Source organism: Lathamus discolor, chromosome 3 (assembly GCF_037157495.1).
Source record: "Lathamus discolor isolate bLatDis1 chromosome 3, bLatDis1.hap1, whole genome shotgun sequence".
Lineage (NCBI taxonomy): Eukaryota > Metazoa > Chordata > Aves > Psittaciformes > Psittacidae > Lathamus > Lathamus discolor.
In genome coordinates, this window is record NC_088886.1 from 133,353,361 (window position 1) to 133,463,002 (window position 109,642).

At 38.0% G+C, this 109,642-nt stretch overlaps 1 long non-coding RNA gene across 5 annotated transcripts; it reads left to right on the forward strand.

The window, feature by feature from the left end:
• Positions 1-750: 750 nt before the first annotated feature.
• On the forward strand, positions 751-69,960 carry LOC136010535 (uncharacterized). Of its 5 annotated transcripts, none has more exons than XR_010610909.1 (7): positions 751-909; positions 24,353-24,423; positions 27,351-27,429; positions 40,816-40,880; positions 46,866-47,012; positions 52,333-52,423; positions 68,601-69,960. It is a non-coding gene; the product is annotated as an uncharacterized LOC136010535 (long non-coding RNA). The 5 variants fall into 5 exon arrangements; XR_010610910.1 differs by lacking the exon at positions 68,601-69,960 and adding an exon at positions 57,053-57,377; XR_010610913.1 differs by lacking the exon at positions 46,866-47,012.
• The last annotated feature ends 39,682 nt before the right edge of the window (positions 69,961-109,642 follow it).

The window sequence follows — 109,642 nt, forward strand, 5'->3', positions numbered from 1 at the left end:
TTTGCAATCCACACTCGAACCCAGTGGCTTTGGCTGGCATGCCAAGAATGATAAGGGAATGAGAAGGATAAGGGTGTGAGCATTACAAGCTGAGACCTATGGACTTCTCTGGTCTTGAGACAAAATATCTTCCTAAGATGTATAATAAAACAGCAATATTGTGCTGGGACCTTCACTGCCTTCCCTTCCTAACTGCGGTAAGCTGGCAGAACCTTCTCACAAAGAACCAGCTGAGGGATGGAAAACTTATGGTTGATGCAGTTTGTTCAATTGATCTTTTTGGGAAGAAATACCCTGAGTTTTGGGTGAGGGTTTTATTTTGTTTTATTTCAGAAATACTTTATTCAATAAAATGCTGCATCAATATGGGAACAAAATGTTTTAGCTTTGACAAAACAGCTCAACTACATTAAAGTGCAGCTTATTTAGAGATTAAGGTGTGATTTTGAAGTCTTTCTGTTTACATGTTTTAAAGTGCAAAACTATAAAAGTTGAAAAACTCACATCACAAATTTCTAGAGTCAAATATAAGTTCTTCTAGCACATAAGCAGTGAACTAAGCTCCGCTATTACTTATGGACTCTCAGCAGATGTATTTACTGAGGTAAATTCATTAAAGGTGTGAGAATTCACAGGTGTCTCTGAAGGGTTTTTTGATGCCTGTGTTGTTTAGGCATTGGTGGTGATAACTTCTCTGAGGTATATTAAGGACAGCTGAAATCAGTAGGTTGATTGCTCTTCTGGGTTTGGGTAGAAGGATATTGCTGTGTTTGCTCTGTGTGATGTAGGGTGGAAAAGGAAACCTTTGCATAGCAGGTGCTGATGGAGGTCTGCACTGCAAAGCATAAGTCTGGGACTCTGCCTGCTGAAGGCATTGAATGAACTGGTGCAGCTTCAGTCCTCTGCTAGGTAGGAGATGGGTGCTTATTTTCTTCTTTATATCTTTTATTAAATCTTTTTCTTGGGAGTTTAGTGTTTTTCCTCATCTGTAAAGTGTTTCTGCTGTTTGTCTGGGAGGTTATTGAAGTGCCTTCTGATGTAGGCTTTATCTTCTGTGGTTCAGAAAGAGATAAAAATACCAAAGATTTTTCAGGTTCTCTGATCTTTATTTAGCCTGTGTTTTGTGAAACTTCTTTTCACTTCAAAGAGTGCTCTGCTTACATAAGAACTGAACTGAGTGGTTTTAAAGAATAGCTTTTTCTGCAGCAGTAAAAAGATCTACTGGTTTTCCTAGTGTGTTGAGCTGCATGTTCAGTGCTGTGAAGGTGAATACTTGACGAAGAACTCCATTAAGTTTGTGTTAATCTTTTGGTTTTCACAAGTGCAATATACTTGTTTTGTCTATATTTCAGCAAGCAAAGTTATAAATGTGTAAGTAAATGTTATGGCACTGTTAAGACAAAAGGATATGAATTTTAACCAAATATTAACCAGAACTCTTTGTTTTGCCTCATCTCATGTAATTGTAGGTGGAAACAAGTTGTGTGGTCATTTCAAATAAAATTCAGACATGTTGTATTTTAATGTGAAAAATGTGACTTTTTGCAGCCTTGCTCTTGAGTTGCCCGCAGGTTGCGTGTGTGTACGGTTGTTTCCTTCCACCTCCTCCAATAACTTTGCAGTATTTCTATTCAGAACACTAGTTAATTTAAAGGATTAATTCTATATTAAAAAATCTCTAAGTCTTGACTATAAATTCAAAAATTAAGCCCTATGGTTTTAAACAACTACCAAATGTTTTGCATTTCAATCTTTAGACAAAAAGGAGGATGTAGATTTTTTTTGGAAAGAGTCCTGAGGAAGCATGAACATGCTCAGAGGGCTGGAGCAGCTCTCCTATGAAGATAGGCTTGGAGAGTTGGGATTGTTAAGCCTGGAGAAGAGAAGGTTCAGGGGAGATCTTACAGCAACCCTCCAGTCCTAAAGGGGACCTATGAGAAATTTGAAGAGGGAATTTTTATAAGGGTGGGTAAGGACAGGACAAGGGGGAATGGCTTTAAACTGAAAGAGGTGACATTTAGGTCAGATATCAGGAAGAAATTCTTCAATGTGAGGGTGATGAGGCCCCACCATGAGTTGCCCAGAGAAGCTGTGGGTCTCCCATCCCTAGCACTGTTTAAGACCAGGTTGGATGGGGCTTTGAGCAACCTGGTCTTGTGGAAGGTGTCCCTGCCTGTGGCAGGGGTGTTGGACTGATGATGTTTAAGGTACTTTCCAGCCCAAACCATTCTGTGAAATAATCAAAGCTGTCATTTAGCACAGCAAAGTTTTAGTGTCTAACTGTGAGGCTCAGCCACAATCAGATTGATGCACAGGGTTGTGAGGTCACTCTTTTTGTGTGATGATGAGTTTGATGTACATGTAGTGACTGTTAGTTTCTTTTTAATATACAGCAGAAACTTTTGCTAGTGCTGCAGGCAAGGTAAAAGTGGCATGAAATAATGGAGGTTTTTTAGCTTCTTGCTGTGCCTGTGCTTCTAAGGGCTTGAATCTAGAAACTAGAAGGAGAGGCTATGGGCTGGTGGGCTGGCCTGGTGTTACACAGGTGGACCAAGTGAAGCCAAATGATGGGCTGCCTAACTGAGAGGTGACCCTGAGGTTTGCTCAAGCAGCTTGTGGTGAGTTTGAGGAAATTACTTCATGTGGTTGCTTGTATAAAGACTGTCTTAGAACAACAAGATGCAGGGACACACTTGAAACAACCACTTGGGAAAAATGTGCTTGAGACAGTTGCATGAAATGTAAATGACTTGGGGAATTGGAGGATCCATAGATGATTTTGTGTGGTGCTCTTTCAAGATATCTGTCAAACCTGTTTAATTTTGTAATTCCTTTGACCTACTCAAGAGGTGAGTAACCAGTTTCCCTGAAATGTGATGGTCTGAAATGCTGAAGGTGATAGCTGAAACACATAACATGAAAGCTATGCAACCTCTCCATCTATACCTCTTCTGCCACCTTTCTCATAAAGTGTCGTAAGAACTGAATTGCAAAAGTACAAAGGGCTAAGAGCTGGAATTTAAACTTTGGGCAGGTCGGGGAAAAAGGACAGCTCTACCTGTAAATCAGCTATGCCAAATAAGCCACGATTGCTTTCTGTAGATCTGGTTTCTGTTAGTATGACCCCTGCCACTATGAAATTACATATTTCTCTTCAGAATGAGAACTTAATTAGCTGTGTTTCATCATGACACCCATGGATACTTTAAGCAGATGGCTAAAGCAAAACCTGATGAGACATTAAGTGGTACAAAAAGAAAGAAATATGGCCAGGAGCTGTACATGTGTTTCCTGAAATCACTGCCCCCACATGAAGGGACTGAGCTGGATTTTACAAAGATGTTTTTGCCCGCAGGTTGCACATGTGTGTGCAAAATTCTTTGTTGCTTGACTAGATCTGCCTTAGCTCTGTCATTAATGTAGTAAAAGTTTTGTAGAACCTTGTATTGATTTATGATATCAGTTCCAGCAAGAATAAAATATTTGAAAGCCCAGAGGTATGCAGGGACTTGACCAGCTTTACCTATGCCCTCTGAAGCTGGTGGCAGCCAAAGAGGATGCATGCAGGAAATTGTATGGAGTGTAGCTGTGCTACCAGATTGGTTAGGGTTATATGGCAGTGCTGTGAGACTTGGATAAAATGAAATTTATTGTTTTTGTGCTTGCGTGCTTAATGTCTGAGAAGACACAGGGTGCCTTGCTTAAGCACTAGCTGCAAGTCCTTGCTGCTGAGATGTGGAGGTGAGCCTCCTGTAGATCCTCTTCAATGGTAAAAATGCAGATCAGTAGGACCTCAAATGTAATGATGGGCAATCAGGAAGCATTAGTGTAACATGGGCTGATGGCATTCTGAATCAACACAATTATGAAGCTTATTGTACAGAGGTTTATTTCCATAGGCAGAAGGAGGTGGGCAATAGAAATGCTTTTGGACGTGGTTTAAAGCAACCAGAGTTTAAAAGGAAATACAATTTTTCTACTTGAATACTGCTTAACTTGGGCATCCTGGAACAGTACTAAATATCACTTGGTAGCCTTAATTTTGAGTTAATAGAGCTGTTTATCTAAGCATTTTGCAGGGGAAAGTGCTGTAAAATGGAAGATCTTATATACCTGTAAGAAAATATATCCATTAAATCATTGCTGTGTCCATTAAACTACAACTGTGACCATGTTGTGATTCTTATGTGATTCTTAAATATCCCGCCTTGCTCATGCACACTCCCACCTTAAATGGAAGGAGCTGATAATTTCTTTCCTCCGTATTCTGTCAATAATACAGTCTTCTACTATGACTACACTGAACTGTGGCTGTCTTGGCTATGTCTGGCTGGTCCCAAGTGCTGTCCTCTCATTCTTCAGGGCTGGAGAATTTTATACATAAGCACTATGCCTTTTGGTGCAGTTGCAGTTCAGGTGCTGGATGTTTGGTCTGTATAGACAAAACTTGCATCTCTGAAATCTTAACAGATTAGACAAGATGAAGCACTGTGTTATCTTTGAAAGTAACAGTGGAAGCTGGTGGTTTAGCAGAACTCTTTAAGGCCTGTGTGGCTTAGCTTTAGAAGGTGGATCTGAGAAGCAAGCAAATTAAGGTTAGGAAAGGTGCTAAGTGTCTGTCTTTAGACATTGCTATGCTTGTAGTGGCTTTGTGCTGTCAGCTGATGCAGTGCTCCTGCAGATAGAGAGGGATGATGGCAGATGGGTACCTTCACCACCTGGGTTATGCTTCCTTTTGTATAGGCTTCTGGCCACTAGGGAAGGTTGCTCCCCCCACCTCATCTCTCCACTCCTCCTCAAGTAACCTTTTCCTTCTAATGTGCCATTAAAACAACTGTTAAAGGCACCATTTTCTCCAAAACAGAATTCTTGTTGCTGTGGCTAGTGTTATTTTAACATGGTGTTATTTTAACAGGTGTCCATGCCCATGGCAGGGGGGTTGGAACTAGATAATCTTGAGGTCCTTTCCAACCCTAACTAGTCTATGATTCTATGACACTGTTTTCTTGAGACAGTTCATTAAGCATTTTCTTCTCATAATAGACTTAGCAAGGAAAGAATTTTTTAAACTCTTACTATGAAAAAAATTAATAACCTAGAAAAGTTGTTGGTCAACAACCAGAAAATAGTGGAACAGGACTACTGGAAAATAATTACAAGCCAATTTCAAACCCATAATTTGCACTTGGGTAACAAACAAATTATCTTTTCAAAAAGATGAAAAGGACAAATGTGTCAACTCTTCATAACAGCAAAATAAAACCACTTCATAGTGTTTGGGAGAAGACTTTAATAACCTCTAATTTGGATGTTATGAATAATTAAGGTTTAGAAGTGCAGCCAGACAAGAAATTGATCATCTTGGATTTAGGATATGTGCAGCGATTACCCAAATGGGTTGATATCACCAGTATAGGTATAAATGAAGGGTGGTGTGTCTTTTTGTTCTGTTTTGTTTTGCTTTTTTTTAATATCAATATGGAATTAGCTGCTTATATTTTTCACATAACTAGGGTTATTTTCCTATTAATTTATGCAGTGAAATCCTTTCACCTTGCTTGAGAAGCCCATACACTATCCTGTTCATATGCTTTTCAGGATCACGAGGTATTGCTCAAGACCAGGTTCAAAATGAAATGGGCAAAATTGACAGATGACAGAAAAAAGTGTTTGCTAGTTTTATTGTTTGTCCATGCCAAGATGTCTGTTCTTACTGAACCTCACTGATTAATTCACCAGACTTACTGAAGAATTATGTTCTCGGTATGTTACATGATCCAATTAGCTCAGCCACTCTCATTTCTTGAGAAAATAAGTCTGACTAATTCCTTTGTTGTTCTTGAGATTTTTACAAGTAATTTAACATCTCATAAAGATTAACATCTCAGAAATGTCTTTTTGTTCTTTACTCCAATCTGATAACTACTCTCATTTTGCAGCAAGAGCAAATCGGTGAATTTCAGTTAATGCAATAATCTGTCTTCTGTGTACAAATTTGCCTTTGAGCACTTTCTTTTGAGCTTAAAGACTTTAATGGTAGTAAATATTACTGTTGAAGGAAACCAAATTCAATCATAGAATTTCTCTGTGTAGGATAATCCATTACATAAGCTACAAGAAGTGGTTGATTTGACCGATTCATTAACTCTGAAATATTCCAGCATATACCCCACTGGATTTTGAAGCTTTGCCAACCTGCCATGCTCTTGGATGTTCTTCAAAGATTTTCATGATGCAGTAATCTTGTTTCTTGGTTTGGGTTTTTTTTTTTGTTTTGGAGAAATATAAAATGCTGAGATGAAGTAGAACCGATTCATGAACTGGATTTAGTTATACAAGACAGAAATCATTCAAACGTTACTTACTGTATTGAAGTAAGTTTGAGTATTTTGGCCTAGGCATTAACTTCAGGTGGTTTAAAGTTCTTTTGTCATTCCGAATTCATGAAAGTGTTTTGAGTTTTTAAAATACACATTTTTGTGTATAAAATCTGACATCTGTCCCTTGAGACAGTACTTTATACATATATACACATATATATTATGGCTTCCATCAAAGACATCTGAATAATTTCAGAAAACCCTCAGTTACTTTTTCAATTGCTTTATAAGGATGAAAACCTAAACAGAAAAAGAAGCAGATGTTGCCTAGGTAACTGCAGTATTCACAGCTCTGATTCTAATTGATATTTGACCCTACTGTTGCTACATGTTTATTTATACTTCTAATTCTCTCTCAAAATAAGCATTTATGGTTTTGTTTGTTTGTTTCTTACATGGTTAGCTTAATCTTTCTGCCTATGTTGTCTTTTCTTCATCTGGATGTCCATATGCATATGCACCTAACTGCATGACAGGAGTCAGAATGCTGATGGTCTAATGGTGGAAACTTTTAGGTGCCTTCAAGTGTGCTCGTGGGGTGGAAGCAGACAGATCATCATCATTATAACCTTCTGGATATTGCGTACTACTGTATGAATTTAATATACATATGGTTTTGCTCAGGATTTTTAGAGAATTACGCAGGTGTTTTTACAAAAATTCTTACAAAACAAAATTAATTAAGTTTAGGAAGTGGAGTTATATTGATAGCATTTCTTGGGATGAAGCTGCTCAGATTCATATCGGTAACCCCTTTTTTGACTCTTTTTGTCTGTAAATCAGTACTACCTGAGAAGTGAGTGCTCTTATTTCAAGTGCTAGCATCATTTGCAGTGTAGCTGGAGAAAAAGCTATAAACTTTATCTGTTGTGTGAGGTAGGAGTAGGAGGTAAGAGAAGTCCTCCTAGTGCTCCTAAGAAGGGCTTGGCATTCTAGTCTTGTGTGTAGGTGCAACAGGCTGTTGGGTCTGGGGTGAGGGGGAAAAGCTCTGGCAGTGCTGCTGTGAAGGCTTTGTTAACTTGAGCTAATCAAGACAAACTTGAGCTCCTCAGCAAAAAAAAAAAAAAAAAGAAAAATAAAATCATATTTAAAGTGAGCAAGAAAGTATGTTTGGGGAAGTGTTTCACTGGGGTGAAAGGGGAAAAAACTGCTGTGCTTCATACCATTGTAACTTCTCAAATGCAGAACAGGACAGCTTGCTAATGCAGAAGGTGTACATGTGTATATGTGTATTTTTAATACCAACCAAGTGCTCAATTTTTATAATTTGAAAATGTAAGTAATTCAACAGAAGCTGTTATGTTGGTAATACTTGTTTTTACAATGCATGTTCCCTGCATATTGCTGATTGAAGTGCACTATTTTTTCTGCTTTGATTATGCCCTATATGTAAGTTATCTGCTTAGAACCATTCAGCTCTGCTTTGCCACGAAAGAGCTTCCCATCACCTGTGCTATGTCCATGTATGTCATAGATAACACTTGGAGGGGGGGTGTGAAGTCTATCATGTATTGCAGTTGTACCTCTATGAGATACAGTGAGCTTTCAATAGCTACAGAATATCTGAGGATCCACCAGTGCAATTCTTCCCACCACTGCAGCAGCACCATGCCTCTCTGCCAAGAGGCTAGTCTTTTAAGGTGCAATGCCTCTAATATTTTTCACATCTGAGGCTGTTTATGCCTCACAATAAACTTCTCAGAAAATCACAGATTGGGGTTTTTATTAGTTCTGCAGGTCAGGCAAAAACTTCAGTTTGTCCTTGGATTCTCTTCATCCTAAATGGTTTTATGGTGCATGACGCATTCTGTGTAAGCAACACTACGGAACTGTACTTCATTTACATTAACATAATGATGTAAAGTAAAACTAAAGTTACTGCCTTGTACTCAATATGTAATATCTCAATTTAACTGAATATGAAAAAAAATTGGGTGTTTCATGAAAATTGCTAAAGTAAAAAAAGTCCCACTTTGGCAGTAGCAAGCACAAGGTGCAGTCTTACAAACCTTTGGGCTCTAGGCATCTCTAGCAGAGGGTCTCTGCAGTGATACGCATCTTCTTTCACTGTGGAGGGTGTTCTGTATAATTTTATAACATATTAGCTCAACTCATGTGCCAATGAAGTGACTTACTACCATAACTCTGGATTCTAGCCCTGTTGAGTAAGTGCATCTCTCAGCCAAGTAGTATCTATTTATAACATGATGGTTCAATCTTCTCTTGGCCTGGAATTTCTATTCTGTCTTCAATTTATATCCAGTCTTTTCTGGATTGTGTATTATTCACTATCCTATGTTTAATCAGTCTGAAACTAACCTTTAAAATCCATTGCTTCATTGCTCTGAGAAGGGATAGCAATATTAATCCCAATCAGTAGATAGTATTTATTGGTGTCTTGAGTCTTGGTTGACCTGAGTGATCAAAGAAAGCAGGGTGAAAGCAGAACTCTGGTCCTTCAAGATCTTACTAGAAGCTTTGCAAACCATCTTGTTATTGGTGGTCTCCTTGAACAAGTAGGTACTTTGTTATATCTTTCCCAAGGTAAGCTTTGGCCTTTCACACTGCTTCTACGCTGCTAATGTGCTTTCAGAAGACTATGGTGATATGATGCTATGGACATGAGAAAGTGGAACTCTGCATGGAAAAATTTCAGCATTTTGCCACTTTGTCAATGTTTTCCATTCTTAACCTTATCAGAAATTTTTAACCACCTCTGCTTCATTTTTATGTAGGAGATTATAAGATGAAGAGCCAATATGCAGAATAATTACCATCATATGTGAATACTTTTATTTTGTTCTTTTAGCTAATTCTAAAATACTTTTTAAAGGGTTTTGTGACTCAATAAGTAAGCCATAAGAACATCACCACACAAAACTTCCATGTTTGTACATATCTAAAAAAGGTAACATTAAAAATAAGTTGTTGTCTGGTACCTATTTTTAGTAAGTCATAAAGTATCAATTCTACTGATATCTTCTAAGTCATTTGTCATGTTGCTGTTCCAGACTTCTTTCTTTTCAGCTCCCTCCTACGCATCTCATTATTTTAAATCTTATGTTCTTGCAAGAATTAACTCTTTGATATGACTCTCTCAAGGAAAAATAGACCATAAGACACAAACTGGAAAATGAAGTGCAAAATGATACAGTAGACAGTAGATTAGTATTATCAAAGTTAAGTAAAGTACCGATGCCAGAGCTTGCTTGAGTTGCTACTCTGAGTTAGTAGGAAGTTGTTGTGAGAAGTTATCTGACCAATACACCAGAAATAGATTTTTTTTTTTCACCAGACTTCTGGATCTCTCTTGCCTGAGAAATTAAAGGAGGTAGTATGCTTCTTTATGCTACTTGAGGTGAGGTGAATAAAGTTTCTGTTGCAGGGGAAATGGACACTGTCTAGTAGCTATGTTCATGCAGAATGTAATGAAGCTGGCTGTGAAGTTGGCATCTGTGATGTGAGTTTCAGTTTTGAAGGCGTGCTTTATCACAACAGAACATCATTTGCTAGCATCCTTGACATGCTAATTAGCCATGGTGAGCTTAGACCAGGCTGCAGTAGAAGTGATGTGGAAATGAATTAATATGTCAACCATGACATCATCTCTAATACCTTACTATTGTGATTTATTCATGCTCAAAGATACTGATTGTGGTTGCTTCTCATCTGTACTAAAGCCAGCTCTTTGTATTTACTCTGGTTTTCACCTTGTCGATCACTTGTCTGCCTGAATGATGACCTGTCTTATTGTTTCATCTCTATATCAGCCATATTTTCACCACATTAAATTCTTTTGCCTTCTCAGTTGTAAGGTTTAGTCATCTGTTCTTCCACCTATCTCCTCCTGCTTACTTCTGTCTGTTGGTGGAGTTGCTCTTGCATTACATGGGACAAAACAAGCTGCCATTTTTTTTTTTTGCCATTCCTAGTTCTCTTGCTGCATTTTGTTAGCTTTGAGCTATAGATTATTTACTTCTATTGTTATTAGTTCTATGTTTCCTTGGAAACAATAGTTGAAAACTCAGAATATGACAAAATTCATAATTTTACTTCTCAGTCTTTTTATTTCAAGTAGGCCTAAAAATGCATGTTTTCAGAAAGCGGTGAAATTAAAATTTTCTGCTGTTTTTCCTCCTCATTTTGGTTGATTGTATTACTTAATAGTCCATTAACTGGGGAGTTCCCTGAAGAATCTACTGAGAGTATCAAAACCTAAAGTATTAAGCTTTGTCTTAAAACTCTTTTTTGCTTTTGCTCTCTGCGATCCATATGATGAAAGGTCTCTGAAGTTTTGCCCTGGAGAAACTATTAATGGGGTTGTGGTTGCTGTGTTAGTTTCCATACAGTGGACTTTCCTCTTTGTTCTTACAAGGCATCTTTTTATCTGGTTTTTGTTTGTTTGGTGTTTTTTTTTATTTTTTTTTTGTGGGGTGGTTGGGTTTATTTTTTTCGGTTGGTTGGTTGTCCTGGTGTTTCAGTTGTTTTTGGGGTTGTGCTTTGTTGTTGGCTTTCTTTTTCATCAGTTTCTTATTAATAAAGGGTGATGCTGTCTGCATTTTATGGTGTATAGATGACTGGACCTGATGTTCATAGAGTAGTGTCTATAGTGCATCTTCCACAGGTTAGATGTCAGCTGCTCTAAGGCCAGCTGTGTCAATAATTGCAAGTATACTCTGCTGTTGATGCCAGCACTGAAGGCATATATCTGAGTAGCTTCTCATTCTCTTTCACAAGTGAACTAATGGTTATTGAAAAGTAGTGAGACCTCACCTGGAGTATTGCGTGCAGTTCTGGTGTCCTCAACATAAAAAGGACATGGAACTGCTGGAACAAGTCCAGAGGAGGGCCGCGAGGATGATCAGGGGACTGGAGCACCTTCCGTATGAAGACAGGCTGAGAAAGTTGGGGTTGTTCAGCCTGGAAAAGAGAAGGCTGCGTGGAGACCTCATAGCAGCCTTCCAGTATCTGAAGGGGGCCTATAGGGATGCTGGGGAGGGACTCTTCGTCAGGGACTGTAGTGACAGGTCAAGGGGTAATGGGTTAAAACTTAAACAGGGGAAGTTTAGATTGGATATAAGGAGGAAATCCTTTCCTGTTAGGGTGGTGAGGCACTGGAATGGGTTGCCCAGGGAGGTTGTGAGTGCTCCATCCCTGGTGGTGTTCAAGGCCAGGTTGGATGAAGCCTTGTGTGGGATGGTTTAGTGAGAGGTGTCCCTGCCCATGGCAGGGGGGTTGGAACTAGATGATCTTCATGTCCTTTCCAACCCTAACCATTCTATGATTCTACATTGCAAGGGAAAAGCTTGCAGCTTTATAGTACATATATATAAAGCTGTAACCTTAGGTACATGTATAAAGCTGTAACCTATTTTCTCCTGAAATAGTTCTCTAACTACGATGTTATCCTGCTCTTAATAGCTGTTTTGACACAGGAGTCTTTTTTTGACTGTTTTGCCTTTAAATCGGATTTATTTTTTTTTTTTAAATTTCATGCTGAAATGTAATGTCACACTTGTCACTTCAGGTATCTGTCAGACAGCTACAGTCATCTGGAAAGTTTCAGGATGCACCCTCTGATTAGTTACACTTGACGGCTCAGAATGTATTGGCAAATGAAGTTGTTTGTTGGATGGGAATGGGAAGTGCATTTTGGATTTTCGTTATCTGTGTCATCAGACAAGAGCTTAATGCTTGAGTTCGGAGGTGGAAAAAGATCATGTTACGCTTGTCATTGTCTTGACAAATACTCCTTACTAAATACTTCTCTGCTTCCTGTCTGGAGTTCTGAAGACAAACACAGAATATTTCCTTTGCTGAAAATAACCAGTGAAATACAATAGACTTGCACAGCTGAGCTGAACAAATGTCTCAGCAATTGTATCCCTTCCAACCATCCAGAAAAAACTGCTTTGGAAACATATAGGGAAAATGAGTCAAATCTATATAAGGAATTAGAAAATAAAAACAGGATTATAGCCTACAGACTTCCCTCCCTCCCCCAGTGCTTGACTCAGTGATGCCCTGAAAGTTCTGTGCAATGGTACATTATCCAGCTTCAGATGTGAAGACCTGCTTGGCAAGGGGGGGCTGGATGTGGCCTGTGCTGTTTTTTCACTGTTTGAGGAGGTATGCTGTGCATGTCTATTATGCTTTGTAGTTTACACAATGAAAATATAAGAAAGGTATACCAGGATTTCATCAAGACAATGATTTTAAGGAACAGCTTTGGCTCAAACACCATAGCATTAAAAATAGATATAATCAGTAGCAATGCTGTTTAAAAACAAAAAATAAATTCAAATGTAGTCTACCACAATATTGTATAGTTTAATTTAGAAATCTAGGTTCTTTTCAAGTTTTAAACACTTTCCAAATAATTGGTCTGTGGCAAGGTAGGAGTCTGACAAACTAAAATGGCTGACATTAAACTTATATAAAATTTTTAGGAGTAACTTGAAAAAAAAGTCATAAATGACAAACAGAAGGAGCAGTTTTGACTTAAATCAACCTTTTCACCCATACAGTACTGGAAAAAACCTGATGTAATATTTCACCCTAGTTTGCAGTAAGTCTCTCGTTTATTGAAGTGAAGAATCCTAAATGATGATGGATTATCTATTCATGGAGCAGAAGAAGTAAGGTTCTTGGGGGATTAATTAGTAATTAAAGTTAACCCGTGCTGCCTGAATAAGATAAATTTATTCTAAGCTATTTTCTGCTCTGTTGGGATTTTCTCTTAGGAGCTACAACTATAATATCGGCAAATAACACTAATTATTATGCCTGAATATCTGGTTGGATGTCTGGTCCAAATATGCACTATTCCATTCTACTCACTGGAATCCTTTTCTGGTTCAAATGTGCTTTTTATGTTGTCTCTAACCATGAAATTAATTGATAATCACAAAGTCTATTGTGCAGGGCTATTACTGAGTGACTTTTTCAATTAAGTCAGATACAGCTGAGGCAGTTGGAACATCATAGATTTCTTAAACTTTTGACTGTGAAGAAATTGACTTTTACTAGCTGTAGTCTTAAAGAATTTCAACATGGATGTACATCTTTAGCATTTTAAGGATACATAAGTATGGGTATGAAAAACAACGGCAGCAACAAAACCTAAACCAATCAAACAAAACAACACAATACTAAGCCAAACAGCAAAGCAATAAACTCTGAAGGCTTGCAAAGAGTTTGCTCACCTTAGTAAAGCAATCCTGGGAGAGTCTATTTATTTTACTTAAAGCAAAAGTAATAAAGTTTAGAGTTAGATTTTGGAAATCTTTCATATTATTTCTTTGGTTCAAAAAATAGCTTGTTATGAGTTCATTCTGTTCACTTACTTGATTTATATTCCAGTTTCAGCAGCTTCTGCATAAGAAAGCTCTGGCCTTTGCCTCTGAGTTTTGCTCAAGCAAGTGAAGTGCAGTTAATTCTGATTTAAGTTGTAAAACTTGCCACCTTTAAAAAAGGGATTGTAGGCCGTCGTCCGCCCCAGCATTAGCGTAGTGTTGTGGGTTTCAAAATTTACAGGCAAACTATTCTACAGTTGTAACCCTGAGTGACAAGCAGTTCATTTCTGATAAGAAAACAGTTTTCATGATGGAAAAAACTTGTGAAAATTCTAGCAAAAGTAACTGCTCAAATGGCTTTTAAATTGTTCAAAGTAGGCATGTTTGAAAACTAACCTTATCAAGCAATCTGGATGCTGTGAGTACGACTTTCTGAGGCTGGGCTGGATCAAAAGGAGCATGACCAGCAATCTGAGGGAGGTGTTTCTCCCTCCCTGCTACTGTGAAACCTTCCCTGCAGTACTGCATCCAGCTATGGGGCTCCCAACACAAGAAGGGCATGCAGCTGTTTAAGAGAGTCCAGAGGAGGCCACAAGGATGATCAGTGGGCTGAAGTCCCTCTGCTATGAAGACAGGCTGAGTTGGGCTTGTTCAGCCTGGAGAAGAGAAGGCTCAGAGGAGACCTCAGAACAGCTTCCAGTGCCTAAAGGGTGCCTACAGGGAAGCTGGAGAGTGACTTTTACAATGTAGTGACAGGGCAAGGGGTTATCACTTCAAGCTGAAAGACGGGAGATTTAGATTAAATCTAAGGCAGAAGTTCTTACCTCTGAGGGTGGTGAGACACTGGCACAGGGTGCCCAGAGAAGCTGTGGCTGCTCTATCCCTAGCAGTGTTCAACGTCAGGTTTGATGGGGCTTTGAGCAACCTGGTCTAGTGGAAGGTGTCCCTGCCTGTGGAAGGGGTTGGAACTGGATGATGTTTGAGGTCCTTTCCAACCCAAACCATTCTATGATTCTCTTAGTTGGCAGTTGAGCAGAGGCAGGCTTCCATAGGTATGAACATGGTAAGGTTAATGGGAACTCTGGATCATCTGAGATTTAGCTTCCATATGCAAACAGGGTTTGTATTCACTATTTTCAGCTTTACAGCTCATATGCTTGTGAGCTTAAGAATTGTCAGGATTTGAACATTTTACTTTTGCTTCAGTTTGTTTCCTTGCCTCTCCTTTTCCACTCAATTGCATTCACTTCCCATGGCTCTATTGCCTTATTAGCCACACTTAGCTCATAGCAACGTCTAGTTTTGCAGGTACTGTTTTTATTGCATTTGTTACTCTACATTCCTTTCTTCACATCCTATTTCTCTCATATGCTTGCACTCGGAGCTCCTGTATTGTCTGCTGTTCTGTCTTTGAGGCCTATCACAATGTAGCCCCACTTGTGGTTGATGCCTAGCCATGTTTAGATTAGAAATGAAGATGAATATTAAAGAGGTAGCAAAAAAAAAAACGTAGTTTCACTTGAACAGAAGAATGCCTTAGAGCAAACTGCAGAGGCAGTGTAGTTAAGTTGACGTGAGAGGGGAAAAATTTGTTAAAATGTGTATCTTTACTGTGCTGGCTTTAACCATGGACTCTCCCTTTAGCAGAATACACTGAACTTTTCCAAAATAATTTAATTCATCGTTCTTAGTTATGAATTTTTAAACTATTTTCATAACTATGCTTTATCAGAGTTGTTTACCTATGAGCTTTCTAATTTTATAATAGTGTTTTTGTTGTTTTTCTGAGAACACTTTTGCAATTAAACTTGTGTAGTACTGTACAGAGGTTTTAATTGAAACTAAAATTTCCCAGTGGAGTACTGCTTTTCAGGTTTGGACTTTGACTTGACATAATTGCAGGATTTTTGTGCTTCTGGCAGTGGAAGCTTTGTTTCTGTTCTTCTACCCCAACATCAGGGCTTCACAGGTCTTAAAAACATGTGTGTTCAACCTAAAGAATATCTAAGAGCAAGGGCTGCCTCAAGTGTGAGCAAAATAAATGGGCCCACAAAATAAGAGATAATAACTTGCTCTGCCTGTGTTAGTTTCTATTTCATACAGCCATGGCCTCAGTTATTCAGGGCACCAATTTCTGAGTGCTGGTCTGTTCCAGAAGCACTGATCTTAATTCTCTTGTAATTTATTGCTTTTGAGGGAAGAAGAGGTGGGATAGTTTATTAGACAATGAATATACTTTTTTTTTTTTTATCCCTCTGTGCAAAGGGGTAACTGTAAAGGGAAACAACAATAGATGAGGAAGACAGCCAGCTGGCCTTCCCCAGTGTCCCAGATAAATTCAGCCCTGGTATTAAAGCCTGAAATAACTTGCCTGCCTATTACTGTTAGACTGGAATTCAAATGTGCATACTGATATGTATGTAAAGTATACTTTACATTCATACTGTATGTATGAAAAGTAGGTCAAGACTACACTGAAGACAAAGGAGCTCTGCTGGTTCTATGAATCTATTGAACAGGCTTATATTGCTGCTCAAATAACTTTGAAACTCTTAATCGTGTAGTAATAGTCTGGGATTTGTTGATGAATTTTTGGTTTGCTCCTTTTATTGTTTCTGACATCCATAGTGGAATGGCAGATCATTGTGCAGACGCCCTCCCTGGAAACAGATGTGAGTTGCAAATGAGTTGTGATAGAGCTGAAGTCTCCTCATGCAGGTGATGCTCTTCAGTGGCTGTTTCAACATGCTTTAGGTTTGATTCCTTAGTGAGATACAAGATAAGCTTTTCAGACTAACAGACTAACAGATGTTAGGCTGTTTCACTGTGGAATCCCCACTTCATCTACCCCTTGTTTTCCTTTCGTCAAGCTTACCACAAATTGTTACCTTCTGCACCATAACCTCTGTATCATATGTTTTTCCTACCTCATTGGCACCAATACTTTCATCCTGAACTGAACAAAGTACCTTTCACTGACTACATTGCATTTGTAGGGTAGAATTACAAGGCAGAATTTGTCGTTTTAGTGTCTTTCAAGGCATCTTGTTTTAGGGAGTTGCATTAACTTTTTCAGTATAAAGCTGGTACTTTTTGGACTGTAAAATATACCTGAAGGGGTTGTAAACTGGTGCTTCTGTTTCTCTGGGATCATTTAGTGCAACATTAGCGCTGTGGTATTTTTTGCCAGCTGAGTCGTTGCTAAATCTTTCCTTTCAGAAGTGACTGCATTGGCACAACTTCTGCCATTTGATAGGTTGTCTTCAGAGAATATTCAAAGCTGGTGGGGAAAATATAACAGCAACATAACTGAAACTATTGTTTCATATTTTCAGCTTGTGCATGTAAGTAAGCCTTTACAGAAAGTCCCACTTCCTGTTATATGATTCTATATCAGTGGATGGAAAAAAGGCTGTGATGGAATGGTAATCTTGTGCTGGGAGGTGTGCAAAACAGGTTTATTGAGTTAAAAGAAAATAAATATTTTATATCTTCTGTCATGCTAAACTGGTTCAAAGGGCTGAGATCTTGCTTGGATTTGGAAATATACCAAAAAGAACTTTTTTGGTAATTATTCTGGAATAGTTATTTTAGTTTCAACCAAAACACTTATTCTGCAATAACTATTCTGGTAGAATTCCAAGTGCAGACAAGTGTTACTAAACAGAAGTCTGTCATTTTGTTTAACACAAGTTACACTTCCACAGTTAGCATGCTGTTTGCCTTCTTGGCTGCTTTGTTCCACATGTCATTACAGGTGTCATCCAAAAAGGCTTTTTACTCTTAATTTGCTGTAGCCTTGAGGAGACTTCCAAGGCAAAGGTTGTGAAAACTTTCATCACTTTCTGGAAGGAAGAAGACTTAAATCTTAATTATATAAAACCAAACTAACCCAACTGCAAAACATCTTAGTGGCAACTTCAATTGTGTTTGAATCCAGGTATGCCGTAAAAGTCAAAAAGAAGTATCTGTAACTTAACTACCATGTGGCAAAATTGTTCTGGAAGGATATTCTTAAACTTTAGTGATCATATACTGACAGCAGATGGTTGAGAGCTTTTTTTAAAAGCTCTCTTGAAACCAAAAATGGCCATCTTTTACTTCTGTGACTAATCTGTTCCATGTCAAATGTATTATTTCTAATTGCTCAGAATGGAACCTTTTGTTATTTTCTCAGTTTTTACTTAATTGGCTTTTCCTTACATGCAGTGTATATTTTTCCCTTCTGAATTATCTCCTAGAATATGGTGTTTTCTAACTGCTGTCTTTGTATCATAATAATGATGTGTTGGGAGGAAAGCCAGATACGTGTTCCTCAGTATTAACTGGAGAAAAAGAGAGAAAAAGCTCTCATTTTCATGAAAATATTTTGCTTTGAGCATTTTTTTTATTTTTTTTTATTTTTTTTCAGTTGCTCATTCTTCAATTTTTTTTTGAAGTTCATCACTGAGGCATTTGGCCACGCTCTCATGTAGATGAGAACATAGGGAGTAATCTGAAAGTTAGAGCTTGCAAGGTTTGTGGCATGCAAAGGAGAGCTCTAAGGGTCTACTGGTCGTAGGCTGTGCTGTGGAAAATTAAGCATGTATAGAATTACTGGTGATATGGGCAGATTGCATCAGGGTATATATTTATTTCTTGGGTAATGATCCAGTTTTTGATGCATTTGATTGCATTTATGTGTCCTGCAAAGTAGGAATCACAAAATCCCCTAAAATTTCTCCTTTATTAGCATAAAAATGTCCTTGACTTCTTCTGAATAAAAGCTGTCTACTCATTGTGGCGCTTCTGTTAGTTTCTAGGTACAAGAAATGAACCTCGCCTTCAGACTGTAAATTGGCTGTGTTTGTTTAATTCTTTCCTGACAAAAATAAAACCACAGTAGTTCTGGTTTTAAACACTTTTGTGCGAGACCCCTTCAACTTATTCTGTCTGTTCCCCACATTTCTCAAGATTGTGGGGCTGGGTTCATGCTTTGCTAACCCTGCTGTCACGTCCACCTCTACTACTTGGCACAGGCTTAAGTTAATGCACATCAGATATGCATTAATGGTAATATCCCTGCTTCTGTTCCTGCAGCTGGTTATCCTTCATGTGCAATTCTGCTTAGTGGGTATGGGGAATCACCCATGTGAGGCCTGTGGTAGTTTGACATTCATGAGAGCTGATCACAGTTGTACCATTAAACTGCTGATTTATATGTTTACTTGTAACTTGGGTGATCGATAGGGGAAAGGGTGTCTACATGTTGCCTTAATGCTTTGCACAAATGCAAATTAAACCATAAATGTTATCTTTTTTTCCATTGGGAAAATGAGTTCTTCCCTTTTGTGGATGGTACAGTTCTCACTGCTACTTCACCAGTGATGCTCTATCAGATTCACTGTATGCTTTTCAGAGTGCTTTGCTTAGCTGGTGTTCATTCTGGCATGATGGGAACTTTTCTCAGGGAAATAAACAATATAAACAGCAGGGACCGTTCTGATAAATCAACAAAAGCACGTTTACCAGAGCTGTGAAGTTCTTCAGTGCAGACTGTTGCTGGATCTCCTGATGCCTAGAGATAGTAGGAGCTCTCATTTTATTTCCATTTTCCTTTGAACACTTGTCACTCTGCCCGTCATTCCTTCCAAGCTATTGCTTTTCAAGGAGATCAGAAGGTCATTCAAAACCAACAGTGCTTCTAGATTAACACTCTTCTTTCTGACAAGAGCTGAGTCTAAGGACTTCAGAATTGGGCTGTGGGCAGAAGCAAGCATGAAGTGAAAATTCACTCTTCTTAAATAAAACATTTTAGATGGCTTTCAAGCCATCACAGCAGTTGCCAGCCTAAATATGACTGTTTTATCTTAAATACAATCAAGTAAAAGATCATATGAATCTTGGACAACACGTAATTTTGATTTTTTTTAACTTAGTTTAAAGGAAAATCAACTCTGTAATCATAACAACAGAAAAAGCTCCAGAATCTTTGTTAATCAAGAAAAATGTATAGATTTACTAAAATAGAGGAGGTTGGCAAAGCTGAATTCCAATCAAGACAGTAATCATAGCATATAGAGAGCTCTGTTCAGGAAGCTGATTAGTCAATCAAAATGCAAATAATTTGCAATCTGCATAATATCTGGAAGTATTTGGTTTATGGATGATACTTCTAGCAGAGTTCCCCTTAAACATCCACTGCGTTTGCATTTGAAAGCATGTGGTTTGTAAAAGGATTAGTGAACCAAAGCAGTGTTATGTGGTTTGTCTGGTAGGAGGCAAGCTGTTTCCCTGAGCCTGTGTAGCTTCTATGCGGGTGCAACTTTCTGGCTCACAGGTCTGTGCCTGTTCTCTCCCATAAAACTGTGTTCAGTGTACTCGGAGTCCTTTGCAGCTTTCCTGTGAGACCTCAGGAGACCCAGTTGAGTTTCACTTCATTACAGAAATGTTTGGGTCCTGTGAGTGGGACTATGGGAATTAATTATGTTCCTCTTCTCTTGCCACTCCTGTATCAGTTTTGTGGTGAAGAAAAAGAAATCGAAGGCAGTGATCAAGACTGATTTGAATCTTTCTATTTTTGTGTCCTAAGATGGTGTAAAAAAAACAGGTTTCGTGATATGTCTTCTCTTGCAAATGCACCAGCATGAGTTGTTCCACAACTAAGATGTATATTTGTTATGCTGTCCTCTTCTGTAATGAAGGTACCCACCCAGCAAATGGCCTTCCACTGCCCGGGAGGACACCCTAACCTCCTGTTAGAGCTGTCAGGTCTTGTATAAAATAATTAAATGGCTGATGAGGTAGAACAAGAGAAGAATAGATTTTCAGCCTGCCGGCAAGGATGAGCTCTCGAGGTAGAACACAGGGTTTTTACTTTCTGCTCCACTGATTCTATTATTTATTTATTTCCCTACAGACCTTGGCCTGCATGCAGAAAAAACATATCTCATTAGACTACTCTGTGTGCATTTAGGGAAGGTAAGCAAGTATAAAGACAAAGCATTGATACTGAAAGGACACTTTGCAAAGAAACTTTATTGTGTCACTGCATTTCAAGAATAGAGAGGTTGCGGGACCAAATCTAGTTAAGCAGAGGAACAAAGTGAATTTATATGTCTGTCAATATGCACGACTGTCTCAATCAAGGGACTTCTGGGCATTGGGTACTAGGGGATAGCAGTATTACTAGTGGCACCTTCAGAGAGGTCAACCTCATTTCTGGGAAACTTGCCACTGACAGTGATTAGAGCAAAAATAGAGTGAGCGAGGATTTTCTGCTTAAAATTGATCTATATTTATTCATCTGTGGAGCAAATAAACTTCTCATGTAAATGTAGCAGTACCATGAATAATCCCTTGTGTTTCCTTGTTTGCTTTATCTCTCCAAATTTGGTGCCCTATGCTTTTCCCATAAGGGTTGTGACACCAAGAGGTACACTTCCCTCTGACTCCGGCAAGAATTTTCTCCCTGTGCACAAAAGTTAGGGCTGCCAACAAATCCCATTCATTTGTTTCTTGTTGTGGGGACCTGGTTGGTGTAGTTCTACAGCAGGCTTGGGGGAGGAGATTGGGTTTATCAAGCAGCATTAGGTTGAGGCTATTGTTTACCTTTCTAGGCTTTATGTTGATTTTTTTTTTTTCTTTTCGACTGGAGTTTAACTTTTTTAGTGGTCAGTGTGTCAGGAGTTACAATATGTGAGGCTGGTTACCTCCTGCATATTTTGTGCTTTGGAGCATGTAACTTGAAAGCTAATAAGGAATAAAATTTCCCTGGTTGTGATGACAGACACTTACCAATCCAGTCAGGGATGACTCTAAGGGGAACTATCTGCTGGTGAATGTTCTCACAAGTCCTGTGCATAGGCATCAGATGCTGTCCTTTATATCTGCTGTACTGCCAACTAGGCAATAATTTAAACTATGCATAAATGCATAAGTATATAAAATAGAAACAAAACATGAAAAATAAGAGACAATGCATTTCTATTAAAAAAAAATATTCTAATGTTAGCTAATCTTAGCCCTTTCAGAAGTGCCAGCTTTTCTTCACTTCATTCCATTGTACAGATTACTCCTTGAAAGCTTTAGAAAATTGACTTTCTGGTGATTCATTCATTATGTTGTCCCCTTTCTTATTAAAGGGCAGTTTACAAAATGCTGAGCCACACTGCCAGTGAAGTACATGGAATTCTTGCCTACTTATGCTGGAAAGAGAACATAATCAAACTCTACTATGTTTTGGACAATGTCAATTGTTTTCTTGCTATGAATATTATATTGGTGTGCCAGAGTGATGGGTAGAGGGACTAAAAGAAGCCAGAGTTTGGAGAAACTTATATAATCCCACTAATGAATGCTGGCATCATGAATCAGACCTTGGCTTTGCCTAAGTTACCTGGGAATTTTGCCATTGAGTTCTGTGAGGATGAGATTTCTATGTCAATAATTGAAAATTAGAGGAGCTTTATTTCAGCCTTTGTTTTAGGAAAGGATCTCTTTTTACAAAAACTTTAAATTCTTCTCATGAAGATTGGCAGTTATTTTTCTAAATGTAACTAATTGCTTAAATAGAAAACTCAGCCTAATGAGCAGATAAATGAGCATGAACAATTTACTTGTACAGTGCCATCTAGCTGTTGTAAAATGTAGTGGGTTTTTCTTGTAAAATTTAATTACTGTGGCAAATCACAGCTCTGTAAAAAACCTGCAGTGTAATTTAAGGCTGTTTTCATCCATTATCCAAACAGTTATTTCTTTGAATAGACACTATTTATGTAAAGCAATGACTGTCTTAATGGAATTTGCAGAGCTAGCTGTAATGTGATTTCCCTCCCTCATCCATGGTACACTGTTAAACAGATAGTGTGAAAGTTAACCTGTGAAAACGTCTAATGGCTTCTGGGTTTTGCCAGAATATCTCTCCACATCTTCTTCCTGAATCTCCCCAGTAATCTTTCTCCACCACAGTCCTCACTGATTCACAAGATCTAACTTATCTGAGAGATTCTTAATGTATCTGTGACCAGATTATCCTGGGTCAATAGTCAATTTGGCTTTTTGAGTCATACATAAGGTCAGACATCAATAACTTGTACGGAATTTAAGAACTTCAATGGTACTTCATGTTTCTTCGGCACTTGCCTTGTTATATGCCTTATTCTTGAATCAAATATTGAGCAAATGTTTAATATAATGATTGCTTTCTGCCCAAGACTGCAGTTTCCTCTATTTTTAATAAGTGAGTAATCTTGCTTGTCTTGATGCCAAAGAAAGATTAGGAACACAAAAGTCATTTATTGGGAAAGTAAGCCCTGAACTGGTGGAATAAATGTTTTAGGAAATGTCAATATTAATGCATATATTGGAGGACTGAGGTCTCTGGTTTTTTTTTTTCCTGTTTGTTTTCTATCACACCTATAACTGAATGTTTTCAGAACATTTAACTTATAGGTGAGAGTCTTTTTGTGACTTATTCACCGAGTGCTAATCTGCAATAGAGATGTCCATTTAGTAACATAACTAGACTGTCTTTTTGCCCCCTTCCTCTTAAAGAATTAATTTTAGACTTCTATAGTGCACATAATCAAAAAGCAAACAAAAATCCCTATCTATTCACTATGGGTTTTTATGGCTTTTAGTGATCCCCTTTTTTTTTTCTTCCCCATACCTAAATTGAATAAAACATAATAGACTGCTCATTTTCCTTTCCTTGAGGGGGAAACTTTGGGTTAAAAAGATTCAGCAAGCAACTCTAGTATTCAGCAGAGTTAAGTAGAATAATTTCTGGGATAATAGCTGCTTAACTGAAAACATCTTGCACTTAAAATAAGCTCTTGGTATAGATAAAGCTACAGGCTCAGTGTAGAGAACCATATGGTTCCCTAGGGCTGTCTCTAAGAGCAGTCAGTAATGGATATGTTGGGTAAAGCATATTACAGTCATCCACTTGCTTCCAGCAATTTGTAGAAGTTGTGGTACTTGCTCTTCGCTCCAGTGATTTTTATATTTTTTTTTTTTTACTTTTCACACTCTCCACTCCCTTTCCAAGAGGAATTAGAATCACAGTAACATGACAAGGAAGAAAATCCTTATGCTAAGAAATAAAGTCATTATACAGGAGCGTTGTAAAGAGTGCAAGCTCTGTGTTGCAGAGCCATTGCTGTAAGAGAATAAGTAATCAGTCTCACCTCTTTCTTGGCCTTGAGGTCCTAGAGCTTGGGTTGCTCAAGGGCTGGAAAAGCAATTATACCTAAATCATATCACTGAGAATCCGAGTGGAGTGCAAGATGTCAGCAGACTGCCTTACCTGAAACTTCTGCGGAGAAAGATATCTCTTTGACCAAGAGAAATGCTTGCATATGATGTGAATGACATTGGAAAAATTATTGTATCTTTATCTGTAACTTCTGTTCCCTAGGGTAAACAGTAAGTCATGACCAATATCACCGTGCTCACAGAACTCCTGATGAAGCTGTATATGTGCAGGCAAAACTGCCAGTACCATAGCTTGGCTTCTTGTGGGTGGTATGTTTGTACAAAGCATGCCTCTGCCTGTTCATTTGCATCCGAATTCCAATCCCAGCAAAGAGCTCCCTCTGTAATGCAAATCTGACCTGCCTGGTTCTGAAATCTTGCTTTCACAAGTATTTAACTTGTAGTTCCTGATCTTTAATTAAGATGTGAAATGTTTTGTAGGCTTTTGGAGAAGGTCAGAATTTACTGGAATGCTGGAAATAATTAGTTGGTCTTCACTAAAGCTTGAAAAGGTAAGAATGGTTTTACTGGTATTGATCAGTTAGAAGTTTGAGGCAAAGATTCATTGTGCACAATTATTTTATAAGTACAGCCAGTACTTACTCAGAACACATAGTGACTGTTAAGTTATAGGAACAAACAATTATGCATATGCAGAGAAATCGAGGTGCTTTACCAGAACATGCATAATAACAACTGATACTGGAAAGCATTTTGGTTCCATCAGTTGACAAATTCTGTATCTGATTTTGTATTTGTAGTTACTAATTGATTTATCCTACCAGGAACTAGTTATCATCATGATTTTTCATGTAGTTATTAAAAAAGAACAGAAATGTCAAAACTGTCTTAGAGCAGTTTTCAAAACTTGTCAGTAGTGTTTAGTTTTTGGTTATTGACATGAAGATTGCAAAGTTGAGGAGGGATTCAGGGCAGGGTGTATTATTTTCCAGATCTGTTTTTGACAAGGAGCATAATGATCTGGAATATATAAGCCAGCCTATGTACCCCTGTTCCAGTTTCAGAAGTGGCTTCTGTTCTGAAGTTATGCAGGTTCTTTTAAAAATCTTATTTTCTACTAGGAATACCAGAACAATAGCAAAATGCAAGGCCTTCCTTTGCTTCGGAATTTGAGGCTACTTCTGATCACTCTAGATGAGAAGAGCCAGAGTCTGGAAAAAGGACTATTCAAAGCATGAATAATTCATTTCTTGTTTTAAAGAATAAGCATTCATGGTTTAATTGACAAAATTTGTTTTCAATACAAGGCAGTATGAATGGCTTGACAAAATTTGTTATTTGTTTGTATAATGCAATGCGAACATGACATGCAATTGGAGCTCAGCTTCCTGCCAGATCCCAGGTGACTATGCTGTCAGCTGGCCCTCCAGATGGCACAGATCTCAAGATGACAACGTGCTGGTTTATGAAGTGGAAAGTGTAATTACTGTGTTAACAATGCCTAAATGTTGGATTTGCTGTTGGTGCTAAAGCTAGAGAAGTTGAATAATACATCATGAAGATCTCTCTCAGGAAAAGACAAACGCTTTAATCCATGAAGAATGGTTTCACTAGCATCCTTAAAAACATCCAAGTGCCTTTCAAAAATGTTTTTGCTTCCTATCCATCTACTTAAGAAATAATGCACTATCAACAGAAGAAAAAAAACAAAGCACCCATTCTCCAACCATTTCATGACTTGTTTAATGGTGTTGGTTTTGAACACAACCTTCTGCGTCGCCACCGAGAGGATGAAAATGGTAGGTGAATGTGGAGCATGATTATGTTTGAGACACTTGTACAACCCCTCACAACTAAATTCTGAGGTACTGATAGTGACCCAAGATGGCAGATGTGACCTGTGACTCTACAACCACCTTAAGTTTTCCAAAGAACTTAATGCTTTCCTAATCTCTCTAGTTCTTTTAAAATTCTCGATATATTATGAAGCAATGCATATTAAGGAGATAGTAGTATAGTATTTTATAACTATTCCTGTAATACACACACATAAAAACATGTAAATGTCCAGATCTCTTGTTCAGATGGTTGGTTAAAAAGCAAATGTTCCTCTGAGTTTACGAATTATTAGGTAGTATTAGTAGTGTCATCACTGGTAAAGTTTAGTAAGGTTACTGTAAAAAAAAGCTACCTTAAGATTGTTTGGAAATTAACATTTTAAATATCTTTAATTACAGTGCATATTGCGTGTATGTAAAAAAAAAAAACCACAACAACCAAACAAAATAGCCTCTTGATTAATTACTTCATGTGTTGGACCTATTGTGATATTTGGGGCTTAAATAGGATAAATACTGAGAAGAATTATTCTCTTTCAAAGACAATGGTGACCAATTGAGAGATTAGTAAAAACAATATTGGCCAAAACTTCAGATGGCAACATTTCTTCAGTGTAAATGAAAGAGTATAAACCAAGCTATTCTAGTTCATAAGTTTGCTACCACTTGTTGCCTCTTGGATAAAATTTAAGGTAACTACATTGCTACAATACACTGTATAGGATTAGAAGAACTGAATACATTTACATCTTCCTCTTCTCTAGGGAAAGGCAGACAGGTGCCTTGGTATTTACTGAAGTAGAAGGAAGACGGTCAATTAGAATGTCCATCTAGGTGACAAAAGCTCTGACATAATGCTAAGTTAATGTAGCATGCTTGTTACGTTAATGGTGAATGTGATGAACAGTGATGAATGCCATCACGGAGATGGGTCCCAATAGTCAAGTGTCAGCCCTGCTCATATATTTATGTCTGTCCTTGCTTGTCTTTCTGCATTTGCAAATGAGACTTGGCTTGCTAGACAGTAACAGGACCAGTTGTGTGCCTACAGGTGTATGCTAGACTGATGTCCAAAACCCAGTTCTGAGTCGTATTATTATCACTGAAGTTAAATGTATTTAAATTAGCCATAAGAATACAGGATTTGGCAATAAAATTGTTCCATTCTGAAAAGCATCCTAGAATATTAAAGGGCATTATATTTACCAAATATTGTGTAGTTAGTAACTTTTTGGGGTTATTCTTCCAAGCTTTTCTAGAGTCCAGAATACATAGTACCAATCTGAAAGTGATTCTTGTAATGAATCATATGAATAATAAGGGATAAAGTCGTGCTTTTGTTTAGCTTTTGGGTAGCTGTTATTGAATGCATTGTTTTATTCCAGAAATACTACTTTGTGTAATTTATAAGTAATATATCTTTGTTGCTGGTCTATTTTCAAGTGTAGGAATTCCTTACACTGACTTATCAGAACCATTCCTCTGATGGGAAAAGAAGGACTGCAAGCAGAACTGAATTCAGATGTCTTATTTTAGCTGTCTGCTTACACTCTGTCTCCATACAAGAAAAGTTTGCACTGGTGTTTGGTTTTAATAGCTATCTTGCAAACTGTCGAAGTATTTGTGTTTTGATTTCCCAGTTGTCAAGATCTGCAGCTGGTGAAAGAATTTAAGGAGCAACGTATGTATTGCATGGAGCAGAGCTTCTGTTCCTTTAAAGTAAGTATTAGTACAAATGCCAAAACCATCTCAATATGATCTCGGTAGTCCCTTCCTATATTTCTACAATATTTAAAGACTTATGGTATTCTGATATTGAATGTCTTAGAAAATAAACAGCTCAGTTAGTTCCTAATGTCACATCTTTCCTTATGAAGAATGGCTGCGTACTCAGAAGTGTAAACACGAGCTCTTGTAAATTTAAGCTATACTTGAGGCACACTATTTGATGCAGAGGTCTAGATTTGTAACAGCAATTAATATTTTTGCATTTGTATATTTTTAATTTTATACTTTTGTATATTTGTAGATCACTGTTTTTCTAGTTTTTTAGAGAACTAGCTAGACATCAGTAAACTACAGATTTGGGCTCTCCAATTTTGATCTATGAGGCAGGTACACTCATGCGTTGCACCACTGTTATACTATAATGTTGGAGGCATGTTCTGGTATGGATTTTGGCATGTTCTGTGTTTTGTTTTGGTTTTTTTTTTTTTTTAACAATGAAAACATCTGCAGGAGGTTTCTGCAAAGGATTTAACTTCTGGCTGAGCCAGTAGGAAAAGTAGGTGGATCTGAGCTTGTATAAACTAAAATAACTGCAGCGCTGATCTTACATTTCCTAACATTACCCTGACTGTCACACTTTAAAAAAGCATAATGCCAAGCTCTGGTATTGAATTTGATCAGGTGAAACATTTTCTACCAATGTATTTTAATTGCAAAAATGTTTGTGGTTACTATTAAAAATGTACACATTGCATCGAAATCTGTAAACCGTGGCAGTGCTCTGGTTTGCTGTCAGCTCACTTCCTTCCCCCGCTTGGCAGTCTTCTACCACAATGAGGGAAACCATGGGTTGGCTGACTTCTTAACAGCCTGTCTGGCAAGCTGACTGGGAGCTGTGAAAACTGAAACCCAAAGAAGCCATCTTCTTGGAATGCAAGCACCAAAATCCTACTGGTCTAAGCTTTTAGGGCTCTTGGGGGAGCCCCAGCTCTGGCTGAGAGTTTGACAGTGTCATCCTTCACCATTATATGCATGCTTTAAAAAGCTGTTTATCTTCTGAGTTCTTGGTCTAAGAGACGGTCTTGTTCCCACAAACAGTTATTTTGTGTGGACACCAGATGTGTCTCAGGAGAACCTGACTGAAGCAGCGCTAATAATGTTGGCAGTTGTGAGCTTAAAGAACTAAAGATCAAACAACTGTTGGTGAAATCCACGGTGTAGAGTGATATTACCTCCCCACCCCAGCTCTAGGGTAGATCTCAGTTGTTTTGACTGGGTGAGGGAAGTGCTCCATGCAGTTACAGTCTTGTAACCTGTAGTGAATTCAATAGTGTTCCAGATTTTGGTGATGGAAGAATGTGAAATCCAGATCAAACTAAGGTTTTACTATGACATCTGGAAATGTTCTTCAGCTGTGTGGGTGCCCAGCTTTTGTCACTATGATTCTGTGTCTGGCTTCAACTAGAACTTCTCAGCCAATGTGTTCATCTTCCTCTTTTCTTTGTGTGTGTGCTTATAGCAAATGGAGAGCAGAAAGCTGCCTGCTTTCTGATATACACTACAGATTTTCTTACTCATCTAGCTCTTCAAATTGTTTAGTTTGTGCTTGCTGTCTGAGCTTTTCCTCATTGCAGCACCTTCCAAAAAAGTTGCCACACAGTGTGCAATCTAAACGGGGTAGACAGATGTAACATGTTGGGTGAGAGGTGGTGAACACAATTGACCCTCAGCTTACAGAACACTTTTACAGCATACAGTCTTCCATACTGGTTTTGGAAATGCTTTTGGAAACTGTTTCCAAGTCAAAATGGCAGAATATGAAAAGCGTGGAACAATGCTTATTCTAAACACTACATTTTTATGGTTTATGACCTATTTTTATTCAGTAGCTGCTCAGTGCCAGGAGGTATATACCTCAGCATATTCTCCATTACCTGAACTTACCACTGTCTGCAGAAGCACAAAAAATAGTGCTGTAAACCAACTTGGTTGAATATTCATGAATCAGTAACAATGTGGTGTGTATGAAGTGGATAATTCTTAAGCATAATTCGACATACAGGATTGAGTGTGGCTCGGCACATCCAGTGCAACCTAACAGGGGCAAGCTCAAATGTCCTGTTAAATTTTGAGCACATTTAGTATGTGAAAACACTGCCTCCTTTTGTTATTATTCTCTTCTTCCTCACAGTGGTCTTTCAACTGGAATGTAACTTTAGATGCATCCAGGGAAAACTCTATTAGAAAGTGTTTAGGCAACTGCTCAGAAGTAGCTAGGCTTTGGTGTGAAATTTAGGGATTTCCTGACTAGATTGTATTGAATAAAAAAAAAACCAAAACAAAACAAATATTGAAATACATGCTTAAAAATACTTCCTAATCCTTTTTGCCTGAAGAAATATGGATTGATCCATATAAAAATTTTCTTTTTCCTCAGTCCTTCTCTCTAAAAAGCAAGTACTTAGGAGCTGCATTTAGAAGGAGGATTGAAATAATGAGACATACTTATGCTTTAAGTGGTGAATTAATTGCATTTTCAAGCCAGGATACATAACTTAAAACCTCAATATAGATGTGTGTATGGTATGTCTATGGGGCATAACAGATTTTGCCTTCTGAAGCATGTATTGAATATATAAGGCACTGAGGCAGTGGTAAAGATTGCTCTGTCAGATGCTGCATAGCCTGAGGAGTTAATAACTATTATTATTGCAAAGCTGAAACCATGTGTAGAGGGGTTTTGTAGCTTTTACCTTATTTTCAGTGCAGTTTCTAAGCACAATATGAGCATGTGAGGGATAAATTGTCAAAGCCTGCCTTGCTGATGTTTATCTTAGAAGAATTCAGTTGCTTGATGAAACAAAAGGCTACAGGCATTAGTGATTTCCTCTTGATGTGTCCTTTTCCCCTCTGGGTGATATTTGACAGGCCCGGGTAGCATTTTCAGTTAACATAGTTTCTGCATTTGCTTAAAAAAACAAGACAAAAAGGGATCTCGGCGCTGGTCAATGCAACACTTTTGCACTGTGTAGTGTCCCTTTTCTCTAGTACGCTTGATCAAATTTGTTTGGGATGCTTGTTTGTTGAGATCTGATATCTGCCTATAAAATAGGAAAGAATAAAGGTCATTGTTTTCTTTGGCTAGAAAAAGAATCTCTTTAGTGTTTTTCTTCTGTGTCCTTGAACTTCATGATCTAAGATTTAACTCCAAGGATTTTTTTGTTACATTTTGCTTAATTATACTGAGACACTTTTGTATTCTTATCCCAACACATTTATTTCAATATTTTCAATACCACCAATTTGCGAAGGACTCCCTTTCAGATCAATTCAATATCAACTCCTGCTGATTAGTTCAATATAGCACAGCATTTTTGTCAGTTGCTGGAGAACCATCTTTTTGTATTTGGAATTGAATCTTTGTGTGTGTGCATATGCGTATTTCCCCAGCTGCTGCTTTGCTACTAACTTCTTTGATTTATGACAGTTTCATTCTTATTGGTCTGGTTTTGCTACATAAAAGATTAAATGCACTTTACTTTCATCCTAGATGGCTTTCATTGAAATAAACATACATAGACACTAAGGGAGAGACAGGGGAAAATAATGTTCTACAATTGGCAGTCACCCCAATAATTACCCTTGTAGCTGACAGACACACACAATCATGTTAGGCACAGTACAGAGGAAGCAGAATATTCTCTTAAATGGATAATAACATGTACTGTTAACAGACATATTTGGGGTGTCTTGTTCAGTTGATCTCCAACTTTCCACTGGATCCCATGCTGACCAGAACAGTGTCATTCCAATAACACAGGTGTAATGATCTTTCACATTTTCCTCTTAGAAAGATCCCATTCCACCCTGAATGCTTTGGGAGTCTATTCATATTAGAAAGCAAGTAGACAGTGAGCTGGCCAAGTTGTGTAGCCTCCATCAGAGGCTGTTTCAAATTGTGAAGTTTCAGAGACAGCTAATTGTGCTCTGTTTCAAAGGCTAAAACGCACAACAATTATAAAAGTGCACACTTAAAGATCAACAATCTTTTTCAAGGCATATGGAAGGTGAAATTTTCTGTCTCAAAGTAGTTAGGGATTATTCCTTTTCTCAGGCAGTTTTCCTTTAAACTGCATTTTAATTTAAAAGTGTTAGAAAGCATTACTTTTAATAATATGAAGCACAGATATGTTCTTACAGATTCTCTTTTTCATTAGACTTAATAGAAAGTATGATTAAGTGTGCTGTCAGATAAGAAATACAGAACATCTTTCTTTCCAGGGTGCATTTTTCAAAATGCTGGTTGCCGTTTACCAGCTTTCTTGGAGTTTGATTGTGCCAAATGCGGAAAGTCTGTAAATATTAGGTGCGTTAGAGTTGAGGTTGCATTCCAAGAAGCTCAGTATGTAGTATTTTACAGAGAAAGCTGTTCCTGCTGATCTTGGGAGATCTTCACTTCTAAACTGATCTGTAAGCTTCTCCACAGGTTCTTTAGCCCAGTTGCTTCACCCTAGTCTATTGATTTTGGAGAAAGAAGCGATGCATGTTTCATTTAGAAAAGTTTACGTGTCCATGACAGATGCGCAGCATGTTGGCAGAGCACATGCAATTACCTTTCTTTCACAGGTAAAATCCTTCTGTAGTCAGGGACTTTGTAGATTTCCCAGTTCTCTTCCTGAAAGATTAATAGCAATAATTGCAATTAGGATTAATTACAATAAGGATAAATATCAATAATTGCATTATACTTTAGTCTGTTTCTGAAATCATATTGGCACATATTTTCCAAAAAACCCCGTATATTAATGTTCATTGCTGCATATTCAGTTCCAAGGCAACATATCTGAGTGCTTTGTCTGTTTTATACTTTAATTTTGATTTTGGTGTGTTTGAAGTGCATAGTATACTCTCTAGGACACATGTTTACTTTTTCAGACCAGTGTGCTTGGAGTACCCCATAGTACAGACACCTTAAAATGAAACTGTGGCTCCTGGAAGACAATGTGTACACACTGTATAAGCAGAGCTGTGCTAAAAGGAACAATCTAGAGACTGCATCTAATATGCTGTAATGCATAAAATAAACACATTGCTCTTTTCCTGAGCTTGCTGTTCATTTCCTTGGGCTCTGTGCCACGCTCCCTCTTTCCTTCCTTTTCTACACTGCTCTTGCTGAGAGGTTGGGAGAAGCAGTGAACAGTCTGGACCTTTTCAGACCACTGTGGAATGTATTCCTGCCTCCCATCCTTGTATTTTAGATAATTTCTTCACCCTGTGTCACAGTTCAGAGTATTTTTGCTTGTGCTCATACAATGTCTTGAATAATAATTTCTTAATCCTCATTAGAACTGAGTATTGCCCAAATATAAACAATAATTGGTTTATTATATTTTGAAGATTAATCGATATTAGTGAAACAGTTGCAGATAAATGTTTCTTTGCCATTAATTAGTAACCTTAATTGTTCAGTGGTTGTGGTTTTTTTTTCTTTAGGCTTTATTTCCTCCTAGTAACATTTTCAGCCTAATCGGTGCTGCTGAAAATGCAGAGTATTCTCTGCATGAGTGATTTATATGTGATCTCCTCCTACACTTAAGCCCCCACAATCAGCCTAAGGAGACCAAATTTATATATTTTCATAGGTGAAATAACTGCTAATCTTGAATAATGATTGAAAGCTTAAGGTTTAAGAGATGATAATGCTAGGAATGTGTCAGTAAGAAACATTAGGACACTTACAGTAAATGTGTCCCTAAATGGAATGACATGGAGGTGCTAAGCCAAGCACACTACAGTGGAAAAACTCAGTTAAGATACCAGAAAATTCCATCAGATATCATCAGCAACTGTAACTTGTGAAGGAATACTTGAGCAGTCTGATGATAAAACAAGCAAGGCTCATGCTGCTGGTGTTCAGGTAAATTGAGTTAGTCTAATGTCTATTCTTTATTGTATCTTGTATTCTTCATTAAAGTTGAGACTTTCAGTATTTTATGAAATGAGATGTAAAAGCTCTTCTATTTACTTTAGCTTTAAAAGTCACTAAAACTAACACAGCGGCTTGCCTCTTGCAAGGTGGTTGTACCAGCTCACGTGAAGATACTGCTGAGCTCTGCATGTCCGAGGATGGTGTGCTCCAGCACTGGGTTGCTGCACCATGGGGTGCATTGGGTAGCTGCAGGCCTTCCAGATGTTTCTTCTCTTGACAGCTGGTTTCTATCCTGGAGCCAAAGGCTTCCAACCTTCAATTATGCCAGTATAGCACAGGGCTACCATGAAAATGATATCACTGCAGTGACTTTCAGTTCAAAAATAAATCCCCAAATGTTCTTTCTTTTCCCTTTTTCTGAATTACTGAGTAGCTCTAAAATGAGGGAGAAGGATATTCCTAACACAGGCTGTTTCAGTTTTGTATTCCTAGTTCATAGCCCAGCCCAACAATCATGCTGCTGCCATTGCTGGTGAGGTGCTGAGCTGAAAGGCAGTGTTGAAAACATCTGTCATTGATGCCAGTGTCTCTGTGTGGCTGTGGTTTGATGTCACACAAGGTTTGGCATTAATAAGGATTTGAGAAATTGCTGTACTGCCATCTATTGCTTAGTAACATCTAACCACAGCTGGCAGGAGAGCTTTATGTGCCATGCAGCCACTGTGGAATTCTTAACTGACTCATCAGATAATGAGTTTTTAAAAAGACCAGTACCTTAAAAGTTGTTTTCATTTGTAGCTTGAAGGAACAGGTGTGATTGCTATGCTGCAAGTGTAAAATTGCTTTGACTGATGTGCCACCTTTTCATGTGTTCACCTTTTCATAGTTCAATAATGTTTTGGGGTGACTATTTCTGTTCACTCAGATGTAATTTCTTAAATTACAACAAAAGCAGTTTCCTAGTCACCAGGAAAAGCTCTAAGGAACAACAGGAAGGCGCTGCAATAACCTGCCAAGAGAGTCCGTTAAATCACTATTTTAACATGTTCTTGAAGGTTGCCACCATGCATTCATCTGGAATGGCATGATGTTACTGATTTCTCCGCTATGAAGGAGACATAGTTATCCTCTGTCTCCCATAGAGGTGTAAAAAGACTGGGCAGGTTAAAATTTCAAAGTAAGTGAAAATAGCTGCAATGCGGTGAAAATCAAAGAAAGCAGTTCTGAAGAAATGGACACGTCAGCAGCATTAAGAATCTGCAAACGTGTGATATGCTAACTCAGTAAGCACTTGTATAGTATGCTCTTGATAAGCTATGTACCGTATCTGATATGAGGTAAAAAAACAGTTGTGTGCACTGAATGGCCCTATGGTTCTGCAAAGTGAAACTAGGTTGAAGCTCCCCAGATGTTACAGGTATGCCAGGTGCAGCACACATCCTAGACTTACCACTATAAAACAAAAACTGCAATGCTCCACCAGATGCCTGAAAACTGGAATGTTGAAAAGGGAGTGGTTTGATTATCTGATGCAGAGCTGCATTAATTACAGAGTTTCTTAGCACCAGAGCTATGAAAATATCCTCAGATGCAAGAACTATGGTGCAGCAGTTGGAGAAGAGCTGGCTGAAAATGACTGCAGGGTATTATTCTAATGGTGACTGCTGCAGAATGATCAAGGAGGTCTTTGGCCAAACTGCCAATGTCTTGAAAAGGTCACAAATTCAAACTGCTAAGGGAGTTTTGCCAATTACTATAGTACATTTACTGTATGATGTCATTATCGATCATACCACTTTGAGATGTGATTTTGCAGCCTTACTGCAATGTTAACAAAATGTGTTTCCCATGTCAAAATTACACTTAGTTTTTGGCACACAGATTGTTTTGGGGTTTGAGTTTTTGTCCATCCCACCTCCCAGGAAAAAAATGGAATTTCAGAGAATGAAGCAGAGACAGGGAGTCTGACTGTGCTTGGTACCCAATTGGCTGTAATCTGCCCAAAATGATGTACTTTCAGATGCTGATAGGTCTCAGGGTTTCCTGGGGGAAGAGGGAGGGAAAGGTATTCTTGTTTTTGTACAAGATCTGTTCTGACCCCTTTTTCTGTTATGGGTATTTTCCCCCTGACAGTGTTAAAGAATTTTATATTGAATTTGCTAATCATATCGTTCGCTGAGGCACAGAATTGCTAGAAATAGCCAGGCACGTTAAAGGAAGAAAGCCTCTACTATGCCACTTAGCCAGTTGTCTGGCACTTGCCATACCCACCAGCACATAGACAAGTGTTTGTACCTGACTAGATTAACTGAGAATAATTATGAATTTATGAATTATGAACATTAACTGAAGAACTAATATTGTTAGTCTTAAAAGCCAGGTTTTGTTGTAGAAGGTGTACTGCAGAATAAACACAACTACATGTGCAGTTGCATACACAGTACACCTAAGCTTTAAAGATCTCGCCTACACTTTTGCTTGGAAGTAGGGGTCACGCTAAAATTGACACTTACAGGCAGTCTCATACTGAATTAGAGGCTAAATTACAACAATCCTATAGTGATCTACGTTATATTCGTCTCTAGAAATTTCCCAAGCTATGAGAACAGTTGCTCTGTATAGTCAGCATCCTTATGAGCTTTCCAGAGTGCAGGTTCCACTGGCAATATGCTTCAGCCTTGCTCTTACAAATGCGTATCCCATGCTGATTCTGGGTCACCTTAGCATTTACTGTGCCACAGGAGTCTCAAAATCATGAGATTCATGATTCACTGGAAGAGCACCAAGGAAGTTTCTGAAGCTGAAAATTCAATCATATATATGTGTGTGTGTATATATATATACACACACACATGTATATGTCTATGCATATATATCCTATAGGTATAAATGGGATTAAATGTTTGTCTCTCTGATACTTTTATACATACATACATGCACATATTCTGCTGCTGAAAAGCCACTGAAGAATGTGGAGATTGACACACTGAGATTCTGTGAGGATCTTGAGAAGTAATTCTTAGTTTTTAGAAACAATTATTTATTTCTTTTACCAGTAAAGACTTTTCTGTATTTTCTGTCTGGTTGGTTAGTTCATTTGTTTTATGCATGTAATACCAAAGAACAATACAAAGAGCCTTGCTATGGAATAAATAGGTAATTTATTTAAAATGACCACCTAATAGATGGCTTTGACATCTACAGCAAATCCAAGGACAATAAATGATCTGATTAAAACATCTGTTTTCTACTCTGTGTTGGAGAACCCAGTCCATAAGCAGAGATTCAGCAGACTTACAAACCTTGAAGTGAAAAACCAGTCATGCTACGCAGCAATATCTTTTGTAGTGGAAGTGGGTTATGGATTTTAGATAAGTTCTAGCAGGTTGAGAGGTGCACTAAGTTTGAAGCAGCTTATTGAAATCACAGTCTGCATGTAAGTAAGAATTGAGTCTTTCAGCTATTGCACAGAAACTCTTACTGGAACTTTTTTAAGATAATTGTATTACAGGGATACATCGGTTATGAAATATATAAGCATTTATAGTTGCAGTCTAGATCAATCATAAAAATATTTATTTTTGAAATTTGAGCTCTACTTGTAAAGTTTTCTCTCTATGCTTGTTTATCTTAATATTGGGTATTTCAAGCAAGTAGTTCTAAATTTTTTTTTTAATAATAAAAGGCAACCAACATGCAAGTTCTCATCCTATCTTCTGTTTTTAAAGGTAAAATATATTTTTCAAATGGACACATTTTTAAGAATTGTATTCCAAATGATGAAATAAACATTACAGCTTTTAGCTGATTGCAGATAGAACCATAGAGTAATTTAGGATGGAGAATACCCTTAAGATAATCCAGTCCAACCATAAACCCTACAGGGTTGACCACCAAACCATGTCCATAAGTGACACACTTGCATGTCTTTTAAATACCTCTGGGGTGGTGATTCAACCACTTCACTGGACAGCCTGTTCCAATGCTTGACAATCCTGATTGGTATTTGAATGTAGAAAAGCTAGTCAGAGTATTGAACTTGCTGAGAGATATTTTGCAATTAATAAACTTGGAAAGAACTCTAATGCTGTTACTGCTTGGCTGAGCTGAGCTGCTATAGAAACTCTCTGGCCATTTAGAACTGTATTTGAAAAGAACAGGGACAAATTTTCCTTTTTGTGCCCATGGTTATACCAGGTTAGATGGGTAGGTTAGAGCAAAAAACTTTTTTTCCTCGAAGATTTCTTGACCGTGGTAAGTGCTATATATCAGATTAAAAAGGTAAGTAATTAAATAATTGTTAGAACTGGCCAAGATAGGCAAAACTTTTGCTGAAAAAGTGTTTTGTATCTTCCAAAGTGGAATAGAAGCTTTTTTTTTTTTTTGGGGGGGGGTTGGTGTCTGGTTTGTTTTGGTTTTCTGGTGGTATTTTTGTTTGGTTGTTGTAATTTGTTGTTTGGGGTTTTTTTTTTGGGGGGGGGGGGGGGGGCGGTTAGAGCCAAACAAACTAAGCAATGAACAAAAACCTAAACAGGTCTTTCAGGGAGATTTGGGAGGAAATCAAATGAATGGCCTAAATTGCAGGTTGCATGTTTTGACAGCAAAAGGCAATTTTTCTTGCTAAAGATATGCAATTTTTGCATGAAGGAGATTTTCTATCATGCAATTATACCAACAGAGAATTTCCAGTTGTCTGCAACTATTATAATTCTGGTTATTAATAGTAGAAGTCTCTGTATGCAGGTTCTCTCTGAACAAAAAGGAAAACCTGCCCCGTTCTCAGGATTTCTCTGCCTTTGTATAAAATGTATTTTTTTCCTCATCTTTCAGTGGCGAAGTTCTTCTAAAAAAGATCAACTGCTTCTGTCAAAAACAGGCCTTAAAGTTGCCTCAGATTTTACTATTCTCCCCATTGAATCCTAAATTTGCTGATGGAAATTAACTTCTTAGCATAACTCTTCAGCTGCATATATTGGCTGCATCTTGAGGCAAATACGGAATCTATATATCTGCATAATAATCCAGGATGAATATCAAAAAGGATCTTTCTCTGAACCTTCTATTTACAGATGCTGAACAGATTTAAACACACTGACAAGGTTTTCATGTTGTCTATAACAAACTCATGCGTTTTAGTTAGATAAGGCAAGCACCTTTTGTAAACAAAATACTTGGCAGAGGAGCTGTATTTGGAAACTGGTGAGGAGGAACTGAGCAGTGCAGTTTGCAGAATTTCAAATAGTAAAAGGACAAAATGCAAGTTAGACTGTAAAGTTGCTAACGATTTTGCTTTGCTCCAGATGAGACTTGGTCTGTGAAAATTTGTCATGTAGTTGGTTCCTGGGACTATTGTACTTCTGTACTAGTGTTATATCATTGACCTTTTAAACATACCGCATTCAGAAGACTGAATTAAGAATGTCCCAAAGAATCTTTCAGTCATTCTTAAACCAGCCAATGAAAGCTGTTATGGCACTACAGTTGACATTATCAGTAGCTATTTCTTTTCACACTTTCACTACTCATTTCCTATGATAAATCAGGAGGAAACACATATGTAACCCCCTGATGTTAATAATTGGAACAACAGTGACGGAATTTTACATTTGGAAAAAATTGTTGCAAGAACAAAATGGTAATTACTGTTGGCAATTCAGAAACACTTGTACTTGATGGGCACTCTGATTTGCTAGATAACTAATTTGCTAACTGTATATGGTACACCTACGGTAACTTTCTGAAATAGTTTTGTCATTGTAATTATACCTTGTGGCAGCAGTTCTAAGCAAAACTTGCTATTAGCTTAATTGAGGAAAGAAATTAAGAGAAAAAATATCTGATCTAATGACCTAAAAGCGATGGTGGGTGCACAGCAAACCCAAGAAATAGGTCCCTGTAGCACAAAGATGAACTCCTAATCCTGGAGGACTAAAGGTAAATACTACCAATTATTCCAAAGGTGTTTCAGGAATAGATGCAATCAGTGCCTTTGCCTATTTTTGAAACAGGTCTTAGAATTAATTCAGCTGTACATTACTGCAGCATTTACAAATCTCATACAAGATTTGGTTGTGGGGTGGGAGGTGCCTTTGCTTTGTTCTCTACCAGAAGAGAATAACTGAAGCATTGAGGAACTGAATGAAAAGTATGTGAAACATAGTATGACAGGAATGACGGCTCATCATTGTGTCTCCGAACAGCAGATACTGACAAGTTTCACTGATGTCCTTACAAGTTAGACAGCTGGACTTTGCTGGCAAAGACCAGCATCGCTGCTGATAACCTACTCCTTTCTGTCCCCAGTCCCTCGGGAGTGAAGGGCTATGCCTGCTTTTTCTGACAGTGTAGCTGCCATCATGAAGAATGAGGCTGGAAACTATTAGTCTTGCAGAGAACAAATAAGAAAAAATCCAAAATTGTTCCTCAGGTGTAAAAGATTATTTCCTGAATTTAATGCATGGGTTCCTGCACAGATGATGTCCACATGTACTTACTTACCTTGCTCTAACTGGCACAGGTTTTCACAGGGCAAATGGTGAGCAGAACCACATGATTTTATAGCAGCGCCTTATACATGAAATGTTACTGTTGGAGACTTTAGCAGCAGTATCTGCTAAAGTAACAGTAGTTATACAGCTGACTTTCCCCTCTTGTGAACAGTGCTGCTTTCTCAGCAAGACTCACTTGGCTTCTTTAGGTAAAAAGAATTTCTATGTTATGTCTTGCAATACTTGCTAATAGGTATAAACAAAAAGACACAGCTTTGTTTTAAAACAATAGGTTCTGGAGGTTTAATTATTTTGCTGCTCTTTCTTCAGTGTCTAGGGTAAGGCTGATTCTCTTGGTTTCCAGTCTGCCTGTTTGTCAGTTCTTACTTTAAGTGAATTAATGGGTGGTAGTTCTGAAGCTCTGAAAATTGATCAGAGTCAGCGACTCATCCAAAATATTGCTTCAGTTTTTTTGAAAGTCATTAATTTCTCCTAGAATGTAAGTATCTGTAGGCTAGTGAAGGGTATTATATAGTCTTGGAAAATGCTGTGTGTTTTGTGTATTGATGAAAGAAAGTAGTCACTTCTCCAATTTAGTAATTTCATTCTTAATTTATACCATTAATCATTTTTCTAGATATCTGTGCAGAATAAAGCTCAAATGTTCACAGAGGATGCAATCTTCATTGTACCAGGCACTGTTTGGATCCATTTGCAGTACTTGCTTCTTTTTAACTTGAAAGTAATAGCCTTGTTCTAATAGTTAAGGGAATTAAACCTTAATTTGTCTTTTGTTTTTTATTAAGGATAAGCTTTATGGGTATATTTGTTATTTCAGTAAAGCTCAAAATATTGTAATACATATCAAATGCTATTTCTTTAGCCACTTTTTGCCCCCAAAACTCTGTCCTTTGGTAGTTACTGTCATTTTGGCTTATTTTAATTTTTCTCTTCTACCAGGTTATGGTAAGGTGCTGATATTGAACTTTGCAGAATTTATGCTGCTTGGATATAATTCTTTCATGGTAAGCTAGTTTCTAAGACAAAATTTTGAAGCAACAGTTCAATGGTGCAGAATGGTTTTCTTAAACCCCACAGAATCTCCCCCTAAAATGGTCCCTGAAAATTTTTAGTCCTGTGTTCTTCCAGGTCTCAGACATAGGCAGCATGCAGAATTAGTGATTCAAGGAGATGGCTACTGAAGCAGTCTAAATATTAAACAAACAATAAATGCAAGTTCATAAAATATCCATTAGTCTCTAATATTTGCATAAAACGGTACAGTCGCTTAAGACATCAAATGATGCTGTCTTGCAAGAAATAATAGACCACTGTTGGATGCTTATTCTCACTGTAAAAAAAATAGGCCTTAACATCTTCCACAATCTGGACCAAAATGTTTGGGTACTTTTTAAAGCCAAAGTATGTATCTTGTAATTCTGAATAATGAAGATAGTTGTAAGTATTTCCTGTCTTAACATAGCAACCTGCTAATTCTTAGAACATTTCTTTTCAAATGCCCTGAAAGAGATTTCAGAACTGTCAAAAATGAGGAATAATAATAAAAATGAGGAATACTAATAAATATTAGGTCTAAAAACAAAAGGTATTTCAGGCAATAAAACATGCACCTTAGCAGTAGGTGCCAATCATTGACAGGTACGCGAGTTTAAAGTTTGCATAAAATACCCTATTAACAGACAATCTGCTCAGGAAACGTTTCAGCACTTAATTAGAACTGTAGTACTCTGTCTAAGGCTTGCTTACCTTATATTTCTGCTTAAATGATTATTCTGCTGTTATCTTCCTCTGGTTTTATTAGATTTTATTAGTTATGAATAAACAGTCACATCAGAGCAGAATCCGAATAATCTGAGGCTTGGATTCAGTTCTACAAGTAAGCTGTAAATCTGTTTCCCTGGTATCTGTGGCTAAAATATGCTCTATAAAAAATATTTTATACACGAGCCTTTTGAGAACCTCTGATTTTTTTGGACTGTGGCATACAAATGTGGTAAGCACAATAATTTCAAAATCCAAGTTTAAATCTATTTTATGGTAAGCTAATAATTAAAACTGTATATGTCTGTGGAAGGATAGCTGAGATATTATTTTTGAGTAGAAGGCCAACAGTTCTTAATGACAATATCTCATTTTACCAGTGATTTAAATGTTTACATATAATGGTGAATTTATGTCAATGCCCCTTACACTTACCACCTATAGCATAGTTTTCAGGAGCAGCAAATGATTTTTTTTCCCCAGGCTCACCCAAACCCATAAGGAATATATGTGTAATCATATGCTTAACTAACACGTTCTGCCTGCACAACCATCCTGGGCTCGGCTGTTAAGTTATATTCTCCTTCTTGGTAGCTGGTGCAGTGCTATGTTTCTTCATGCTTGAAAAATAATTTCTTCAATATGAGAACCCAGATTTTTTGGAAACCATGGCATCTAGATTCACAAACATTCGTGCAGACATATTTTTTAGTACCTCTTTGAACAATATTAAAATTCTGTGGTTTACTTGTCCTAAAATGATGATTTATTGGCGGAGGTGACATAGCAAAAAGAAGCTGTTTATTTTTGCTTCTTTTTTCAAGCAGCTTGTTACATTTTAATTGCCTGTAGCAGTGTTGCTGAGGCAGAATTAAATATGAGATCTGGCCTCAGTCAAAACTCTTGTTTTGATTCCCTGTCATATTGCTGTCAGGACTGCAGTGTTTGTAAAAATGATTTTGAGGGAGTTTTCATATTACAACTTACAGTCCTCTTCCTGACAGGCAGTTGCCAACATCTAGGCATGTTTAGAGCAGTCTGACACTAATATGCAGAGAACCATTGCATACAGTACTAACACTTCACCACTAAAGTAGTGGAGCTGTTTTGTTGTAGCTATTTGTTTATTTAACTTAAATAAGAATTTTTTTGTAAATTCTTCTGAATAGACTGACTTGAATAATGACTTTTACATATTTTATATAGTTTTGAATTTTTTATATGCCAATCATAAAATAGATACAGGAGAGAGATGTCGAAGCTGGCTGGTTCCCCTCTTTACTCTGGGGCAGTATCAACTAAGTCTAAAACACTTGTCCAAGCTGTTTTTAACAAAGCTCCTAGGTAACCTCTTTCTGTATTTAACTATGGCTGTAGCTAAAAAGTTCCACTTATACCTTACAAAAGCTTTTCTTACTGCCATATACAACTGTTACTTCTACATTTATAATAGAAGTTTCCCTTTTCTTTGTGGCAATATTTTGTGGGGAATAAAATTCGTCCCTGAATTAGGTCTTGCCTTTCCCTGATTTCATAGGCACTACGTGCAAGTGTTTCTCATGGATCTCAAGTTAGCATGTCTGATCACTTACTGCTCTTCCATCTCTGGTCCAAATCTTTCCTAGAAAGTAGTGCTTGAAATTCAACACGATGCTTCTATTAAAACCCCATTGAAAGATAGATTGAAAGAAGTTGACTTTACAGATTTGCATGAGGCTAATCTGTTCCTGTACCCAAGTCTGCTACTTGCTTTCTCCTATTTCATATTCAGTTTGTGTTCTGCAGCACCATGCAACACATTTCAAATTCCAAATTGCTCAGCAGCTAATCACTGTGTATTGCCTTATGTGTAACCAGCCATAACATGGTTACCTAAATCATAAGATGGGTTTTCCCTTTTCTTTCTTGCCTCATACAAATAAATGGTTAACAATTTACAAGCATGAGCTTGTTTATTTACAGTGTGAATTATCTCATATGCATTCATGGAGAGTGGAACAACATCATGACTTATGTTATTTTTCTTAGTGTCCTAGTGGTGTTTCCACATTCTCTCCTGTAATCTCATTTTCAAATATAATTTCAGTATATTTTCAAATCCAGTGTGGAGGGGCAGGATGGGCACTACTGTTTTGTGGTGGTTGGATAGTCCGGTTTTGGTTTCTAATTCAATTTTTTTCTTGACAGGTTTTTCTTAAAGATCTTATAGAAACAACTTCATGCAATGAGGTGTTCCGTGCACTCAAAGACTTTGCACTGGCTGATATTAAAGATGCTTTTAAATTGGCATATTTTACTTGTACCTTTATCAAAATGAAATAACATACTCTACTAAGTGCTTATATCGACTTCAGATAATTTGCTGATCTGATTTCATTACCAACATGCTATGATGGCGGGGGGGGGTTGTGTGTTTTCTGTCTTGGCAAAATAATTTAGCTTGGTCTGTAGCTCAAAACTTAAAATAGCTTAGACTTACAATAGTGCAGAGCTCTCTAATCTTGAAATCTTCTGGGGGGGGGTGATGAAGTTGTGGCTTGTTTGGTTTTGGTTGGTTTTGATGTTTGTTTTTTGTGTTTTCTGTTTTTCTTTATTCTTACTGTATGCTGAAAGAAGAATGTTTTCTTTTTCTAAAGGCCTCAAAATATTTTAAGTCTTTAATTCATCCATCTATTGAGAGCTTCTGCAGCTCCTGGGAATGCGTTTTGAGGCAAGACTTCTCTGCACAGCTATGAAAGCTCTGAAAATTTGAAAAAATATTTATAAAAGTCTTTTTGACTCTCTGAATGATAAATCTATTCCTCATTGTACTTTTGCTGTTAGAAAGACTTTTTTTTCTTTGCTTTGTTATGCATATTTATAAGTCTTGTTTAAAATAGAAATCATAAATCATGGATAAAGCTCCCTTCAGAATAACAGGATAAGTGGCTTAAATCTCCACAGATGTTTAGTATATTAATATCTCTTCCACATCAGTTTCTCTGTAAAAGAGAAGTGTGTCCACTAGTGATAGTCTTTTCAATTAGATCATGTATCTGGGCCTTGCATGTTAGTCAGCTTGTGTTTCTCACACACAGCAGTAGCTTAAAAGCCAAAGAACATAGAGACATAAGGACAAAACTAGTCCTTCTCTGCCTGTCTTTAGGGAGGAGAAAAGCTCAGAATGAAGTTTTCTTTCTTTTCTTTCTTGGGGTTTTTGTTCATTTTGCTTTGCTTGGTGAGAGGTTTTTTTGTTATTTGGGGGACTTGGTGGGGACTTTTTTGGTGGCTCTTGTTTTGGGGTGTTGGGGTTATTTTCTTGTTTTGTTTCTCCATTCTGGGAGGACAGACCAGTAAGCCCATGTTTTACAAAGCAGCTGAAAAACACTAATGATAAACCCTCCTTCGCTCTTCTTCCAAAAGACTGCATGTGCAGGATACCAGCTTAATGTGTATTGCTCTCTGTGCCTACTGACCTCACTTCATGGAGGGCAGCAAAACTGGTACCTGGAAAACTGTTTTCCTTGTCTGTGAGATACTGACATGGGGCACCTGCATGAATTTGTTTTTTGTTGACAAGAATTCTATTTCATCATGTGCCAGTTTCATGGATTTTAACAGATTCAGATAGCCCATTAGTACATTTACTGTGTTATGATTCTCTTAAATTAATGATTAAAGCAGTATTAGTCTGTGATGGAGCATCCCATCTGATATTCAGATTGGGTTTTCTGTATCTTCATTTTAGAAAGCAGGCATGAATACACGATAGTTTTTTCAAAAAGCTGTCTAATGTTCTATTCAAGCTAGAATGACAGAATTGCATCTTGAAAGTGAAGGCGGTTAAGTGTATGTTAACAGATTGACTAAACTCAATTAACAGGTGGAACATGGCAGGCTAACTGGGCAGTACTTGGACTTGCAGATATGTATAGCCTTAATATTCTGATAAGGAATGTTGAGAATTCATTACCCCTTTTTGGATGACCAAAGAAAGTTACATCCACACATTAATACTTAAATACAGTACATAAAAGTATGGTTGATTTAGTTTGGGTTTTGCTTGTTTGCTTTGGTGAGAGCCACAGAACTAAATCACAAGCCTCAGGCAGATATTCATTAATATGAATATCATTTTTTTTTCTCTCTGTACAGATAAAAAGTCCTGGCAAAGCTAAAGAGGAAAATTATCTATGCTGTGCCAGTGACATTTCTACTGAATGCATTGGCTTAATGTGAAGTTAATATCTACTTAAACGCTTCCAAGAGTTAGTAAATGGAAGTACAAATTGAATGTTCTGTATAAGCAGTTTAATTTAGTTAAATATTTGAAGTTGTGGCATGGCAGAATCATGAAAACATTTGCTGTTTACCCCACTTCTACAGTTGCTTTTTAGTGGCTGTGGTTTAGACTGTTTGATGTTTTCTGATGTTATCCAAGTAACCTTCCACAAGCATGTAATACAATATATAAAGCCTGGAGTTTTAAGTTTCTCTGAAGTAATAATTTTCAGCATATTGGTCTATATCTTCCTGTTTTGATGCCAGTGGCAAGAACCCATTAATATAACTGGGAAAAGAGTAAAAAGAATATGTTGTTGGATTTTGGTTTTCCTTTTATTTAAAATAAAACAACAATAACAAAAATTAATTCCACAACTAAATAATACATTAACACAACCCACATATGCTTATGGGTATTTAGAATTGAATGTCCAGAACAGGTGGGCCAATTCTTTCCATTTTAGCTTAACTCCCATTTTCCTGTTTATCTCAGGGGATGAGTTGGCAGTGGTGGTGTGGGTGCTTGGATACTGTTTATGAAATCATAATCTGTTATATTTATGTTGGTCCTGGGTTTTATGTTTTCATCTGGGCACATTAATGAGTCTAATAATCTTTTAAAAATACGTATAAACAAAGTTGCTAGCAGCAGTGGCTACCCATGTTTATAAACTCTATAGAAACTGTCTAATTAAAGTAACTGTCTAGTTAAAATGTTTGCCAGTGAGATTTTCTTCCTTATTCTATGGAGTGTAACAGTTTTTCCAGTTTTCACAGTATTCAGAATACAGTGCCTGTTTACCTAGCATGGAAGTTACCCACTGTCACAGCAATCCACGGTTCCTTGCTCAGTAACATTCCAGATGGAAAGGTGTAACAGCAATGTAATGTCAACCAAGGAACATCAGAAATTATGATAATTAATAATATAGCTAGCTAACTATTCTCTTATTTTTTGTTACCAGGGCTGCTTCAGTCATGCTGTGAACAGAAAGGCATAGCAGACCCTTGTTTACTTTTGGTGCAATGCTGCATTACATAGGCATCCTGTCCTGCATTTTGAAATTGAAGTCAAGGCAATGAGCTCTGCATGTCTACCCGAATATGATAAGGTTTGTTAGAGCCCTCCATTTCTGATGGGGAGGTTTACAGCTTCAAGATGGCCCTGAACTTTTCCCCCAGGGGAAACACCTTTACTTTTACTTTGGCAAACACTGCTATGCTGGAAATGGTTAGGTGGTAGTCACTGTATCTACCTTTGAGCTTTATCACATTCATATGAGGTCACATTAGCTACTTGGAATTAATGATGTCAAACCTGTAAGGAAGCCTAAGCTAGCAAAATAACATTGATTTAAACTTTTTGAACTGAAAATTTACTTGCATGTAAGCTATTAGAAAGTCTAAATCATCAGCTTCTTTTTTCCCATACTTTTTTTCCCCACAGTGTGTTATATATTTTGTGTTTCACAGAATCATAGAATAGTTAGGGTTGGAAAGGACTTTAAGATCATGTAGTTCCAACCCCCCTGCCATGGGCAGGAGCACCTCATACTAAACCATCTCACCCAAGACCCCGTCCAACCTGGCCTTGAACACCACCAGGGATGGAACATTCACAACTTGCCAAACTGTGCTGATCAGAGTTTGCAGATTCTGCTTCCTATCTTTGTCCTTCACTGTACAATAAATGTTGAAGTGAAGGTAAGAATTTTTTTTTTTCACTTTGATGCTTCCTGTTGAATGCCAAGAAAATTGCCTTGTAACAGACAGTTATGTTGAAATTACAGTATTATATAGAATCATAGAATAGTTAGGGTTGGAAAGGACCTCTAGATCATCTAGTTCCAACCCCCCTGCCATGGGCAGGGACACCTCTCACTAAACCATCCCACACAAGGCTTCATCCAACCTGGCCTTGAACACTGCCAGGGATGGAGCACTCACAACCTCCCTGGGCAACCGATTCCAGTGTCTCACCACCCTAACAGGCAAGAATTTCCTCCTTATATCCAATCTAAACTTCCCCTGTTTAAGTTTTAATCCATTACCCCTCGTCCTGTCACTACAGTCCCTGACGAAGAGTCCCTCCCCAGCATCCCTATAGGCCCCCTTCAGGTACTGGAAGGCTGCTATGAGGTCTCCACGCAGCCTTCTCTTCTCCAGGCTGAACAGCCCCAACTTCCTCAGCCTAAAATGTGACATCAGCATTAACATTGGTTGTTTTCATACAACAGTTTGATCCACATTCTTCAAAATGAACCTTTTAGATTTTTCCCTTTCCAAATGTAAGGTGATTTGCCTACATTCAAGACAAAAAAATTTAAACTCAAATTGAAATGGAATTTTAAATTTTTGGCCCACTCTAGCTGACTGCCATTGATTTTTAAGGAATATTTAAACAAACTTCATCCTTATTAATAATAGAGGAGCTGGCTATTAGTTGTATTTTACTAGAGATTCTTGGTTTAACAAAATTACTTAAGGCAAAACTAGAAACATATATTGGAGGCTGAACACTGAATGCCAAGATCAAATATCTTCAAGTGGCTACCTACTAGCTCAGAAGTGGAGTACAACATGCTTTTTTTTTCCCCACATGTCAGAGCTGGATAAAAAGGTAGCTAAACCTTTGTAACTCCATAGCGTATACTAATTGTGAGCCAGGTAATCTCTTTGGTGTTGGTTTCCCCCCACCCCAGTCTGGAGATGTGCGAAGAAACAAGTTCTGTTTCGCTTTAACCAGTTGATAACACCTAGTGAAAAGATGCAATATTTACCTTTTATTTTTTTAAATTTAATTGCTTATTATTAATTACTTTTATTTTTGAGAAAATAAAGCTTTTTATCTGCTGATGCTGCTTGCTCATGTCAGCTTTCAGGAACAGTCTTCTAGAATTAGAACAGATTCAATAAAATATTTAAATGGAATCTAAATTAAAATTGCTCAGAATATGAAATAAAAAAGCAAAATACATCACCTCTGATTTGGCTGAATTTCTGTGTAAAATTAGAGATAATAAGCTCTAAAGATGCATACATGCACATATGTATATACACTATATATAAAATATATACATGCATAGTCTGTATGTATGTGTGTCTATTTAGATGTACATATACACTCACATTTTCTGCCAGTGTCTTTACCCCGTGATTTCACCAATATAATTTTATTTGTATCAGTGAATACAGTCACAATTATGAACTTCCATGCAGATTAGTTTTGACTTTTAAAAACTTATTGTATTTATCCCATTGATGTGAGTAGTACTACATAAAAACTATTTGCAGTCTGTAATAAACAACCAGTACTCTTATCTCCCTGTGACATACGCATCACTGAACTTCTGATTTGATTGATGAGAGGACTTCTACTAAAGTCCTTAGCAGAAGTCACACTGAGCACATGGTAAAATTGTGTGTGGGATCAATATGTACTTTTGTAATACATAATCATTATGTAGCTAAAAGTTATTTTGTGTTTCTCTGTGTAAACACCCAGTTATGAGTTTATGATTTAAAGCTATGTATGGCAAATATTTTTTTAGGAATACTGTCAAGAGAGTAGGCATAAACATCTAATTACACCACTTCATCTCAATGTTGCTCCATAAAACAAGATCTCATGCTATGCAATGGTTGCTGTGAACATCTAGTGGCCTCATTCTCTTCCCTTAATTTACTTATCCCATGTGGGCTTGATATGTGTTGTAAAACTATCCTCATACAAGCTGCAGAATTTTCTGGAAGTTGTGAACTTGATATACACTGTGAGGTAATGACTGCTTCTGGCAGCTTCCTGCCAGGTGTCACAGCAGGCTCAGAACAGCAGGTTCCTGCCTGCAATGTGCTCCTGCTGCTGCAGGCAAAGAAAGGAGGTGAACTGCCCTGGCTCTCTTAACTAGGAAACTGCTTCAACTGCAAGTCTGTCCACTTCAACTAGTAACAAAAATTACAGTTCTCTGTATGCTCTGCAATACAAGGTTCAAACAGTAGGAACCACCTGCATTTCTAGTAGGGGTGATAACTTGGCATCTTCCAAAAGAGAATCTTGAGAAGGAGGGTGAATCACAAAGACAGAAGGTTACTTTGTGACATTGAAGTGATTACCTTCTAAACAGAGAGAGGGAAAAAAAAAAACCCATGACAAAAAAGCCCCATGAACAAACAAAAAACCTAAACAGTTTTGAATTTAGCCCTTGTATGCTTTAAGTGTTCTGCATTAAGGTCTCCACTGATTCTTTCTAATGCATGATTATAAAAACACAAAACGCTTCAGAAGATTAAAAATATCTTTAGAGATTCTAAAGTTTCTCAAGGAATTTAAGAACCATGACTTAAAATTCTTGTGGAGTCTCAACTTTTATGTAAGGTCATCTTGCTGGATTCTGAAGGGTTAAAAATTTGTGAATTCTTCATGTATTTGAGTTCTTTTTATTTTCTACACCTACACAGTAACCATTTATCATGTGCTAGAATTCAAATGTTTCTCTGCCTGGCTTTGTGAATTGTATTCGGCGTCACTAACAAGTCGCTCTAATTCCATCCATTTATATCACTTCTTTCTGTTTAGATTTCCTCCTTTGCCTCTCAATTGATGCATTGCAGTTATCACCTGAATCTCAAACTCTCTTTAATCCACTTATTTTATGTAGAGCAGGCTTTAACTCTGTTCAGGGCAAGGCTAGTCGGAAGCTGATTTTTGCCGTACTTTAGAAGCTGTGTTTGTAAGGTATACCTTTGTAAATGGCTGACTGCAAAGATTTTGTTTCAACCTGTCATTTTCCCTGTGTTTGGATGCAAAATGGCAAGATACATGAAGTGATTCTGGAGACACCTGCACTGGTGTCTGCATCCTTCTCGTGAGTCACAAAGCCTGGCCTGAGTGCTCTCTGCCTTTTTTTCTTTTTTCCTCTGACAAGGTTTTCACCAAAAGTTGTTTCCTGAGCTGCAGTAGACATGATCCGCTCAGTTTTTCCATGCATGTTTTTCACAGGAGGGAGAGATGAACGGTGGTCTGACATACAGTGCAGAGACCAGCCCTGATCGTAGAAAGCCATGGATAGCTAGAGGCTCTGTTACTAACTGCCTCAAATGTGTTGTGTAGCTCCTGGTAATGCTGGCATGGGAGTGGAGCTGCCTTGGAAACCTGGCTTCTCTCTGTGTCAAAGCATGATGCAGGCATCAGGCTTTGAAACTTGTACCATGAAGGTGTGTCAGCTTGTGTAAAACTAGCTTGTGCAAGCAACTGTCCCTGCTGCTTGTCCACAGTCTTCTTATTAATGTCTCACATGTAATTGTGGTCCTGGTCTGTGAGAGTCATCAGCTGTTACCTCCCTGTCCCCCTGCCATGAGTAAGTGTTGAGCTGTATTAACAGGAGAGCTGTTCTGCATCTTTCCAGAGGCAGATGGGCATACCCATAGGGGTGTACTGGGGAGATGGGAGTAAAAGGTACGTGTAAAGCTGTAAAACCTGCTGTGATACACTCAGAAAGCTGGAGTAGGCTGAGGGCACTAGATGTCTAAGTTTTTCTGTGCTGCAGACTGAAGCTTGCCCTTGAACTGATGCAAAGAGTGCAAGCCAAGGTTAGCAGCCTGGTTCAGAGCAGGTAGCTTAAAACTGATAGTATAGTTTCATCTTCTGAGGTTACTCAACTGCTTTGTGTTTGGGGATTTATTGGTTTGGTTTGGATTTGTTGCTCTTAATTTTTTATTTTTTATTTTTTTCAACTAAGCCTTTTCCATCATCTTCCAACCCCCAGTGTAACTCTTTGTAGGTGCTGTTAAGCAATTCAGTGAACTTGGCATCGTGGCCTTGATTTTCAGTAGGCTTAGGGATTAATGTCCTCCATTATTTCTTTCAGTTGTTGAAATATCAATGTGAATCCACTTGTTAGAGACTTCAAGCAAAGAAACAAGTAAATTTCTAATTTTCTCATGTGGCGTATAATAAATCATGAATTTGTAGTGTTCCTTATTTATGTTAATGTTTGTCATCCAAATGGATAAGAATACATGGCAATGAATTAACTAAAAATAACTCTTACAAAAGCTTCTGGGAACACTGAGGGGTGGATGGTGAAATCATGTTGGGACAGTCCTACTTTAACATTATGTATTTAAGAATAAGATTAGATTTGGGGTCTTTTTTAATCTTCTAAGATAACAGATTGGGAAAAAAGAAAACTATAATAATAAAAGACGAAAGGGATTAACTGGAGATTAATTAATTAATTAACTGTTACTACTGAAGATTAACTGGATGGTGAAACACCCAGTGTTTGAACATGTCTCCATCTGATGATGTGTGCACATCTTGTGCTGCTCCCAGACACTTCTCTAATCTTCACAAGTACAGAAGTGTTAGTATGTGAAAAGGTCAACATTAGTCAGACCAAAGGCCCACAGTGGCTCATATCTTGTCTCCAGGTGTAGCCAGCAGAAATGAGGACCAGGCCACGTGCTGCGATACTTCTGCAATGGGCTCATCAAAGGAGTCTGCATTACCAGGTCTCTCCAGGTCAGAGAAAACATCTTTGTGGTGTTATCTATGCTCTGTAGTTGGAGACATTTAAAGGCTAACGTATTTATCCTTAAATGTTCTATGTGTTCTCATAGTCACACGTAAGTTGCAAATTTACAAATGGCATTCAAATCAGACCAGTGTCTGTTAATGTAACAATTGTTTTGCTCACTATCCTTGCCTAATAATTTATCCCTTGCTACGTCTGGATTTGCATTTTAGTAATGTGTATTAGTTTTTGCTTCATAAGATAAATAAGTCAGAACTGTGTTAAACAGATACCTAAACCTGATTTTTTAGAAGTAATTATGTCTACTATATCTACCACAAATAGTGACTTTTTCATACTTCAGGATAAGATTTCCGTAGAAAAATAACCAAATACTTCAAAATTGGTAACTCATTTCACTAACAGAAGTAGTTAGACAGTGGATTACCACCCTACTAATTTTGCTGAAGAACTGAGGCTGTAGAATATAAGGCCCTTTCTGTTCTCTTAGCAAAGCTGGTTTTGCCTTGTTTCAAGCTAAATGAAAACAGCTGCATATCTCATAAATTATGCATTCGGAGAGCACTCTGACATGATACTCTTCAAAACACAGTTAATTTTAAATCTTTCTCATGCAATTTTCTGACAAAAAAGATTGATGGTGCTTTGTTTCCTTCTCTTTTCTGTGTAATTTTAATAGTGAAATATCAAAGTTTATTAAGTAGTCTATAAGACATCTGATCTTTAAGGTAAGTAATCCTTATACAGACTATGACCAGAGAAGATGCAGCCTATCTGTTCCACATTCAGTATTTCGTAAAGCAAATCCAAAATATAATGTGACAGATACACCTAAAAGAAAAACAAAAGAAAAAGAGAACTCAGATATACAGCCATATGTTTCTTTCTTTCAGTAGGAGGTTCTCAAGTCCATTCATTATTGCAATGCAACAGCTGAATTTAGACATTTCTTTAGTGAAGTTTGTAAAGCATTTCTGATTTGGAACTATGCTGATTATCTCTAGAGCAGAGGTAATGCTCTCACTTTCAGAGTGCTTAGAGGCTGAAGTGTATGGCAGAAATTGTGAGTCCAAGAGCCATCTCAACAGCAGATCCCTCTGTTCAAGTGACATTCACAAATATGAAGTTAATGAATCAAGTGGAAAAATGTTGCAATGGCAGCTGTTGCGAACAGATAATTCCCACTTCTCATTTTTCCAAATGCGGTCCTGCTTAACGCACTAAGGCCATTCATTCAAATTCCTTGGCAGATGATGCATATTCTTTGCACTTTTCCCTTTACCTGAATTTGAGGGTAGCAGTAGCAAAATTTCTCTTTTGTAACTCATAACTTTAAAAATCTGCAAATCCTTGTTCTCTTGATACCTACTCTGTTACTACTGTAAAACCCCAGGGGTGGTTATTTTTTTTTTTTGCTATGGAGACGACAGCAAAATCCTCAACATAGCAAAATCTGTACATGGGCTATGCTATTGAGAAATCTTGCACTGTCTCTGAATCCTAGTATATAAGTGAATAATACATATTTTTGTCACAATCTGTGAAACTTATCTGGATCTGAGAACATTATTTCTCAAACCTATAAAACAAAGGGTATTCTCAAAACTAAATTTTACCCTAATGAAGAGTTTCATAGAATTACAGAATCATAGCATGGTTTGGATTGGAAGGGGCCTTAGAGAACATCTAGTTCCAACCCCCCTGCCACAGGCAGAGACATCTACTAGACAAGATTGTTCAAAACCCTACGCAGTCTAGCCTAAAACACTTCCAAGGATGGGTCAGCCACAACTTCACTGGGCAACCTGTTCCAGTGTCTCACCACTCTCATCCTGTTTCATCTTGTTTATGTTTCCTTTCAAAAAAGAAAGTCTTTTTTGCACTGCTTTCCATCTTAAGGAATGGGATTCCTTAATTCAGAAACAAACAGCAGCTGACTGTCACCATAGGGTTTGAGACATCCTTTTATTGGTTTCTTATTGGCTGGTGGTGGAGCCCCAAGAAGACTCACAACTGGGTGACTCATAGATGACTGCTGTCTAACTACCTGCTGTGAAAATCAGCTAGAAACTGTTCTTTAAACAGCTGTACCACAATAATAGAGAAGTGCAATAAATGAGATAGGGAAGATTTACATTATTTGGAAAGATGCACAAGGGATGTCTCCAGCTCTTGAAATCCTGCAAATGTTCTTTAGGCACAAGAGATGCAAAGCATTAGAAAAACGCACTTTTATTTCAGTACCCATCTTCAAAGCCAGATGTTTGCTTCTAAATAATAATTTTATTTCCACTGTTACTAAATGCAAGAAAATTCCAGTGATAAAGCAAAACCTCAGCTCAAATCTTTAGAAGGTATTTGCAAAATAAAACCTTGTGGTTCTGTCTTCCTTCTCCTGTAGAATTAGACAACTGTTTCTCTCCATAAATCTTGTAAATTGCATAAAATTACCTTCAGTCATTGGAGCTTGCAGCCTTTTTCCTATAGATTGATAATCTTGAATTTTTCTATAGGATAAGGGAGTGCTTGCATTAAAGCCAAAATTAAACTCTAGCTGGACCAAGTAATGGTTATAGTCACTGCAAAACTTTTCAATCTTTATAAAAACTAAAAATTACTTTTAAATGACTGAACTAGTTTTTGTATAGAGCTATTGTGCTCCCCTTTGCTGTTTCCAAGTGTACCTGTCCTGTGTGGAGTAAATGATTGACTTCTCCTCTTTGTGTAATATCCATGTGTAATATTCACATAATATCATTTTTGCAAGCATTACAGAATAAAAGCACTGAGTTTTCAAGGCCGCCCACTGTAACTTAATCTTGATGACTTAATATTTTCCTAAGAGCTGTAGTTTTCGTGAATGCTGGCAATATGTTACTGTATGCCATGGCCTTCGGGCACTGCATCCAATGCTGAAAATATCTCTCTAAAATCTTACAGTGCATTCACATGTGACTAGGCAGCATGGTGGAAGCAGCTGTTCAGATACGGTAGTGTGTTGTACAAGCTGTTATGCAGGCACAACCCAAACTGTGCTATTTATCAATAGATAAAAGTTCTGTACTTTAAAACTGGTTTTGGCATTTGGGTTATGAATACAACCAGCTTGTTTGGGTCTAAATCCCATTCTTACTGAGTAGATCTTTCTACAAGACCCATGGTCTTTGGTGAATGCATGAGTTAATAAGAATCTGCCCTAATTCTCAGAATATCTGAAAAAGTAGCTCTAGGGAGAGTCTGGAGACATATTTCTCAGCCTAATTTCTACTAGTTTTATTAATTTTTGAAACAGTACTGACACATAACAACTATGCTCTGAAAAATGAGATGTTATGTACATCATGAGGCTTATGCAAGAGATGGAGAAGGTCTGTTTTGAGTGGCAGAACAGCAGAAATGACTTAATGAACAGTATTTACTTGCTGCAACATACTAAAGTGAATTTTCAAGCTGAATAATACTCATTTTGAAATGTGTGCTGCTTGTCCATGTGTTCTTTCATTAGTGAGCTCTCTGTGGTTTTGGTGCAAATTTGTCTTTTCACAGTGTGCTGATTGTGCAGATGAGTGATCCAGAGCCATCTATATGAGGTAGAAGCCAGACTTCTGTTTTTATGTAGCAGTCTTATCACCATAGGAAAGGCACCTTTTTTTAGATAATTCCTTTATCACATGTGAGGCAGAGGTAAAAAGAAGTCTTGTTTTGCTTTCTGACATAACACTGAACACAGTTATAAGCAGTATCATGTCTTCTTCTGACCAATAAGTAAAACTAGAGCAAAAGGGGTTTAACAGCAAGCTGAACTTCCTTGCAAGTAGGCATGGGACTGGTTATTGTACACCATGCCACGCATACCAATCTCACTTTTCTCACTTTGTTAGAGGGTGTTTTGTGATGCAAATCCATTCCTTTTGCAGCTAGCTCTTTCACTGAAACATTTTTTTCTTTGTTCTTGTTATGAATTCTGATTAAATGCTATTATTTGAGTCTTCTGAAGACAGTTTTCTAGCTATTTTTACTTTCTACTTCAGCTTCTTTAATCTGGGAAATAAAATTAGAAAATCTCCGCTGATCTATGCTAGCAAAGGGTCTGTACTGTCCTGTATAAAACTGGTACTAGTAAACCCTGGTAAATAGTAGTCTGGTACTAGTAAGCTCTTTCTTAATCAAATCTGTATCTTTCCTGTCTACACTAAGATAGTTTGTGTCCAGCACTGCTGATCTTTATTTTAGACAGAAAAGAATCTAACCCATCCGTGAGTACGAAGGCATAGAATTTCACTCTGCTTCAAGAGTCTGCAGGTTTTATTCTCACTGAGTAAGAAATGGAGGTAGGCTGAATGCAGAGCAAGAATGAGAAAATAGAATTTGCACATCCTTTGCCTCCCCTGCCATTTTTCCCCATTTCTACTTGTGCTGTTTTCTCCACTTCTACTTTCTCCCCAGTGAGCCTGTTGTCATCCCTTCCTTTTAAATATAAGTTTATGAAAATACCCTCAGGATGTCATTTAGAAAAAGTAGATATATACTTTGGGATATATCTAGAGGAAGTTTAAGTTTCAGTTTAAACTGAAAGAAATGTAATTTGCTTTTTTTTTTCTTTTTTCTGTACACAGGAAATGACTCTTAAACAGTGAGAAAACAGTTAAGAGGTATCAAGATGTGAATTATCATTGTTTTTTAAGACTTGACATCTTCATATTCCATGTTTTGATACTTAAGTAACATTAGTGTAAGATCTTATTTATATTAGTGGGAGTAGTAATTTTTTATATTTTAGTTGTAATTTTATAAGACGGTTCTTGTCCAAGACACAGAACTATGTCATAATTCTGGGTGTTTTTTCTCTGAAATTTCATATCCAGAGGTACACTTGGTGTTTTAGATGTAAGGTGACTGATATGGTACAATAGAACTATGTTGGGCAATGTATATTTTGAATAGGATTTATAAAAGTCTGGCAAAGGGGTTTATATTGTTAATCAATAAATGAGATTTATTTAATCAATAAATTAATATTGATAAATTGATTGATATTGATAAATAATCAATAAATGCTCAATAAATGAGAACCAGTCTAAATTCTAGTGACATTATATTATTAGTCAGAATTACTCTTCCCCTTAGAACCAGTCTAAATTCTAGTGACATTATATTATTAGTCAGAATTACTTGCAGTAACACCTTTAGTAAATGGATTTCCTGATGCAGCTGCAGTCTCAGGTTGTGTGGGTAACACATTTTTTTGTTTGCAAAACCTCAGGTTTTGGTGTCTGAAATTTTAACAGGCAGTTGAACAGCAGCCATAGAATATTTGCAAATTCAGCAAGCAAACATTCTCTCTCTGATTACATTTGATCTGGTCTGTGTCACAGCTTAATATTTACTGGCAGCGTGAGTGGAAAGCAAAGAGCTCATCACCATAGCAGAACAGGTGCTGCAAGCCCCCTGAGCCTTGCTTCGAAGTCCCATTTTGGTTTTGCACTTGTTAGCATCTGTTGAACAATAATGATGATTGCTGTTGTTTGTTACTAACAGACACAATTCTTTCTCACTCTTTTTTTTTTTTTTTTTTTTGCTTTGAGTAGAAAATGGCCTTTCACTTGAAAAATCTAAATAGCTTTCCCAAAATGGCTGAAATATTCAACTTATATAAACCATATTTTATGTGAAAGAAATTAATTTCATGAGACTGTAACTTGATGTTAATCACAAGGTCAGTTTTACTAGATAACATGATAGTGGCAATTACAGGGCTCACAAGAGATTTACCTGAGTAGAAAGAGCAGAGCTATATGAAACCCCTGTGCTCATTTCATTGTTAGTTCTGCCTGATACTTTTCTTACAGTTCTGCCTACACTATCAGGAACAGTGTCTTTGCCAGATACATAATTGAGGTTTTTTTTCCCAGTTTTTACTTTTGCCCAAATTTCCAGTGTCTGCATTTAACGTAACACTCAAGAAACTGAAAAGCTACACGTTGTGTTTGTTGAAGTTATGGAATATGAAAAAGATACAAGTTCTTGCTTTTAAAGCATGTAGAGAGGAATCCTTCTGACTCCTTTTCTACCAGTTTCTCTTTCTACAGAGGTTTTTTATATATATATATATAGTTTTTAGCACATTTACATTTTTTTATTTTTCTGATGATATCCAAATTTCTAAGCCTTTTTGTCTTAAACATTGCAGGATACTTGAAGTCTCTCTACAGTCTTTAGTACTGAAACAGGGGTGGTTCTTTGGCATCTGTGACAACAGTACCCCGTTGGTTACCTCTCTATGGTTTTATCAAATTTCAGATGATGCCACTGTGCATTGTAAAGGTCTATAGTAACAGATGATCACAGATTTCTTTGAATAATCTTATTTTCCATATGGAATTAGAAACAGAGTGGTGCATGGAAGACTATGGGGGGGAGGGGTGAGAAAGGAAATGCATCTCTCAGAAACTGTCAGTTATATTGTGCTGCTGCTCTATCAATAAAATGCATAAAAAATTACTACAAACTCCTTAGGGAATTTTTTCTTCCTCTGTTTGCACTAAGGGCTTTTTAAAAATCATAATTCAGAATTAAATGGTTTTGCACATTCCAATGTGGGATTTATTGCAAAATATGTATTACAAAGATTGTATTCTTATCAGTAGCTCCATGTAGTACAGGAGTACAGAAATAAATTTTCTAAAGAGAGCTAGTCAAAACCCATGCTGCTATTCTTGCTACTGACACATGATAATGTAATATCATAGAATAGGAAGTTATCATAAATTTCATAGTATTTAAAAACTATTAGAAACTGCTAACTAATTCTGATTGAAACACTTAATCTTCCAAATCTTCTTGGGCTGCAATGACATGCTTTGACACTTGATTTCTGTGTTACAAGCTGTAGAGTAATATGAAAATACAAAAATTAGCCACAAATCTCAGAAAGAAGTGGAAATGTTCTATTTTTACTCTAGAAATTAGAGTTTGCATTGTTGGGTTCCTGTAAAGCTGGAAAGGTGGAGGAATTTTCTGAGCAGTCCTATTTCTTCCCCAGGACATACAATTTGTTAATGATGTAACATGTCACTGAAATGCTCAAGTGCCTTTATTTGGTGTGGCTTGCTCAGCTGGCCAGTAAGTTTTATGCCAAGTTTCATGTGTAAGAGCAACAAAGGAGAGCTATCAATCATGTACGTGTGGTGTGGTTCTTTATACTACTGCTCAAACCCATTCAACAGGTTTTTCAAAAGCAACTCAAGACAAATTTTATTACAGGTTATTATAGATCTTTTGGATAGAAGTTTAGAAAAAGAAGCTGCTGAAGTTGCAGCAGAGAAATTACAGTTCAGGCAAGAAAATCCAGGTTTAGGGAGTGGGGGAGTGAGTAACATAATTAAACTCTAAGAAGTAAAGCATGGCATAAATGCCTAGGTTGTCAGCTTAAATGCAATGCAAGGGACCAACTTTTACAAGGACCCACTTGAAAAGGGAAGCCTTGTATATGTTTTGGCCCTAATACCAGAGTTTTCTCAGCTGAAATCAAGGATAGCTCTAAAAATGAGACTGATTCTTCTGTGTTGCAGTGTGTATGAGTCACATCCCTAGGATTCTTAGAGCACTCTGCTATTGAATGCTTAAACAAGAGGGAAGGTTCTCTAAGGCACTACCCCATGAGAATAAGGGTGCTAATAGCTGGCTATTTTTCAGATTGATAAAATGCTACTTTTCTTGCAGAAGAGTTGAATTTCTATACAGAAAGTAATAAAAAAAACAAACCATTTAAAGATGACAGTTTGTATGCTCCTGGCAGTTTCACTTGTTATAAATACTGTTGTTTTGGAAAATATCATTTGGGACATGAATGAAGAACCCTGAAATGAATTATTCTACATATGTGGCATTTGTTTTGGTCTTTACTGGGGAAATCTATGTACAAAACTGGAGGGTAAAAAATCATAGGGAGGAAAAGAAGGCTAGAAATTAATTTGAGATGTAGATGAAGCTAGTTGACCCAGTGGAATAAAATAAGTAAGAGTAAGTAAATTCTTAGGCAAGATTCTCAGAGCTAATTACTTGCCTAAAGATACTTGAACACTCTGAAAATCCCCCTGGTTGCTTGTCTACATCTTTAGTTAGCTAATGAGCGCTGTAAAGGCAATACTTTTCCTGTGCATCCTTCTAAGAGAAATGCTGTAACAGTCAGTGCACTTGAAATGCATGTGGAAAATATGATGGCAGATGTTTTTAATTGTATTTGTCCAAAGTTTTAGTGATGGAGATTTATTTCAGTATGGATGATGAAGAGCATAAATTTATTGTACTGCTCATAACTTCAGAAGTAGATGCTTGTTAAAATCATGCTTAGTAAACAGTTAAATAATGTTTGCCCCTTATATAAGCCTTTTTGAAAAGTGGTGAGAAAATGAGCTACTACTTGCTGAGCATAAATTCCCCTGTCATGACAACTTTATGGCAGCTGCTTTGTAGTATTCTGTCTTGTAATTCAGCATCCCTAATGCTCAAATTTATTCCTAATAAAGTAATTTTTCCCAACTGAATTTGCATTCTGCATTAAGATTAGTGGATACTTTCAGCATGCTTTATATCTAAGTATTTGACAAAATTATGTGCTTTAAACTCATCTCTCTGACATTTTCAGTAGTATAATTAATATCTTAAAAACCTACCTAGGCTTTGAATACTGCCTGAATAGCAAAACTTGTCTCATTCAATGGTACGTAAAACTATTAAAATACTCTCAGAAGAACTTCTATTACAACATAAACCATCTACAAATATGCTGTGACCGTTTCCAGAAAGAAAATAAACTATGCTAGTTATAGGTGTTATTACTCCCATCTTCTTCTTTCCTGGCTTCCAGCCAGTTAGGGAACAGCAGAAATGTGGAGTAGTCTGGCATAACAAATATTTTTTGCTACGTCATTTCAGCAGATACAAAATATTATTGAACTGAATGTGCTGCTACTCAGGAGAAGAAATAATTGAAATCGGAAGTGCAGCCATAAGCCCAGCTTACTATATAGGATTCGTATTGCTGATCAACAACTCAATACCCAGAGCAAATCTGGCAAATGTTATTTAAAGTCTTTTATTTACTTAGGTTTTTATGCTTGGTCTTTTCCAGAGTGGTTGGCAAGTGATTGATGTCTATGCATTGCTCATTCAGTAGGATCCTGATACACCAAAGCTCCTTGAATTCTTATTCAAAGATCTAAGAAGACAAAAGAACTGTCCAGAGAGATTTTTTCACTGCATTTTTTTTTCCCACTCCATTAATTTTGAAACTGTTTTCTCTTGACTTTTTATTTGCTCTTTATTCCAAAATCTCAGCTAAGGTCCAATCATCAGCTCAGTAAATACCTGTCATGGCACTTAAAATTTATCAAAATCTCTTCTGTTAAAATGTAGACTCTGAGTGTTCTCATTCAGTGAAGCTACCTTTCTGCTGTCGTGATACCCACCTCCATAGCAGATCAACCAAGAGATCCAAATGATTAAACCATTAAGCCTCAATGATGAAGGCTTCAATACAGTTTTCATGCATAACCGTAGTTTGATACAGTGTTTCTACAGCTATCCACCTTAGCTATGCACCTAAAACTTAGGTACTAAGTTTTATGCCACGCAGTACTGTAAATTCTTGGAAAGGGGCAGGCAGAAATGTCTGAAATGAGCCAGAAAAACAATTGTTAAGTTGTGTTGGACAAGACCCTCAGCCAATGGAACAACCTTTCTGATATGCGTTTACCAGAGTTCTGAAGACTACTGAAACTACTTCCGCCCCAAATTTAAGTTGCAAAATTAAGTGAAATTTGAGCTGGACCATTTTTGTTTGTGCTGATACAGGCTTTCATTTATCTAGTTGCCAAAAGAAATACAATGCATCTTGTAGCTTGCAGGTTCTTGTGTCATTCAACTTAAGTTTTACTTTTCATCTTATTTCACCTTTTTCTTGTAATTCTATTTCTCTTTATTTTTTTCTCTTGGCTTATAATTCTCCGCTCTCCTATGTGCGTGTCTACTTTGTTCCCCCACCTATATTTGCTGTTGAACTGTCAAAACACAGCTGAAGACTTAAAGTAAATCGAATTTTCAGAATAGTTTATTCCTTTTTTTTTTCTGATGAGAGGAAATGGCTGAGAAATCATAAATAAAAGTATTTCAAATATGTTACTCTGAAAGCCTTTTACAAAAGATTACACTGCATTCATGTCTTCCTGACATCTGTATGAACACTAGTCTGATTTTTTGCTTCCATGTTACATTACTAACTGTGGGTTTAAAAGTATGTTTTATCACTTCCTCCTTACTTTGCTGTGGCTGCTGTCCAGATAACACTCTCTACGTGCCATGTTCCAGCTCTGTTTATTTTCTGCTTACATTTCCAGTCTTTCTAGGTCAAATTACTTCCTTTGGTGATAAACTTGCCACTAGAATTCATTGACTTCCTGGGTTTTCTTCACACTTACCAAAAATGTTCCCACCTGTTAAAGTAAAACCTCACTAGAACTCTTCCCTGAATATTATGAGCATTAAGGTATCTAGCTCATATTTTTAATTATTGGTTGCCTGGTAATATTTATATTTGACCTAGTAGTATGCATTTCTAAAGCAAATTAAGTTTATTTTTAAGAATAAGATTTCATTATATTTTAGCAGAAATGCGTATAGCAGCTGGAAATTATTGGTAAGATTAGAAAATTATGTAAATTAGCGTGTTACGTGACATTTTTGCAGCCCATACTCAGTAATACTAGTGGACTGCCTGCCTCTAACTTAGGGACAAAATAAGCTTACCACTCTGATTCTTTAAGCCAGAACAACAAACAACATTTTATTAGTTCACTATCTTTATGTCTGAGGTGTGCTTTAGGCCATATCTGCCTCTTTTATAGCTTTTAAAATCACCAGAGTAGTACCAAAGAGGTTGGACCCAAAGAGAATTGTTCTTGCTATATCAAGTGCTTGACTGGAATTTAGATAGTTTTCTCTTATTCATCTCACCTTCCACCTGCTTTCTCTGCTTCTCTGAAAAATAAGATATGGGTTGTTAAAAAAATGTGCTTTTCAAAAAATGGAGTTGACAGTTTCATCACCTTAAAAACGTCTTAGCTTCTCTGAAAATATTTCAGCTTCTCTCGGTATTTCGTTCTGTATTTTACTGAAATTTTATTATTATTCTTGCCTTCAAGCACCTGATGTTTTTCTGGTTTTCCCTGATTTAAAAAAATAATTTTGTTAACTTTAGTCTTGTACATCAATTTCTTTGATATGCTAAATTGCTTTCCTATTCTTGACTGCATGCATAAATTGACATTTAGCATCCTCTTGATTTTATTATCATTCTTGTTTTTCTTGTTTTCACTGCTTGATTTATGATACTTATAAAATATTATACCAAAAGTTTTAATAATCTGGTAATGTTAACATGTTCATTATCATGTTCTTTATCATGAAACACACTTTCCCCATCTGTTTTCCCCTTTCTTTTTTGTGTATCATTTTGAACTTCTTAATTGCTAGGATTTTAGTGCTACACCCTCTTGAACCACCCTTACCCCCACCGAATTTAATACACTATACATTCTTGTTAAAAAAATAAATAAATAAAAAAAACCAACCACAGCCAAACCCCCCTCTTTAATCCTTTTTCACAGAATCAACACTTTCTAAAATATTCTAACATATAGGCTGCTTTGCACTCATTGCTTTCTATGAAATAAAACTATTCATAGAACCAAAGAATAAGAGTTAGTTCTGTTTGAGTCTAGCTGCCCAACCCTGTAAAGGCTGAAGTATTTCTAGATGTGCTTAGGTATAAAGCTTTAGTTAAATGAAAACAAGAATGATGAAAATTTAAATCTCTGCTGATTTTGATGGAAATAAAATCGGCATTTTCAGGTTTGCAATGTTCAAGTGGTATGACTTTAATCCATCTTCTGGATAGTAAAACTTCTTGCAGCTTTATATCTTAGCTTTTACTTGAAGAGGTGGAAGATAAGCATTTCATCAGCATACACATTCTTTGGCCTTTTTCTCATTTCATGTGACTTTCAGTGTGCAGTGTATCTGATATTCATGATCTTATTTGCATAATTCCTCTTCATTTTGTAAACCTATGGCTATTTCCTTTCTACATGCAACAGGATGTTAATTCTTTGACTGCAATTTGTCTTCTTCTGTGCTGGTTTTGTAATCTTCAATCAAACTAGTTGCTTCCTTGGTTTATTTATTCATTTAAGCATAAGAGTTGTTGAGGGATTTCAAGATTTTTCTTTGGGGAGCTGGGAGACAACTGCTTTTGGAAAATGCAACAGTTATTTCTCTTTGAATTTAAGTGCACAATAGACTGACTTTTATTCTGTAGCCTCCAGGGGTCAAACTGTGTGCTTGATGTTAGTATCTTTGGCAATGGGTATCTTTAGATTGTGGAAATATTTCTTGCAGTTATCTGCTTTGTAACTGGTGGATTTGTGACTTCAGATTTTTACTTTTTCATAGAGAGGCAAACAAATTATATTCTTTCCAGGAATGTTAAAAATAAAGTTCATGTATATCATTTCCAGTAGTTATCTTAGTTGGGTGACTAAAAGCTTGATTCCCAAGGATGTGCTATTAGGATTGGCATGATAGCATTTGTTGAATAAAGGCTATGGGTAAGTGAACTTGATTATTTAGGTCAGATGTCTGCAAGCACTGGATTGTTTCCTGAAGTTTTATATACCTCACTGATACTAGGCCTATTTCACTGCAGAATATAGTTTCTTGCTGATACTGAATTAAAGCTTTCCTGATACAAATTTAACTCTCGCATGAGTGATGTTTCCGGTATTTTTGACTCATCCCCAATTAATACTGCATACTTCATATAATCACATCTGCATCAGTGAATATAGTGTTGATCTGTAGAATTTTTTTCGGTAGTGATATACATCATAGTGATAAAAAGCATATTTTTTTATATTGGAAAGCTAGTTGTGTTCGTCATCTCTTCTTTATTTTCAAGTCACAAATTAAAGACCACCTAGTAAAACTGAGAAGAAAACAAAAAGCCACCCCCTACATTTTTTCTTATTGTGGTTGCTGATGCCATCTCTGACATCATTATTATATATGTTAATAGCAGGAGAACAACTGATTTGTTTAATATCTTGAAATACCACTTTTATATTACACAGCACATATGTCAAACTGTTACACTAAAAGGAAGTTTCTTGCTGTCGTGGTAAATGTCCTCTTTCCTGGTTTAGTAAAGGTTTTCCTAACTCTTATCTTACTTTTCCATTATGGGAATAACAGTCCCCAGAAGATCTATGGCAACACTTTTTCATGCAGAACTTGATGGAAGCAGTCCTATTAAAGTTAAGAGTAGTAATTTTTTCTCACCTGTCCTCAAAAATAGCGTACTAACAAAAATGAAAATTTTCTTAGGCTGGTCTTTAGTTCTTAGATGAATTCTGATCTTCCAGGAAGGCTGTACTGGTCTCTGAAACCGTTATATTTTCCAAGAATGCTTCCTTCAGAAACAGCAAGGTCCCACTTCAGGCATGTCCCTGTTTTATCACACTTAGCTCCAAGCTCTTTAGAGAAAGACATCAATTCGGCAGTGGATTTTAAACAGTGAAAACTGTAGGCTATGTTATATGGGAGATTGAACAAGCTTTGTATGATTATGCTTCTAGCTTTGGAGTCTTTAGACCTATGGAATGTAGTTAAATGCATTTTACAACCTAATGTTTAAGAATACAATTTTATCTGCTATAGGTGCCATGCAGAAAATAATCAAATGAGCTTATTTGTTAATGCGAGCTTATTTACTACTGTTGCAGTACATAATAACAGCGATGATAGCAATGATTTCTTCATTGGCATAGTTCATGCCCTTCAGGCTTGTCAATGTGAATGCTTTGTTGTACTAATGCATAGCAAAAAGGAGCCATTCTCTGCCAGGTAATATCAGGACAAAATTACACCTCTCCGTTATGTTTAAACAGTATTTAAGGACAATGTAACATTTTATCTACATCCTTACTTCACTGAGACACTTTGCAGTGATAAAATATGAGAAATAATTACTACAATAAATTTTCAAGTGTCTCAGGGTCAGTGATAGTCACATGGCTCTAAATCCTTGTATTATTTAATTTAGGCAGGTAATTAAGGGGTGAAATAGTATGAAAACCATAGAGAAAAATCAGCAAAAGTACTAGATATGGATATGAGCAGGGTCAGTGTTGCTAAGATAGAAGGTTATAAGTATTTTAGGAAGATGTTATAAGTATTTTAGGAAGATGTTATAATGGTGAGAGAATCAGTCTCTGATTTTCGAGTGCCAGGAATGTGACCAAGTAGCTAAGTCTCTGCTGTTTTTTCACAGCTCCGGCTAAGATATTTGTGTACTTCATAACCAGCATAGCAAAAAAAAAAAAAAAAAAAAAAAAAAAAAATCGGAATTGTTTTCTACACCCAGAAATACTCATTCTTCAGGTGAAGAATGAGCAGTCATTTAACATATAGCTAGTGCATTCTTGATGTTTTCAATATCAAATGCTGTCTTAAGGTGACTTGGGAATCATGGATTCTACAGTACTTTAAGTTAGTTTATAAGACATCATTAAGACAACAATATGCTCATATTACTGCTGGGTTTTCTGGGAATTCTGTTCCAATTGTGAATATTTTAAAATATATTAAGTGCCTCTGAATAAAAGAGTATGACAATTCTATTAAGCGGAATGCTGATTTGTAATTAGTATTTAAGAACTGAATGCAGATTGGAAAAAGAGAGGTTTTCTTTTACTAACTACAATGTTTACTGCTTCCAATTAGCATGGTGATTTGTAAACTCCTTGCACATGAAAGCAATGAAATGAAACTGTATGTATCCTATGCAACCTGTTTATGCTGTGAGTTATCTACTGTGATGTATATTTTTGATCATGTAAGTGGTAGCCCTGTGTGGTTAAAAGTGTATACATACAAAGACCTGAGAGGAAAAAAACTGCCAGTTAATGTTTAATACTCACTGGCACTTAACTTAGGTGAACTGGGCTATTCTCTCTCAGACCTACAGGATTTTTCCCTATGGAGGTCTAGTACCTGTGTAATAGCTATAGTCACAGCTGAGCCTGACCCTCTAGCAACAGCTTTCCTTTAGAAGACACTATAGTCCCTGAGAGCAGAAATGTTTGCTTTGACAGAGACATAAGAATCCAGCCTCAGAGAATTTGACGTACCCAGTTTGTTAAACCTGTAGCTGTTTCTGCCTAGCAAGCACAGGAGAAGGAATTTTGGGTGTTCCTCCTCATCGTGCAGAGTACTCTGAAGATACAGAGGAATTGGGTATCTGAGAACTGTGAATGTGTAGAAATTAATCTTCTTATTGGTATGTCTCAGACTTGATAGAACTACTGCACAGAAATATAGCATGTCTGTTCACTTGGAAGTGGGGATTTAACCCCACTTAGTGACTTAGATATGTAAGCAATGCAAAAGCTGTATGGATTTCAGCCTAGTGAGTACCTTATATCAGTGTGGTAGCCACAAGAGTTATTAGAACTGTTAGTTTTCTAACCTGAAAGAGTAATTAAAAAAAACCCTTAAAATCAACTGGGAGAAAGTCTTATACAGATGTCATAACCCATAAAAACTAGAAATTTTAGAGTACTGTTTTATTTTGTTACGTTTGTTAAAACTCCCTAATTTTAGCATGGCTCAAAGATTTATGTGCAGAAAACCTTACTGAGCTAGATATTAAAGTTTCTCAATATGTTACTTGTCTAAGACAAGTTTTAAAACTTTGCTTATTTAATATCAGACATGTAAATCTGGAAGAAAACAAAATGAAAAATTCATGATGATAAAAGGCATCCAAAGGTCTGAAATTCATCCTTACAAGCACTGCTCTTTTTTTTTTATTATTATTATTATTACTTTTTATTACATTGTGTTTGTCAGATCTGCAGATGGTTTCTCTAGGAAAAGCTAGAAAATATAATCCTGGTGGTCTTTTTATAGAAAGATAGTAATAAGTATTCTACAGAGCTATTTTAAAATGCATATGTAGAAGGTGAGAATGACTTTTGACCATATTTATTTCATTTAATTGTTGATCACATACACTAAATACCTGCAAAAATGCATTCACTCTTCCAGATGGCATTTAAGGTTTTGACCCTTCAGTGAACTTTGGATGTAGCCAAGGGCAGCTGTGAAGAAGGTCAGGATCAAGAAGGACAAAGCCTTTATGGGCTTATGGCTGAGATATGGTGCTTCTTCAAGAGCAAACATCCCGCTTGTTCTTGCTTCACAGCTCTCCCTAAACAGCTATTTTAGCTCCTGGTGTGGAGAGACCATTGGTCGCAGATAGAAATGAATGTATGAATATCTGTTATTGACTTGTAAAGGAGATCTAGCAAACCTGCTGGTACTTTCTTCTTGTCCTCGTCTATCTCAAGAACATTCCTTAGACGCAGAAGGCAAAGAAGGAAAACTTCACCAAGGTACAGTCTTCAGATAAACTGTAAGCAGAAATTACCCCAAACCAACCACACACATCCCCTTTCTTCCTGAGGATGTGCTTTTCTTTGCAGCTGATGCACTAATTGCACTGCTTTTAGCTGTTGCTGTAATGATAAAGAGATCTTTTGGCTTGGTATCCACAAAGAACATAGGTGATTTAGAAACGTTCTTCACAGTGAACGATGCCTTGCAAGATAAGGGAATGTACCATTTTCTAGGGACAGTGGATTACTTGCTGCTGTTTTAAGGGGATTTGTGAGACTTGGTTATTTTCAGAAGAATACCTGACAAAATTCCAAAGGCTTTTGTGAAGGAGCTATGTTAGTGATATACTATTAGTATTAAACACTTCCTAGAAAGTATTCTCCGAAACCAGGAAATGTCACTGAATAATTCTCTTTATCCTTCATCTGCAAAGAACAAAAAAGCTCAGGTATAATTTCTATCTATAGAGGGGGGAAAACCCCTAAATTTTACATTCCCCTTTCATTTTTTGAGGAAACTAATTTTGACTGACGAAGAATCAAAGAAGCACTCTTATTTAATTTGTCCCATGGCTTGTAGAGTTCAGTACCTGTAATCTGAAGGTTATTTTATTGCTTACAGTGCAGTTAAAATTCCATTTTCAAACTCCCTGCTCCTTTAGAGATTTAACTTGCCCTTGTCAGTTTTCCATTAAAGAAATGTCTGTGCCTTAAAATGATTTGTGGTCAACTTGTGTCAGGAAATTGTCATGAAGTATGTGAAGACACTGTTAATACCCAGTACATTTTTAAATCTTATGCCCAAACACTAAAAACTGGATGTAAATTGTGATTAGCCATCTTTCTTTTCTCTTTTACTCTGCTGGAGAAAACTGATAAATATAGTATTAAATCTGGTGTACTATTACTACCCTTTTTGGCTGTTATGGGACAGAATGTAAATCATGTTTTAATAACTAACACCATTTTGAAAGGCATCAGAACTTTAAATAAATCATTTGAAACTGTAATCCGAAGTAATTTGTTCTTTTAAAGTCTTGTGCTGTTAATGCTGAAGTTGACCTTATGCTGAAACATCAATGGCTACTGCTAGTTGTGCCCATTGCTGCAGCAAACAAAGTCATAGCTTACTGGCTTATTTAAATCACAGATAGCTGTAGGAATTACTTTTCTGCTATTGACTGGATAGATTAGACGTCATTTCAGTGTTTAGGAGGTCTATCATGGGACAGTGAAGGTTAGAACATGAAATTAAGCTGTACCAATAAATACACCTTTTCTTCTTGATTTACTTGATTTATGGTTTACTCTCCAACTCCACAAAACATGCAGAACAAGGAGGAATCATTGCAGGTAGGCCTGCAGGCATCATATCTACCAAGTGGTAGTAAATGAACCCTTAAAAGAAACAAGTTTTAGGAAAGTTGATGGTTTCTGCATCTGAGTTAGCTGAAACGTCTTTGTGGTATGATAAAAAACCCTCCAATGTCATTAATATGTTAATGTAGAATTTGGGTTTTGAGCATATGGGGTCCTGACTATTCTCCCGGTTACTTCAGATCTGATCAGGAATGACCGTAGATTCTCTGAATATTTGAGGGTGGATTTCCAAATACAGGGACTGTACTCTTTGGTGCACACTATGTGCAGGCAAGTTGGCCTAAAAGCAACATGGACTATGACTGAAACACTAAGACTATTTCCGTCAGTGCAGGCAGTCCTAGACCAGCTCACGTTTGAGTGGAGGTGACTGGAAAGGCTGCTGTATGGTTCAGATTGTTGATCCTAACCAGGGTTTGTCACTGGCAGTGCAAAACTCAGGCTGTGCAGAACAAAAGAGTTGTTGCTCTTGCTTGTTTTTACAGTAATAGGTGATGAGAACAGACTGTCCAAGCTGAATTCACTCCTATGACACACTCCCATGACACAAACAAGGAAACCATTGATACCTTTCTCTAACCCTGATGATGAGGCTATGGTGGCCACAGAGCTCATACCCATCAGACCCTGACGGTCACTCAAGATAACTGGTCTGTGCTTAAGTATTTGACACAAAACAGTTATCAAGTCAGTGGTGCCAGAGGATCATCAAGCAGCCTTACTGGAGGCTCCAGCTTTCAGTCTAGGAATTGGGAGTCTTAAATTTAAGCTAGGTAAACCTCTTTTGCATTGTCTTCAATGTACCTGGAATAAGATTTTTCTGCAAATACATTTTGAAAATAGGCTTCTAGTTCGGTCAAGAGCTACTGAAATTTTCTTCTATATCTAGAGTGGCAATATAGATGGAATTTTATTTTTGGCTTTATTAGTCTCATAATATCTATAAGATACTGTAACACTAAAAATACCTGAATTCTTAAATACACCATAGATTAGAGACTTGAACAGTTAAATGGTGAGATGCAGCAGTTGAAATCATGTCGTGAATTCAGTTCATGGGCAAAGAAACCACTCTTTTCCTTGCTTATGAAAAGATAATTGCATTACTAATATACTGAGCTGAATGATTTAGTAATAATATACTTATCTCTTTCTTAACTTCATCAGTAGATCACAAATCACTTTACAAAGGAAGTAGATATAATTACCCTTATTTTATGCCACAAACTCTGTAAAGAAACACAGAAACTCCAAAAAGAAATATTGTGCTGCAGTTGTAGTTAATTATAATAAATTAATGTTATTATCAACCTTGTATTCATAAACCATCATAGTTGCTGACAGAGCTAAGAATCTTACGGTTTTTTTTTTTTTAATAACCACAGAAACCAGAATTCATCAGAATTCTCATAATATTTTTGTCTGAATTGAGGTTTCTATGCAGGTGAAGTCAATGCTATTAAGAACACGATAAAGCAAAATAGAACACGGGTTTTCCATTGATCTTTAAATTCCAAAATATAGAAATGCTGACATTTCAAATTTTTTTCTATTTTCAATTGAGAAATTCAGGTCTTACAATGTACCTATGTTATCCTTTGGCCTCTATAAAGCACTTTGCAGTTTGTTTAGAGAGGAATATGCACTGCGTTGTGAGTTGATAAAGCGCTAGAACGTGAACCCCCCAAAAAGTATAAGGTCCCAAACTGCAACTGCCATCAAATGCTGTACTAATAAGATGCTGATTAACTTTTCTCTTTCTTTAATCATTCAAGGCACAGTGCTTTGGGGAAGTTACAAAGTAAAAATTAAATATTCTACTTCTATTGTAAGCAAACCCAAATAATAACATTTTGTCTGACCAAAATAATTTCCTTTCCCCAATTTTTTCTCTCTTCCTTCTTTCTCGTGATCTCAGTGCGCACCTGTGATTGCTTCTAGAGGCAATATGATGAGTTCAAGAGTCTGATCTCACTCACTTTTAAAAAGAATATTGCTGGAGAGCATATCACAGCTACTGAAACTGAAATGGAGCAAGGGAAATATTTGCTTATTTGAAAACTTGCATAATTTTCTAAGTAAATACTGAAACTGTTCAATATGTGCTTCATCTCAGGCAAGTTGTCAGTAAAGCTTTCTAATTGCTAGGGAGAGAAATCTTAACTTCCTCGGAATCTAGACAGCTTTTCTTATGATTTTTCCATCAACACTTGAATTTAGTGTTTCAACTGACCAATATTTTGACCACTTCCTAATTTCAGCGTATTTCTAATAGGAATCGAGAATATGGTACAGAGACGCTGATCAAAAAAGTATGGTTGAAATGGCAGATACATTTCTATCTAGAACTGTGTGCAAATATAATCTCCAATTCTCTTCCTTGAACGGAAATTTGAGGAATAATTTGAGTGAGCTGTTCAGGTTTTTTAAATCAGTGCATACTTCTGAGCTTGAGCAAATACTTATACTTTTGAGTTCATTTAATTTTAGATTCCCTTGATGTATGTTCTTGAATTCCTTAAATACCTGTCAGATAACTGCTATTTAGAAATTTGCGCATATTTACAGCTTGTTCACAGTTTGTTTTCCAAACTAAAATCTGTAATAGCAAAACTTCTCAGTTTGAAGATAGGAGTTTGATTTCTTAGGAGAGAAGGGAACTGATTAACTGAATTTCTGAGATCACGTTCTTTGTAGTGATCTTCATTCTATCATACCACTGATCAAAGGAACCAGTCAGAAATGACAATCTAAGTGTAATCTGCTGTTTCTATGGCTCCGGGTGCTTAATTAAGCACAGGGTAGTTTGCCAAAGAAAGAGAGAATCCTCATCATTGGGGGGGTTTAAGAACAAGATTTGCAAAGGTCTTTTGGGGAAAAAGGCAAGCAGAATTCATGCAAAGGTATCCTAGTGCTGCCTGCAATTCTGTAACTCTGTGATGCAATCACTAACAGATCATTAGGAATAGCCCAAACCCTAGTTATTCAATAAAAGTAAACCAGGTTTTGTTTTCCATAGACAAGCATATATGCATTCCTCCTATAAATGACAACAAAACAAATTGTAGTTTCTAAGTACTAGTAACTAGTTTGGTTTGGATTTTGATGGGTTTTTTTTTTTGGTTTAGGGTTTTTTTGTTGTTACTGTTTTCTTACAGCAAAGAGTACTGTGGTTCCTTATTTCTTCAAACACTGAGCCTGAAAGTTTATGCTGTAATCAGAACTAATACAGGCATTTGCAATTTTCTGTGAAAAAAAAATCTTATCTAATAGTTTTTTCTTTCTGGTGAAATATTAGTAGAAATTGTTGTGGATTAATCAGGTTTATAATGCATGAAAGACGTGAATTGATACACCTCGTAAAAGGCAACACAGAAAATTGTAGGAAAGATCAACACATAATACACTTAATGGCAGTCGTTATGGCAGTGTTCCCCCAATTTTTAGGATTTTTTTCCCCTTCCTTTCAGCATCATGGAGCATGCATATCTGTGCTGGTGTGTTAGGTTTGTCCTTTAGACAGGCTGGCTTGTTCAGGAGGCTCTGTATATTAGCAGCTGCTCCACTGCATCCAGATGCCTAGTGCTAGTGGTAAACAGCAATGGAATTTCATGCGTGGAGGCAGAAGGTCCAAGTATAACATGCTTGTTAGTGGTTAAACTCTGCCCTTCAGTGCCTTTGTGCCATGCAATGCCAAATGATATGATTCCTGGTACACAAAACCTAGAAGGAGAACTAGAAGCAGTCAGAAAGTATCTCCTTCAGTGTATTTCTTATGTGACAAAATTAGCAACTCCACTTATTAGTACACTGAAGAGCCCATTCAAAATAGCTTTTACTGAAAATCTATTCGAGTCATACCATAATATCTTTTAATTAATGTATGTAACTGTTGTGGTTTAAACCCAACTACAAAGCTCATTCACTCACTCCCCGCCTCTTCTTGCCCTCCCCCTACTCCCAGAGGGACGGAGAGGAGAATCAAAAAGAATGCAACTCCCACAGGTTGAGATAAGACCAGTTTAGTAACTAAGGTATAACACAAACCACTACTGCTACCACCAATAATAATAATGATAAAGGAAATAACAAGAGGAAAGAATACAACACCTCACCACCAGCTGACCAATAACTCGCCCCACTCCCCCCAGCCGAGCACCAACCGATACCTCGTCCAACCCTGCCGTCCCTAGCCCTTCTGGGTAACTCTCCATTACATCCTGGGCATGACGTGCTGTGGTATGGAATACCTCTTTGGCTAGTTTGGGTCAGGTGTCCTGTCTCTCCTTCCTCCCAGCTTCCCCTCCTCCCTGGCAGAGCATGAGGCTCACAAAGTCCTTGGTCAGACCAAACATTCGAACAGCAACTAAAAACATTGGCGTTATCAGCACTGTTCCCAGGCCAAAAATCAAAAACACAGAGTTGCACCAGCCACTAAAGAGAAGAATTACTGCTACTGCTAAACCCAGGACAGGAACCAACATTATTGTTAGCAACCATAAGAAAATATACAGCTCAGTTGCAATGTAGAAATTGAGATGAACCGAACCTATATGCAGGGTTTTATTGTCTAATCCAGAGAGGTGACGGGGAGATATATATCTCTCCATTATGTTTAATATGAAAGCCATGGAGGGAGGAAGGAAGAAAAAGGCGACTTTTGCCTTTTAAAATACAACAGGCAGTAAAACTAGATGCTGGGAATGATTCAGTGCTTGTGTTACAGTGTGTGTGTGGGGGGGGGGGGGGGGGGGGAAGTCTGTAATTATGAGCAGATTGACAATTGTGTGCACAGTAATTCCTTTCTGATAGATAGCCAAAGTGCTATACTGGCGGGCATACATGAAGAAATATATGAAGAACAGGCCAAGAAAACCTGCTTTTCCTGGATCTGATCCCTGTAACCAAGCAAGCTTTGTGAGTTGCTTCCTATAATTAAAGCATTCACTGATTCATTTATTCTCTCCAATGGTTCTAGACTGGTTTCGTTGCTTTTAAAATTAATTAATTAGTCTTTTCCAACATCAATTTTGTGATTAATTTTTAATATATATCCTATAAAATATACAGAGATGAACTTTCAAGGATCGTGAATTGCTGGGCAGAATTGGCAACACTGAAATACAGTTCTTCCATTTGGCCACAAAAATCTTTATATCCTAGTTGTCACCAGTTTAAAGAGATGATTTAAAAGCAGTCAATTGGCCTTTAAATGCCTTCAGAGATCCCACATAATTACACAGATGCCAAGCTCTACCCACAGGCAATCTGCAAAATTTCCTAGTGCTCATAAATTTCCTCCATCTAGACTAAAAAAGAAACTATTATTCTTGTTAATGTATCTGATTTCAAAATGACCTGTATCTCATAATAAATCAATTTTAACTTCCCTTCCTTGTTAATCTTTAAAATAATAAAATTTATAGAATATTTAAAATCCTAAATTAAAAGCATTTATCCATTAAGATAATTTATTAAGAATGGAAGTCAACATTACATTATAGGTGTCTCTTTATCAGTTGAAAAGTACTTCTTGGTCAATGAGGAGGGCAGTTAAATACTTCATTAGCTTCATACAGAACAGAGGGCTTTTTCTATTTCAGGAGTATCTGAGGAGAGTGTTTTGAAGTATCTTGTAAGAGCACTTAGTCTAAATTTCCTATGTCTTGTTTTGATCCCATCCTATTTGCTTGCTTTGTAAGATGCATGGGTCATATGTTGTTACATTTGCTGTTATTTTACAAGTGTCATCTCTTATCATCAGCCTAAATGAGCAATGACTGCCCTTGACAGTCTGGGGGGTTTAAAGGATTCAGATGTATAGCTGATTAGTAAAGAGCGGAGCTTGATCCTCATATCCAAAGCATGCAGGACTGAAAACGAAAATAGAGAAGGTATTTGACACAGTGCATGGAAAGTGCTGAAAAGGTTTTTTGCGCTAATATAAATACAGAAGCACAGAAATATATGTGCAGTTTCAAATACTAAATATTTAATATCATGGCTGTGGAAAGGAAGGCTCCATCTAGACTCTATAGTCACATTTTCCACATGTGAATGTATCTGGCTTGCTAAGTAAGTCTGTATTGTATACATTTAAAGTAGCACTAGCACAAATCATACCACATCTATCTAATTTGTCACTGTTAAATAAAAATATTGTAAGACTGCATATTGTTTGCAGTGCTTTGGATTTTTAGCTTCTTTTCCCAAATGATGGGCTGGTTTTGTATTTCTTGGCTTTTGAAAATGAAAGAAAATACAAAATCGATCTGAAGGAAATCCCAAAGCCAAAAACAGGGTTAAACATGCAGATGATCATTAATGAGAAAATGCAGAATATTTGGAAGCATGACACAGAACTCTCTCTGAGTCATCAGGTAGCGTGCACACTAGGACTCTCAGTAGTTCAATTTCTAATTCAGAGAACTAAATGAAAGTTGTGGATCTTTACATCACATCCTACATGAAAACAATCATGTACAACACGTGTTTATCCAGGAGCCAAGCGAATCCTACTTTTCTGGGTTTATGATGCTACTTTTACCCTTAAAAAGGCCAAGTTGACTTGCCTGTGAAACTACAGCTGTCTTCTGAACTCCCCCTGGGGTTTCAGCTAAACCTCCCTCTGAGGTTAGCAGTTTGTGAATAAGTAGAAGCTTGCTGCTGCTACTATGTGTCATTACTGAAGAACCCATATCTCTGGCTATCAGCCTTGACTATTTCATCACATAGCTAGACAGTAAAATTAAGAATACAGCTTGCTCCATAAGTCTGAAAGAAAAAAGCTAATTATCAGTTAAACCATTTAGAAGAAATGAAACATAAGCATGTTTTTTAAAGTTGTAACAATGCTTTTATCTTAAACTGACAAGAACAGGAAGGAAAAATGCTAAAGAACAGTAGTAACTCAATGTGGGAATAAAAGAGGTCTTGCAAATAAGAGCTGAAAAGGCATCACTTATTTATAATGATTTTAGGGTATATGTATAGTGCATTCTGTAAGAGAACAGGAAGGGAAAATAGTGACTATATGTTTGTTCAGCTGAGAACTTCAAGTTCTTAAAGGGAATAATGTGACCAATATACTCTTTCATAAATCTAAACCAGAATAAGATTTTTTCAGCACTTCACTATTTTTAAAAATTCTCTCATGATAATTTTTAAATGTTCTCTTGTATCCACTTCCTCACTGTGGGATTTATTTATACACTTATTTATATGTAAGATTAAAAGACCTGAGAATTATATACTGAAGGTAACACTCAATAACCCCTTGTTTATGCTTTTTTTTTTTTTTTCTTTTGTGATCTTTTTACCAAGAGCTGGACTCTCTGGACAGCCTGTAAGGCTGTCAGCCAGGCAGGCGTTCAGATGAACGTGCTCTGGCTGATTGTTAAGAGCTGTGTTAAGGCTCTGCTGATTCACAGGCCTTCAAATGGTTTGCATCTTGGAAAAAAACAGAGCTGTTCTTTAGGTTTAGGGGTCTGGATTTGTTTGGTGGATTTTCTGTGCCCACTCCTTCCTGATAAGTGGATATAGTCTCCAACAAAGCTGTGTGGCATGTCTCAGGGCCACAGCAACACTATTCTGCACATTCATCTGAAGTTGCTCTATACTGATCTTTGCATTAGGCTAAATGAGTTTTCCCTGGTCCAGTCTTTCACCTGAGAATGAAATTTCAGCCTGGTGAATCACCATGATTTCAGCCATGAGTCAGGCAGTCTCAATGCCCAGTCTGTTACCAGCCTGAAAGAGAAACCTCTTATTTCTTCTTTCTCCTTTCCTTCAGGTTGCCTACAGAAGTCACTCTTAGGTCATCTGCTTGACAAAACCTGTGGTTTTGGAAGCAACATGAGTACTTTCAGTGCAACATTTCTGTAGTTTGCAGGAAGCAAATCTTGGGTTTGTACCTTACGACACTCCTCAGCCACAGAATAAATAAAGACAGTAAAATGTTCTGCAGTTTATGTGATGGAATGCTACTAATCTTGCCCCACACCTCCACAAGTATAGGCAGTCAAGAGATGGAAACAAACTCCAAATTATTTTCTGAGTTGACATGTTCTCATGAGCAACTATTATAAAACAGCAACCCTGGCATTCAAAACAGTCTAGCTGTCCTCTTCTGGGATAACTCTGTTCATTTTCTTGACTTGCTTTAGCACAAAGGTATTCTTATTTTCTGATCTTATGGTTCTAAACCGTGTAGGCTGCCAATTAAAGTTGCAATAGGAAGATCACCTATTAATCTGCATTAGTCAGAGGCTCTCTGTCAGCCAAAGGGAAAATTCTATCAGGGAAAACTGCTAGAACTTCTAAGAGTTTGGGTGAATTTGCAAATCAGACACAAAAATGTAGAAAAAAAGAGGGAATTATGTGATTTAGGATTGTTTTGAAAGACCTGAATGTTGATGATGTGTGATATTGTTACAGATTAGCATTTCTGCACTTTTCTCCCACATGGGATGATTGCTTGAGCATATTCCTGTAAATAGTTCTTTAAGCTCAGCTTAAAATAACATTTTTGCCATTTCTTACATAAATTTATAGTTTCCTCTTTTGCTCCTGCCCACAAGAACATCTGATTATTGGTGTTCGCAGCAATCTCTGTGGGAATATGATTCTATGATTTGGGAATGGAAGGGGAGTTAGATGAGATGTTAGCTGGAATTGTTATTAGAATCATAGAATAGTTAGGGTTGGAAAGGACCTCAAGATCATCTAGTTCCAACCCCCCTGCCATGGACAGGGACACCTCACACTAAACCATCCCACACAAGGCCCATCCAACCTGGCCTTGAACACCGCCAGGGATGGAGTACTCACAACCTCCCTGGGCAACCGATTCCAGTGTCTCACCACCCTAACAGGAAAGAATTTCCTCCTTATAGCCAATCTAAACTTCCCCTGTTTAAGTTTCAACCCGTTACCCCTTGTCCTGTCACTACAGTCCCAGATGAAGAGTCCCTCCCCAGCATCCCTATAGGCCTCCTTCAGATACTGGAAGGCTGCTATGAGGTCTCCACGCAGCCTTCTCTTCTCCAGGCTGAACAGCCCCAACATCCTCAGCCTGTCTTCATACGGGAGGTGCTCCAATCCCCTGATCATCCTCGTGGCCCTCCTCTGGACTTGTTCCAGCAGTTCCATGTCCTTTTTATGTTGAGGACACCAGAACTGCACACAATACTCCAGGTGAGGTCTCATGAGAGCAGAGTAGAGGGGCAGGATCACCTCCTTCGACCTGCTGGTCACGCTCCTTTTGATGCAGCCCAGGATACAGTTGGCTTTCTGGGCTGCAAGCACAAACTGCCGGCTCATGTTCATCTTCTCATTGACCAACACCCCCAAGTCCTTCTCTGCAGGGCTGCTCTGAATCTCTTCTTTGCCCAGTCTGTAGCTGTGCCTGGGATTGCTCTGACCCAGGTGTAGGACCTTGCACTTGGCATGGTTGAACTTCATAAGGTTGGCATCAGCCCACCTCACAAGCGTGTCAAGGTCCCTCTGGATGGCATCCCTTCCCTCCAGCATATCAACCGGACCACACAGCTTGGTGTCGTCGGCAAACTTGCTGAGGGCGCACTCAATCCCACTGTCCATGTCAGCGATGAAGATGTTGAACAAGACCGGTCCCAACACCGATCCCTGAGGGACACCACTCATTACTGGTCTCCAGCCAGACATAGGCCCATTGACCACAACTCTTTGTGTGCAGCCGTCCAGCCAGTTCTTTATCCACCGAGTGGTCCATCCATCAAATTGATATCTCTCCAATTTAGAGACAAGGATGTTATGGGGGACACTGTCGAACACTTTGCACAAGTCCAGGTAGATGACGTCAACTGCTTTACCCTTGTCCATCAGTTCCGTAGCCCCATCATAGAAGGCCACCAGATTGGTCAGGCAGGTTTTCCCCTTAGTGAAGCCATGCTGGCTGTCGCCAAGCACCTTGTTGGTTTTCATGTGCCTTAGCATGCCTTCCAGGAGAATGTGCTCCAAGATTTTGCCAGGCATAGAGGTGAGACTGACTGGTCTGAAATTCCCCAGGTCTTCCATTTTCCCCTTCTTGAAAATGGGGGTTATATTTCCCTTTTTCCAGTCGTCGGGAACTTCACCTGACTGCCATGATTTTTCAAATATGATGGCCAGTGGCTTAGCAACTTCATTCGCCAGCTCCTTCAGGACCCGTGGATGGATTCCATCAGGTCCCATGGACTTGTGCGCGTTCAGATTTTTAAGATGGTCTCGAACCAGATCCTCTTCTACAGTGGGCCCAAGATCTTCATTCCCACAGTCCCTGCGTCTGCCTTCCAAGACTTGGGTGGTGCGGTCAGAGCATTTGCCAGTGAAGACAGAGGCAAAGAAGTCATTCAGAACCTCAGCCTTCTCCAAATCCAGGGTAGCCAGTTCTTCCGTTGGCTTCTGGAGGGGGCCTACATTGTCCCTAGTCTGTCTTTTATACGCAACGTAACTATAGAATCCCTTCCTGTTATCCTTAACATCCCTAGCCAAGTTCAATTCTAACTGGGCCTTAGCTTTCTTAACCTGGTCCCTAGCTTCCTGGACAACATCCCTGTGTTCTTCCCAGGCCGCCTGTCCTTGCTTCCACCTTTTATAAGCCTCTTTTTTCCTTTGAATTTTCCTCAGCAGCTCCTTATCCATCCAAGGAGGTCTCCTGGCCCTTCTGCTGAACTTCCTTCCAGTTGGGATGCAGCACTCCTGAGCTTGTAGCAGGTGATCCTTGAATATCAACCAAGAGTCTTGGGCCCCCCTGCCCTCCAGGGCTATATCCCATGGAACCTTACTAAGCAGGTTCCTGAAGAGGCCAAAGTCTGCTCTTTTGAAGCCCAGGCCAGTGAGCTTGCTGCACGCTCTTCTCACTCTCCTGGGGATCTCAAATTCGACCGTCTCGTGATCGCTGCAACCAAGGCTGCCCTGGAGTATCAGATTTCCAATGAGCCCTTCCCTTTTGGTGAGCACGAGGTCAAGCATGGCACCTCTCCCTGTCGGCTTCTCTATTACTTGCAGAAGGAAGTTGTCTTCCACACAATCGAGGAACCTCCTGGATTGCTTTTGCTGGGCCGTACAGTTGCTCGAAGAGATATGAGGGTGGTTGAAGTCCCCCATGAGAACAAGGGCCTGTGAGCGTGAGGCTTTTCTTATCTGTCTATAAGTTTCCAACAACCTTACACAAGCAGCCCTTTTGCTTAACAAAGTGGCCACAGGGCACAAGAGGAAAAGCTGCATTCTATGTTCTATACAAGCAGTAGTGGAGGAGTCATTATGAGGACAGAAGCTTTACTTTATGATTTGCATAAATAAAACTAAATTTTCTTTTACAAAATTGTATAGAAAGCAAATGATAACTATATATTACTATTCCACCTGCCATTTGACATGTAACTGTCACTTTGATGTGTACTTTGTCCCAGAAAGGCACATAAAGACAACTGCAGATGCTACAGTGTCTGAAAAGATGCATTAGCATTCATTAATAGGAAACTCTAAAGAACAACTGCTTCAATGTTTATCTCCTGCCATTATTATTCAGCTCAGTGCATAGTTACCTTACAAAGCAGGCTTTAAGTTCTTTTTACAAAGTTTAATTAGAATTTAGATTTGAAATAAGAAATCTAGATACAGAGGAAAAAGTTGCACAGAATAAAAATGTTATCAGGTGTACTAAAACTTAACTCTTACTTGCAACTCTTCCACGCTGTGCTAAAGATTTATGCTGAAATGCCAGTATTAACTGCACCAAAATACTGACAAGCATAAGTGGAAAAATAAAGTGTGCCTGCAATGGATGTGATATTGAATGGACACAAAGGTCTGGAAGAGGACCCAAAGATATCTTTTTCTTTCCTTCCCTCCTTCCTTCCCTCCATTCCTCCCTCCCCCCCCCCCCCCCCCTTCCTTCCTTCCTTCCTTCCTATCATCTATTTCAAAGGCAGAGGAGTAAGAAATATCTGTAGTCACAGGCTACCAATTGAGGAAAAGATGTATACATTATTTTACAAGCCTTTGTGTTTTTTTCTTAACTTGGTTCATAAACTTGTATGAACAAGATTCTCTTATTAGGGAAATTTGATTTGCTCATCAGAAAAATGAAGCACTCTTCATTTGGTCCTTCTATATGTGGATAGCAGTAGTATCCAGTGAAGCAACCACCCCTTAAACTCTACCAGCAGCTGTAAAATAGAGACAATCTATGTAGTAAAACTGGGACATAGTTACCAGAGGGGTATATTTTTATCATGTAACCATCAGTTTCTGTTTCTCTTATCATTGAAAAAGTTACTAGAAAATATTGGAGAGGGAAACTATAGCAAATTAAACTAGATTTGTTATTTGCATCTTAATTAAACTGAGTTCCAGAGAGTGATTATTTCATGAGCACCCCCGCTGAAGTAGGGGATGCCCAGCACATCGCTAAACATCCAGCTCTGGACAAAACACGGCAATCAGCTTGGTCATGACTGATAGAATCTAGTGGCTGCTTCTCCTGTTCACAGACACAGGTATCTTTAGGACCACAAATGTTGATTTTCGATGCATGGTTACTTTTTAGGTTTCAATACATGTATCCCTTCCCTGTTCCTAGGGTAGCAAGCCTGCATTCTGGACCATGAAATTCCCAGAAGAGTTACTATGGAGCTAGTTGCAGCAGCAACAAGACCAGGAAATTATGCATAATCCATATGTAGTAAATCTAAAATTAATCCAGCAACAGAAAGTACAGATGGAAAGACTCCAAGTGTTGCTATTCTGATGCTGACACAGCTTTTGGAAGAATATAAGGCTTTATTTAAAATCATCCTGGCTCTTTTGACTGGAAAGCACTTTCAGGCATAACCTGACTCTGGTGCAATGCGATTAAAGTGGGTAAACTACACTATTTCAGTGCAGAACACGCTGCTGGCTTCCATCTGCTGAAGGTGCTCTATTAAGTCCTCAACTATGTAACATGCTACAGTTTTGATTTTGAAAGCAGAGGAGTGCTTCTGTTGCCAACTCATCAATTTTTCTGGTACAGATGAAACAGTTGGTAAATTTGAGACACACCAAATGCTAGTTCTGTCCTTCTCTGTTCAGCCAGCCATAATAACTGCTGTATTGGGAGGTAAAATTAGCTGGAAAAGCCAGTGCCAGAGAATTATATGGCTACCTCTTCATCTTAGATCCATATAAGATATAACAAATGCTCATTATTTGTTAGGTACTTACACCAAGCTTTAACACAGTGTTTAGAGAACACATTTGTTTAATATTAGCGCTACACTGCAAAGCTATGATATAACATGCAGAGAAATACAACTGGGAAGGAAAATCCAGTTGCAAAATAATTATAATTCTGGAAAAGAAAGGCAAAAATAGAGAGAATGACTCATGGGAGAAAGTTTCAAAGGCAGAAATAATTAACTTTGCTCTTACTGCATATTCCATCTGAGGAAAAAAAATAGAGAATGTACATTAAATTAAATAACTTTAAAAACCCACTACACACATTACAACAGTCCACAGATGCAAAGATTTCTGCTTTACAGCTTTTTCCCAGCAGCTCATTCGGAAACCAGGGTCAAGTATTCCAATGCCCCAAGCTCCTCTCAGCACAGCAGAGGACAGATAACAAATGCATCTTTCTGTGTAACGCAGTTCCAGGCTAGGTGAGTGCAAAAAAACAACCTCTCCATCACCTATCAACTGCAGGAGCACGACAAGCTCTGCTCCATTTATCCACCCAGCTTCTTTTCATAATCAAATTGCAAGGAGAACTTGTGATATATGCCAAGCCTGACAGGAAGGAATAAGAGCTGTCTTCTGCTTCTTCAAATATTTGAAGTGGTACCTTCAAATGCTGGGGTACCTCATCAGTAACACAGCTGTATGTCTTCTGCTCTTGGGTATACCAAGTCTTTATGCAGGTTATGTTTCCATGCACACTGTGAGGGAAGCATGACACATCTAGGAATGCCCATCAAGGCATTTGTCTGTTACATGTGCCATAAATGAAGTTAGACCTGAGCAAAATAAAATAGAACTCCTACAAGGGGTTACCTCAGCACACTTCAGAATCAGAGGAGCCTTTTACATATACAATACAAAAAACTTGTGAAGGAAAAATAGCCAGAAGAGCACAGTTAAAGATATGTTTGACCAGTTCTACACAGAAATAACTCTCCGCTTCCTAGAGGTCCCCTTTGTACTATGTAGGAATCCACAGCAAGGGAGCTGCAACTGGTTTCTTTTTTGCCTCACAGAACATAGAAGTATGAAAATTGGCCGTTTAAGGAAGACTACAAGCAGATCTTGTATTGCTCTATATTTAAACAGGAAATGCTCAACCCTAAAGGATCCAAGTAATATGGGCTTTATTTCAGCTCCTTCATACTTGGGAAATTTAGATTAAGTCTGATCACTTAAGCAAGCGTATTCCTTCTGAGTATTAGTAATACTAAAGCCCACCTCTAGTTGCATATGTATCACTAGATGAATGAATAATTTGTTAACAGTAGCAATTAGAATTAATATGAAAAGGCTGCAATTGAATAATTTGTTTTCCTTTTGTGCTTTTCTGTTATGACTAGTATTTATGTATAAAATGTGAATCACTATATAGCCTGTGAGTACTGTACACACCTACAGTAAGCTGTAGAGCTCTGGTCTCTGCAGAAAGACTGACTTCAAATGTTGCCTGTAAATCACTAAACTGTCAAAACAAAGCTTATTTACAGGATTCACAGTGACCTACTCTATTATGTTAGAGATACTTCAGCACTAAACAGCTATGTTCAATTTTTATGCTCAGCAAAATAAAATTATTCTAGTAAAATGACCCATTTTACTTGATTTTATTATCTGGGAATTATTCCAAGTGAACAAATAGCGAGGATCTTCAGCAATTTATCATTCTGCAATAAGTATGATTTTGTAAATATTTTTAAACCACCCCTAGAGTGGTTTGCCCAGGTGACACTACTTCAAATTTAGCCTCAGGACAAACCAAAATAACACATGTTATCAAGATAAAACATTAATGGAACAAAATGAGAGTTAGAAGCTTCAGGAATGTCTGTGCAAAAAGTAAAAGCCTATATAAGAAACTGTCTTCCTATTTCTACAGATGTGCCCATCATCTTTTTGCCTCCAAAACACAGAATATCAAATGCATTATACCAGATTACACCATTTTTAAGTGGTTGCAAAAATGTTTACCAAGCAGCCTTCTTTGGATGGAAAGTTTTTCATTTCAGCAAATAATAGTAATAATAATAAAAAAAAAAACAAAAAAAATCCACAACGACCAACCAAAAAACCCAAACCCCTCAAAAATCCCCCCAAATCAAAAAACAACAAAAAAACCCAAATATTCTATTCAGAATGTGTGACCACTTCTTAGATCAGTATTAGAAGGCTACGTTTTTTTAGTAAATGTATGAGTGATGGTGTATTAAAAATGTGGGATCTGAGCAGGGCGTGAATGGTACGGAATAAGGGGTGGATACTGTCCTGGGTTCAGCAGTAGCAGTCATTTTTCTCCTTCTTAGTAGCTGGTGCAGTGCTATGGTTTTGACTTTCAGCCTGGGAACAGCTCTGATAACACCGATATCTTTAATTGCTGCTCAGTAATGTTTAGTCTGACCAAGGACTTTGTGAGCCTTATGCTCTGCCAGGGAGGAGGGGAAGCCAGGAGGAAGCAGAGACAGGACACCTGACCCAAACTAGCCAAAGAGGTATTCCATACCACAGCGCGTCATGCCCACTATATAAACTGGGGGCAGTTACCCAGAAGGGCTAGAGCACTGTGCTCGGTCAGGCTGGGTATCGGTCAGCGGGTGGTGAGTGGTTGTATTCTCTTCCCTTGTTATTTCCCTTATCATTATTATTATTGGTGGTAGCAGTAGTGGTTTGTGTTATACCTTAGTTACTGGACTGTTCTTATCCCAACCCGTGGGAGTTTCATCCTTTTGATTCTCCTCCCCATCCCTCTGGGACCAGGGAGAGGAAGAAGATGGAGGGTGAGCAAGTGGCTGCGTGGTTCTGAGTTACCAGCTGGGCTTAAACCATGACAGTAAAGAAGGTCCAACAATTCTACAGCTTTAACCTAAAATTGCAGCACCTCAGAATACCCTTAAAGGTATCTTGCCTGTAAAGCCAAATAGAAGCAGTGTTTATGAATGAGTTTTACCTCTTGAAACACACAGATTCCCTCGCAAGACAAGAAGCTTTTTATCTAAATCCTGATCTGTGGAACCTAAGAAGTTAGCACTGAAAATAATTGCCTTTCAAAATAAATGCTTTCAGAAATAATCCTCAAGCCATCTTCAATGACTTCTTTGTCTGTAAAACTGCAAAATGAAGTCATAAGTAGAAAAGACAAAAAAAGTGTTTAGATATAAGAAGCACCGTTCTTTACTGTTATTATCATTTATCATAATGGTATTTCCAGCTTAATCCTGTCTCCATAGAAGACATACATCATAACTATGCTTGAGAATTTAAATTGCCGTAATACAAATCCACATGCAGTACGTAAATAGAGTTTTAACTTGTTCATCTTACTCTGTTTTCCAGTTATGGAAACTTTGATATGCTTTGTTGCCTGTCTTTATGAAACCAGAAAATTACGGCAAGCATGAGCATTAACTTTGACTCCCTTATTCACTGGAAAGTAGGAAATGCCTTTTAGCCAGAATCTAGCTGGGGTCAAATATTTCAAAGCTCTGAAGCTAGTTTGTGGTTTCTATTCAAGAAATATTTCAGTTAATTTCTTAAAAAGTACTTAAAGGAACTGGAACCATGGGCTATTTTCTCCAGGGTAAATGCCTTAACTACTGGTCTGTAATAATCTGATCTGACTTGACTACACTTACAGTCCACTGAATCATTTTCTACACAGGAGAACGGATGAAAGTGGAGAAGGGAGGTGCTCCCACTCTTACTACAGTATGTGGCCTGAACAATCTTCTCATAGGCTGGAAGAAGGGAATTTAATTCTCTTGGATTAAAGAACTGAAGTTCTCTTTCCTACATTGAAGTTCCCTAAAAGCCGTATTAATGGATTTTGCAGTAAGGGGTCAAGAAGGGAGAGATTATTGCAGTATTATTTTGAGAGAAGCACAGTTCTGTCAGGGAACATTAAGGCATTTTTTGAGAATGGTGCATAGGAAGATTTAGAGCAGCTGAAAACCACACTGACCACTTGTCCTGGGTTTACCAGGAGCCGTTTTGCTCCTTCTTAGTAACTGGTGCAAGCTCTGTGTTTTGACTTCCAGCCTGGGCAGAGAGCTGATAACACCGATTGTTTTCAATTGTTGCTAAGTAATGTTTATTCTGGCCAAGGACTCTGTGAGTCTCATGCTCTGCCGGGGGCGAGGGAGGCCGGGAGGAAGCAGAGACAGGACACCTGACCCAAACTAGCCAAAGAGGTATTCCATACCACAGCACGTCATGCCCGGAGAGGTAACTGGGAGTTACCCGGAAGGGCAGGCTCTCTCTCTTCGGGGGGGTCGAACTCATTCGGCGGTGGTATCACAGAATCACAGAATCACAGAATCCCAAGGGTTGGAAGGGACCTAAAAAGATCATCTAGTCCAACCCCCCTGCAAGAGCAGGGTAACCTACAGTACATCACACAGGAACTTGTCCAGGCGGGCCTTGAATATCTCCAGTGTAGGAGACTCCACAACCCCCCTGGGCAACCTGTTCCAGTGCTCTGTCACTCTTACAGTAAAGAAGTTCTTCCTGATGTTAACGTGGAACTTCCTATGCTCCAGTTTACACCCATTGCCCCTTGTCCTATCACTGGATATCACTGAAAAAAGCCTAGCTCCATCATCCTGACACCCACCCTTTACATATTTGTAAACATTGATGAGGTCACCCCTCAGTCTCCTCTTCTCCAAGCTAAAGAGACCCAGCTCCCTCAGCCTCTCCTCATAAGGGAGATGTTCCACTCCCTTAATCATCTTTGTGGCTCTGCGCTGGACTCCTTCAAGCAATTCCCTGTCCTTCTTGAACAGAGGGGCCCAGAACTGGACGCAATATTCCAGATGCGGCCTCACCAAGGCTGAGTAGAGGGGGAGGAGAACCTCTCTTGACCTACTAACCACTCCCTTTCTAATGCACCCTAAGATGCCATTTGCCTTCTTGGCCACAAGAGCACATTGCTGGCTCATGGTCATCCTCCTATCCACCAGGACCCCCAGGTCCCTTTCCCCTTCACTACTTTCCAGCAGGTCAACCCCCAACCTGTACTGGTGCATGGGGTTGTTCTTCCCCAGATGCAAGACTCTACACTTGCCCTTGTTAAATTTCATCAAGTTTCTCCCCGCCCAACTCTCCAGCCTGTCCAGGTCTCGCTGAATGGCAGCACAGTCCTCTGGTGTGTCAGCCACTCCTCCCAGTTTTGTGTCATCAGCAAACTTGCTGAGGGTGCACTCAGTTCCCTCATCCAGGTCATTGATGAAAATATTAAACAGCACCGGTCCCAGCACCGACCCCTGAGGAACTCCACTAGTCACAGACCTCCAGCTAGATTCTGCGCCATTGACCACAACTCTCTGCCTTCTTCCTTTCAACCAGTTCTCGATCCACCTCACTACTTGATCGTCAAGCCCACACTTCGTATTCTCTTGTTATTTTCTCTTATCATTATTATCATTGGTGGCAGCAGCAGTGATTTGTGTTATACCTTAGTTACTGGGCTGTTCTTATCTCAACCCGTGGGAGTTACATTCTCCTGATTCTCCTCCCCATCCCTCCAGGAGTGGGGAAGGTCGGGGGGGGGTGGGGTGAGTGGACGACCTGTGTGGATTGGTTTAAACCACGACACCACTTAAAACATTTCAAAAATTAAGCAAACAATTGTAAAGGGTAGCGTACAGGGATGTTGTCCGGGAAGCTAGGGACCACGTTAGGAAGGCTAAGGCCCGGTTAGAATTAAACCTAGCCAGGGATGTTAAGGATAATAGGAAGGGATTCTACAGGTACGTAGCAAACAAAAAACAGACTAGGGACAAAATAGGGCCCCTGAGGAAGCTTTCAGGAGAACTGGCTACACAGGATTTGGAGAAGGCTGAGGTTCTGAATGACTTCTTCGCCTCGGTCTTCACTGGCAAAGGCCCTGACTGCACCACCCAAGTCTTGGAAGGCAGATGCAGGGACTGTGGGAATGAAGACCTTGGGCCCACTGTAGGAGAGGATCTGGTTCGAGACAATCTTAAAAATCTGAACGTGCACAAGTCCATGGGACCTGATGGAATCCATCCACGGGTCCTGAAGGAGCTGGCGAATGAAGTTGCTAAGCCACTGGCCATCGTATTTGAAAAATCATGGCAGTCAGGTGAAGTTCCCGACGACTGGAAAAAGGGAAATATAACCCCCATTTTCAAGAAGGGGTGAATGGAAGACCTGGGAAATTACAGACCAGTCTGTCTCACCTCTGTGCCTGGTAAAATCTTGGAGCACATTCTCCTGGAAGGCATGCTAAGGCACATGAAAAACAACAAGGTGCTTGGTGACAGCCAGCATGGCTTCACTAAGGGGAAATCCTGCCTGACCAATCTGGTGGCCTTCTATGATGGGGCTACGGAACTGATGGACAAGGGTAAAGCAGTTCATATCATCTACCTGGACTTGTGCAAAGGGTTTGACACTGTCCCACACGACATCCTTCTCTCTGAATTGGAGAGATATCAATTTGATGGATGGACCACTCAGTGGATAAAGAACTTGCTGGACGGACGCACACAAAGAGTTGTGGTCAATGGCTCGATGTCCGGCTGGAGGCCGGTAACGAGTGGTGTCCCTCAGGGATCGGTGTTGGGACCGGTCTTGTTCAACATCTGCGTCGGTGACATGGACAGTGAGATTGAGTGTGCCCTCAGCAAGTTTGCCGATGACACCAAGCTGTGTGGTCCGGTTGATATGCTGGAGGGAAGGGATGCCATCCAGAGGGACCTTGACACGCTTGTGAGGTGGGCTGATGCCAACCTTATGAAGTTCAACCGTGCCAAGTGCAAGGTCCTACACCTGGGTCAGAGCAATCCCAGGCACAGCTACAGACTGGGCAAAGAAGAGACTCAGAGTGGCCATGCAGAGAAGGACTTGGGGGTGCTGGTCGATGAGAAAATGAACATGAGCCGGCAGTGTGCGCTCGCAGCCCAGGAAGCCAACCGTATCCTGGGCTGCATCAAAAGGAGCGTGACCAGCAGGTCGAAGGAGGTGATCCTGCCCCTCTACTCTGCTCTTGGGAGACCTCACCTGGAGTATTGTGTGCAGTTCTGGTGTCCTCAACATAAAAAGGACATGGAACTGCTGGAACAAGTCCAGAGGAGGGCCACGACAATGATCAGGGGACTGGAGCACCTCCCGTATGAAGACGGGCTGAGGATGTTGGGGCTGTTCAGCCTGGAGAAGAGAAGGCTGCGTGGAGACCTCATAGCAGCCTTCCAGTACCTGAAGAGGGGCTATGATGGTGCTGGGGAGGGACTATTCGTTAGGAACTGTAGTGATAGGGTAAGGGGTAACAGGATAAAACTTAAATGGGGGAAGTTTAGATTGGATATAAGGAAGAAGTTATTTACCGTAAGGGTGGTGAGGCACTGGAATGGGTTGCCCAGTGAAGTTGTGAATGCTCCATCCCTGGCGGTGTTCAAGGCCAGGTTGGACAGAGCCTTGGGTGAGATGGTTTAGTGGGAGGTGTCCCTGTCCATGGCAGGGGGGTTTGAACTTGATGATCTTGCGGTCCTTTCCAACCCTAACTATTCTATGATTCTCTGGTTCTAAATTTAGTCCCCACAGATTTTGGCTCATGCAGGATGAGGTGAATGACATATGAACAATGTATTCAAGCTATGAACAATGTGATCCCTAAAATATTGTGAGTAGCTAAAAGTTTCGCTAGGAATCCTCATTGCTCATGTTTGCAAGATTAAATGTAGGTTTATAGTATAATACTGAATATTCTTGCTGTATGACATTGCAAATGCTGTAACTTTATAGGTTGTATTTTTCATAACAAGAATTCCATATATTATAGCTTATTTCCCTACAAGTCGTGAATGGCAATAGGTCACGTAAGGAATATCAGCGTATGTTGGGAAACATCCAGAATTTCCTGGATATGTCAGATTTTATCAGTAGGATTTATTTAGAGTGGATATAACATTAACATCCAGAAGTACGGTTTGAGAAAGAATGTTGGTTATGTAGGAGAGTGTGCCCTTAGCTGTCTACTTAGTATGCAAAAGACTTAGAGAAAATAAAAACTGCTGTCCTAGATAATTAGACTAATTCAGGTAGAAAATCAAGAATACACATTGATGAGATGTGAGCTAATGAAGATTAACAGCTTTGTTCTTTCTCAGTTACTTTCTTCTGTCACACTAAAATTATTTTCCCACCTCTTTGCTCTCCTCCCTAGGATGAAGCCTGGGCTGTTCTGTGATTCAGTGATATTGCTGCTCCAGTTTAAAGGCCACCAGTTCACCCTCTGCATTCGGGCAGCACAGTGAGTGTTTTAGAACTAGATTTTTTTGACCCTTAAAGGATCATCAGAGCTATTTCTTCAAAAGCGGGCACAGAGTCCCTCGTGGAAGAAAATGAGTTACAGTTTTCACCTACCATGTTTCATGGTTGTACTCTAAGCTGCTCCTTGCATTCCCGCAAGAGATCAATATAAGAACCCCATCTTCTTGTTAAGTAGTAAATGACAGGGTTTCACCTCTACAGTGTGTAGGCGAACTAAGTATAAGAGACTGTTAGGGATGCTTTTGAGGGTTCTCTTAAGCAGAAAAAACATCAGCAGAAAAGTCATAAAGTTTCTCCCATGAGAGAAGAAGAAGGGTGAAGCTGATGGGCAGTTAATAAAGACAAAGGATGATGGCATGGTGATGTTAGAGATGGCCATCACACTGGGATAATCAGTTACAACTCGGATGGGCTAAATCATAAAAGGAATTAATGGGCAATGAGAAGACTTGCAGGGACAAAAGGGCAACCAGCACAATGAAGGAACCTAGAGAATCTGCAAAAGTTGTTTCAGTAACATTGTATTGAATAGAGAAGAAAAAGTTGCTAGAGTCAAGGTTTTAGAAAGGTGAAGTTAAGCATATTATGTTGAAGGTTTGGAGGTGTGTATGGAATGACAGAAAGGATGATGCAGTTGTTCAAGATGCGTAGGTAAATAAAACCAGCAAAACCTGAAGAAATACTAATAGAGCAGATCCAGAGGAATTGTGGAAATTATGAATTAAATGGAGAGTAACTTAAAAATTCCAGGACTATTATAAAATGTATCTGACAAAATCGTCATATAGGCTGTTTAGCTGAACTAATCACCTACCAGTGAAATATCATTAATACTGTTGTGAGAAGAGAAGATTTTGTAGTTTACAAAATCAAACAGAAAAAACAGTTTATCTGAAATACTTTTCTCAGGCAATTTAATTCCAGCGCATGCAAGATGACTTCAAGCATATCTAATAGTAAAATGTTTTCGGCAATGTGATGATAGCAATGCATCACCTTGCCACCTTGGTAGAAATTATTTCTCTGCAGAAAAGCTTACCTAGGAGAAATGCAAAAATAAGTTTCCCGGTCATGGTTATCTCTTCCTGACAGCAAGCACTATCAGTGCAGAGTAAGTTATGTTACCTGATGGTCACTCCTGCCTAAATGGCTAAATGACATGTGGGCTTCTTTGCTTTTATGATTTCCTTTACATCTTCCTGGTTGTACATCTATTATTCTCAAATATCCACAAAATATTTAAGACTATCACCTTGGTTATAATAATGCTTTTATGATTAATTAATTGTGATTAATTTCATCTTTTTTTTAACACTGTATTTTATTTACATATATTTTAAAAATAATTTAACCTGCATTTAAACTGTGTACAGGAATGTTACACCTCAGTGTGAATAATTTAACAGTTTAAATTACATAAGGAATCTTCTCTAGAGCAAACTGATTTATGAAAAATTATAACAGAGAAAGGAAAAAAAATAAATAAAACTTTTTTTTTTTCAAAGTTGCTTCCTAAAAATCCTTTGATCTAGGATAAAAGCTCAGTGTATCACCAAACTGGAGTTCACCCTCTTTCTCCATCTCCCATCAATACCTGTGCTACAGACACTAGATACCAGAAGTGCTTCATGGATCAGAAATAGCTGCTGAGTTGTTTTTTGCTGTGTAATGCAAAGAGAACCCCACAGTTATGGTCTCACACAGATGTTTTTATATTTAGTTATGCCTTCGAAATAAAATCCTCAAAGAAAATATCAGCCAAACAGAAGTTGCCATAGATTCAACGATGTAAATTCCCCTCTCTCTCCTCATTTTTACATAATGGGGCTCTGTTTCATCAGACCACTTCAGCTCCACTTTAGCCTCATTTGATTTCAATGGGACTGACACATGATTAAGTGAATGTTTATATGCTTTGCTTACTAATGAGGAAATTAAATGTATGCTTAAGCAGTTTACTGAAGCAGAACAATGTTCTTTCCTTGCCTTTAATTGTGGAAGTGTATCTTTATATTCATATCTACAAATATCAGAACTAGATGATCTTAAGGTCCTTTCCAACACTAACTGTTCTATGATTGTATGATATGAAAAGTACACAGGCACAATACCATCCAGGTGCCTAGCCAGCAGAGCAATAAACGCGTTCAGAAGTTTCCCAGAGCCAAGCTGTCTCATGACTGGAGTTACACCTCACCAGACCTTTGCAGCACAGACCTTTGCACTGTGTAAAAATGCTGCATGCCAGACCCTCTAGAGAGGACACTTTCATAAGATTTCCTCTCTCAGTCAGACCTGACACCAATATACAGTGTGTTCTGTTGTTGCCAAGATTTTGTAGGAGCTGGAAGGGACTGTAATAATGGTGTCAAATATTCTTGATGTGGTAATCAGATCTCATCTCTTTCTTCAGGTGGGTTTATTTGATGCCCAATACCTAAAGGCATTCAATAGTCCTGAGAAAATACAGGAGAGTTCCCTGGCAAGCCTGCTGTCTCTGTTTTGGGAAGGGCTGTAATTTTACTTTAGATATTTTCTCACCTCTAAATCACCAGGTTCCTGGTACTCTGCATACCCTTTATATCATTAATTTTGCCATTCTTGTTTCACTATGTGCTCTTATTTTTCAGCCATGTTCATCTTTTAGCATTTTTTTATTAAACCTGCGTTTGTTTCCTTGCTTCCATCATGAGTCATACTCTTCTGTGCACATTCTTTAATTTCAAGCCTCTTTTGACTGATCCCATTGATCAGTCATTGATGGTACTTAAAGTACCTGTTGTAGCATACATCTAGCCATCTGTAGGGCTCTATAGCATTCATATTCAAGGATTTATTACACCTTGTAGTCTATGCTATTAACTGAATGAAGGAGGTGAATGGGATATTCAACTTATGCCACATTCTCTTGTTCCATTTCACTTCAGGTGTTGCTTAATTTTCAACAGTCCTTCAAAGTTAAGGGATCTGACAGATCTGTTTTGCTCACATTATGTCTGTGTGGACACAGCACCGTGTATATATAACTCCCAAGTACCTACATGCAGCAACTCAGTAGAAAGAAAAAAGCACTGTTCAGCCTAGCTGAGAAGGAGGCTGAAGCTGTCTGGGATGAGCACTTGCTGGTGCTACCATGGTGGGTGAGTATGCTGGCGCAGCTTTATCCTGCTACTAGTATACGCCTTGCTGTACAGGAATGTCAAGTTTGAACTTTAATTGCTCAGTGATGTGTGTTCTGAGCATCTTTACAATTAACTCATTTGATTTCACCCAGACTCTCTTAAAGAAAAGCTCTCCTACAAGCTACTTGCTGTTTGCAACCTCTATCTTTACCTGCTTTTCCTGGTCTGACGCGTTCTGAATCTTTAGCCAGACAGGAGGCATTGCACTTCGGCTGATGGTGAATTTGGAATCTGGGATGCCAGGACAAAAATCCCAAGAATGTGCTAAACTGAAGTACCAACATCCAAAACCACAACAAACTCAATACAAGAGAGTGAACAAGGATTTTATGATACTGTACTAGAAAAGCACTTGATGTAACCACAGTTTTGATGAGAGAACTCTTTATGACTGTAAGAAAAAAGACTTAATAATTATGCTTGGAGAAGCAAGTGGGTTGATAATTAACCTGTAGATGTTAAATTATCTGTGCTGACTGGAAACTGAAGTACCAGTTAATAATATTACATCCTGAACCTTTAGAAAGAATAACAAATAATTACCCTTTATTGAAAAATAGTTTCATAATGTGATATAAACCACTGAGGAGTTAGGGAAACAGCAAATGCATGTGTTAACAAACTAACCCTTTCAAAAGTGTTTTTTTCAGAATGCAGTTCATTCCCAAAGGGAATAATTAAGGAGCTTGCAGGAAATTCAATTTGGTGTCATCCTTCAAAGTAACTTATGCTATTATTACATGCCTCCATTGAAGATCCTGCATTGTTGCTGACATAAGGTAGAAAGGTTAAGTATAAGGCCACAGGATCCTTCTTTTGTTCCAGTAGTACAGAAGCCTCTACAATACAGTCTTATCAGTCTATATGGCTCTGTATTTTACTTTCAGTAATAGTGGCGAGTACTGAGGCAGGCTTAGATTTATCTCTGAATTTTCTCATTTCTAGTGATTTATGCAAGAATTCCCAATTTTCCCTGGTATTATAAATGTGGAGTTTTTTGCCCAGCCAGGGGGTGTTTCATGCAGACAACTGAGTTTAGATATAACATAGCTCTCATTTGCAAACTACTACATCCTTTGCAGTATATAATGTGACTGTTAAATAAGGAGATTCATTTATTGCAGCTGTGTGGCAAAAATCTCTAAGGTAATCTATCAGCCTCAACAATCTATGAAGGTCTTCTGATACTGTTATCAGTGCAGGATCAGATCGGTTATATCCTAAACAGTTCCTGAAACAGAAGAATGTTGGTGGAGTAAATCCTTTGTCTGAAACCTACAGCGTTAGATAGGAACATGTATTAGGTAAGAACATTCTTTTAAAATTAAAGAAATTACTATTTTTTCAGTAACAGCCTGTGGTATGAGTTTGCTGCCATTTTGCATTACAGGGGGTCACATTATTGAGTTGAAGTCTCCAACTGCAAATCTAACACCACAGTGTTTTTAACTGCCAGGCCAGATTTCGTTAGATATGATCTCGGACAAGATGCCCTGTTTTGAGTGTTCTCAGCTTAATTCACTGTAAAACCAGGAAAACTTCTTTTCCTCTTTGAATTCATGGATAAAATGTGCAATTAATTGTTACCAGTGAGTTCTGAAACACTAAATGACAGAAGGACCAGGAAAAAATTAAGTCAGCTCATTAAGTACGAATCCTATTACCATAGGTTAATAAATGAGTCAGTTTTTGAAGTGCAAAACACTTATAATCCTTTCTCCTTTCAGTCAATTATAAAATGGTGTTTTCCTTCAAATTCATTAAATTTGAGTTTCTATTCTAAAACAGTTTGACATACAAAATCAGTTAAAACAGCTCTAATCTGTAGCTCAGATCTGTTAATATTTAATTAGAAATGTAAATCACCTGTTACAAAACTTAAAATTTAAGATTCTGAATACATGTATATTAAAATATACAACTCCGTGACCATCTGCGTTATATCCTTTTGGTCAGCAAAGGCAATTTTCAGATTTAAAGTAAAGGCTGTATTTATTTGTGAATCTGTGTATGTCAATAATTTCTAATTTATGAGACTTAATTACTCCTTTTAAAAGGCAACAGAAAGTGCAAATGCAAAGACTAAAACTCATCCTTTAATCCAAGAATTTTTTTTTGCTTGCTGGTTTAAATCTTAAATAAAAAAGACAATTTAAGAATTTCAGTTTAACAGTATTGCACAACCACAGAAAAATTGGTTTAACTCTAAATTTTTAGAATCATTTTGAAGAGAAAGTGATCTTCTGAAAGTGTAATTTTTTTGTGCTGAATCATCATCATGGCCGATCAAAGGAAATATAGTCTGATCCTTTGTGACCTTTCATAGCCAGCATAAACTAGAAATTAGTAATGGCTGTTAATTTGGTGAACAGGATACAGGGATACAAAGAGATGCACCCAGACACACCTGTGCAACCCATAGCGTATTTTATCAGTCACAGGCCCATCCTTCTGAGCTACTTATGTGCTGAAAAGAAGCCCATAACAAAAAAATTGTGTGCTCTGGTTGTCTATTCCTATAAGATGGAGAAAATAAATCCTATGTAGTAAAACATTCTAGTAAAACACTGGAACAAATTTGCTTCATGAGTCCTCATAGGGGCAAATTATCCAGCCAGCAGACATATTTGTATGTCCCCAGCAAAAGACAAAGCAGTTTGTTTCCGCTGTAATCCACAAAAGGGTTGATGTGCTTCAGTCTCTTTCAAAGCCTTTGCTAGTCAAGAAGTAAAGTTCTGTACTTCAAATTAAAAAGATTGAAATATTTATCAAAATTTTCTAACTGAAATACTTACCCAAAAGGCGGAGGACAAAGCTACCCGTATGAGTTCCTATCCCAAGTAATCTCAGGACCCTTTTCTTAAATAGAAGCTTAAACCTTCTCTGTGTTTTATCAAAACCAGTCAGTCTTTTCTACTACCTTGTTCACAAAATTACAGTTTAGGCCCTGCAGGCTGTATCTTGCAAATAAGAGTTTGAAGTCTAAATGGAAAAAGCTATATTTGAGTGAGCTAGCAGCTAAAAACAAATATGTTTTTGGAGCTCATTCATCTTTTCTGCTAGGTATGCATTTTACAACCTGCTGCACTGTTTAACCAGCTAATTAGGTAGGCCAGTTCATGGAAATGGAAAAGATTTGATCTATTTACAGCCTCTTCTATGTGGTAATTAAACCATACAATGTTTTTTCACCCTGTCAATAATCTGGGACAGTTCTAAAGGGAGCAATTTTAAAGGCTATAGTGTTCCTTTGCAGCAACAGAGTATTTTTGAATAACGTTTTAAAACTTGCTTTGATACAAAAGCCTTATGCTTAACATCTGAAGATCTTTCACCCAGAAAAGTTATATTGAAGCAGAAAAATAAGAGGCTGCACATTGTAAAACTTGCTGTCTATTTTGAAGTTTTCAGTTTTGTATTTTGATATTTTTGGAGATGTTGCCTGGGCTTACCCAGCCAAATCCAGGTTTATACTATATAAAATATTAATATATGATATGAAGCAGTTACTTTGTTAGCTTCATTACGCTCTGCTTAAGCATTTCTGAACTTTTGTGGATAGCTAGAAATCAAGGATAAATTCACTAGGCCAAATCCAAATAACAGAGCTTGCCCAATTTCTGTCATGAATTCCAAATGCTGAGTGTCAGGATGCAGAACATTCTTCATAAGGTCTCGCTGAAGTGAGTAATATCACGTAATTATTAATTTAATGGTTGAGTAAGTGCCTCTGCTCCGAAGCCCTCCCTGTAAGTTATATTTTTCAGGTTGTGCTTAATGCATATTAATAGCATCTGCTCAGTTTTTCATTAATGGGAAAAATATCAGTGTTTTCTTATTAGTTTTGTGAAGTTTCACTCATCTCTAAGATGTGAGGAAAATTCACTTTTGCATTTTGAGAGTATATTTTTAAATCATACCACAGACTTATTCTGTACTAAACAGTCGCAGGACAATGATGATGTCTCCGCCTTCTCTAAACTGGTCTTCCCCTCTGGGCTGCCTCTTTGGGTTTATCTGCCTTCATTCCTCCTTGCAGACCTTGCTACAGCAAACTCACTTCCCCTTCAGGTGTTTTCTTAGGGTTTCTAAGTTGATTGGGTTTTTTTTTTAGCAAAATCCGCTGTCCTGCATTTTCCTGAAGCATATAATGAAGAGATCCTAGTATTGCTGAGATAAAATTGAAGTACTAAATATTCTTTAAAAAAAAATCACCTTTAAAATAAATGCATGGTTACTTTTGCATGGCAAATATCAACTGCTGGTCAAGGCCAAAGGCACAGTGATTGAACTGTGGTGTAAGGGAAGATATTGTAGCTTATAGGCTCTAACAATATAGCAGCAAGGTCATAATGGGCATTTGGGTTGGTCTGGCAAAGAGAACCTTGGGGGTGCAAGGAGAACTTAGAAGTAAAGTGTAGCTGTAAACTTAGACAAAGGATTTTCAGGAGAGTCCTAAGTGGCAGGAGACTTTGATAAGAAACATCAACATTTTACAGGGGTTGAAAGTAAACTTGCATTGAGAAACACTGTGAGGAAATGACCTGTTAAGTCAGTTTTCTGAGTGGAGTATATGCATGCATGTAGGATGAAATTCTATGAAGGAAGGCATTTATTATAGCCTGTTGGCATTCTCTGAGAAGCAAAGTGATGTGTGTAGCAAGAAAGAGCTGATGGTGATCTCATCATGACTTTGGATAAATCCATTTTCACAGAATCACAGAATCACAGAATCCCAAGGGTTGGAAGGGACCTAAAAAGATCATCTAGTCCAACCCCCCTGCAGGAGCAGGGTAACCTACAGTACATCACACAGGAACTTGTCCAGGTGGGCCTTGAATATCTCCAGTGTAGGAGACTCCACAACCCCCCTGGGCAACCTGTTCCAGTGCTCTGTCACTCTTACAGTAAAGAAGTTCTTCCTGATGTTAACGTGGAACTTCCTATGTTCCAGTTTACACCCATTGCCCCTTGTCCTATCACTGGATATCACTGAAAAAAGCCTAGCTCCATCATCCTGACACCTACCCTTCACATATTTGTAAACATTGATGAGGTCACCCCTCAGTCTCCTCTTCTCCAAGCTAAAGAGACCCGGCTCCCTCACCCTCTCCTCATAAGGGAGATGTTCCACTCCCTTAATCATCTTTGTGGCTCTGCGCTGGACTCCTTCCAGCAATTCCCTGTCCTTCTTGAACAGAGGGGCCCAGAACTGGACGCAATATTCCAGATGCAGCCTCACCAAGGCTGAGTAGAGGGGGAGGAGAACCTCTCTTGACCTACTAACCACTCCCTTTCTAATGCACCCTAAGATGCCATTTGCCTTCTTGGCCACAAGAGCACATTGCTGGCTCATGGTCATCCTCCTATCCACCAGGACCCCCAGGTCCCTTTCCCGTTCACTACTTTCCAGCAGGTCAACCCCCAACCTGTACTGGTACATGGGGTTGTTCTTCCCCAGATGCAAGACTCTACACTTGCCCTTGTTAAATTTCATCAAGTTTCTCCCCGCCCAACTCTCCAGCCTGTCCAGGTCTCGCTGAATGGCAGCACAGTCCTCTGGTGTGTCAGCCACTCCTCCCAGTTTTGTGTCATCAGCAAACTTGCTGAGGGTGCACTCAGTTCCCTCATCCAGGTCATTGATGAAAATATTAAACAGCACCGGTCCCAGCACCGACCCCTGAGGAACTCCACTAGTCACAGACCTCCAGCTAGATTCTGCGCCATTGACCACAACTCTCTGCCTTCTTCCTTTCAACCAGTTCTCGATCCACCTCACTACTTGATCGTCAAGCCCACACTTCTTTAGCTTATCTATGAGGATGCTGTGGGAGACAGTATCAAATGCCTTACTGAAATCAAGAAAAACTACATCTACCGCTCTACCATCATCCCTCCACCTAGTCACTTCCTCATAGAAGGCTATAAGGTGGTTTCTCAGGTTTTAAGTGAATAATCAATAATGGATCAAAATATCCATAATGAATATTTTTTTTTTTATCCAGTGAGTACTTTATGTGAAGAGCTAGTGATGTGCAGCACTAAAGACTCTGAAAAGTAAATATGAATCAGTAATTCAAGCAGCAAGAACACAGAATTCAAAGTTTTAGAGAAATTACTTGCATATACATATCAGTTGATTTGGATTTTCATCTTCCAGAGTTCACTATTTATATACAAATTATGAGTAACACTGGTAATTATTCTTATTTACCATAACTTCAAAATGCATCATAACAAACAAATTACTACTGTTGCTAATAGAAATATGTCTTCAAATACACACAATGAAAAGTTGCAAATGAAGGTTTAAGTTGCTCTCTGGTAATTATTTTAATGAATATAATCATTCACGTTTTTATTCCTGTGCTAGGCACAGAGTGCCTCTACAGACTTAATAATTTTCATTATATCTTAGTTGATCCTCAGAGAAAACAGTTTATGTTTTCTTTTACTTAATTAAAGCTGGTAATATAATATCCATGACTTCATCCTCATGTTTATGCCAGCATACTTTGAAAATAATTGTATCAAATCCATTGTAGGACTTAACTTCTTAAACGCCTGATGCCCGAAATGAAATGCCAATTGCTATGTTAGGTATGTAGGCTACTTCTGCACTGTCTGAAGAGGGCTGGGAGCCCAAGGGTGGAACCTGAGAGCATTAACGCCTCCTTCAACTACTGTGTTATATTTGAAACTAATATCTGGATCTAGAACATACCTGCTGTTTTGGGGGTTAGTTCCTAGAGAAGGGCATCTATGCACTTTTCTTTCAAAGATGCTCTCAGTGGAGCTCCCTGTTTCTGTTGAAAGCACAATTATATTGCGGGCGTTTTATAGAAACACGTGCTATGGACTGTGATTCTGACCCTAAGAAAGCTGATCCTCAGCTGTCGCTCAATAAAGCACCAAATTACCAAGGTCTTCTGGATTGGTGAAGGAATGGTTTCCCTTTCTGCTATTGAAGAAATGCTCTTTCATGGGGAAAAACATTTATTTCTGGGCTAAACAGAATCTCTAGTCTTGATTCTGTGGGATGGAGTGATGAAGCTCATCTGGGAAACAGTAAACTTTGAGTCCTGATTTCTGCTCCTAGATTCTTTTTTGCACAACTTTGACTGTACTTTTACAATATATCCACTGGATAAAAAGTAAATTAACATCTTAAGTAGTACACCATGGAGTCAGTTCCATTTTGGCCCAATTAACATTGAATTGCTTTCTGCAAGGGTCTTTACCAGAAGAGACACCAATGCTTCTGTCACTCTCCATAGCTTGCTGGCTGGAGCACTCAGGGGATAAGGAGTTTGTGGATTAGATGTGAGCCCTGATGCCAGATTTTCCATGTGCTCTGGAAGTGCACTGATCATTTTGTAAGAAACATTGATACTACCAGCTATCACCATGATCTCTAAAAGAAGGTGACTGAATCTTTGACATGTAGAGCTCTGCTTCTGGTTGGTGCATGGTCCATGTTCTCAGTCTGTGCTCATTGGAATGGCAACTTGAGCAGAGGATTTCCTGTCCATATGGACTGTCTCTGCAGTCCTCTGGCTCAGGACCAAACCTCTGTGCTTGCAGTCAAACAGAGGAGTAGCTGTTTAGAGATGTCCATGATGCAGTGGCAGACAGGTGTGGGTTTATTGGATTATAGTTCTAGAAATACTTCATTCAGTCCCACAAAAGGACTGAAATAAGATTGTATTATATATACCATATTGCGGTTTAAAAATTACTATTTGTTGGTCATATGTATGGCAAAACTAAAGCTTGGTTTCACTTTGTTATCACACTCAATTTTGAAAGCAAGCTTTTCCAGTGTGGGAGTTCTTAGTGATTTGAAACAGGCAGCAGCTTTTCTACAGTTCTTCTCTTTTTTCTTGTGCTTGTTGCCCTTTTCAAGAAACTGATCATGCTCCATATCTTGTAATGTTTCAGATGAGAGAGAAGCTTGTGGTTGGGCATTTTTCTCCAATGATTCATCTATAAATCATGATAATGAGTAAAATAATTTTATTTAGCTAATTGCTATCCAGTTGTAAGTTGTTATTCAAATCTAGTTTCCTACCAGTACTCACTCCTCAGAAACCATAATTTAATCAATCTGTAAATCTACTGCGCCATTCATAGTGCTATTATACCTGTGACATCGTAATAGCAAGAGTGAAAATCAAATCAACATTCTACTGATGGAATAAGAGCAGTAAATGTCAAATTAATGAATATAGAGTGGGCATATGTAAATGGCCTAGGAGAGCAGATTGTTTCTTGGCATTTCTCCTTTTAAACATAGATCAACCTAAGTTTCGCCGTGTGAAAGCTTACACTGTTCATCTGCCCTGGCTGTACCTTCATCAGAAATCATTTAAGAGGGGTTTTATTAGCTATTAATAGATGTCTAGCTCAGTAAGAATGAATTAAGAACTGGGATAGCACAAGATTCCGTTCAGTGAAATGGCAATCAACAGGATGGGAACTGAAAAGTTGAGGCTTTTGGGCTCTGCCCCATTCCCACCAACTACCTCCTCAGAGGGTTCTGGACAAGACCTTTCACAGGGGATACCTCTCAAAGAAGAGCGGGCTAATTGTGACCAGGTGTGCCCTGGGAAATAGTTTGGTGACCTGACTTTGGGTGTGTAGGTCTATCTGAGCTCCCTGGCAGTTTTTGATTCAGGGTGCAGACATGCTCTGTGGTGTGCTCCAGAGCTGACCTGAGCAGAAGGCATGTTGACATGTGCCTCATCTTGCTCAGTGTCCATGCACTCTGCTCCCCTCCCCATGGACACATCAGGGGGGCCAGTGTTGGGGAGGAAAAATGCACTCAATTCTTGCGGTACACACCCTAAATTTACATCTGAATTCAGGCGCTGGGAACAACTCTAGACTGAGAAATCAGGTATATAACCTGCTTCTTTGGTTTCCATTTTTTCTGGACAACTATGTCTATATGCTTACTGTCACAAATACATCTTTCAGCAGCTATTCTCGGATGTGATTTCTTATCATGGCTTGTGGTTTTGTCTTTCATCTTTTCTGAGTCTAGAGTAATTGAAACTACGAAAGGATGTGGTTTGCTCAGAACTACTCAAATGGTTGCACATTAAAATTATTTCTGAGAGCAGTTTCAGAAAACTATGGCTTCTAAAAATCTCTTTTATGATATGCTGAAAAAAGTAATCAAATGATCTAATGTGGCAGTTTCAGCAATTGGATCATTTTGATTCAACTGGAAGTCATCTCTGCTTACTTGAGTAAATACCCGACTTAGAGGGTATTTTAATGGAATTTTTGTGTTCTTTGTAGCAGTGCTTCTGCTGAGCAAGCCAAACAACCCTTTCATGGGGAGAGTCATTGAAATTTCCCCTCTCTCATTCTTTCAGTTCAGTGCTATCCAACAAGTGTAGATACCTTTCTTTAACATTTATTTTGATACAGTAAGGATTTTAAATGAGTCAAGCTGAAAACAATCAGACTTTCTTGTCACTGAGAATATCTTCCATGAATCTAAATTAAAATCATTTAAACAAATACATTCTCTATTTTCTGTAGCATTACTTCAGAGAAAGCACATGACACGGGGTTTAGTATTCACTAGACTTCTCATTTTATTGTATAAAAGTAATTACCTTTTAAATACTATCCAAATTAACATTTTAATATCCCTCTGGGCTTATACATTTTAAAAGCATAATCTAAGTCAGTACCTAATGCAGAAGAACCCTGTTTCCTTTTCTACTAAATTAGTCTGCTGTATGAATCTTAATAATCTGCAATGCAAGTGGCAGCAACTGGGTTTTTTTAGCAGATAAGACTCGTATTACAACCAAAGACACTCAACATTTTCAGCACAAACTACTTGCAACTTGAAGAGCTTACTTTCCTTGTATTTCTATTTCTCGGTAAGGTATTTGTAGGAAAGAGTGTCTTAAGTTAACCATTTTAATGTTTTATTATATCTCATCAAGGAAAAAATGTATGACTTAAAATATGTAGAATTCCAACTCTCTGGTGACTTTTGCATATTGAAAGTCACAGCGGACTGAAATAATATAGAAAATTCACTTTTGTCTATTAAAATTATGAAGAGCATTTGGCTGTTTTCGGATTATGCATAGATATGTTTCATGCTTGCATGTAGCTTTTTCAACAATGCATCTTGTGATAATAAAAATAATTTTCTTCTTTTATTATCATATTTATTTTTTGCTCATGTCTAAAGCAAATTAATCACTTTTTCCTATGAATAAACCCAGCTCATTTATCAAGAACTTTATACTAAAATCAGGAGGGTGGCTAGAAAAAGGCTTTAAGTTTGTAGAGAACAGATCAACCTGACAAGAAACAGATAATGAGAGGACAGGAGAGACATAATACAGGTATAATAGGCTGGTCCACCAAATGTCTCAGCTGTCTGTAGGCCCCAAGAACCCATATAGACAGCAAGACAGGCTAGGATGCATAGTAAAAGATCAGAGGGTTTGTAAAACTGTAGGGAAATTAATTTTATTTATTAAAATCAACAAATGCGGTTATAACTACAATAAGGCAAGCCTGTGAAAATGCAGACTCCTCACTGTCGCATCCTAGAACAGATTTGGTGACACAGCTAGAAAGGTACCTTCTATAGATCCGGAACTGTGAGTCTGAGCCTTGTTTCTGGCATTATTCACTCTGCTAGTCTTATAGCTGCAGTCCAGGGACTTCGATTAATTCAGTGTAAGGCAGATCTGTGTGCTGCTTTTGTACTACTGGCTACAGACACTATTTGAAACTCAACTCATTGTCTCAGTAGGCCATTTACTTCATCACACTACTTTTTCTCTAGTCCTCTAAAATATTGTATGTATTATTTGCTAGTCTTGGGTATGCACTTACCCTTTAGTGACTCTTCTAGTTACTGTGTGGGTTTGTGCGTTGGTTTGAGAGAGGTGACAGACCTGACAGTTACATGAGGAAAAAAGTGAGTTTCATCTTGTATGACAAACATCATTATGCTGTAATTCCCAGTGTTCTTTGTGTTGTTTACATGTCTAAAAACTCCTGGATGAAAAACTCCTTATGAAAAAATCAGGCAGAACAGCAACTTTACAGATCCACGGTGCCACAAATTATTCTAAAACATTTGCATAATTTCTGCAAGATTCTGGGAATTTAATAGATGTTAAAATAAACGTTTGTTAGGTAATAATATGCTTATTGCTTTCTTTCCCTGAGGCATTATAATTCTAAACTATGAGGGATGGATGTGCGTATTACATATATAATATATATACATATGTCTATCTAGAATTGTAAATCCCCAACAACTAAAAGCTTTCTGATTCTTTTGCCATCCATTATACTTATCCTAAAACATGCATTTTCACTTAAGCTTAAAATACCAGCATTAAAAAAACCCATAATATTCACAGCAGGTGTCATTGGTAGTGTTTATTTGTTGGGGGTTTTCTAATAATTTAAATTATTCATGTGATGTATAATTTTTTCAGTTCACTTGAAGTTAAGGTTATGACACAATATTACGAACAAAGAAAGAGTCTAATTCACCTGAGTAAAACTCTTTCATTGCTTTTGTGAAATGAACATTCAAGCGAGATCATACAGCTTAAAAATCAGTTTCAGAGTATGACCACTGCCCTTAACTTTAAGGTTTGTTTTATTAAGAGAAGAAACAGGCCTTTTTAAAAATTCTACTGTTATATTTATGGATCTATCATCTCTCTTTCTCATCAGGTGAAGTTACAATGTTATTTGTCAGAATAATTTTGACTTCAGCTGAGTTTCTCTGAATATATTCTCATGTAATTCAACCAGAACTGGTTCATTTGACATTGACAATAACTGTCCCATTTCCTGTTAAATATTTACAGGTAACTAAGTAAAAAGCATTGCTGTGTGATTCCATCTAGGAATAAAGCAAATTATAAGACTCATTTTATTTCAAATGCAGAGTTCACAGTGATTAGTTTTAAAAGCAAGCTACTGAAAAAAGTCTTGCTGCCCTAGAACAGTGAAAATATGTGTAACTAGAGGAGTTAGCTGCGGTATAGCATTAGAACCAGAAGATGGGTTAGGCTCTCTATCCTAGGTTTACATAGGCTTAACATGGATTGATTTGCATTCCATATTTATCTCTTGCTGATAAGTAGTAAATTGGCCTGTGTTGGTATGCCTGGATCCTTATTTAGATAACTCCTGCAAACTTGTATATTAATTTAAGCAAAGGAAATCAAAGCTCTAATAACATGTGTAGACAGTGGATAATTTCCAGCAGCGTTTTGGTTAAACTGTAAGTAGCAGACTGTTATCACAAATCAGAACTAAAGCAAGTGCTTATCTTTAAAAAAAGATCATACAATCACAGAACCATAGAGTAGTTTGGGTTGGAAGAGATATTCAAAAGCCATCCAGCCCAGCCTCCCTGCAATGAGCAGGGGCATCTTCAGCCAGATCAGGTAGACAGCTTTTATGAATGGTATATTCTGCTGCATTGTGGATAGTCTAACCACACATAGTTTAGAAATTCTGAGGGGAAATTAATATGACAAGCTCAAAGGCATGTTTAAGGAATGATCCCTTGAATCAGTTTTCCCTGGAAGAAATGGTCATTAACACGTGCCTATTTAATTTTTGTCAACTCACAGTGGTTTATTTTAACTATAACCAAACATTGGCAGAAATAACACTTCTTAAACGCATTAAAAAAAAAAATAACAAATGTAATTCTCAGTCCAGTCTGGTTAACCAGTGAGACAAAAGCAAAATGCTGCAGAAATTCTCCAGCCTTTCGTAGTTACTGATTTTATTTTTTTTACGTATAAATTGGCAGATCTCAAAAATTACATTAAAGCAAAGCAATCATATTTGTAAATTAATTGTGGTGTAATACCTGTGCATTCTAAGTCTGTCCTTTTTGTCAGAGCATAACTGAAGGCAGCTTTTTAAAAGGTTAGGAGAAGCAAACCATGTGTATGTTAACAAGTAAACAGACATTTACTTAGTATGCTAGAATGCTTTTATAAAAATCAGTCTTTTATGGTTGCCTTTCTCAATCCCATTCCAGGTGCATAGCATCTCTTAAACATGAGCCCTGACAGCATCCACAGATCCATCATTTGCTTGAAAACCTCTTTTTGTAGGACAAGAAAATACATTCAGCATCACTGATGATCCCCAAATATTAATACCAATGTTACAATCCACAAGCATGGTAAACATAAATGAATGCTCTTCTGCATTGTTTAATGTGGTGAAAATCTGTATAGTGTTTTATCTTTGAGCTTTAGTTGCACTTTTTTCCCCACCCCGTGTGCCAGACTCTTATTGCTGAAACTACTTGGCTTTCTCAAGCAGAAAATTATTTTTGTTTGTATATAGCAGCACTTTTCTTGGTAACAAACAAGATGTGACTAGTTCCAATAGAAATGTATTAAATGTAATGTATTGAGCTCATCGAGTATTTTTAGCACACTCCCATCAAAGGAAGATAAAGATGAATTGTAAATTTCATAAATCTATCTAGCTCTTTAGAAGCCAACTCTTCGCTTTTGCTCTCCCATTTCTGGCTTGGCTTTTTCAAGCTGCTTTGATGCACATTTGGTCATGACTCTTTTTCCCTGGAGAAATCAGAACTTCTCCTGTTTTTAAAGAATTGATGAATTAGATGGGAAATGTCCTGGAGCAACTGAAAGTCCTGGTCCAGATACCACTGAAATAAATGGAAGCATTTCTTAAAAGGCTACTAGGACATGGTTAATGAGATGATTCTCAGAGGTCCTGCATAAAGGAGGAAGCTAGGAGAAAGCAGAGGATTCTGATGATTTTCAAGTCCTTTGTACTTATCACATTTTGTCTTGCTGTGAGAACTGAGGAAGTTCCCAGTCCATTTTACGCAATTTAGCGGCAGAAGCCCAAAATTACTTCAGATAATGTAGCTGGTTTTACTGAGAGCTGCACATCTGGTCTAGCTTCCAGCCTCTGGTGGCAACACAAACCTACATGTCTTACAGCTCATGGAGACCTCCCATGTTCAAGAGCAGGAGAAAGGAGCCAGAGCAATAACGACAACTTCCCCCTCAGCTTCATGAAGTCCTTTATAGCCATATAATTACACGAGAAGCTTTGCACTTATACATCTTAGCTGCAATGATAATGTATTTTGTCCTATCTGTAACGTCATCACTCTATTAGGGCAAATTTCTTCCTCTCTTCTCAAGCCTGAAGAAGGGAAGAACCAATCCTCTACAGTAACCATGCTGAAACGTTGTAGCAGAAATACCTGTGAAGTTACAAGATGGGTTTTCAGGGCATCCCAACTCCAGTTCTGCCTGGCTATAGCATGCAGCAAGGTACTTCTTTGTCTCATTACAGCCTCCCTGATGAAATCATTAAATTATTCACACCAGTAAATGTATCCAGAGCAGGCATTTTTATACGCGAACTTGCATTCTCACTTACTTCAAATATTGCATTACAAGAAAAGGCATCTTGGCAAAAATGGATCCAAATTAAAGGCAGACACGCAGGTAGGAACTTTTGAGAACTGACCAGGTAATTATATCCACATGCAATACTACATATAAATGAAAGCAAG